Source organism: Primulina huaijiensis, chromosome 8 (assembly GCF_012295235.1).
Source record: "Primulina huaijiensis isolate GDHJ02 chromosome 8, ASM1229523v2, whole genome shotgun sequence".
NCBI lineage: Eukaryota > Viridiplantae > Streptophyta > Magnoliopsida > Lamiales > Gesneriaceae > Primulina > Primulina huaijiensis.
In genome coordinates this window covers 3,036,417-3,145,024 of record NC_133313.1, presented here as the reverse complement: position 1 = coordinate 3,145,024, position 108,608 = coordinate 3,036,417, and the positions used below count along the sequence as shown (strand labels likewise).

Genomic DNA, 108,608 nt, shown 5'->3' with positions numbered 1-108,608 from the left:
AAGCAAATTACCTTCTAAAATTGGTTTTAGTGAATCTTTAAGATATTTAATTGCAAGAGTATTGGCACTCGCATTATCTAACGTTATCGACATTATTTTATTTTGTATGCCATAAATCTTAACAACATTTAAAACATATCTAGCTATAGTGTATGCGTTGTGAGACGATTCTAAATGATCTAGCGCTAAAATTCTTTTTTGCATAGTCCAAGTTTCGTCAATCCAATGACATGTAACAACAAGATATGATTCATATTTTAAATTAGTCCAAATATCAGTTGTCAAACTAACTCTACAAGAAATATTTGAAAGATGCGATTTTAGTGTTTCTTTATATTCTTTGTAAATATCAAAACAATATTTTTTAAGTGTGTGCCTAGAAATATTATGAAAACCAGGTTGAATAGTACTAGTAAATTCAACAAAACCTTCTTGTTCAGCTATTATAAAAGGTTGACAACATTTGGTAACAAACTTTACGATAGCTTTCCGAGAAATTTCTTTTGTAATTGTAAAAGCTTTACCACTAAAAGGATTAATTTGTTGTTGTATTGGTTCCCTACCAAATGGTTGTAGCGTATCAGGGTCAAGTTTATGTACCTTAACTAAATGTTTTTTCAAAGTACCGGTACCACCGGAACCACCACCCGTTTTGTAAGAATACCTCGTTTTACAAATTTTACAAACGGCAAAAGAGTTATTCGTACCTTGTTGTTCAATATCAAAGTGATCCCAAACTTTGCTTCGCTTTGCACGGGCTGTCGTCGTGCTCGTTGACATTGTGTTGCTTGCTCGAGTAGACGATGGCGTCCCTACATCTTTGTTGGGGAGTTCCATGGCTTCTTCATCCTCGTGACCAGGTTCAACTTCATCAAAGTCGGGAATGTAGCCAAAATGTTCACCAAAATCGGGAGCGTATTCGTCACGGCCACCACGACGGTTTGAAGACGATGCCATTGAAATTCGAATATTTGTATGAGTAAATTGCGAAATATTAAATAAATAACAATAAAAATAATATGGATTATAGATAAAATTATAACACAATTATTGAATATATTTGGAGAAATGATAGCAAAGAAAGATATTGATTGTAGAGAAATGAGAAGTTGAGAGAAAATTGATATGTGAAATATGAAAAATGACTTGTATTTATAGGTGATTTTGAGGGTTAAAAAATAAATATATATTTGCAATTTGACCCCCAAAATTGGGGGCCAAATTTAAAAAAAAAAAATAAACCATTTAAGTAGCCGTTGAAAAACGGCTACTGAAATGGTGCCTGCTGCAAATGTGCAGCCTTGGGCGCAGCCGTTGGCCCAAGTGCCTTTTTCCATTTTTTTTTTTTTAAAATTCGATTGTCGGATCCGGGTCCGGTTTCGGGTCCGGTTCCGGGTCGGTTCCGGATACGTCCCGGAACCGGTTTGGAACCGGATCCGGAACCGGTTGAACCGGTTCAGAAAATACTGAACCGGTTCAACACACAAATTAATGGATTGTGTTTGGTTTCGGGTCCGGTTCTCACATACCGGATCCGGTTCCGGGCTTATCGGACCGGTTCCGGGTCGGTTCCGACCCGAACCGGTCCGTTAAGCATGCCTAGGCCAATCTAGTGGAGCCATTTACTTTTTTTATCACTTTTTGGCGGTCAAACTATGGAGCATGTTAAATACTAATTCAAGAGCAAGAGACCTTTTTTTATTTCTTACAAATTAATAAGATGTTAANGAGCATCTATGAGCTAGATGTTCGCACGAACATATCTGGGCGTCCATGAATTCATCAACATACGTCCAGCATATCAAAATATTATATGCAGTTTTGATATGTTATACATCTATCGTGAACATTTATATGAATATCGATTAGGTGTCACTCATTTATTGGATGTTCAATTTTTTATGTTTCTATCACATTTTAGAATGTTACCTCATCTGTCTTCAAATAAGTGTACATAATGATTATGTAGTATATATATATTCGAAAATCTGACAACATTATGATAACATAGGCGGTAAAATTTTCTTTTCACTTTGATTCCATAAACACTATTATCCCAAAAGCATGAACAAAGTTTGTCATTGATATTCTCTAGAGCCATGATTAAAGGTAGAATAAAGATAGATGTTCCAAAAATTACTTACATTCATTTTAAATCTTTTTCTTAAAATTCATTTTCTCCTTTACTAAATGTAAAATACTCAAGCCTCTCTTTATCTCGAAAGATAGGGTGTCCTAAAAGTCATCGATTCACGACACTTGTCAATTTGGGTTTATTAAAATTGATCATGCTTTCATTTGATGAAAAATATTCAATTTTATATTAATTTTGTCTGAAAATATTAAGTTTTGGTTATTTAAAATACATTAATTTGACAGTGTACCAATCGAATAAAAGAGTAACGAAGTTTCAAGAGTAATTCTTGGGGAAAGGGAAAACATATAGAAGAGTGGTAGCTTCCAAGAATTCTTAAACCCGATTTTTTTTCAAAAATAAAAAAATAAAATTTATTATTATGATTATTATTGAAGAAGTAGCAATAATAATAATAATAATAATAATAATAATAATAATAATAATAGACTCGAATGTCACAATCAAATTAAAAAGAGAAATCCTCGACAGAAAAATAAAGGGACACGTTCCAAATGGATACGAAGGTGCCTGATTAATGGTGTTTGATTGGAAACTTTATTAACAAGACAAATTTTTTTAAAAAATTAAATGTAATATTTGATCAAGAAGTTTTTTCCGAAAGAACACTTAATTATAATCGTAGCTTTTTGGTTATTTGATTTTAAAAAATAGAAATTGATTACATTTTTTTATAAATCAAACTAAAAACTTAATTTTATTGTGTAAAAACGAGAAACATAGTGACCCAATTTTTTATACTTTTAGTTTTTCCGAAAGAGCACTTAATTACAATAAAAACAAGAAACATAGTGGAAATAAAAACGAGATTTTTCTATAACATAACATGTAATGGAACCATAAACAAAACTATACAATCTTCTCTAAAATCATAACTTCCCCTTTTTGGACCTTTAAAAAGTTGAAAAACACAAGATTTTTTTAAGGAAAAATATATTACATTTCTTTAAAAAGGATAATTTTCACCCGACACGCAATCGATCTTGACAAAAACTTGTGTGAGACGGTCTCACGGGTTGTATTTTGTAAGACGGCTATCTTATTTGGTTCATCCATGAAAAAGTATTACTTTTTATGCTAAGAATATTACTTTTTATTGTGAATATCGGTAGAGTTGACCCGTCTCACAGATAAAAATTCGTGAGACCGTCTCACAAGAGATCTACTCATCGATCTTAAGTCTCGATTTAATTTAAAATAAACTATAAATTCGAAAGGATATTCATATAGTATGTCCTCTTTAATTTCATATTTCGAAAGAGTTAATCTCAACATTGTCGCTGATTTAGGCTTTGTATATCTCTTCATGGAAATGCTTCATACATGTTTCTTACCCAAATCATGTTTGGGCTCACAATTTTTAGGTTAAAGCATCAGTACATTTTTGACTTGCGGCTTCTCGCCAAGTCCACACCATTCTGTGAATAACCAGAGTACAAGCTATACATCCGGCCCTCTTGACACTTTACCTTCAAAGGGAAAAAACTATATAATTCATTTTCATTAGAAAAGAAAATTTTATCTCGACTCTTCGATCAATTAACTTTATATTGGCAAAGATCCATTGACCTAATGGCAGGGTGGGTCCCAGACTCATGAGTCTTAGGTTCGAATCAAAATTTTGTGGGTAGTTAGTTAATAGATAAGAAATAAAAAAAAATTTAAAAAAAAACTTTATATCACATTTTCATTTTGAAAAACACTTTATATTGCAATTAGCCTCGATTACCTTCTTTTCCCACCGTGAATCAAATTCAGAATGGAATGTCAAAAGTTTGTCAAACAGTAAATCCTTTTTTTTTTTGTAGTGATAAACCGTTTTTTATTATAAGATCAGGGGAATCCAGAAACAATTTAATCTATGGATTTATTCCGTATTAAATCTCAATAGCACGAGTACCCAAAACAAATATACATCAATACACGTGCGTATCTATCAGAGCATAAAGACCGTGACCATTCCAGATATTTACCAGTGCAAAAACCAAGAACGCCGTATTAGCTCCAGATCAAGTGATTTTCAGTGGAACATTTTAAACCGTAAACATTTTATGTAGTGACATAAATATCTCAATATATCAGTATATGTTAGTGTGAGTACGTTAAAAATTGAAGGAAGGTACATGTATGCGATGGGGAAAACTTCAAAGTTCACAAACTTCATTTGTCAACAGTAAGTATGAAGTGAACAAACGAGATCGATCAGCCAAGATCATGAATCAAACAAAACATTACATTTGGAATCATCAGTTCAACTATACAAAAACAATGAAGCCTTTGTCACCATCTCCGACATTTGCCAAGCTGAATTTCTTCCAAAAGGCTCTTTCTTCACATCCTACCAGCCGACACAAGAAGATCCCGGCCATTCTAAATCTTCTAATCCATAAAATTACTTCGTTTCATATTTCATGTATTTAAATGAATGGCACCTGTGTATTACATTTTTAAATTGTTCTAAATTTTCATGTCACTCATCTATGTACATGATACTTGATGCAAAACATCATTTGGAATACAAGATATAATTGCATCAAAGTAAGATCACTCTAAAGGCCAACTCAACCCATCATCCACATCCCCCCTATTTCAAGTTAAGATTATGTCTCATCTTTTTTTGCTACCGGCAAAAGAAATTCACATAAGCAGTAGTCAATTTGAAGAACCAAACTTTATAAGAAGCCATTATCAAACTCGACCTGGAAGTGTGCACTTTGCTGTCTAGGCTTTGGATTAGAAGAACTGGCAAGCCCCCGAAGCAGTTTCACAACATCCGTAGTGTCATCAAGATAATATTTAGCCTTGCTTGGCTTCTGCCCAACAGTGCAAGCAAATATTTCTGGAGCAACAGGAAGGGTTGGATTAGAAACCGTGCTGAGTATGCTCTCAAACATATCTTCATCCGATCTATCGTCACCAATGCACATCACGAAATTTGGAGCTTTGCCATCATTAACCATCATAGCTATCACCTTCTCCGCAACCAAACCTTTGGTCACTCCCTGCAAATCAAGAATAATTAGTGGAATCATGTGTGAGCACGAGTGGACATTTTTGTTTGTGAGAAGCGAGAGACAAGGGTATCATACTTGTGGTTTTACTTCAACAATATGTTGTCCCCTCCGAACAACAACAGGTTCGTTTGCAAGAACATTTTCCAAGTGTACCAAAAGTTCCTTGGCTTGGCAGGATCCAAAGTCAGGATCTGCATCCTGATGGTGCCACACCAATGCACTCTCTTTAATTTCCATATAAGATCCATCAGTTGCTTCTGTGTAGAGTTTCATAATTGGCTCCACAATCTTTTTCCAATCAAGATCAAAAGCTAAAGCTTTCCAATCAGAGGTTATGCTTGACCTGAATAAAGAATAAATTGACCATCAGTTAGTCAAAAAAAGGCGAGCAACAAAAAGATCAGAAATGAATTCCACAAAAGAGAAGTGAAAATTAGATCTTAAAATATTCCCACATACCTTATAAAGTATCCATGTTCAGCAGCTAGTCCCAATTTCTGACATGGGGCAAGCCAATCGCTGAGCGACACCCTGCCTCTCCCGCTAACGATAAACACTGTGTTATTTGGATCATTACACAGAGCATCAAGCACAGTCACCACATCAGGAGTGGGAGATCTGACCATGGAGGATTGAGGAACGACAGTGCCATCATAGTCCAGGAATATCGCCCTTCTAGTAGTCCTTTTATATGCCGAAACTATGTGATCCACAGATAACTTCCTAAAACTAGGAGAAAGTGATATAACTCTGAAACCGAGGCCTAATCCAATACCCCAGCAACGCTTATCATAATGATCCTTGCATGCTCTCTCCAAGTCCTGCATGAAACTACGAGCCCAATAAGCTATATCATGAGAACTAACATAACGGAAGTGTTTCTCATGCCGCAGTCGCTTTTCTGCATCAGGAATGGTAATTGCCATATTCATAGCCTCGGCCACGGCATCAATATCCCATGGATTCACCCTAATTGCTCCACTCAGAGAAGGTGAACATCCAACAAATTCTGACACAACAAGCATGCTTGTCCTAGGAGAATCTGTTTTTGTACCCATTGCTTCATCCATACTAGAAGAACCCTGCCTGCAGACTACGTACTTATAAGGAACCAAGTTCATTCCATCCCTAACAGCGTTAACTATGCAGCATTCTGCCATAGCATAATAAGCACTCTTCTCACTGCGAGAAGCATGACGATCGATCAAAATCACGGGCACATAACCAGGGTAGCCAAAAACCTCATTTATTCTTTTTACAGCCGAGTAAGTTTCCTTTTTGGCTTCTTGAACATCTTTCCCAGAACTCCTAGCAGGATTCACTATTTGAATCAAAACTAGTTTTCCTTGAAACTCCCGATGCTGCTGCAGGAGTTGTTCAAAAGCAAGCAACTTAAGACTGATGCCTTTGAATATATCCATATCGTCTACACCAAGAATCAACTTCTTGTCCTTGAACTGATCTCTGATTTCTTTGACTTTGTTGCATGTAGAAGGCAAGTTCATCACAGATTTCAACCTACCCATGTGAATACCTACTGGGAGAATTTTTATATACACTGTGCGGCCAAAATAATCAAGTCCAATGTGGCCTCTCTTCGATTCATAGTCCAGGCCTAGCATTCTACCACAACATGACAGGAAGTGACGTGCATAGTCAAATGTATGGAAACCGATTAAATCAGAATTTAATAATCCTTTCAGAATCTCATCTCTAACAGGCAATGTTCTATATATCTCCGATGAAGGAAATGGACTGTGAAGAAAAAACCCAAGCTTGATTCTATTGTAACGCTTCCTTAGAAATGTAGGTAGCACCATGAGATGATAATCATGAATCCAGATGAAATCATCCTCGGGGTTGACTACTTCCATGACCTTGTCGGCAAAACTCTTATTTGCAGACACGTAAGCCTGCCACAGCTGTCTGTCAAAGCGATCTCCATGATCTGGGCACATAGGTAGCATGTAGTGGAAAAGAGGCCAGAGTTGTTGCTTACAGAAACCATGGTAGAATTTTTTTTGGATATCTTGCGGAAGAAAAGCGGGCACACAGTTGAAATCATCTAGAAGTCTTTGTGCAATTTCCTCCTGTTCTTTGGCTTCTATTTCAACTTTGAGAGATCCCACATATAAAACCTCAGTATCTTGCGTAAATCCATCTTTCGACTGTAGCAAAAGCGAATCCGCATCCAAACTAAAATTCCATTTACCAGTCCCATTGTCCTTCTGAGCATGCAAAGGCAACATGTTTGCAACTATAATTTTCCTCTCGCGGCGAACAGATGATGTGCTGTCTGACTCAGCGTCACTGTTCCCATTACCATCAGATATAATACCAGGAAGAGTCATCACCCTTGGAAGACCTCTAGGAGTTTGAGGAACATTCAGTAATTCTTCAGAAGCCAAGTCGAAGAAATTCCCACATGACCTTGACACCATCATAGTAATAGTTATGTCAATTTAACTTTGTATTTTTCAGTCCCTGATTTCCAAGAAACTGCTTTCCAAGACCTAGATAAAGTGATCTCAAGAGAAACATCCACAAGCCTGCATCAATAGAAAATTCAAGTACACAATTTCATTCAAGGGTAGCACCTTCATTTCACATAGATACATTTATCCAAACTAATTACTATGTGAGGAGAATATGCATGCAATCAAACAGATAATAAAAAATGGAAACAGCCACAGAATAAATAAAATTAAACCGTAATATCAACCAGTTCTCAAAGCTGAACAAACATTGTAGCAACTAAATGATGATATCACAGGTCTCAGAAAGTAGATCTGTCTCGTGAAAGTTTTCGCTGATACAAATCACACGAAAAAGGTACGTCCTCAACATGGAAGTAACAGCCACGAAGTGCAACTTACATACCACAGCAACCACTTTCATAAATTTAGACCATATCATCTTCATTCTCATATGTAAATGCCCAGGTAATGCCAAAAGCCACCAGGTTGCAAATAAATAATTCGTAGAAAGCAGTTTTTGAACAATAAAGAACATGAAACTACGTAAGCTACGCGATGAAAGCTCTACACAAAATCTTCCTTCCAGCAAAAAACACAACTACTGCAACGCGTGCCGTCGATGAGTAAAAGCACAACAATCGACACAGCCTCCAGCACAATCAACGTGAAGAATCATAGCACGTGATTGCAGCAAAGAATTTCAGATCTCACCAAAAATTAAAACAACTAAGAGTCGACAAAATATTATGTAGAACCACAAAATTTACAAGAAACACAACTTTAATAATAAAAGCTACAAAAGTAACAACACTTAATGATAAAGTGAGCATGTAGAAAATACAATTTTTCATGAAACAACTTTTAATCTTTCACACGAAGCTCAAAATCCAGTAAAAAGAGACAGAAAAATTAACAAAAACTAAAAATACCTCCAAAAACTCAACCAATTCACTCAATTCTCAGTCATAAATGACTTAAACAACGAAAAAACGGAGCAGCGTACGAACCTATCCTCCATCACTCCAACTCTTGTTCGTCATCCCAAATCAATTGAATCACACAAGAAACCAAAAAAACAAAGTGAAAGTACTCACAGCGATCCCGATAATCCGTCCACGTCAGCACGAGGGAACCGTTTCTCAATTGCTTTCCTCGGAGAGTTTTCCAGAGAGAGAGAATGGATATGAGGAATTTGTACAGATGGATACGGGTTTCCTAGAGAGAGAAAATGAGAGCCGTTTTATGCTTTCGGATGGAAAAGGATAGAGATGATTAATGCGAACGGGATAAACCAAGTGTACAACCAACCAAGCGTATCGTACAAGAGGTTGAAACTATGACAATATTTAAATGCAAAATAAAGAGAAATGAGCTGGAAATTTGGTGGGAAAGAAGTGGATAGAGACGAGGTGGAGCTTAACTGCGGTTCTCTAATTTCAACTAACCATGGTTTAAAGTTTCGCTTTCGAGTTTTTTTCTGCCACGCCTACCCCAATATAGTAGCCCCCATGGTTGTATTATATTAACCATTGTGCCATTTTTTTACTAAATTAGACTGCGCTGTCTCATCCCTCCTCGATTTTATTTATTTTTTCGGTCATCAATTTTTATTTTTATTATTATTATTTTGTCAAACTTAATTTTAAAATTGAGCTAAATCTCAAAGTTCAATTTAAAGAGAAACATTCTTCAAATCAATTCAGCTTATATGAGACATTTAATATATACTAATACATCGACGCACGTTTTATATAATATTTTTTATAATTCATTTGATTGTATTTAAATAAAGATCAAAATATAATTATAAGAAATAGTGAAGGACTACACTGTAATTTTTATATATAAATTAAAAAATAAATTGAAAAATAAAAAAATAAAAAAAAATAATCTCAATAAGAATTGAACATATAACATAAACTCAAAGAAACAATGACTCTATCCGCTAAACTACATATAACTTACATTAAAATTTTAACATTTTATTAATATATATAATTATTAAAACAGACAATGACACCAAAGTTAGTTAGTCTAAGTATCTCAACTTAATAAGATAGTATAGATATATCACACTCATGAATGAAAACGTGAAGTTTACAAGACATTATTGAATAACTCATAAGACAATCCAATGTATAACCGTGGGTTTTGGATATTATATCATGTTAAGATTGATATTTGAACACAGCTAATACAATTTTAAAAACTTACTCAAAATTAGACGGTTTTCCAAGTTTAATATATATCTCTCAATGATTTAATTCAGCCGATGTGAGATATTTAACCATTAGCGTGATTACTTGATCGAATGTTTTCTTAATAAATTAAATTAGAACTCCATCATTATGGAAAATAAAAGTAAATTTAACTGTTAATGAGAGTACTTTTAAGGGCACAATTGCAATCTCCACCGTCAAGAAAAGGACTTTGATGGGTCAAGTAATAAAAAATTATTATCCTTTTCTACCAATTCACTATACACATGGTTTCTTATTATATATATAAATTGAGAAAGGTGTGAAAGTAGTCCTTTCGTTGAATATTTTAATTGGATTATAATTTAGGTCAGATTTATCGAATGAAGCACCACACCATTGTTATAAAATGAAATATCTGCGTCTACAATGGATGGTACAATAATAAAATGGTTTCATGATCTATTTTTTCCCCTTTTTTCATAATTTCAAATTGTAATTTAGTTTTTATTATTTTACTATTATGATATAATCACATTTAAATAATAATTTCAAACTACACAATGATTTTTCATTAATTTTTATAATTATAACATTACTTTAATTTCAATATAAATCAAATTAATTATTAAAAAAATTGCCAACGAGTGGTTGCACTAGTAACAATAAAAAAAAGTTGTGGTACAACGCAAAGCCAACCCTAATAATAATAATAATAATAATAATAATAATAATAATAAATAATGAGTGAGATAATTATAATTAATGAATAAATGGACAGCTTTTAAAATCTTATGAAGGAAATTGTAATTCACGTGTTGATTTGTATTTAAGTTTCATTTATGACCCTTTTTGAAAAAAATGGTTTATGACGCCGACTTGCCTGTTCGAATCATACCTTGCTTAGTATTTAGCTTACACGTTTTTTTTATTGATAAATATATTTTTCACATGAAAATTTTTAAAAACACTCCACACAAATACCGTTTCCACTACAAAATATTACGACATATGACCGTTTCACATCAACTTGAGATGTATCTCCTAATTAACTGACATAAAAAAATATTATTTTTTTATGTTCAAAGTATTATTTTTCATTATTGATGTTGATGAAAATTGTGACACCTATGGAGAGATAGGATACGAGTATGTGATTGACTTGCAGAGAGATCGGATCTTGTTTTTGGGAGCTCGGGTCGGATATTTTGATGGTCTGTAAACACAAACATGAAGGTTAGAAAGGGACCGAAATGTCGTTCTGATGTAACTTATCTAACGCTCAAGTCAAAAAATATAAAGAATATTTAATGTGTGAGCAATATGCAAGGGAGGCCCCAAGGCGGTGCAGTCGCACAAGGCCCTGGCCGAAGAAGGACCTCATTTATTATGCTTTGTTATATAATATTAATAATATAAAAATTTGAAAATATTTAGGTATAGTTTGGTACATTGGATAAGAAATGGATTGATAAATAATCCTTCTTATCTCACGTTTGATATCTTTTTAGAAAGCCCATGGTGATAAATAATTTTATACAAGGATAAAATATCATTTTTTATGATGTGTGATAATTTTAATTTAATGATAAAAACACCACAAATGACTTAATTGCCCTCAATATATAAAAATCTTAAACCTTATCGTTCTCTCATTTCACCGTCCCATCAAATAAATATTTTTATTTATTTATATATATATATTATATAATATGATAATTATATAAATGAACTCGAGATAATTATATAATTGATTTTTATAAATCTCAATAAAATTATTAGTATCAATCGATTAACCTTAAAAATTGATACTTGACTTGACTCACAAAATCAAGGGCTCAATTATCATATTATATAAAATATAAAATTAGGTAAAAATAAATAAATCATGCAAGCACTGTCGGAGCATGAACAGATAAGAAATATGAACTCAAGCAACAACTTTTAAATTATAAAATTTATTATGATAAGGTTAATTTTGTCATTACAATCTAATATATAAATATAATCACTCTTATTAAAATCATACCGAACATTAAATATAATATCCTACATCTTATTTATCTTTAACTTATTCTTATATTATATATCGAATGTTTATATTATCATGTGTACCAAACTACGCCTTAGTAATTTTTTTTTATATGAACACATATCATAGATGGTAAATAAAGAGAATACAAAGTACACTTGGCATATCCAGTGATCACATAATCAGTGTTCAAAAACCATAATCGAAGAAAATGGTTATATCAAAAAATAGATACATCTCAAGAATGAAATCCAAATACTAGGAGATAAAAAATGAACATCATCCAGCAGCCAGCGTTCGATGAACATGAATCAAAATCTTCTGAAAGATAACTTCCACATCCGACCTCTCACCGTCAAAAAGTGCTCTGTTACGAGCACTCCAAATATGATAAACCAATGCAGCTATCCCCGAGTGGCACCTTAGTGATTGCCTCTCAACATCGTGGTCGAGTTCGAGTCTCATCTTGGACGGAAATTGTGTTTTTTCTAACTTTTTCTTTTCTATAACTTTTCCCTTTTTCATTTCAATAAGTTTGTCCTTTTAAATTTCAATACAAAAGATATTATAATCGTATTTTGGTATATCTCATATGGAAAACACGCCTAGTTGAATTTGGGTTTAAATAAATCTAATTTGAATGTTTTACCGGATAAAAATACAGGAGACAACATAGAATTGAGACATCAAATTTTTGCATTTAATATATCTGATTTTATTTAAATTTAGTCTTATTATATATGATATTTTATTGATAAAATTTTAATAATCCGACTCATTTATAAAATATAAATACATTAATTGATTGATGCATTTTACTAACTCTACAATCAGGACCATAACTGAATTTTCTTGGGCTTAAGATGAATTCGAAAAAATTAGACTTGTTAGACGATAAAAATATGTTATTTATTTTTTCAATGAGATGTTTTTTTAAAAAAACAAAACAAAAATCATTTAAATATTATAAATTGTGTCATTTGACAGAAAAAAATAAATCTTATTTTTTTTACAAAAGTTTTTTTTTTAGTGGATAATTAAACAAAAAAACTAGTGAATCATACTACATCATTTTATGGGAATAGCTTGAGAAAACACAAGCTATCGCCCTAGTAAAAGTTGAGAGGTCGGACGAACTGGGGGGCCTTGGCCAAAAAGTTTTTCACGGAAAGGTTGATTCGAGGAAGCTCGTTCGAGCTCGGGGAACTAGTCCAAACAATTTTCAACCTCGTAAAAAGTTGATCTGATTGAGGTCGGTCGGGCTCGGAGAGATCGCCAGTATAAGAACCTCAGTTAGTTCACCTAATTCTTATTTCATGCGTAATTTTACTTGTTTTTTGGATGACCATTTATAATGTTATTAACGGGATGAAATCTTCTGCTATACTACGTGCTCCAAAAACGTGTTATACTTTGTTCAAATAAGCTTCGTTTGTGTAGGTAAAAATAAAATAATATTAATAATTTAAAAGTAAATTAGATGTTATAAATTTAATTTTTTGTAGCTAAGTCATATCAAATCCAGTAAATAAAATCAAAATTTGAAAAATTTGATACAAAAAGAAGGGCCAGCCGAAGATCGTCCCTCGTTCGACTCTCGATTCAACATTGAAACCTTGATTGAAAGCAAATAAATAAACAAAAACCAAATAAGTGGCATATCTGTAAATAACTCCACAAACAGCCCCTATTTGGCTACACCCCGCAAAAAGTCGATAGTTATCATCCCAGCGACAAGCACGACACGAATTGGACTTGCTAATATCTATTCTCCTCGTACCAACGTCAACGGGCCAACGAACCATACAACCAACCAAATCCAGACACGTCACGCACCGAGTGGGTCAACATAACGAATTTCCACCAATCATATCCGTCCACGACATCATTACTAAGGTCGGCGCACGTGCCGTAGAGTACATTGAAGAGGGGTTGTGGGCCCAACTTTATCCGAAAGCAGCTTATTATATGGAAGAAGATAGCGTGTGGACTCGTGAAAGCGGGGGAGTTTGAAGGAATTGGGCTTCGTCCTATCCACAACCAATCCCGGGCCCACATTCTTTATCTTTTTAATTATCAATAATAATCCGGAATGTTTCCGAAGGCATCTTTGAACTCAAGCAGCCTCCCCTCCTTCTTGACTTTCTTATTCCCCATTTTGTTTTAATTCAAATATTTTCAATTTTGCAAAACATATTGTATATTGCTCTTGATTCGGATTCAACTGGAAATGAGAATGTTGGGTACAAACTCGCAAAAATATTCAATGATCGATTCGATTTCTTTACGTATCTTTTTCTTTATATCAAACATATATTGATAATTAGTCGTATGCGTTTCATGACATTTTAATATTTACAGTTTTTGGTACTTTCAAATGTTTATTATTTATTGCTTAATAATGTGACAATAAGGTAAGTTCAAATATTATAGGAAAAAAAGAAGAAGATAATAATTATTGATAACTAAAAAAATTATTGGGATGAATTTGACTTTTTTTTTTTTATTGGGTAACTGAAATGTGGCAGGCATGAGTCCCATCAACCAACGTGATTTTGGCAATTTCAACTTGGAAGTTTTGGTTGGTTGAAAATTCAAATTTGGATTTATTATTTCGATATTTGTTTGTGTATATATTATTTATGGCAAAAATTTGTGTAATACGGTCTGGTCGTATTTTGTGATACAAATCTCTTATTTGGGTCATCTATGAAAAAATATTAATTTTTTATGGTAATAGTATTATTTTTTATTGTGAATATTGATAGGGTTGACATATCTCATCGTGAGATCGTCTCACAAGATACCTGTTCATTATTTATTTACAAATATTGGAACGCTTTTATTGACTTTTATAAAATGTAAATTGCCTGGCAATTCGTCCGTAGCAATAAATTCATGCTTCCGGATATTATCCGCCAGCCTTAATAATTTTTGCAACTGCATGATTTCAGATATGTTGAGAAGAAATGGGCAAAATCTTATCTTATGTATTATTTTAACCTGCAATGGAGGACACCAATTGTTTATTATATATGTATGATTTTGAAGGAAACCAACCAAACTGACAGGAAAATGGAATTTTTTGAGTTTGTTAAATTAGATATCGAACTCGAAACTTCATCTCAGACTCAAGAAATTTGATGCCAAATAAGCTATGAGTTATGAACAAGAGAAACTAATAGTGTCATTTGTACATCAAGAAAAATATACTATATCTATTTGTTAACTGGTGCTCACACTTAGTGAAGAAATTCAAGACATAATCTCTTTCAACAACAAAAAATGAAATTTAATTTGCATAAGTATTGCGTTAAATTAAGAAGTGTAGGGAGACTGTATAAAAAAACTCAAAAACTAGACCATGTCGTATATCACTTTTGTATGACAAATCTCCAATCTGATTCAATTCATGAAAAAAATATTTTTTATACCAAAAATATTAATTTTCACAATAATTACATCAGATCTTTGATATACATATTAGAAGTCAACGTGTAGAATTCGAGATCAATTTGTCAATGAGATTGTAAAAGAGAAAATAAATAATGACCAATTTCTCGGGATTATATATTGTGAAAAAATTGAATTCTTTTTTTTATAACATTCAGAGAATTTTTCCAATATTTCGTTCCCCCACTGCTTTATCACAAGTGGTGGGGCTTCTAAAATCAAATCACCATTTAGTCAAATATAATATAAACAAATAAAATCACAGGAAAATTTTAACATGCTTAGCCTCCAAAATNAATCTAAGTATGAACACATAAATATATTTTAAAAATTATTTATGGAAAAGTTTACGTAAATACATAAAATTAGTTCTCATTTAAAAAATATTTGACGTGTCTTTAGAAATAATTTTAGAATAGAAATACAAGTTTCGAAAAGAAAGAAAGAGTAGAAGAAAATGGGCTTCTGATTCGATGTAGCCCATGTTTGTACAGCCTGTTTCAATTTGGGCCGGAAACCAACCCAAACCCATTAGATAATATGTCTACTGGCGATGGATAAGACCGACTAATCATTTTGATTGGTCGAAAAATTGTCAAACTCAGTTCAACTATTTCATGTGGTGAGGCGGGCCGGTTTGGTAGGCGTAACAATTTTTGAGTTAGATTATGCAAAATGGAGCGGGTCGACCTATATTTTCGTGCATCGAGATATCATCAATCCAATCTATCTATTTCGTAAGGAGCCTAACTTATTTTGACATCTATACTATTCTTCTATTATATTTTCTATTAAGGTTGAGACAATTAGAATAACTAAATTTGGTGTCATGATCTGTTTTAATAATTATATATATTAATAAAATGTTAAAATTTTAATGCAAGTTATACGTAGTTCAGTGGATAGAGTTATTTTTTATTTGAGTTTAGGTTATAAGTTCAATTTTTACTGAGATTATTTTTTTATTCTTTTATTTTTCAATTTATTTTTTAATTTATATATCAAAATTACAGTGTAGTCCCTCACTATTTCTTATAATTACATTTTGGTCTTCATTTAAATATAAATCAAATGAATTATAAAAAAAGATTATACAAACACGCAACACGTGAGTCGGTACATTAGTATTTACTAAAAATGAAGTCGTTTACTGAAGTTTCCTCTTTTTATAAACAAAAAACACAATATTTGGCACTCCTGTTTCTTTTTATTTTTTATGAAAAAAGTCTCTTCAAAATTATATTATATCTAATGATATAGGGGAGGATATCACCAGCCCGATTAGCTTAAATTACTAAATTCGCCATTATGGTGAGTTTTTCTTCACTTTTTTCCCTTTTCTTTTTCACTCTTTAATAAACTAAATGTTGAATCCATGTAATCTAATTATTTATACTGAATATATCCAGAGGCGGAGCCGAGATTCAAAAATATCTGGGGTTGACTTCGTTCCGGGTTAGACATTAATATGGATAAATATTCGAGTAAAATATAACCAAACTTTTTAAAATCGAATTAACCGGACGACCAGACAAAGTTTATTGTGAAAACTGAACAACCAACTGAACTTTTAGATTTTTTTAAAAAAAGCAAGTTTTAACAATAAAAAAGTGCAATATAAAATCGAACTAAATAAATTTAAATTTTATTTATTAAAAATATATATTTAAATATAGTTTTATTGTCTAATAAAATTTTATTAGAAATCTATTATATTTATATCCTAATAATTTTATTATAAATTTAATAAATTTTTAATTTTTTTATTTTTTTTTATAAAAGTTCGGTTTGTTTGGTTAATTGAAGTTTTGTATTAAAAATTGAAACCGAAATGAACCGAACCGAGCCGATGTTTTAAAAAACTAAAATCGAACCAATTTTTAAAATTAATTCACGTAGGTCGGTTTTTTTTTTTAAAACAGTATTTTGCTCACTTCTAGATCGACTTAATTATATTTGTCCTTAACTTGAACCCAAAACATATTTTTCAAATTTTTTGTACTCTAATGAATCATTCAAGTCAAAGGCTAAAACCCGTTCACATCAGTTTTTAAAGTTAACAGTTAAAAAAAATTAATGCATGTATTTGGACGTTGACAAATATTAAATAATAAGATAAACATTAATAGGAAGCAAAAAACTTGGTACATCATTCAAACAATTATATTCGAAATTTAAATAATTGATAAATCATAAAATAACACATATACTATGATATAAATCGAAAATTTGAAAAATTTAAAAGGTTATTTACTTTATTTTTCTCAGAATAAATTCATACTAAAAATTTAAAATTCTATAAAACTTATAGCATGAATATAAATTAAATAAAGATGTAACAAAATGTGTAATAACTTCATATCAAATCAATTTAATATATTAGTATGTTAATGTAGAAATGCTCTAAAAATTATATTTGAAACTTAAACCTAATTTGAAAATCTAACTTAACCATTAAATTTTTTCTAAATTCTGTATCCATTTTGTATAAATTTACAAAAAAAAAAAAAAAAAAACCCCATTTGAAAGCATTCTCTAAAACCATAAAAATCATATATTATACATCATTCCCACTTCTAATGTTGTGGCATGAGGTACACTCAATGCACATGTAGATGCTCTACTGTTCCTCCTCAAGAACTCGTACCCAAAATTTATAGCTATCTTCTTCATCGAACTTGAACCTTGCTTTGTTCTAACATATGAATGTCCCATGATGTAAGCTATACCGGCTTCTCTCGCTTCCATCAAATCACGAAGCTCTTTATATGCGCCTTTATCCATATCTGGACTCCCGGGAATGACAAACTTCACTTGTTTCCTAGGCTTAACAGGTGGTGGGGATTGTGTTTCCCTGAGTTCCGATGTGCTAGCTTTTTCGGGATTGGCCCCATTTTCCTCCGGTTGCTGAATCGAGTTTACATGAGTGGAACGTGTTCCAACTACAACCGGCTTTTCATTTTGCTTCCAAGAATCTTTGCCTGGATCATTCAAATTCCCCTTCCCAGTTCGTATGTACTCTGCAATAGAACACACAAGATCGTTTTCGAATTGTATGTCATCTTTATGAGCATCACGGTAACCATATCGGACAATGCATCTGTACGTACGGTACTCTCTTGGTCCAATACGCCCCACAAGAAACCGTTCTTCGTGCTTCACGTGGGGAATAGGGATGGATTTTACACAAAGAAAAACTAGCACCTGGTGGAAAGCCGGAAGATTGGTGACAAAATGGGAGAAGATAGCTGGTATTCCAGATACAAGTTCCGTGTGTATCACGCCAATGCCTTTAACCCGTACGATGCCCAGACTCGGGCCCAACTCAAGAAGCCAATCAACAGATACTTTATTTTCAACATCATACTCGTACTTCTTAAGCGTACCGTAGTGCCAGACACACATCACAATCATGAAGATGAATGAAATGGCAACCGGTACCCATGCTCCTTCAAGAAACTTGACGAGAGATGCACAGAAATACAAGGACTCGAGTGTCCCGAAGAACAAGACGAAGCAAACTGCGAGAACGACATTTTGGCGCCAGCATAGCACGATAACGAGAGACATCAAACACGTTGTGACCAACATTACGGTGATGACTGCCAAACCTTCATGAAGGAAAACATAAAACTTTAGTAAGATTAAGACCCTAGGATCTTCATGAAACATAAAAGATCTACCTGAAGCATTGCCTAAACTCTTGATGTCTCTAAAACCGAGAGTGACGGCTAAACATAGCAGCATTAAGATCCAGTTGACCTCAGGAATATATATCTGGCCATGGATTTTTGACGAGGTGTGCACTATTTTAACTCTAGGGAAGCACCCAAAGGCGGAGCACTGTTTTATGATGGAGAAAGTTCCCGTTATAATGGCTTGGCTTCCAACTACTGAAGCAAGTATAGCAATCACCAGCACAGGCCATCTTAGTTTCTCTGACACAATAACACAAGATATATTTAGTGAGGGCAAATACGAATGTTCTTTGAATTTAACGAATGACAATTTAAGGTACATACCAGGTACAGAAACATAAAATCCAATACGATAATCATTTTTGATTACATGATGCTTAGAGAGATATGCAGCTTGCCCCATGTATGCAAGGACTAGTGATGGATAAACAATGGATGTGAAGGCTATCTGCAAATTCATGACGGTCTGTTAGAGAAAATACCATTAACTCCATCACTCATTGAAGTTTCGATCAAAACACTTCGCTTTAGAATATGAAAAAAACACTTTGCGTTAGAAGTTTGATACAATAAATAATGAACCTCAACATTAAATTAAAAAACGCTAAAGCATAGAAGAAAGAACATACCAAGAACAGAGAGTTTAAGCAAGTTAGGAGTACAAAGTTAAATTACGATCCCAATGATCGCTGGTGAGAACAAGTACTATACCTTGATTGATGACTGGGAAAAGTGCCCAAGATCAGCAAACATTGCTTCCGAACCTGGAAAAATCAAAATTAGAGATTCCTCTAGAAGAAAAAGACTATAATCTATTTCGTTATCTACTTTTGCCTTGCCTGTTATGCAAAGTAGGATTCCTCCCAATGACATCCAACCCCCTCCTTGGGTTTTCTTTAGAAATGTATACATATAGTGTGGTGACAGAGCTTGATAAACATGAGGGTTCCAGTGGAAAATATTGTAAATACCAATACAGCTTATGCACAAAAGCCATGTTATGACCACAGGTGCGAAGAAGATTCCAACCCTGTGAGTGCCATAGTGTTGAAGGGCAAACAAGGCAATTAGTACAGCACAAGCAACTGGGATTTCCACATCTGCACGATTATTGCATTTCAGGTAGCAGAGGAATTGAGTCAACAGTGTTTTTAAGACTAAATAATAATGTATTGTAGAAATGAGAAATTTAAGAAAATACTGAAATAATGTAAGTAAACATCTAGAAAGAAAGAGCAAATTATGCAAGAATACTTGTAGTTTATAGGCTTTCATTCTGAGAGATCAGATAAAAACTTCTTCGGCTGCTGCTAAAATGCTTTTTGCATAAAGACTTGATGTCAAGTAACACTGATCTTGATATATTTCTAAAAATTCAACCTTCTTTAGAAACCAATCTATGTGTATACACGAGTCCTCTAACCAATTAAAGTCATACCTTTGCACAAGATCTCATTTCATCTTTCATACGCCCCATTTAATGAAATTAGATATTGAACTAAGTAACATAGATAGCTGAATGTATATTACTATATCACGCCCAACAAACACAGTTAAAGCTATTTATTCTCACGACTTAAACTCTGTTGTACACTGAAATAAGATGATAGTTGCTAGTTGCTGCCATAAAATGGAAAACAGAAATTCTATCCAATGCATGGAATTTATTAGCTATGCTTTGGAAAAATTTACTTGAAATTCAAATAGAGCAGACTTGGAATTAACAAAAAAAAACATCAGAATGCAGTGGCGGAGGGAAAAGGGGCGAAGCATAGCAGTCGCCCCCTTCCTCCTACATTTTCTTATCATGTACATGTATATTTTCCCGATAATATATACACTATAAAACAAAAGTTAGGCCCCTGAGTCCTGGAAATCTTTACTTCTTCGTTCTGTCCCCTCTTCCCATTCACCTATTTTCTTGTTCCGCCACTGAGTCAGAACAATCGAGGGGCGAAATTTGGAGTATCTTACATTTGTGGTGCTCTCTTTCCATTGCAAGTCCTAGACCAGAAACTGCCGAAAAAACTGCACAGCAGGCCACAAATATCATTTCAATCAAATTTAAAAAAACTCAGAAATGCTAATGAATTTTAACAAAATTTCAAACCAAACTAGAAATATACCCGAAAGAGCCGGGGTCAAAATCCCATCCCCGATCACCATACAAGCACCGAGAAGAGCCAACACGAGCAAAAATCTCTGCAAAACTCTGCGTTTTTCGAGTGAAGACTTAAGCCTTGCCCCAAAAGTTGAGGGTGCAGGGCATGAAATATCCTTCTTGTAACTAGACAAATCTTCATCTGCGGACTGGAAACTAGGCAATGGATTTACATTGGCATGCCTGCATAAAAGTGAATACAACGCAAACGTGCCTCCTTCACCGTTATCATCAGCTCTCAGCACAACGAACACATATTTCAACAGTGGAATCAAAGTTAATGTCCAAAATACAAAAGATAGAACCCCAAAGATTTCTTCATTGGTCTCAGAATGTTCAATATCTTCGGCAAAAGTATTCTTATACACATACAATGGTGAGATACTCAAATCCCCATACACGACACCTAAACTCTGATAAGCCAGCGTCATCATTGTTCTCCAAGATTCTTTCTGCAATCCTCCAATAGCAAAAATAATTAAAAATCAAAAAACGAAGAAAACACAACAAGACATAATTCAAGAATCATATAGCTACATGGAAAAAAAAACTCACCTTTACACAATTCTGATAAACCCCACTTTCAGGATCCATTGCAAATACCCTCAGAACCCCAAGGAAACCATTACAGCTGCAAAATTTAAAATTTAACCGCAACCCATCTGCCAAACGACCCACACCAGTAAAGAAATGAGAAGAAAATGCAGACTGACACATCCACCAAATTATATATACTTAGAAAATGAACAATATTGTTGTGATGGTACCTTAAAATGTGACACAGATAGCAGTTCAACCACCTCCAGAGAAAGAGCAAGCAGACAAAAGGAGTTCAAATATTTTCGTGTTAGAATGAAGAAGAGAGTTTAATTTTTATTTCCACTTAGTTTCTTGAGGTAAGTAAGATTGTGGGATCCGATTACGCTTTATACAATTCTGAAATTTCTTCAAGTTTCGTTTTCTGAATGATTTTCGCGTTGTTAAAGTTAGATGATATATTTTTACTTTTTAATTCAACACCACATTTCACACTATTCCACTTCTGCCTCTTTTGTACGTGGTGCTCCGAAATATAGGAAACCGTGGGGGTAAAATTAATAATATAAAATCAATACCATTTCCTCAAAAAAAAAAAAAAATTAATAGCATTTGATTGAATTACAAGTTGGACTTTTTTTAGATCAACATATTGGTATAAGTGAGTATCTCTTTTATGATACGATATCACATATTTTTATTTGTGAAACGAATTAATTCTGTCAATATTTAAAATAAAAAATAATATATTTTCATGAGTGACTCAAATAAAATATTTGTCGCACAAAATTGGCCCGTGAGACCATCTCACGAGAATTTTTGTATTTATATAAATTGTCTTCTAACTTTACTATTATCATCATCTTCTTCATTATTATAATATAAATAAAAAAAACAAATAACGTTACTACTAGCATTATTATCATGACAAAAACTTGTGTGAGACGGTCTTACGGGTCGTATTTTGTGAGACTGATCTTTTATTTGGGTCATCCATGAAAAATATTACTTTTTATGTTAAGAGTATTACTTTTTATTTTGTATATCGTTAAGGTTGATCAGTCTCACACATAAAGATTCGTGAGATCGTCTCACAAGAGACTTACTCTATTATCATATTTCATGGAACAAATAAATTATTATTTTTTAAAAAATAGCATGACACTGGCATATCCAATATTTTATGTTGAAAATAAAATAAAATGGCCGGAAAATGATAAATAAAAGTCAACAATAATTATTTGATTCATCGTATATTTAATTAAATATTATAAATTGATTTTACGTGGATAGAGTCATTATTATGGATTATATATTTTAATAGTCCTTGAAAGCCTTCTGTTTCCTTAAAATATGGCTACAGAATGCCAACGTAACAATATTTAATATTATTTTCTTAGAGCAAACGAAGTTTAAATTACTTGACAGAATTATATTCTTTTCTTATTAATAATAATAAAAATAATGCTGACAAAGGATAATAAAAAATTAATATACAATTTTTTATTTCAACTTAATCTTTGAATAAGCCTCAAATAAATAAAGACCTAATTAATTAATTACTCTTGACCAACTAAGACAACATATTACTAAACAAATAAATTTCACTTTTCTAGCGATTTGTAAGGGTTACGCGTCCGGAAGCAGAGATTGACAAGCAGCGGGCATTGTGACACATAAATATATTATTATTATTAGTAAAGAAAACGTAGCAATTTTTATTCCGAAGATGGTCGGAAACCGGATTTGATCATTTAATCGGTCAAAATTGAATTTTTATTTATTATTCATAATAAATAAGTTTAACTTGGTAAATGTCGGCCTCGTGCATGCAAAAGTAGGATTTGGATTCTATCCAGTTATTGGTGTTGTGTACTTTTTACACGTGACACTTGTTATAAAGAACATTTTTTATAGTTGGATAAATTGGAAATATCATATGTGGAGTGGGGGTTTGATAAGCCCGAATCTTTCAAATTAATGTTCGTATATAAGTTGTAAAAATATAGATTTCATCAAATATTATATGATGTAGAAAAGAGTAGGTCTCATGTGATACCGTCTCACTGATCTTAATCCGTGAGACGGGTCAACCCTACCCATATTCACAATAAAAAGTAATACGCTTAGCATAAAAAGTAATAATTTTTCATGGATGACCCAAATAAGAGATCCGTCTCACAAATACGACCCGTGAGACCGTCTCACACAAGTTTTTGCCTGTAGAAAAATATAGAATATATTTATATTCTCAATGTTATAAAGTCCAAATCTCTCACTAAAACATTAAGGTAAGTCTATTGTGAGACGATTTCACGAATCTTTATCTGTGTGATGGGTCAATTATACCGATATTTACAGTAAAAAATAATACTCTTAACATATAAAGTAATATTTTTTCATGGATGATTCAAAAAAGATATTCGAACCACGAAATTGATCAGTGAGACCGTCTCACAATAGTTTTTGTGAAAACCCTAACCCTGTGACAATATTCCCTAATTCCATATCTTTTTCTTAAAAAAAAAAAAAAAATCCCTCAATCCAACTTTCATGAATAGTTAAATTTTCAATAATAAGCAATTCCAAAATTAGGAACAAATTAGTGAAAGGTTGGTACTGCCCTCACCTCGCCTTTATGTGAAAAAAGAAATTATTGGAATCTTGCACGAAAAAAAGAAAGCTGCAACTCAAAAAGGGGAAAGGTAGAAAATTGTAGAAAACTCTGGAAAAAGGTGCAAACTAGCATAGGAATGTGAAAGAAAATGCTTAGGGTATTTATATATAATGTATTTTAATATAAAAAAAATATTTAACTTGAAAATAAAATAGAATTAGTATGGGTGCATGTGGATATTTCAATATCCATTTGGTTTCAAAATTACAATAAATAATTTGAAATCCTTTACTTGACCTATGAATTTGATATACTATAGTTTGAAATCTCTTTAAAATCAAAATGTTAGTCTATGCTACACCGAGAGTGTTTTTCTCACTTTTTTTTAATAAAATTTGATAATTTAAGAGTTAACATTTGACTATATCATATGATAACGCACTTGGAATATCTGAATTTTACGGAACCAAACTTTGTATTAAGTTACAAGTTCTGATAACAAGGAATAAATTCGAAAATAAGATTTATTGGCCTTCTCACTTTAAAGTTCGGTGAATTGTAAATTTTAAATATTACGAAAATCAAATGGTACAAATTTTTTTTAAAAAAATATTATGATGCAATGTATTTGAATTGAACCCTTTTTGGAAAGCCTTCTTTTATGGCAATGGCATAATTGGAATGGTACTTAAAATAGTAGGGTTTCTTAGCTTTAATTATTGGACAATTATTCAGTTTTCTATATGAAATTCAAAATATAAAAAAACGATATTAATCAATATTAAAGTATCTTTTTAAAATATAAAAACTTAATTAAAGTTAATGATGGTGTGAATTATATAGTCGAATTTTCTAAAAGAAAAATAATTTGTTTTTCAGTAAAGGGTTTAAATTGACATGTATAAATTAGGTAAATCATCAAGTTGTAATGTGATTAGGTCACAAAATGGGAGTCCTATACCTTTGGACCCAATATCCATACCATACATTATTGGGATATATAGCATTAATTTTAATTAATAAAGTGGGCCTATTGATCAAAAAGTTGGTGGAAATTGGAAGAGCTAACAACAAGAAGAGAATATATAATCACACATTGTAATAAGGCTTTAAATAATGAGTAGAGTAGCTATTTTGTGAGACGGTCTTACGAATCTTTATCTGTGAGACAGGTCAATCCTTCCGATATTCACAATAAAAAGTAATACTCTTAGCATAAAAAGTAATATTTTTCATGTATGACCGAGATAAGAGATCCATCTCACAAAATACGACCCGTGAGACCGTCTCACACAATTTTTTTCTTCAAATATTTTATCAATGGGAAGATATTTAAAATTTTCTAAAAATATAGGATATAATTCTCAAAATCCAATGGGTCACTTATAAATCAATTATATTTATGTAATTATGTTTCGACATTCGGTTTTATTAATTTGTAAAAATTTTGTAACCATTATCATTGTTAAATTTTTATAATTAAATTATAAAACACACTATCTAACACGAATGAATTATTAACCACTTAATTATAAAAAATTAATAATGATATTGACCATTTAATTACATGATTTTGATTATAAGGACTAAAACTGATCGAAAGGAATATAATTACATGATTATAATTTATTTAACGAAATGTACATGATTAAAAATATCACACATATATACATACAAGATTAAAATTGACATTTTTTGCCTGTAAAAATCTTATTCCCACATGCAATAAAATTAAAGGTATCGGATGTTCTACAACTTGATGTAGGATCACTTCCTTAGCCCTTTTATATATATATAAAAAATTTATAGCAGATTGTAATTGTACAATTCAAACTCATGTTTCAATCACTCTTCAAGTGGGATGATTAATGTTCCGCAACAATGACCGTCACAATTCTTTGGAAGCGATAGACTTCGACATAAGTTATAAGATTGTGTATTTGTCGCTTCATCAAAATCAATAGATACTAATATTAGTAATGTTGTTATAAGTTAGGGGAAGTAAGGATGACAATTACTATTGCAACATATCCACCTTAGTATTAAAAAACTAGCTCACTTTACTTCTTGACCTAACTTTTGAACGCTACGTGACCCCTATCCATTGAGCTCTAATTCATTCAATATTATATTGTTTGTTGGTTCTAATTTTTGTCTAATATATGGCAAAAACTTGTGTGCGACGGTCTCACGAGTCGTATTTTGTGAGATAGATATCTTATTTGGGTCATCTATGAAAAATATTACTTTTTATTGTGAATATTGGTTGGTTGACCCGTCTTACAGATAAAGATTCGTGAGACCGTCTCACAAGAGAACTACTCCTAATATATTAGTAACATCAAGTCGAATTTTCAATACATTACATTAATTAAATATACTCAAATATATGTATAGACACACACACACGTATACACAAACATTTTCAACGTTGCGACACTCATCGTTGATTATCTTCAATGAATCCATGAAATTAAGGCTAAAGTTAACCCTTTAAGTCAACAAAATTCTCCTAATTTAATTAAATTATTATAATAAATAAACTTTATTGTATGATTGATTTTGAGCTTACGAACTTTAGAACGTCTCAAAACATAATATTGTTATTCATAAAATAAAAAATTGTAAGGATGAAGTCTGACGTTTTGATTTGTTTCGATTTTCTAAAATATTGCATACCCCATCTAAGTAATTACTAAAATTTAAAATGATAGAACATAAAATTATTTAATTTATTATATATATATATAATTTAATTGTTCATACCCCATGACAGGGGTATTTTTTTAACCTCATTCAATAACTTGAAAATGTTATTTTTTTAAATAAATAATTGACCAAAGTTATTTTGCAAATTTCTCGTGACTGTTTTAACAAATTTCCTTTCATGGAATAACACAACTGGGCTGGGCCCAAAATCACTTTCTCGACAAGAAGTTCCAAGAAAATATTGGACTCGAAATGTCAATAATAGCATAAATCACGCTTTGTTTACATGAACATAACACGAAGTCCAATTTCATAGATCAAACCATATATGTCATTCCAACTTGGATTATATTCATGTGAGGTACTCTCATTGTGGCAGCGCCTCCTCGGCAGTTCCTCCTCAAGAACGAGTAGAAGTAATTTATAACCAATTTCTTCAGAAACAATGAGTTTTTCTTGGCTCGCACATCTCCATGTCCAAGCAAATATGTGAATCCAGAATCAGTTGCTTCTCTGAGAGCTGAAAGCTCGTATTCGAGGCCAGGATCTTCATCTCCTGACATGACGCTGGCTGGTAATTGTGGTAACGGTATCCTTGATGTCGAGGGCTCTGATTCTTTCAATCTATGATCACGCATTAACGGGACTTTTAGCTCTCCAATCCCATTGAAATCTTGGATATCGTCCGCCCTTCCTGCTACAGAAACGCTGTCCAGATCTTCCTCGTTGATGGTGCTCTCCAAGGCAAGATCTTGAGCTTCTTTCGTCAGAAAAATTTCAAGACTTTGCACCAGAAGTTGCTCAAATGCGCGATGATCTTCTTTCCTTATGTCTTTATATCCGTATCTTACAATACAACGAAAAATATGGTAGTCTTTGGGGCAAATCCTTCTAAAAAGAAACCTTTCTTCTTGAGGGACAACGGGTATCGGGACGTTCTTGATGCAAACAAAGACTATAATAGAGTGAATGGCTGGAAGATCGAGTAAAAACCGCCCGAAAACCGAGGGGATACCTTGGACTAGCTCATTGTATAGTAATCCAATACCAGGGACTCTTACTGTCCCGAGAGAGGACCCGAGCTCGTGCATGAAATCCATTGATATCTTGCCACGAACCTCACTCTGATACTTCAATACGCTACCGTAATTCCACATATACATCAGACAGAGGAAAAACGAAGCAAAGACTAAAGGAAGCCATCCTCCTTCTCTTATCTTGGACAGAACCGCAGATAGATAAGTTAACTCGATTGTTCCAAATAGAAGCGGGAAACACAGAGCAAAAAACAAGTTGGTTTGCCATATCAGAAGCATGACGAGTGTCACTAGGGCCGTGCTGACTATCATCACACCAACTTCAGCAATGCCTGCAAATTTTCCCTCCTCTCTATCACCTTATGTTTCATCTCTTAAATAAACCGAAAAGACGTAAAATAAAGTAATATAAAATGAACCGTAAGCGTTGGCAATTTCTGTAGTGCTTCGGAAGACTGCAACCACAATAATGCACATAACCATCAAAAAATAATTGATGACAGGTATGTAAATTTGCCCCATTAGTTTTCTTGAAGTGTGAATGATCTTGAGACGAGGGAAACATCCAAGAGTCATGGACTGCTTCACGCACGAGAATGAAGCCGATATCATGGCTTGACTAGCAATTATAGCTGCAATCGTGGCTATCACAAATACTGGCCAGAAGAGGCTCTCTGTACCATTATAGAACAGCACGTCAAATACAACCATCATACAACGAAAGAGAAAGTCCTCGTAAGGAAAACTTTACCAGGAACAGAATCATAAAATATTTGGTCAGCTGAATCAGGGTGCTTAATAAGATATGCAGCTTGGCCCATGTACGCTAAAAGGAGGCATGGGAAAACAACACCAGTGAAAGCAATCTGCGGCAGTTTTTTAACTTAAATTGGCCAGTTAAACTTGAAAATTTTAATTAGTACAAGAATAACTGAAAAATAACCTGTATAGACGGCACAGAGAAATGGCCTAGATCAGCAAACATTGCTTCTGCACCTGAAAATGTTGTGTTTCAGTTAGTAGAAAAGAATATACTAAAAAAAATTATTAGAAAAGAATATAATTTCATGCAGAAACTTGTATCGAACAAATATTCATGACATTTCCCATTTATTTGACGTACAACCGATAAAATACCAATGGAGCGAAAAACCTTGCCTGTGATGCATAAAACGCAGCCACCAAGTGCTGACCACGCATGGATGCCATTCTTTTTGAAGAAAAGGTAAATGTAGGCTGGATTTATTGACTTCACAACTGTTATATCATACTTGAACATGTTGTATATTCCGATAGATCCTAGACTAAAGAACCATAACGCAAGTGCAGGAGCAAATGCGAATCCCACTTTAGCAGTTCCAAACCTCTGTATGGCAAATAATCCGACCAAGATAACTATAGATGTAACAACAAGAGCATCTGAAAATGAAGGGAAAAAATCAGTATAGGGACTCTTTTATGACTAGGTGATATTACTAAGTGGAAGCACAAACAATCTATTATAGCTGGTGATTATTTGAAAATTGAACAGAAAAATATTTTAAAAAACCCTCATGGTGTCACCAATGATTCAATCACGACAGAGCTGCATTGATCCATTAATTGAGGTTTTCTTACTTGTGCCAAATCCAGGTATCCGACCCTGCAGACCGCTCACAGCCGACATGACTGAAAACAAAAGGCTTCATTATGATGTAATAATATGAAAACCAAAGTAACTGTGAGATGATATAAGAAGCTATAAGAAAATGGGATTTTCATGTACCTGATATAGCAGGAGTCAAAATACCATCCCCAATAATCATAGATGTACCCAAAAGAACAAGAATTAAAAGAAGTTTCTTCAGATAATCCTTACGTTCCAATAAATCCTTTATATTTAGCGCCCTCTCCAGTTCTGGAGTGGGCAGTTTGAGCTTGAAGCTTGAAATATGTTCATCGGCCACTTGACGATTTGGCAAAAGATTAACATTTGCATACCTACAAATCAATGAATACAAAGAAAATGTTCCTCCTGTACATGGAACAATAAGGAGTTATTACATAAACTATGATGTAAACTTTAAGCAAATAGATCATACCTTCCCCATTATCATTCGCTCTCAGCACCACGAAAACGTATTTTGATAGAGGGATCAGAGCGATTGTGTAAATTACTAACGACAAAGTCCCCAAGACATCAACATCTGAAGTTATACGCACTTTGCTGAATACATCAGAAAAGACGTATAGAGGACTCGTACCCATGTCACCATACACGACACCAAGAGTTTGAAATGCCAATGCAAGAGTTTGCCATAAAGAAACATCCTATTATGTTAACCAATCCAAATCAGATAAGGACAAGGAAAATTATCATACACAGACGGACACATCATAATTTTTTGTTATAATATATAGATCATATTATGCTCCAATCCAGTTCTGTAAAATGAGGAAAAATAAGAACGAAAAACAGGATATATTTGTTTTCTTTTTTAAAAGGAGAATTACATCTGGGTTGTTCAAGTCCCATCAAGGTTACTAGAAGTAGTAAAAAGAACTAAAAACTAACAAGCAAGATTAAGATAGATGAATTTTTGCATATGAAAGCAAATTTCCAGTAAATAGTGTTGAAAGCAATTTAGTCCTACAGCTAACATTGGTTGTTCATTGAAAACAAATTAAGGTCTCCCAAACCTACTTAGGAGTTTTGATTCTTTTGAATAAATGATATTTGCTCCAATATCATATTGAGGTCACTCCAAAAATTCAAAGTCATGGAAGTTGCTGACTCATAATCTTTACATTTTTAACAAATGGATGCCTGATGACTGATAATTTTTATTTATCAGATCCCCAAATCTTTTTATATAATCCACGATACTGATTAGCGGAGAGTACTGAAATATACAGTTATATAACTTACAAGTAGTATTATACCAGAAATAGCTATTGAGTTACAGGGGCAGAGCAATCATTCCCCAAACAAAGATAGCATACGTTCCATTCGAGCAAAAGATTCTTTAGTCATTAATGGTTTAGAAAATCCAAGTGTCACGCTTTAAATACACTGAATCACAAAAACTTATACAGATGAATATATTTAAAAATATGAGATTTTTACCTTACTGTGGTGGCCATGAGCACCAGCAATCTCCATTGATTCAACATCAAAGGAATCAAGCCTTTTGGGCTTCTTGACCAGCCTTCTCCTCACAGATCCATATCCTTCTCCATCTTCTCTACCACCAATCAAAGACCATGGCGGCGACTCTGAGTCTACTTCACTCCCATCCACCCACCTGAAAGACTCCGCACGGCCAACTCCGAAGCCGCTAACACTGCTCCCCGAGAACTTTACACTGCTGCTCTCTTCAATCCCTTCCTCTTCCATTTCTTTCAATCCCAGAAAACCCACCTAAGACTAAGAACACCTAAGATTAAGAACCTCTAAAAGAGAGAGAAAACCCCCCTAGGAAATCAATTATTCATTGGTTATGTCCTTTCCTGGCAATTATCACGTGGGTGGTTCATTTTGTGGAGATGGAAATCTAATCTCGTTGGCTGTTGGATCTCTAACCAAATGATGTCACAAAAATCATAGGACTGACTGATCCAATAGACGGCGTGACAATATTCTGTCACCTGCCCAGTTTCTAAATTTATAATCTTTAAAAACAAAAAATTATTTTCAATCTTCAATAAATTACTCAAAAATCACCGGGAAAAAATGATATTTAAATACTATTTGTTTCATATAATATATTAATATATAATTTATGAGTAGTCAAATAAGTATAATAAATATTGGTATCAATAACAAATTTGTCTTTCGTATGAAAATCGATACAAAATATTGAAAATATGATACTAATATATGATAGTTGAGTATAACTATTTTATATCTGATATAAAAGATAAAATTTTGAGTACAAAATTCGAACAACTTTATTAATATCAACATTTGCTATATATATTTGAGTACTAAAAAATCATATATCAATATCATGTCTCAAACAGTTGATACTCAAATATCATATATTAGTATCATTTTCAATGTTTTGTACCGATTTTGATCCGAGATACGTGTCATTAATATCATTATTTGTTATACATGGTTGGTAATAAAAATTCATACATTATTATCAGATCTGAAACAATTGATACTCAAATATCATATATTAGTACCGTATTTTTAAGGTTTTGTACCGATTTTTATCCGAGAAAAAACATGTAGACTTAAGAAATGAAAACATATCTTATTGTGGATCACGGATTACAAACACATAATTTTTGTGACAAAACTGAATATAAATTTGAATTCGAATGTGAAATTTTAAAGCGAATTTACTTTGAATCTTCTTAATATAGTTGTTGACAAAATATATTAGAGCGTGAAAATAACGGCAGCCAGTTGGCCCAGTATTGAAATAATGCATGTTTTCTGTCTTTTATTCTCTTCCATACAGTTGTCCCAGATATTTTTACATTAGAAGGTCTCCATCTCTAAGATAACTCGGAATATGGTATCTTTCCAACGTGAAATGTCCTTGAGCTATTATTTGGCTATAAATTACCATTTGGGCACAAATTTTGTTTGAAAATTATTATTTCATTTTGGAGACGAACCATATAAATTGGTATTAAATATTAATCTCATCCTTTTTAAGTTATATTCAAATTGAACAGATGGATTTAACTAAATTTAAGGATTTTAAAATGGCATGATATGGAAGGCTTGATTGGCGTTACCAAAATTTTTTTTGCAAGTACCAAATGTAATTTCGTTCCCACTTATTTTTTATCCGTAAATAAAATTTAGACCAAAATTACTCTTTTTATTTGAAGGATGAAGAAAAGATGACCACACAATCATGCCTCTTCGACTCTTCCAATGTTTGATTTAAATATTGTTTTAACTTCAAAGCCATATATATATATAATATATATACACACACTAATTATATATATATATATATATATATATATAGAAAGCCATACATACTAAGAACGTGTGCAACTTCTTATTTTATACATATGGCTTTCTCGGACTTTGAAGTTAACATTTATATATATATAATATTTAAATCAAACATCGGAAGAGACGTGATTGTGTCGTCATATATATATATATATATATATATGGGTTTTTTTAAAATTAAATTATATATATGGGTTTTTTTCAAAAATAATTTAATTTTAAAAAAAATTTTCAAAAATAACGTAAAAAAAAACATTTTCAAAACTTCTGTAATCAGCGCTTATGGAGCGCGGACGCTGCTCACGTGGAACAGCGTCCGCGCTTCGTAAGCCCGAACGCTGGTCCATGTAAACGAAAGAATATTTTAGCGACGGAATATATATAAAAACCGTCGTTAATTAGCGACCGATTATTAAACCGTCGCTAAAATTGAATCAGCGACAGTTGTACACCGTCGCTAATCTTGAACTTTCAACGCACATGCAATATACTCTGCAGAAAGAGAATTTGCGCGCTGCGAAAAGCCATTTTTGTTGTAGTTAAGATAGAGAAAAAAAACAGATAATAAGTTCATCAAAAAATAAGTTTTTTCAGGAACCTCTACTATTCAACCTAGTTTTTTCAGTGATTCAGGGATGACTGACTTTGGTTTGTTTGGTCAGCAGGATTTTAAGACTCCGTCTTGGTCGAACATACACAGTTTTACAAATTTGCTTAATGTTGGTCCCGCAGCATCTTGTACATGACATTCGACCACAGAATGATGTTGAGGAAAATGAACAACATTCAATTGAGATATTTCAATCTTGATTAATTTCTTGTTTGTTTTTTCTCTGTCTTCACTACAACAAAAATGGCTTTTCGCAACGTATATTGCACGCTGCAAAGTTACAAGCCGTTGAAAGTTCAAGATTATTCGCGGCGTACATGTGCACGCTGTTGATACAATTATGGGTAGCGTCGGAAGAGATAGGTATTTCGAATTAGCGACAGTTTTTGAACCGTCGCAGATTCCATTACAGCGACGGTTTTAAACCGTCGCTAAAATGAGCGACAGTTTAAAAACCGTCGCTGATTCAAATTTAGCAACGGTTTTAAAAACCGTCTCAAATTAGCGACGGTTTTTATATATAATACGTCGCTAAAATATTTCGTCGCTTACGTGGAGTAGCGTCCGCGCTTCCGTAAGCGCGGATTACAGTAATTTTGAAAATGTTTTTTTTTCACGTTATTTTTGAAAAAAATTTTTAAAATTAAATTATTTTTGAAAAAAAACCCATATATATATATATATATATATATATATCAAACATTGTTTTTATGGCTTTCTCGGGTTTTAAAGTTACATAATATTTAAATCAAACATTGAATGAGACATGATGCAACGTGATAGTAAAGAAATCGAATTTTTTTGAGACCATGAAACCAAAATCACGTATAAATATCGAATTTTTTTGAGACCATGAAACCAAAATCACGTATAAATAATTATATTATAGGATATGTTGAATTCTGACAAAAAAAACGAGAAAATAGTTGCATAAAAAGAGAACTTTGTACTTAAAAAAAGAAATTAAACGAGTGTTGATAACACAATGAGAAATTTCTCAACATTTTCCTTTTTTGGTTTTCATAACAGCACTGTTTTTTTTTTTTTGGGTTGTATTCAGTCTGTCTCTTAATTCGTTTTGTATACTTTTCAAGAAAGCTCTTCATCTTTCATTTCTATAATAGTTTTGTGTACTTCACTTCGACCATGAATGTTGACGTGGAAGCGTGACTCTTTGATCCTTCTTTGCTTAGATTATTTAGCTTTCCTAATGATCTCCGTTTTTTATTTGGATATTGTTGGAATGAAGAGGCGTGGTTTTTGAATACTTTCAATAATTATTGAAACCATATCTTCATTGTTTCTAATAGTTTTATCCAATTTTAACAGAAACATATGGCTCTCTTGATTGTGGTTGATTACATCATCAATGTACTGCACCATATATGATATCTATAACATTAGATTATACACTTGCAAATGATATGATGTGGTAAAAACGTTTATTTTTTCTCCAATAAATAGTAAACTGTAAATCTTAATTTATATGTATTTTTGCCTATTTCATTGCAAATTTTGATGTATTCTTCAACATGACTGCCAATGAACAATGTGACAATTTCCCCAAATATAGTTATTCTTGAGATTCCAGTTTCATCTTCAATCAACACAGTAGGATATATTTAAAAAAGATTAAAAGTAGAATTATTTAAAATCTTGTAACTATTTCAATGGGTATATTTGTACAGTCAAGACAAGACATTCAACTGGTTGTTTTTTGTGACTGATTTATAACAATGGATGAATCCATTATAAAAAGAGACAAGTTGTTTTCGATCTTCTTTGTTGTTTCTCAAACATAGTAATAGTTGTTCTAAAAAAAGAAAAAGCGGATTTAGTTATTTTGTTTCTGTCTCTTTTTTATACTCTTTAATGGTTTCATGCAGAATATTTCGAGAGTACAAAGTTGCAATAGGTGAACAAGGAAGGTCAACATAAATGCTGAAGAATGAGTGAAGGTATGCAAACTTTTGGTTCTGTTTTTTTGTGTATTTACAACGTAATTAAAATAATTATAAGAGAAATGATAATGTAACTAAACTAAAAATGAGATAGAGTAAGTTAGCAGCTTATTTTATAGAAAAAGTGTAAAATATAAAAATCAAATATCGAAACTTTTTTTTTTTCTAATAGCTAACTCACGAGTCTATTAACAAACTTGTGAACGATAAAATATATGTTTTAAAAGAAGAGGTAAAAAAAATAAATAAATAAAGCCATACAAGTTGACAAATAATCAAGTTGAGTCGAGTCGAACTTTTGAATCGTTGAATTTGACTAGTTTATAATTGAGCCGAGCTCAAACTTTATTTAAGAAATATATTCATAGCTCACGAGTTTGCTCAAACTTTTATTGAACATAAATGAGCTTAAGAAATATAAATCATATATTTAAATAGTCGTTTTATTCATTTAAATTTTAATTATATATTTTAAAACAAATTATAATATTATTATTTAAATTCATAATTTTATTATAATATATAAATTTAATAGATTCTTCTATATTTGTTACAAGTAAAAGTGTAAAATATATAAATCAAATATGAAAATTATTATTATTAATATTATCTAATTGTTGATTAATGAGCGTATCAACGAACATATTAACGATGAATTATATGTTTTAAGAGAAGAGGTAAAAAGATAAATAAATAAAGTCATGTAGAAGTAGGTAAGTAATCGAGCTCAGCCTAACCGAACTCTTTAATCTTTGAGTTTGACTCGTTTATGATAGTTTAAGAAATATAAATCACAAATTTAAATAATTATTTAATTCATAAAAAATTGAATTATATATTAAAAAAATTTATAATATTCCTATTTAAATATGTATTTCATTCTTTAAATAAATAAATTTAATAGATTCTTTTATATTTGTTATATTTAAAAAAGTAAAATATATAAATCAAATATCAAAACTATTTTTTTTATCTAATAGCTGATTGATAAGTCTACCAATGAACATTTGAGCAATAAAATATAGATTTTAAAAGAAGAGGAAAAAAATAGATAAATAAAGTCTTATATAAGTAGGCAAGTAATCGAGCTTAGCCGAGCTGAATTCTTGAATATTTGAGTTTAACACGTTTATAATTGAATCGAGTTCAAACTTTATATAAAGAATATATTCAGAGCTCGTTAAAATTGAATTATATTTTTAGGAAAAAATATTATATTCTTATTTAAATTCGTAATTTTATTATAATAAATGAATTTAACAGAGTCATCTATATTTGAGATGATCCAATTTTTTTACATAAAAAATGTGTGTGCAATATGAAATCGAAACTCTATTTTTATTAAAATGTTCTAAAAAATTTATGCATTTCAAAATTTCAAAATCGTTTTTTCGCTATACATTTGGTCGAAAATAAGTTTAAGTTGAATCAATAATATTAAGTATAGAAAAAAATAACAACTGGAAATTTTGAATTCTTATATCTTATCATAGATTTATTTCTCGTAAATTTGTTACGGCAAAAGGCTAAATATAAACAAAGCAAATGGAATTTCCAAAATAACCAAGATTATTTGTTTAATGATTAAAGTAAATCAATTTTTTTGGGGCATGCGAGATTAACAAGGTTTGTTGTAAATAACGATGAATTGGATAAGTAGACGGGAGGTAAATTGACCAATGGTTTTGGCCATTTAGTCACTATTTGGGGCATAACAAGGCTGGCACAAAATTTTTTCAATGGTCTCCACAAAGAGTTAGCTGTTAAAAAAAAATTAGTTCAAATTTGATTTATATATTTTACATTTTTTTACTTATATAAAATATATAATAATATATTAAATTTAATAAAATTATGAATTTAATAAGAATATAATATTGTTATTCTAAATATATAATATACTTTTTAATGATTAGATGACTATTTAAATTATGATTTGTATTTCTTAAGCTCATTTATGCTCAAAAAAAATGTGAATCATAAGTTCATGAGCCATGATATATTCTTTAAACAAAGTTTGACATCGGCTCAATTATAAATGAGTCAAACTCAAATATTCTAGTGTTCTGTTCTGTTCGGTTCGGCTCATCTCGATTACTTGCCTACATTTACGTGACTTTATTTATTTATTTTACCACTTCTTTTAAAACATATATTTGATACTAATTTAAAATAAAATATGCACAATCTCTACTCCAATATAATGTCTTTTCACATCCTGTATGTAAGGCCATGTAATTAATTATCCGGTAATTTTGGCATAATTAGAATAATTATTGAGTTATAAATTAAAATAATTATTTATGCCAAATAATTTCAATAAGTGTGTTAAAAATATGTATTTTAAAATATCGTTAACGGAGAATTTAACGATATATAATACATATAGAGTTTAAATAACACACGAGAGCAAAATAAATACAAACCGGGATTATTCAGCATGTGTTACTATTTTTTTTAGTAACTAAATATACATATACATACACACAACTTATCTTATGAGAGAGAGAAGAGGAAGAAGCCAATTTCCCAAACACATTCCCGTAACCCATTTCCATTTTCGTCACTTTCAGCACCTTCATATTGAAGAAGCCATAACTTTCCCGTCCGGCGTCAAATCTCGAACGGTTTGAGGGGTTTTCTTCCTTACTTCAGTAGCTTCATTTTGAACCATGAATCGCTACTTTTGGTGCTCGTTTCAGCCCCAATCGAACCCTGTTTCGGGACTGCTCCTGTTCGAGTTTCTTGTTCGATTCTAGGTGAGCTATTGCTTGGTTTTTCTTGGTTCTTTGGAGTATATTGAGCAAGGATTTGAAGCTTAAATCTTACCTTGCTGTTCCTGCATTTTCCAGCTAGTTTTCAGTTCGGTTTTTGGTCGTGAATAGTGTTTTCCGACGTCTTTTCCGGCGAGTAGCAACACTGGACCGCTAGCGACTAGTTTATACTTCGATCTTGGTAATTTTGGATCCAATTCCAGATTTTTCGGTGCATAAGTAGGCTGCCCCGAAGTGTAATTTTACTCGCTTCGATTTAATTTCGCTTTGTCGATTTTAATGCATTATATTGACGTATATATCGGGTTTATATTGTAGGTTCGATCGTTGGAGAGCTTTGAGGTATAAATCGAAGAGTTTGTGAGTTAGTATCGAGTTAATCGTGTGATTAATTTGGAGAATTACGGTTATTTAGTTGAAATTTCAGAATTATTGAAATTGATTTGGGAATTAAGTTTTGATAATTAAAAATCAATAAGTTGGATTAATTTAGTTTTATTGGTGAATTGTGAATTATTCGACCTATTTTTTTTTTTTATCATTGTTAGGTCGAAGAGATCAAAGTTGAGCTTGTTGTCGTTATCAATCGGTATAGGTATGTTACAGCTCTGTAACATACGACGGTAAAACATAGATTATGTTTAATTGTCATTCTGTGTTACATGGATCGTGTTTATGACTTGTTGACTGTTGTAAATTGTTAAATGATTTCGTTGTGATCTATGTTTATTATTATGACATATAATTGGCATTTAGCATTGGGCATACAGTTATGACATTCATGTTGAGCCCTATCGTTCTTGTTAGCCCATTGTTGATATCCGTTGTTATCTGGCACTGTTGTTTATCTCGAGATCATTGTGTGGCTGATAGGCCTATACACATGAGATCGTAGATATGATTGGACAATCTCGTGGTTAGTGCAGCCTTTTGAGGTGAGCGCTGGGATTGTGTCATCTAGTTGTTCTGTTGTGCCATCCTGTTATACCGTATTAGCTGTATGGAGGCCGAGTCAGGGGTGTTATTCAGCACAGCTTGGCATACCTCGCATACTTGGCAGGGCGGTTTAGCTGTATGACGATGTAGCTCCCATGTGTTGTTGCTCGAGCATTATTCCAGTTGTTATCGTACCGTTTGTTGGCTCCTGTTATCCCGATTATTCGTTGAGCCTTTCATGCATTGCATATTACATTTTATTATATGATTATGCATGATTTATGATTATTGTTGTTATTGTTGAACTGTTTCATACCAGAATCCTAACCTCAGTTGTTTACTGGGGGGGCTGCTGTGGTTGCTATTGAGCACCATGGTAGATCTCCCGAGTCGTTTTGCAGCATCAGGCCGAGGTTCCGCCAGTGGAGCTCGGGATTGAGGTTGGATTGCTTGGTGTTGTCAGTGGAGTTTCCCAGTTAGTCTATATGTATGTCTTGAGTTTGTTTCAGTCTGGTATTGTCGTTTATTTGCCGGGGAGATGCCCCGTGTATCTGTAGTGATATTTGGTTGTTTTTGTGATGTTCTGAGTCGACCCTATGATTCTTATGATCTGGTGAGTATGTGGTAAGTTTTAATTTCTGTTTAGTCCTGGCCAGTGCGGCTATAGGTTGTTGACTTCGGTTTTTGTTTTATGACTCTAGTTGGAGTATATTTTGATATAAAATGCTGCTTGAGTTTTTCGGGATGTCCTGCTTGCAGGGAGGTCATGCCAAAATTTTTCTAGGCCCTGAGGTCCGTTTTAAAGTATTTTTAAACCATTTCCGCTGTAGTATTAAATCAAACCATTATTGTTTGATCATTAATTGTCGTTAGAGTAAATGGGCCTCACATTGTATATAAAATGTTACTTATGCAAAAGAATGGTCCATATTTAAAACAGTAAACAAAAATAATGGGACGGAAGAATGCAAAACCAAACCAATGCATGAGTTTTACTTAAATTCATTGCCCTTTGGAATTCTGTATATGACAGTTACTTAGGAATTGGACGGTCCCAACTATTAAGAGAAATATGTATTACATACACTTGATACAGTTATGCAGTAAACGTTTCTTTACATAATTAAAACAATAATTTATGCTACTTTATTGCGTGGAATTGAATAAGAGTTGTCTGTTCATGTAAACACTGCTACATATAAATAGCAAGTACAAGTTGGAACCAATTACAGCATGTCATTCGAAGCATTGCAAACATCCAATTTAACCAACAGCTTTGCACACAGCCAAGAAACTCAAATGGATACACCCCACACTGTCATGATTAAAGATCTTAAGGAAAATACGATCGGATGTCATCATCGAAGCTCTCATTCTTTGACAAGGCTATGAAACCCAAACAAATAAAAGTTCCATCAGAATCAGGAAGTCGATACTCATTGACAAACATGTATTTATATCTTATTCTGACCAAGCATTGTAAATATCGTCACCTATATAAAAATATGAGCGTCTTCACATTTTTTTTTATATCGCTTCACTGAACTGAATTCAACATCAGCTTCATATATGTTTGTAATAACCGTAAGTTTGCCTTTATGTGTGACGTTATCCGTTGTTTTCTATATATTTGTAGGAGACTATGATTTACGCACTTATGTTCTCGAATATGATCTTGCAATTTAAGACCTTGTTGCACACCAATAAAACCTACTTGATTTGTAATCCATTGGTGAAGAAAATAAACTCCAACTATGTTAATGCCTAAGCTTCGAACTTACTATCCAAACAAAGTATATAATTCAAGCTATGAGACCAATGATGCCAATGGATATCAAATTCAAGAGATTTAATGAAATCACTCCTAAGCTTAACGCAAATGAAGACCAACGTAAGATTCATCTTCGACAATTATTTCAAAATATTTTCAATATAATGCTTCATTAACTTTGAACAGAGCTAAAGGCCTCGAAGGCGAAGGAAATTTAGGTGGAGATCTCTTGGATGGTGCAAGTCGTCTCTCTCCTTCTCCCAAGTTAGTAACTAAGACGTGGATTGTCTCATCCAACGACTTCATTCTTTCGCGAAGCTCTGCATTATCATACGCATACATGCGCACCTCGTCTCGTGCCTCCTCCATGCCTACTTTCATATCAGCATCTGTTCTATTATCACTTGGAGTATCACGTTGTGTCATTGCCTATGAATAATAACCAGAAGCCTGCGTCCTTGGTCCATATACTTTCTCCTTATTTACATCCCTACTAACATTGAAATAGTACCGATCAATATCGGAGTCACTGAGAAGGGTGGATAGTGAGCCACTAGAACCAGACGTAGATGATGTTGGATAAATGGAAAACAGTGAATGAAAGGAAGTGAGAGTTGTCCCACATTGGAAACGTGCCAAGAACCGCTCGGCGCAGTGAGGTGAGGTGAGGTCAGGTCTCTTGACCGTGTTAATATTTTTGGACAAATTTTATTTGGAAAATAATTTTTTATTTTCGAAAAAAAAACTACACCCATTCGAAAATAGTGTGTCCCTTAGCATATCACAGAAACGTTCGGTTCGGACCAAACAGTGCGTCAGTCAACGTTTGGATCAAACAGCTCGTCCGTTCTGTCCATAAGACTGCATTTGATCCAGTGTGTCCTTTGGCCTTTCACAGAAGGTTGCGTTTGTATCTAGAAGGTTGTGCTCCTTCTATGCAACCTAGAGCACTGTTATACGGAAAATTTTGTCTTGCAGATAAAAGATTTATCCTTACCTCGATTTACTACTTCATGTTGTTGTATATTATTCCAGTGTCAAATATCCAGAATAATCACAATCGCAAGACGAAATCTTTGTTATTCTAGATATGTCGACCACATCATTCACTCTCATGCCTACTGCCCATGCTGCTCCCGCTCACGGCGAAAAGCCTCCTAAGTTTTCTGGTGCTGACTTCAAGCGTTGGCAGCAGAAAATGTTATTCTATCTTACCACGTTGAGCATGTATCGATTCCTTACAGAGGCCCTTTCTGTCATCTCTGAAGGCGATACAGACTCGCAACGAATGACTGCTGTTGATGCATGGAACCACAGTGACTTCCTTTGCCGCAACTATATTCTGAACGGACTTGACGACATGCTCTATAGTGTTTACTGCTCTGTCAAGACAGCCACGGAGTTGTGGGACTCGTTGGAGAAAAAGTACGAGATAGAAGATGCAAGAGTCAAGAAGTTTGTTGTTGGTAGATTTCTGTACTTCAAAATGGTGGACATCAAATATGTAATAAGCCAGGAACAAGATATTCAAATTATTATTCATGACTTATTAACAGATGAGATGGAAATTAATGAATCATTCCAAGTAGCAGCTATTATTTAGAAACCACCATCAATGTAGAAATATGGAGGATTTATAATCAAATATAAATGCAAGTTGTTAAGAAGATGATGGAACAAAAAAAAAAGAGATGGATGCAAGGAAGTTCAAATGATCATTCACTAATCAGGAATTAAAAATATTCAATATACCAATGTAATCGCTAACAAATAAACAATACAATAAATAATCTTCTTAACACGAGCGTTGTTTATTTATTAATTTTTCCATTGTTTGTCAATCAAATGCAAATAAGTATATATAATACCTTTTAAAGTGAATAAAATCGTATGGTTAACTAAGGTAATCAACGTCTCGCCTCTCATTCAAATTGTGCGAACATATGTCAAAATTTTTTAATATTTTAAATTGATCTACCGAACCAATATCATGGCTAAAGCCCGAGTGTCAATCACTGTGGCTCTGCTACTAGACAGAAGTTTGAATAGGCCCATTGAAGGGAAATTGCTGGAGGAAATAACAGAAACGAATGCCCGGGTGTCAATTACGGTGGCTCCGCTACTAGACAGAAGTTTGAATAGACCCATTGAAGGGAAATTGCTGGAGGAAATAACAAAAACGATAGGTGTCTCTAGACTTGCAGATGAAAACGATGTGCGTGTGAAAAACTGAGCCGTGATGAGTGCAAGAAATAGCACATGAAGTAACTTATATAGAGAAGAACATCAACATCAACATCAACTGACTATGTGTTCTCACATTGAAGCAAAACATATATAGTTTCAAATTTTTATTATATTACTTTATTAAGAAATTTATTTTCTACAATTCTTATTTTGCAATCTCACATTTAATCTATTTCCTAATAGGAGTCATTAATTTCAATAGCAATATTTTCAAGTTTAAAATTTTGAAACAAAAGTTAAGATGACAAATGGGAAAAAGCAGATCAGATAATTTATATTATAGATTGGAAAAAGTCCACCGCATATATGAAAGCCACCAGAGGAAATGTCTTGGACCAGATATTGACACAGTTTTAAAAGACAAATGGGAAAAAACACACCAGATAATCCATATTCAATTGGAAAAAAACTATCAGGTAGCTCAAAGCCCACCAGATAAAATGTCTTAGATGATAATAATTAATTAGGGCAACTAATAATTCAATTGGGAAAAAAACCTATTACATAGCTCAAAGCTCACCGTATAAACGTATTGGATAATAATTAATGAGAGCAATTAATAAGGACATCAAAGTTAATTCACAATTAAAATGACATATTTTAATTAAAATGACATATTTTAATGTAAAATATATTGAATAATATTTTACATTAAAATTCTAATGGATTTTTTTTATTACAGATATAAAATTTGCAGCAAAGCCACAATTAACCAAACCTAAGAAAATGAGTTAAGAAGTCCATAATGATTGCCATTTTCCATAATTTGCAGCAAAGCCACAATTAACCAAACCTAAGACTAAGTTAAGCATCTTCGGCCACGCTTTGTTCAAGTGTCACATCAATTTTAAAATAGGATTGATATAAAATCACCACACTGCCCCCAAATGATTGCCATTTTCCCTTCAAATAAAATGACTGCTTGAAGGGACAGATATATGGTTTACTTTATCAAGAACTAAGCAACAACATAATGCCTACGCTTCTATTTTGCTCCATAAAACTCAATTCGCTTTCGCATCAATCACCTTCCGGGCGAATGAGGGTAAACAGAAAGCTGCAGAATGGATCTGAGTAGGAGAAAGAACAAATTAATTCACTGGCGAAAAAATGGAGAATGTATGAAGTTGAAAGGGAAAGCAATTATGTGCGTAACATGTACCTCGGAGTTGTAGAATTTTAAGGGTCCATATGTTTTGACATGACTAATATCTGCATCAATTGGATTGATAGGTTTCTTGAAATCAACCGAGGGACCTTCAGTCGCGCAAAGCATGAATCCCATAACACCACTGAAACGAAATTCACCGAAAATATGCAGAATGGTTAGTCTGACGCACAAGCAAACAGATGCTCACCAAAACAAAAGTTGCTTATAACGATACTAAGAATTTGATTTGAGATTATAGTTCTCGAAAGAGTAGAGATACATCAGTAAGCACGTAAAAGAGAGGAAGAAACAAGCCACAACTTTATGTGACTTCAAAGCAAAGAGAGAATATGCCTTGGGTATGTTGGAACTGTTGTCCAAGCGTAATTGACAGAGCCTTCGAAAATTTGGCGACAGTTGGCAACAATATCTTCAATAATGTGCATGTGAAGCCATATGCTTTCAGCTTGAGTACATACCACTCCTCCTGCGCGAAGAGCCTTTGCCACTGATGCAAAGAAAGGCTTTTCAAACAGCTCTTTAGCAGGGCCTGAGTGTGAAGTAAAAAGTTAATTGATCGAATGAAACATTTTAAATACGTGAGAACATTTTTCCTGAAGATTTACATACCTATTGGGTCTGAAGAATCCACTATGATCGCATCATAAGTTCCTTCTGGCACAGCCTTGAGAAATGCAACTCCTGCAAAGATTGAAGCAAACACAATGATGTCATAATTCAATATCGAGAGGAGATGCAGAAAATAAATGGAGGGTAAGGCAAAAGTGAATGGAAGTCATAGTTGACTGTACCGTCTCCAATGTGCAGGTTCACACGGGGATCATCAAAGCCAACAGCCACATTTGGGAAAAATTGTCTAGATACCTGGGATATGTCGATTGATTATCTTACTAGCCCGATAACTATGTTCTAACTTCCGAACCTTGTTAACAAGAAATCGGGCAAGGACATATAGAGTAAAATGCATATCATAGGCAGAATTTGCAAAATAAAATACACTTACCCATGTACTTCGTATCTGATAACAGAGAGAACTAAAAATCCAAACATTAAATGTATATATAACAGACCTAAGGAAGTGAAAACAAATGAATAACTTACATCAACTACCATCTTATCAATCTCACAGATGTCAATCTTCTCAACAGAGGAATGACGAGACACTTCTCGCAAGACACCGCCATCTCCTCCTCCAATTACAAGAACCTAAAACAGAGCAGTTCGGACCATGAATAATTGATCACAGTGAGATACAAAATGATTTTTCCTCATTAGAATTAACCCATTAGAAATATGAACTTAAGTCAAGCAATTTGAATTGTCATGGAAGATTGGACAAATAAAAAACATTTATTGCCCAATATGCTAGTATAATTTCTTGGCCGCCCACAGACACTTGGAGACAAATATTTTCTTCAAAATTATTTTTTTATGTCATGTTTAGCACAGATGTGAAGTTCTACCCAAGTAAGACACTTTCATTGCTGCAATTCAAAATGCACAGATCTTTGCCTAAACTTCAAAGATTGACAACCACTGAGAAATTTAGATACTTCAACAGGAGATCATATAATTACCATTATGCTCACTCTTTAATGTCCTGTTTTTAATTTTCTGTTGGGTTGGGAATTGGTAGGATTAGCTCTTTCTGGAAATGTTTCCTGCTATATTTAGAATTTAAAACTTAGTAGAAGCAAATACCTTTTTTGGATTTGGTATTGAGCAAAGTGGAAGATGGGCAATCATTTCTTGATAAGCACACTCATCCCTCTCTGTGAGTTGAATTACACCATCCAAGACAAGAACTTTTCCATAAGTGGATGACTGCAAAAAAACAACCAAGGTTCATGCATCAACTGACACTGATGAAATAAATCGAACTAAGTATAAAATCAAACCAATGCTATGTGTTTTTGACTCCACAGAGCATCACATACCTGAAAAACCAACACATTCTGGTAGTCAGACTTTCCCTGGAATAATATTTTTTCTACCTTTAAAGAATGTGCTTCTCCTGCTTGAATTCCAACAGAGTACTCAATTGAGAATCAGAATTAGGGAAAAGCACACAATTTCTGAGCTGAACAAGCCAAGAAAAAGAAATCAATATTGTGCAAAACAATGAATATACGTGTTTGAACTCAGAAGCATTCATTTTCATACTCCCCAACTTACAAATTTACTTCTCATTTCCATTATTGTTGAAAGGTAAATGCTACATTCCGGACATTCAAAAGAATTCATCATTAACTCAATGAGTGGGAAAAATGAAATTGTAAGGTATGTGATAAATTCAGGACAGAGTAGCGGGGAGGAGAAATGGGACTGACACTGAGAGAATGTATATACTTTAAACTTAACGTTGCAAGTAACTATTGCTGACAACAGGCAAAGAGTTAGGCAGGAGCCATAACAGTAAAAAAAAAGTGATCGAATTAATCTATCCAAGTGTAGAGAAGGGAGAGAAATCAGAAAGTACAATGTTCGAATGCATGCCTAAATCCACATTCTATGCATGATTTCATCAACTAATATCAAAACCTCCGGTTCCAAGACCGTCCAAAAACTCGAATTTCACATTTTAAAATCACTTTCCATCAATAAGCAAGTTCCACTCCATTTTCCTAAAATGAAAAACTCTGTTTCATTCCGACTTTTCTCGATCCATCACCTCGAACTGGAGATACAGGCGCATTTTATATTGAAAAGGAACGAAGTAAATCACAATACATAAAGATACGATATACAGAGAAAAGGGAAAAAAATGAGGAAAGTGAAACTTGTGTATCCCCATATGACAGAATAACTTTTCAGTTCGGTGAATCCCGTGGCTTCTCTCGTTTCATACACCCCAAGCACAGAACTTCCGCAGATATACAATCTAACTACTGAGCAGTGGCATGAAATTATATAATTTGCATAAACATGTACATGAAATTCAAGTAATCTTACAAACCGACTCACCCCTCGACAATATAAATAAAGAAACAAAGAAAGATCCACACAAATAAACAAGTTCCTTTCAGGAAAACAGTATTTCACAGAAAACTTGCCAGGCCACATTGGGCTAATCTCGGAGAACCATCCGGGAATGACAGCTGAGATGCACTCAGGCAACTCCTCCAGTGCGCCGCCGCCGCCGCCGTTGTTGACTTCCATCGCGGCACAGCCGTTAGCTTCCTGGTTCTCTTCCTCGCGCGGCCTCTTCAGCGGCAAATCAGTCGCAGATTGAACCCCTTCTGGCATGAGCGCCTAGAGATGTATGTATATGGGTTAGGTTACGCTCTCTCTATCTGCGAGTAGATTGACAACACCAAACAACCCCTTATATACGCAGCTCAACATGTGAATTGCCTTTGCGAATTGAAACTGTGAAATTCCCCATCGGTCATCACTTTTTATTATTATATTATTTTACAAAAACTTTTAAGAGAAAAAATGAAAAAAAAAAATTAACTCGATTTAAATTATATACAACTAAAATTATTATTTTTTATTATAAATATACATAAAATATAATTTAATTAGACAATATTATTGATTTTATAATCCTAGAAAAATATTTACTAGTTAATGATCAATACTAGCTCCTTTGTCACATCAATTTACTAATTTTCGGATATTCTTCTCATACACTTATTTTTGTTTTTTTTTTTTATTTAAAATATCCAAGTGGAGACTTTTTTCTTTTAAAAAAATCTAACAAATGTAGAAGCAAAAAGATGGACAATAAATTGAAATATTATTAATAGAAAATGAGTCCGATATTTTAGTCGAATAATGAGATTGTTACAATTGAGTTTCAAATTTGATATTTCCTATCAAAATTAGATTTTAATGCCTAATGATTTATTTGTTTAACACACGTGATAATAGTTTGGTTGTTATAATTTTGGGCAATAAGTAATTATATGGGCACAAAAACTCTTGTGAGATGGTCTCACGGATCAATTTCGTGGGTCGAATATTTTATTTAGGTCATCCATGAAAAATTATTATTTTTTATGCTAAGAGTATTATTTTTTATTATGAATATCCGTAGAATTGATCCGTCTCAGAGATAAAAATTCATCAAACACTCTAAGATTTAGAGAGCAATGATGAAAATAATGATTGCATCGTTATTAATTTCAGATATAACGTGTAAAGTAGGTAGGGATTGGGAAAAGCATATTCTTTTGACCAACGTGGCCCCGTTAATTTAATTTAAAATTGAATGGTGGCGGCTTTTGATTAGTTTCCTTGGCATGGGCTTTTCGGTCGGTCATCAAATAAATTTATTATTTTGTTATTTTTATATTATTTATCACAAAAATTACTGTAAAATTTTCTCATAAATCAGTTTTGTAAGATAAATATTTTATTTGTGTCATATTCATTATGTATTTAAGAATACTTTTGCCTCATAGTTATAACAATACTTATTTGTAGTTTTAGAATTCATACTGTGGTTTATTTTATTGATAAAAAAATTTAATTGCATATCACAATTTATAATTTTTTTTATTTGATAAAATATCATTTGGAATGGATATAAATTTAAGTTACAAGTGATTGTTATATTGAAAAATATGATAAACAAATTTTTTAAATAAATATGACAAATTTTTTAAAAATAATATTTTTTTTTATAACTAATACAAACAGGTGAAGCTTGAAGTTTTCAGGAACATTGCCTTGGGAAAAGAGCTTTGACAGCTTATTGTACATTTTCTGGCGCGCAATAAGCAATAATTTTGACAAATGAAGCTATCATAGAGGTTTAGTGCCATAGTGGTTTACCTGAAGGCAATTGAATGCTTTAGTGAAGTTTTTTTTTTTTAAAAAAAATTAAATATTCATATCATCAAATCGATAAATTTGGAGTTATAATACAAGAAAATCAAGATGAAATATTTTCATCTAATCAATGTAAACTGGAAGAGCTATTAAATACTCTATGAGCAAGAAAGTGTACCACAATATTGACCGAGCGATGCATGTGATTGATCGACACAAAATGATTCACTAGGAACATAGAATTAACTTCAAGAGCCAATACATCCAAAGAACCAGCTTCCATATATGTGTTGAAAATTATACGAACAACCTCTTTGGAGTCTGAATATATATAAATAGAATATACTCCCACCTATAGTCACAGATCCATACCACAACGAATAGCCAATATTTCAGCTGCGAGGACACTACCCGGATTACAGATGATAAGAGCATAGGCACCTCTAGTTACTCCTTGTGAATCTCTAATTATCGATCCAACATTGAATTTATTACGCCTGATATCAAACCCCACATCAACATCTAATCGAAATAAGTTAGGGGTAGGCGGTTTCTATTATTGATCTGCTGAGATTTGTGAAGTACAAGCTGAGATAGCATACTTTAATATAGAATAACGAACTCAATCTAGTAATGCATATACCCAATTCACTCTAAATTTCTCGCTCTTACCATCAGCTTCGTGTTTCCGAATACATGTTTCACGCCAAATCGCCTAACAAAAGATCACAAACAATTCAAATTCCTCATGGTTAAAACTCTTTTGACACATATAAAGCACACTCAAGAAAAGAAGCATAACAATGTGTTTTCAGACAGTATCAAAATGGAGTATTTTTCAAAACATCCTTAATAGCCAAACAGAAAAGGAGACAATAACTAGTTGATGCATAATGGAAACGGCATAGCAAGCATGCCCCATGAGTTGGAATATGATGAGAAAGCAAATTAACCCCAGTCGGAATAAAGTCTTCGGATGCTTTCCACATAAATATACGAACTTTCAGTGGTAATCGAAGTTTCCAAATCATCCTCCACCAAGAGCTAATAGGCTGCCGAGAATTGAATGGTGGGGTATCCCAGCTTCTGGTCTCCATATGGTAGCCGTTTTTAACCGAATATTTACCATTCTTACTCCCAGACCAAAATCGTATATCATCACAGCCATGTCGGTGCAACGAAATATTGAGGATAACATCAATAAAACATTTAAAAAAAGATCCAATAAAACATTTTTATCGAGTATTCCCAAATAAAAAATTTTATCGATATATTATTCTCCAAGATCTATCTCATCAATTAAAAAATTCCAATAGAACGAATCTGGAGAGATATCAAACCTTTAAACAAAGAATCAAATTCGCTATCAGTGCACTATCTTATTATCGACGTTCTATTTTCTAGAAAGAACGATGATTCTAGTTGACTCAATAATTGATATATTGAATGAATTCTTTTGTGTATATTATTATTAATTATTGGAGCATCCAATCCAATATTGGATTTGATTTAAAAAATTATGAATTTATTCGAGGACCCAATGGCTAAAGCAGAAATAAAAAATTATTCTATTTTTAAATGATTTAAATTTAAGTGATTTATTTACACAAAAAATTCATGTGAAATGTCTCACGAGTCAATTTTATGAGACATATATTCTATTTGAGTCACATATAAAAACTTAATTTTTTTAATGACAAAAATATTATTTTTATTATAAATATGGACATAGTTGACCGATATCACGAATTACCTTTTGAGCCCAATAAACAAAGACTTTAAGACCGCGACTAGAGTCCACAACACTGAGCGACTCAGTTGCCCAGAATTAACAACATAATTCGAATATGGCACCAAAATTACAGCTTTAAATACAAGACGTAAACTTCTTAATTTACCAAAACAGTAAATGGTCCGTGTACCAGAGACAAGCACACTCCTTTTATGGACTTCATAGTTGAGAAAGAAACGACGCTCGTGTGATTTCAGTTATGTTCACGTTTCTTTTTCAAATAAGAAAAGTTTCTTTGGAAATCCAAAATTGCTTTCACCAAATGCCGAAATCCAATCTCTGGCCAAAATTCGTGGGGGGAGTATAGAAGGGATGATGCACTTTGCCATAGAAGGAAATTGCTTAAACGGGTCTCGCCAGAAGTACGTATTATGATATCAGGATCTGGTGCAACAGCCATACGCATATGTTTCTCGATATCTTCCACATCGATGAGGGACTTGTTCTTATTTTCTCCGTTACATCTTAGTCCAATTAAGCCATATCCGGCACCACTACTGTCAAGGACTCTGAACTCTTCTGATTTTTCTTCGTATGTTTTTTCAATGGCATGGACTATCTCATCTGTTGACGTATAAGCGATGCAAATTAATAGAACTGATTTTGAATTGTCAGCAGTGGCGTCCATAGCCCTTTTGGCTGCCAACTTGACAGAATTGCTCAATAGTTCAAAATTTCCAATGACATACACCCTCACTCCGTATTCGTTAAGTACACTCTCCCTGTCGATTAGCGAGTCGAGCTTTTCTCGAATCAGCTGCATAGTGGATTGAACTTCTTCAGGACGTCTTTTGAAATTTTCTATGCTAAAAGCATAAACGGTCACATATTTCACATCAAACTCGTAACAATATCTTAGCATATTCATAAGAGCAGAATACCCCTCCTTATGGCCAGCCCCTTCTTCTAAATTTTGCTTCTTCGCGTATCTCCGATTTCCATCCATGATAAATGCAATATGTTTTGGCATAGGACCAACCGAAAGAATTAAAAAGAAACATCTGCGCAGAAAGCTTTTCAAATCTTCAAAGAATTGAGTTGCTAGATTACAAATCTTGCTCTCCATAAACACTTCAAAAAGAAGTGTGACAAATCTTTGATTAAATTAGCCTGATAACATCAAAAAAAATTTATATCATAACACTATCCACGTTGTTCTAAGTTCATAAATAATGATTAGGCCAGTGGAAGAGCAAAGTGGTGGCTGCAGGAGGGGCGGCCCCCCCCTCCTATATGTGTTTTTTTTAATGTGTTTCAAATTTGAAAAGTTTTCTGCTTAAATTCCGCCCCTCTACGAACCATTTCAGGCTCCACCACAGCGGATTAGGTTCCGTCGCACAGGGGTGTGTTCATAGTTCATAATTTGTCAACTAATGCTTTTCACTTTCTATGATCAAAGGAATAAAACCAGCAGGGGAAGATAGCTATCGTTTCCTTTTACCAAGAATCTTGGATTTTTGGAAACAAATTCACTCAAATACATAATTCTTAATTCACAAAAGTTAACCAACTTTTTTTCCTGATAAATTGATTAATCAATGAAATACTCCAGAATAAAAAAAAAATCAAGATTCTCGGCTCCGGCAACCATCTCCAAAATCCAACAAACTCACATGCCAAATCAACCAAGTTAAATTTATAAATCAAGAACAAAAAAAATTAAAGATCTCAAAAGAATAACTTCACCCCAAACTCAAAAATCCAACACATCCATACATCAAATAAAGTAGAACCCATAAAGCAATCAGATCACTTATACTAAGATTTTAAGTGACAATATCTGCATGGATACCACATATACGTAAACGTTGAACCTTTACACAGATTTATCCGGAAAAAATCAAGTGTTTTGCATACTTACATAGGTGGAATCCGGGATGAATTCAGAAAGTGAGAAGGAAGGTAGATGATATATATTTACCTGGGTTTTTCGAGAATAGAGTGGCGAAGAGTGGAAAATTTGACGCGATGGACCAATCAGACAATGTTTTTGTTTTGTTTCTCTTTATTCCTGTCGGTGGCGCCTTGAACGCTGCTTGATGGGAATTTATTCTAATTTGACCGCTTTTTAGTCTTTTCCATCGAAAGATTCCGGCAACAACGTGACACGTGACAGCGCACACATATGTACTATAATTAACGGGACTTAAACGTCACACGTGGAATCTCACCTAATTGTTTTCATTTTTCTAATCAACCTATTTGCAATTTTAAATTATTATATGTTTTAGATATTATATTTTACTTTAGGAAAAAGTTGACTTCACAACTGACATTTCAACAACTAGAAATATTATATGAGCCAGAAAATTTTGTACCGTTGAATTATTTATTTAAAAAAATTTGATTTTTTTTTAATAAATATCTAAATCTAAATTGGTTAGACTGTAGGAGAAGAATTGGACCATGGGCCGATCTGTTTGCATATTCATGGTAATGATAAGCCCAATTAACACTTGGGTCAGTTCGCCCATTCGTGTGCCAACTCTGGATTTGGTTTATTTTGTTTTGTTATACTAGTCAAACGACGCTAATGGATACGTGCGAAATGGAAAAACTCATAGGCCCAGGCCCTCCAGCTCTTCCTTTCTGCCATGATAATCCAGTGCTGAGTTGCTAAATATTTTGATGCTTCGAACTCGATATCTCGTCTTACATATGTTATAATCTATCGACTTCTGCCCGTGATAAATTTTATATTTAGCATTGTGTAAATAGAGTTCATGTTACTCAAATGTCAAATCCAATTATCCAAATTTGATTTGGATACGTGAGACCTATATATTTTTAATTGAATATTTGAATGTAGTGTGATGGTAGTACTTTTATGCTAATATCTCATCAGCTGCTAAATCCAGAGAAAAATTATGTTTTCAGATGACTCGGTTAAGTATATGGATTTAAAATCGTCACTACATATAAAAATATAAGTGATGGATTTCAAATATTAGATTTGAAATTACACAAATAAATAAAATGAATTTGTTCCAATAATTTGAACTTACTTCCTCTCAAATTCTTTCGTCCAAACACAGTCTTATATTTTATTCGAAGATGATAATTATCGCACAAGCATCAACAACTAGTATTATCATAGTTGTTTCTAATCGTCTTCCATTTTATTTATCACAAAAACTCCTGTGAGACGGTCTCATGGGTCAATTTTTTGAAACGGATATTCTATATAGGTCATCCACAAAAAAAGTATTACTTTTTATGTCAAATATATTAATTTTTATTGTAAATATGGACAAGATTGATCCGTCTCACGAATAAATATCTGTGAGACCGTCTTATGAAAGACATTCTTTATTTATTGTATATTTATCGCCTAACCCCGTGATTTATCATGTGGAGAGTTGGAATCACAGTTGGCAAAACGTTATTAAGTCCACACTTCCAATATGTCAAACGTAGAATAATATTAAAATAAATAGCATAAAAACTTTCATGAAACGATTTTATGAGTCAATTTTGTGATATTGATCTTTTATTTGGATCACTCATGAAAAAATTATTTTTCATGTCAAAAATATTACTTTTTATAGTAAACATAGGTAGAGTTTACCCGTCTCATGAAAAAGATAAGTGAGACTGTCTCATAACAGATTTACTCAAATACTATATCGTGGTATGTCAATATATACTATGTTTTTATTTAAATGGTTATTATTAGAGACTTCATCAGAAATTCATAATATTTTAGTAGATTACAATCTTTCATTTCAATTATTATATTTTTATTAAATGATCCTTGATTTATCATGCGAAGAATTGGAGTCGCACATGACAAATTTATATAAAATAAGTGGTGTTCCGTCTGTCTATATTACTATTTTAATTTTATAAACCAGTATTTTAATGATTCGAGCATCTGAGAGGCCTTTAAGACTACATGTTTGGAAATGTGTGAGATTTGTACTATGAAAATTAATAAAACACATATCCATGCTGATTTATATATGATGAATTGAAAATAAATTAAATATTGTTTGATTGAGAATCAGATAATGAAATATTACAATATGACGACAATAAATGAAAAATATAAATAAAATAATTATTTTTAATTATAATTATTATAGAATTTTATTATTTGAACCAAATGTAACATGAGGTAAGGATGTTGAGTCCTATCCACGTAGCTGAAGTTGTCTTGATATTTTCTTATTTTTTTTAATATTTCTAAACACAAATCATTTATACTTGTGAAGTGTAGTCAATTACGTCGTATTTAATGTTTAGGTCTTTTGTGAGAGAGGATTTTCCTATACGACACCTGCAATGTGTTTTTTCTCATATGATGTTATGAAAATTTTAGCATTAGATCGTCACATATGATATCCATTAAATATGAGAGACTCGTCATATGAATAATATCACAAAAATTATTGCGAGACGATTTTACAGGTCAATTTTATGAGACGAATTTTCTGTTCGGACCATCCATGAAAAAATAATATTTTTTATGTCAAAAATAATATTTTTATTGTAAATATGAACAGTATCGACCTGTTTCATAAATAAAAATATGAGAGATCATGTCACAATAAATATACTCAAGTAATAATAGAGAGATAGATCAACTCGATTTATAAGCATGCGTACACCCCCATTCCATGTTGATGTGACCGGGTAAAAATGGGTGCGAAATACGTGGGTAATTTCACCGGGTCGGGTTATATTATTTCAAGAAAGGGTTCTCCCTGGCTCTGGAAGTAAATATCTGCACACTTAAAATAACAGAGATCGTTAGTGGGGCGCCGGATGGTTTTCTGACGTAGCCACTCCGACACTCAAGTCAATATTTCTCAAAGAGAGTGAATATTTCGTTTGCAAGGAGAGATATACAAATATCTCTCAATAAAAAACAAACTTTGATTTTTATAAGATGAGAACCAATGATGATTTTGTTTTCAGTATCTATCTACTACTCATGATGGGATGACTGTTCATACTTCTGTTTTACTGACACTGTTAAGTCTGACAGCCCATGTTTACTTCGATCGAGTTCTGTCACTCTTTCACATTCCAAAAGATCTCCTAATGATGACCAAATCATGTGTCCCATTCCTACAATCTAAGACAGGACATCTATATCGGAATGCCCCGGCTATCCTCTCGGGCTCACAGATGGACTTCGCCCTCGCTACTCCAGGCTTCTGGCTACCAGGGCTCCAATCTCCCGGGATCTCAAATAAGATCAGGCCCTGCTTGACACAGAGCAAGGCGGCTCTGGTCTCCTCGCTTACCCGAGCTCTAAACCGGTGATAACCCGAGAAAATATGGGATATTTCTCAAGGTATCACATGTTATTGCACATCTGGGCCCGATATAATTGCTTGTATGTGACGTATTAAATTATTGTAGTCCGAGCATGTTATCCATTCTACCAATACATGGAAAACATGCTTGGACTACAATAATTTAGGATCTTTGGTTTTATTTGCCCACTAGCTCAGTTTATGTAGACAGAACAACTACTCGTATCATTAATAAAAAATATTTGCAAATACACTAAGTTACGTAGAACATAAACCTTAATCTTATGCAATAAAAAGTCAAAAGACAATTCTACATAGTTTCGAATGTATTTCATTCAAAAGATAACAATTTTTTTTTTTATCATCGATATCTTGTATATGATAAAATCAAAATTAACGTTGTGCTTAAAAAAACATTGACATTGAACGGATAATAATTCTAGAACGGAAATAAATCCTACTTATTTTATTTTCATACAAAATGAATAATAATAACCCACGTGAATTTGAAAAAATGCACCAATAAAAGTTGAGGAAATCTTATTATTATTATTATTATTTTAAATATACATATTTTATCCATATGATATATAATTTGAAGATTTAATTTAACTAGATTTTTATTATCTCATCTATATTCGATATATTTGACATTTACCTTTCTTTATTAAACATAAAAATATTACATACAAATAAAACAAGTTGGAGTGGGTCTCATGTGAGACCGTCTCACGGATCTTAATCTGTGAGACGGGTCAACCTTACTCATATTCACAACAAAAATTAATACTCTTAGCATAAAAAGTAATACTTTTTCATGGATGACCCAAATAAGAGATTCGTCTCACAAATACGTCCCGTGAGACCGTCTCACACAAGTTTTTGCCAACAAGTTGAGAGAGAGATCCGAAAAGCCCGTCGTCTAACTTATATCATCTGGAGACTGGATATATTCCCAATGGAGTGGGTCTCATGTGAGACCGTCTCACGGATCTTAATCTGTGAGACGGGTCAACCCTACCCATATTCACAATATAAAGTAATACTCTTAGCATAAAAATTAATATTTTTTCATGGATTACCCAAATAAGAGATCCGTCTCACAAATACGACCCGTGAGACCGTCTCACATAAATTTTTGCCTTCCCCCAATGTATCATATATATAAATTATATTTATTGATATATAATTACCAATTTGATCCTTTGTGACAAGTTCCACACTAGATGCGGTATATGTGGGATCTATGTAACAAACGAGGTAGCCATGCAAGATAATTAAATAACAGTCATCTTGAGTAATATTTTTTAGTGAAAATTATTTTGATCTGTTTAATTTGTGGTCTTTTTAATTAAAAAAACATACATTTGTAAATGAAACCTTTAATCCATATGGTATTATTATTAGGCAAAAACTTATGTGAGACGTATCTCTTATTTGGGTAATTCATGAAAAAATATTACTTTTTATGCTAAGGTTATTACTTTTTATGCTGAATATCGGTAGGGTTGACCCGTCTCACAGATAAAGATTCGTGAAACCGTCTCACAAAAGACCTATTCTTATTATTATTATTATTATTATTTCATAACATAAACTATCCAAGATCCATATATTCTACAATAATTGCAGTAGAATATAAAAACACCTTCACATCAATTATTTCACAAAATTTTTTTTTGAAATGATCTCATAAATTAATTTTATGAGACATATTTTTTTATTTAAATAACGCATAAAAAAGATATTATTCTCTATTTCAAATATAAACAAATCTATCAATATCACGAATAAAAAGTAAAACAATTTCACAACAAAACTACTCTAATTGCTCGGTCTTCCCACTTTTAGGTAACTCATACGTCTCTGTCACAACGCCTTTCTTCTCCCGATATATTGCGCCGTGTAACTTTGGAGGTGTTAATTTCCCATTCACAGTTCGATTTGTTTTCTTCAAAAGTAGTAATCTCGCACTTTGACCCTCAAAGTCATTTCCATTTTGGATTCTGTGCATTGGTTGTTTCTGGATTATTTATTGCTACCAAAAAACACAATAGACTTCCACCATCATATTTCTTTTGTTCATACTTCCAATGGCAGCTCAAAGAATTGCAATTCGTTCTTTCCGTTCTCTTCCCCTACTTTCGCGCAGAGGTGTGCAATGTGTATAATCTGTGTACACATGCGCGTAGCTGAATAGAAAAGATTGTTCTATTTCATCGGTTTCGTTTTTTGATCTGATTTAATATCCGGGTTTTCGTTTTTTTGTCGAAAAATGATGTTGAAAAGTATTTGACAATTTTCTGCGTTTCGATTTCCTTTTTAATGCATGGATGTGATTATTGTTTTTGTGGAGAATCCAAGTAATTTCCCTATTGGGTATTGTTAAACGTTGTTTTTTTTTTTATGAGTGTGTATTGTCAAATTTTCGGTTGGCTAGAGTGTTGATTTTATATGTTTTTTTTGTTTTGTGCAAGATCTTGTTTTATTCCTTTTGTTGGGCTTATTTTTGTTTCCGAACTTAAACTATTTCTGACAAATTTGCGTTTGGGGATATAGAAAAGGAAATAAAGTTCAAATCTTTGGAACGCTTTCTTTCTCCAGGGCCCTTTGTGCTTATCTTGATTTTGATAAGACAAACTACATAATGCAAGACGAGATGTGGAAGTAATTTTTTGACTGACTATTGGATCATTGGCCTATGCTGTTGAGCAAGATGCAGAAAATCATCAGTGCTTTTAATGTTAAAAAGTTGTATTCTGAGTGTGTTACATTGTTTGCGATTCATTTATTTAGGAACACAAATTCATCATGGCCGTAGAGTATCCCGGTACAGTACCGAAGCAGCTGTTCAGGATCTAATCAACTCACCTGTTAGTGTAGAATATGATAAGCTTCTCATCAATGGAAAATTTGTCGAGGCATCATCAGGTAAGCTTTATACTATTTTTCCCGTGGTGTGTTCACTGTGCGATTCATAATTATTTTTGATGATCTAGACGTTCAAGCTATTGGCTTATCAATCTGATTGAATCAGGTAAAACTTTTCCGACTTTGGACCCCAGAAATGGAGAGGTAATTGCACATGTGGCAGAAGGCGATGCAGAAGATATCGACCGAGCCGTAGCCGCTGCTCGGAAGGCTTTTGATGAAGGGCCATGGCCTAAAATGACTGCTTATGTAACCTTTCTTACCCTGTTTTAGCTTCTACCACCATTTGATGCAGCTTTTTTATTTACAGTATTTAATCAATCTGCTTAATATCTTCAGGAGAGATGCAAAATAATATTGCGCTTCGCTGATTTGGTTGAAAAGCATAATGACGAAATTGCAGCACTCGAGACATGGGATAATGGCAAGCCGTATGAACAGTCTGCAAAAATAGAAATACCAATGTTTGTGCGTCTGTTCCGTTATTATGCCGGTAGTCTCCAGAAGAATGACCTATTGTGAAAAGTTTTTTCTTTTCTCTTCTTTTTTTTCCCTAGTCTTATCAGAATATTGTGATTCCCGTTGATTTGTTACAGGATGGGCCGATAAGATTCATGGTCTCACTATTCCAGCTGATGGGCCACATCACGTCCAAACATTGCACGAACCAATAGGTGTAGCTGGGCAGATTATCCCGTGGAACTTTCCGCTTCTCATGTTTGCTTGGAAAGTTGGGCCTGCATTGGCATGCGGCAACACTGTTGTTCTCAAACCTGCTGAGCAGACACCATTATCAGCACTTCTTGTAGCAAAGTTATTTCATGAGGTAGTGGCACTCCATAAACAAGCTTTTTCGATAGATTTTTGTTAGTAAAATTGTGGTTCATAGAACTTTGGTTTGTCTAATGATTAAATGTCTATAGTTGATTGAAATGCTTTAATATTTGGCATTATTAATTGATATGCAAATCACTTCGTGGCAGGCTGGCCTTCCCGACGGTGTTTTAAATATTGTTCCTGGCTTTGGTGCCACAGCTGGTGCAGCTCTTGCCAAGCATATGGACGTAGACAAGGTAACACAACTTCGAAGTTTGTATAATAGTTGTGAGTTTGACATGGAAAATGATTCTTGATAATCACTTTTATCATGATGTCTGCATTGATTAGTTATGATTTTTTTGTTCTAAATTGAAACTGGGAAAATGTTTGAAATTTATTTTGCAGTATTATGGAATTAAATATTGGCTAAATAGTGGTGCAAAATTCTGAGGCATCATTATTTAAGTTTTTGTTTCTGATAATTTGGCGTACTTATTTCACTTTTCTAAATCTTGCTCAAGTGTTATACTCAATTCTACACTATAATGGTTATGGCTGGGTCACTTATTCTGCCTTACAAACTCAAAGCTTTACTTCATACAGGCTATAGTTCTTGTTGAAGCAAAAAACTTCCAAAGAAAATATTTTTAAAATCCCTGGATATCAATGTAGAGATGTGTAGATGATGGCCGGTTTGACTGCAATCCAAATTCTGCGATCTTGAGATTTTTTTCATATATTTTTTGCAGGTTGCTTTCACTGGTTCAACTGAAACAGGAAAAGTTGTTCTTGAGTTGGCTGCCAAAAGCAATCTGAAGTCCGTGACTTTGGAACTCGGAGGAAAATCGCCTTTCATTGTTTGTGAGGATGCTGACGTAGACAAAGCAGTTGAACTAGCCCACTTTGCTCTATTTTTCAACCAGGTAACTCCTGTCCCCATCATCATATCTAATTTAATTAATTCAATTGATGAAACTTCTAACTTATTGCATGCAACATCTGCAGGGCCAATGCTGCTGTGCCGGATCTAGGACATTTGTGCACGAGAAGGTTTATGATGAATTTGTGGAGAAAGCCAAGGCACGTGCCTTGAAACGGACTGTTGGAGATCCATTCAAGGCTGGCATGGAACAAGGACCTCAGGTAGATTTTTAATGCGCCGGTTTCCCATTCTTCATAGCATTACCAGATTCCTTTGCACTTCAATAAACGTTGTACAATGTTTCTATGAGTGCTAGATTGACGAGAAACAGTTTTCAAAGATTCTTGGGTATATTAAATCGGGTACAGAATTTGGAGCTACCCTTGAAACTGGAGGTGCTAGATATGGTTCAAAAGGCTATTTCGTTCAGCCTACTGTTTTTTCTAATGTCCAGGTATATATAAACGTTACTTTCGCAAGATTAAATCATAATTTACATCTCTCATGTTCTGTGGAAATGATCGATCGTTATTAAAGAAATCCATCATAAAATCCTTTATTCCATGCCTAATTACTCCCACAAATCTTTATTAAATCCTACTGTTTCTTTTTTGTCTTGGCTAATATGTTGCATTCTTTAAAGGATGACATGCCGATTGCAAAAGATGAGATTTTTGGTCCCGTGCAGAGCATCTTGAAGTACAAGTATGTTGTGTATATCTTCTTATTCATTTGAATCTTGATCTTGAAACTAGAAACTCATTGTTCGGTATTTTTACTCATCACTTTCAGGGATCTAGGGGAAGTGATTAAGCGGGCAAACAACAGCAAGTACGGTCTTGCTGCTGGAGTTTTCACTCAAAACCTCAACACTGCTAATACGCTGATGCGAGCATTGCGAGTTGGCACGGTGTGGATTAATTGTTTCGACACGTTTGATGCTACTATTCCCTTTGGTGGCTATAAGATGAGTGGAATTGGAAGGGAAAAGGGGGAATATAGTTTGAAAAACTACATGCAAGTGAAGGCGGTCGTCACCCCTTTAATCAATCCGGCATGGTTGTAAATGCATGAATTGATGATAATGCAGTACTTGTTGTTTAAACTTTCTTTTATCAACGAAAATTGAAATAAATTGGAGGATTATGTTTTTGTTCATTGTTCATCTGTTTTCTCTCCGTTGAATACTATGATGAGTCAAGGTCGTTTTCGACAAGAACTTGTCGTGAAGCCACTACATAAAAATATTGTAATATAAAAATTTCTGCATATGTGTATTTGTTACAGTTTCATTGATGAACTCAAAAAAATCCAACTTCTACGTAGATTGGAATGATGTTTTAAAACTCATCCTTTCTGAAACATGGAGAGTTTTCTCAAGCACGGTTACAACCCATTGGATCGATGAGCATTGCTGCTTAAGACCAGTACAAGATAAGGCCAGCTTGAACAATAGTTGAAACCCCTCGACAGGTTATTCTCCATTCAGTTTTGGATCAGCAAACTCTGTTAAATCCCCTCCCTTCATCAGATTCTTAGCCCGCATGGATAAAAAACATTGGGATTATTTTGAGGATAATAAGAAAGGAAAAAATTGAATTTCCTCACCATTTTACACAGAGGCATTGGTCTTGTAACATCAAGATTAATGACGCTTTGTCCCGACAAAAGTTGCAGAAGAACAAACCCAAAACCGTAAACTTCTGTTGATGGATGGACTGATGATTTTTCTGGTACTCGGGGTCGACATAACCAAAGGTCCTCGAACGTCAGAGCTCACCGTAGGATTGCCCCATGGAGATAACTTTGGATAATCCAAAATCGGATAGTTTTGCTCGAAAATTTGAGCCAATAAGTATATTTCTGGGCTGTAACATACAATGTTAAAACACTTTGAATTATTGGAGGCAAATATGTATTTAAAAGAGGTGTAATATGACAAAAATTTACCTTAATATCACGATGACAGTCGATAGCAATTTCCAGTCTTTGGATCCAATTTAAAATTTAATCTTTACCGATGACACAAAAAATTCATAAAAAGAAGTTTACACACCTAAATATCCGATTCACAATCAAGGAAGAAACATATACCATACAGCCATTCAGAAAGGTTGCCGTTGCTGCAGAGTTCGTAAACAAGGAAGCTCTCGTCTCCTCCGTCAGTGACCGTCACAATAACCTACTAACTCGACAAGTTTCGGGTGTTTGACATGTGAGTCTGTGACAGGCTTGTAAACTCTCTGACAAATGTCTCCATATGAGCATCGTTTATTATGTGCTTAACTGCAATATGCGCGCGGGTCATCTGCTAAAACACCCTTGTATACTTTCCCTGCAGAAATGTATCATCACAACATCAAAATTTTACAGCTGTCTTTAATGTGTGTTTCATTCTCAATGTCAGATTCATTACCTGCTATTCCTTGGCCAATGAAGTTTAATTCATTATTATTGTTTGGAGCCAAGTAAACTTCTCTCAGTGATATCTCAACACTGCTGGATTCTTCAGAAACTGATGCTACACTTGCTGTAGAGTTAAAAACAGCAATATTGTTCTTGATAGTAGACTATCACCTACCAATCTTAAAAACACATACCTTCAGTTATTTTTGGTGGTTTTACTTTACTTGGTTTTCTAAGCAAAACTACCAAGGCAACAGCTACTACTAGTGTAATCCCTATCACACCACCAATCAAAACTTCGAGACCTGCAAACCTTTCAACAAATTAATAAGCTAATACAAGAAATAAAGATACACATAATACCGGTTCTTGATTTCAATATACCTTTGACGAACCTAACCATCTTTTTGTTTCTTTCCTGATCATCTGCAGAAGATTCCAACGAAGGGAAAAAAATTATCTTTTTTAGATCAAGAAAATGAATACCTTTCTTTGCGAGTTACCTATATGAACTCCATTTCCAAGGCACTTCCAAAGTTAGAAACATCATCTGTCACCGTGTAATCAGAATAACCTCCAGCTCCTCTCGTTATCTTATTGAAACCACAGGATAAAACATCGTTTAAGCAATCTTTTTGCTGCGTGATGTTCAAGAATACATTTTCTGTTCTGTTAGCATGGTTTGCTAATTGTTGATGACGTCCGTATCCAAATTTAGATAATCAAAAGAGATGATTGTTATATAAGTTAAGCATATTATTGTCATTTTATTTAAAATTATGTTTAGAAGCAATTTTTCCAAAAACTGACACTTTAGTTTGTATTAACTTTGAACTTCTATTCTCGAACACTCTATTTTCGCTTTTCCCACTTCTTTGTAATATCTAAAAGAATTTATTTGACTAGAAGTTATATGTGATAATAATAGCTTGACTCAAATTTTAACCAAACAACAGTTTAATGTAGCGATCAAATTGCATTAAATGTTTTAGCAGGGACAATTATTCCAACAGACTGACTAGAATACATTTTATGTTCTGTTGGCATCGTTTGCTAAGCCGTATAAGCATCGTTTATACTGTGATCCACAACTGTTTTTGGCCAAAAAAACATCCCAGTTCCCTTCATTGGTGTTTGCATAATTCCCATATGAGGTCAATTCCATGTTTATTACACATTCAGACAAAGTGCAACCACATAACATACTCAGAATTCTTAAGAATTTTTACAATAAGGCTCTGATACCAGTTATTAGGGATTACACTGAAGCGATAATGATCGTGATAAAAAAAATTACGGAATAAAATAATCAACAAGAACACAAATATTTACATGATTCACTCAATTTAGACTACGTCCACGAAGCTACTGCTGATCTTTTATAACAAGAGAAATATTACAACAAGTGTATACAACAATACACTAAATATCTCACACTTCCAACCCGAGTATAGCCGAGAAAAGTAATTTCTCCAACGCACACAAGACACTCAACACTCAAATGCTCTCTCTATTATACTAAGCTTCGAAAGCTCTTGATTTTGGGATGCTATAAACTGAAACGAAAGAGTTCTATTTATAGGTGCAAAAACGCGTTTCCAACGCGTTAAAATAAAAAATATGTTTCATTCGTCAACTATTGCTGCGCGGTTTCTTTGTCAAATTTGGCTTCATTTCCAAAACATGTGGACAACTCATGCAATTTAATAAATGAATCTGATCATGACAACCCACTTAACAATTCATTCGCTAAAGCTTGTAGAAATGAAGAGATTATTCATCTTATGAAATACTAAAAATGAGTCACAGAAATAATTTAGACATGATTGATGTGACTTCGTTGAAATGGATGAGCCGGGTAAGGAGCTCCAACGGGTCAAATCAATAATTTATAGTTTTTAGGGAATTTGAGTGAAGATAATGACTTCAATAGCACCTGCAAACAATGAAAGGAACTCGTGAATGGGCGCCAGAGGGGTATCCGGCGTGGCCACTCCGATGCTTAAGTCAGCAGGTTGAAGATGAGCTAAAAGTAATATTTGGTAGAAGAATATGTATAATGCTTAAGAGTTCAAAGATTTCAGAATCTGTAAATGACATTAATACCTGCTATTTATAGTAGAAGATGAGGTAGGTACCTCGATTCCAGTGTTACCTACTAAGTATGACAAGTCGGCTGCCCATACCCTATCTTCTGATGACTTCTAAGACACTCCAAGCCCAAGTTGTTCTGACAGATTAGACGTCCTGTATCAATCATACTCGAGTGTGGTTCAATTCTCGAGGTGGCCCGGGCAATTGGTTACCCGGGTACTTGTATGAGAGCCCGGGCTGTTCGGAGAATACTAGAGAAATATGTAGGGCTCGGGCTCTTGATGGTGTCCGGGTCATCAGCGACCCGGAGCCTTATGGGGGTATCATCACCCATCCCTAAAATAGTCGGGCTAGATCTTGACTCGCTGTCCCGATCAGTCCAAGATAATTAACAATGTACAACATCGGAGCCTTCAAATATCCCAGAGATGAGATGAAATGCTGAGACCTCCTATCCCCCGGACTCATAATAACTTATTGTCTGACATTCTTGGGCCCTGTCGTTATTACCACGATGACACGTGTCATAGCGTGAATTCCTGCCTAAAAGACGTTTCGCCTTCCGAGAAGTGGATAAGTCTGATGCCTCAATAACCGTACACGTCTTTTCACCTCTTGGCACCATTTCCAAAAACACATCCTAGATGTTCGTGTATTTATAGATCAACGGCTGTGATTAGATCCTTCCTCCTATACATAGGGCCACTCACCCACTTTTCAATCATATTAACAAATTGTCATCCAGGAAACACAATGGCTGGTGCAAGCAGTTCGAAAACTCCGAGTATGACCGAAGCCTTCAAGGATTCTGCCCTAGAGATTCAAAAATCTACTATGGAAGATGAAGTGTTTCACAAAATTCTTGACTACTGGGAAGAGCTTCAGGGGCTGAAGCTTCTTTATGACTCTGGAGAAGCTATCACTCCTAGCCTGGTAGCCAAACTGAGGAGAGTGCGAGAGCACTTGCATGTAGCTGAGTGGGTAGACATCTTTACAGATGGTCGTATCTATCAATTAATGCTTCGGAAAGAAATAAAGATCCTTAAGCGCATTGCCAATTCAGACAGCTTCCCGAAGACTTCCACCGGGCCTTTAGCTGCTTGGTTGAAAATATGGATAATTGTTGTAGAAGAGGAATATGATGATGTAGTACGTGCTAATGTTTATGGTTGAATAAAATATTAATTCTAGCCTGTCTTTGTCGTTACTTTGCTGTAATTCTTTAAGTTTATTAGTTGATACATATATATCGCGAGTTGAACAAGATTAATTGATAAATTATAATGCCAAGCCTTAACATCTCCTGGGCTTTCGTTGAAATGCCGGGGCCTCATGCCTCCCGGGTTCTGAAGACGGTGCTTTATCGGTTATTCTTCTCGGGTATTCCAAGAGACGTCATTATGACACACGCTTTGCATTCATATCATTCCATGTTCCAAGAATCTGGTAATTCCGATACATTGATATCTGTAGCTCCGTCTTTCTTCATAAATAAAAAACGTTTAGACTAGCTCACGGCTTTCCACCTTCTTTAGCATTAAATGCCAACTGTCTATAAATAATAAGATGAAAGTGAAATAAGAACAATAATCCAATATGCCGAGTTCGAGCGAGTCCACCGTTTGTAGCAGCATGCACGTCCAGGCGCCTTCTCCGATACGTCCTCATTTGGAGGAACTGAAGAGGACCATTAAGGAATATGTTCTGGTGAAGGTCATGTCCACCTTTTATAAGATTCAAGATCTTCTGTATGCACACCAGAATGGCTTGGCTTTTACTCGATCGCAAAGAGCAGTGGCGAGGAAATACAAGCGGGAATTTCACGTAAACTATGTTGCAGAGCTGGCCACTGATCAAGTTCTGCTGCAGGCGATGCTATGGAAGGAATGTCATCAGCTAGACAAGATTGATACTACAAGGTATTTCGCCAACCTCCGAATCCCCGAATTGACTAATTGGATATCGGAGTGGCAAGATTCTGTAGGCTCCAGAATGGCAGCTGTAATATGGGATCGATTCCATTAATAATATTTTAACTAGCGTACTCTGTTTCTTCATTTTTCTGCAACTAAATTAATATGAACTAAGCCAGATATAACCTGATAAATAAAAATAATGTGTCAGGATCTAATGTGCCCTGATCTCTAATATAACGTGCCGGGTTTTAAATAAAGTACCGGGGCCTCAAATCCCCCGGGCTGATAATAAGATTCCGGGGCTTGATATCATCCGGTCTTGTAATCTAATATGCCGGGTTTTAAATAAAGTACTGAGGCCTCAAATCTCCCGGGCTGATAATACGATTCTGGGGCTTGATATCATCCGGTCTTGTAATATAATATGCCGGGTTTTAAATAAAGTACTGAGGCCTCAAATCTCCCGGGCTGATAATAAGATTCTGGGGCTTGATATCATCCGGTCTTGTCATATTTTGTCGTTTAGCTTTTCCGGGCTATGAATGCGATGTGATAATGACGCGTGCCCTCCCATTCCAACGGTCAGGCACGTTTCGCATTCCGAGGAGCCGATAAGCCTGACACACTCATGATTTATTCGTCCTTTCGCTTACTGGCACGTTTTTCGAGGCGCATCCTGACCGTCCACGTGTGCTTGGATCAACGGCCTAGATTTGTTCCCACCGCCTATATATACTAGGCCTCTCGTTTTCGAAAAAACACTTTCAAATTTGAAACTTCGGCGAAGCCCTTGCGAATTTTCTCTCTGAAGCTCCTTCGCGCAAAATCACTTAGCTCCAACGATACTCGACCATCCTCCTTCCAAAAACTCGTAAGTTTCTCCTTCATACTATGTCAAATTCAACCTCTTCAACCTCCGGAGCGAATGCGCGAGGCTCTCACAGTGACGAGTCCACCGCACTGCGCTCTGACTCCCCTCCGTCTCCCCCTCGCCGCTCTATCACTCAACCTTCTAAAAAACAAAAAACCCTTCTAACCAAACCCTCCTCTTCAAAACCCTCCTCCTCGGGCACTTCCCGAGATCCAAGAAAGGACAAGGGTAAGGTAAAAGCGCGGGTTTCTGACCGCCCTTCTTCTGAGGCCCCGGGAGTTCCTTGGTTCTCCTCAATGAGCAGTACTTTGCGCTCAGGGGCGCACGAGGAACTCCGTACCCTAGGAGTTATTCCCTCTTCCTTTCCTATTATTATACCCGGACCCTCTGATCGGGCAGATAGCCCCCCTCCCTGGTAAACTACTTTCTTCCGGGACCAAATCAAGAATGATCTTCGCTTCCCCATCCCTTCTTTTTACATCGAGGTCGCCAAATTCTTTGGGGTGCATGTCAATCAATTTCATCCCAACTCTTTTCGGATTATGGCCTCGGCCTTTGTCCTTTTTCGTATGTATAACCTTGTTATTAACCCCTTTATTCTTCATTACTATTTTACCTCTAGGCTAGGTGATAATGCCTTTTCCCTTTCTGCCCGGCTTTACGCCCGGTTCCTTGATGACATTCCTTCTTCCCATAAAGGATGGAAAGGAAGATACTTTTTTATATAACTTCCATCCTCTCTTTCTTGTTTAACAGGGTTTCTTCCCTTCCTTCCTCCCCAGACTGTCCTTCCCCGAGCTTACAAATTCGAGGAATTTTTACATCCGAAGCCAAGACTTGGTGGAGGGTCAAAAGTTCTCTTCCTCCTCCCTTATTTCCCAGGAGCACTTGATTATCTATGGGTTGAGCGTCCGGGCTGAAGACCCAATAGATCGGGCAATTGACGAGGTGGCTGGCTCGGACCCTCAACCCGGTAACTTTCTAATTCCTGTCTTCTTAGTTTGTTATTCATCTGTACTTTATAATCTCTACTAATCCTCTCTCTTATTGCGCAGGTTCCTCCAAAATGCAAGAGGCTTTTCTTCAGAAGTGGGAAGAGGAAAGGGTTGCCAACGAGAAGAAATTGGCAGCCCGGAAGGCTGCCCGTGAGAAGAAACAAGCTGAGGCGGAAGCAGCCCGGCAAGCTGAGCTAAACCGGGTGGAAGCCCAGCAAGAAGAAATGACCATGGAAGACCCCGAAGACCACATTCCCCTCGTCCGGAGGAAGCGAAAGGCTGTCACAAGCCCGGAGCGGATTCTGGGTGAACCTAACCGGGAAGGAGGGCAGAGCTCGTCAACCACTCCTCCCCAGCGTCAACCCTCAGAGGAGCCTCCCCAAGAGCCTCTTCTGATCGATCAACCCACCTGGCCCAACATCTTCCTGGAGGGGGCTTCCTCAACAGGCATTCGGCGCTTGAAACATATGCTTACTCCTGAAGAAGAGGCCTTCTTGAAGAATCCTGGGCCTGGTGCTCGGTTCCTTGAGGGATCCAACCGATTCCTATCTGTAAGTCTTTTCTTTATTCTTTTTTCCTTCATTTCTCCTTTCTTTTACTAACTTGCTTCGTACAGGCTGCCCAAATGATGATCTCGGCCTTTGAGGAAGTGGCGGCGGCGGCTACCAAGAGAGGTCAATAAACCCGAGCTGATCAAGAAATCCAAGATCAACTACACGGAGAGCTTGCCCGGTCTAAAAGCCTTCACAAAGAGGAGACCGCCATCCTGAAAGCTTCCTTGGAGTCGACTCACACGGCACTAGACAAGTCTCGGGAGGACCTCAATGAAGCTGCCATCCGGGAGGAGAATCTGCGAGGTGCCCTGTCTGTCTCGGAGACGAGAAACCATTCTCTATCCGAGCAGATAGAAGTTCAACACTCCCGGGCAGAGAAAGCCGAGAATGCTTTGTCCCTGGCGGAGCATAATAAGGATAAGTGGCAATCTTCCTTCCTTCAATCTCCTGAGTTCAAGAAGGCCGTGGTAGATAAGGCTTACCCTCTTTTCAAGACCGGTTTTGACAAGTGCCGGGAACAATTTGAGGGAGCTGGACTCTTACCCTCGGATAAGGAAAATTTTCCTGATTTTGGCCTGGCCATTGCATCCCTTCCCAAGGATGGTGAGGAGGAGAAAGAGGAAAACCAGGAAGACGAGCCGGGATCCGACCATATCGATATAGACTAGGGTTATATTTTCTTTTTTCTTTATTTCTGTAATTCATGTCCTCGGATTTTTAATGAACAAATTCTTTCCTTCAATAGTGTCTCGATTAATCTTTCAATATCCAAGTAATACCAGTGTTTCTATGTAAACATTCAGAAAATATTTCAAGTGTTGATAACTAACCAGGACTTCTTAGTAAACAATTGAGATAAGAAAAACACACATTTTCGTGACGAATGAATGTCCCTAGCGTGGATCCTGTCAGGTTAGGAATAATCAGGGCGGATTAACCCTTGAGCCGGGAACAAGTCCCAGGACTTACTTGTGAATAGTCGAGGTGTGGTTCCCCGAGCCAGGGTGTAGTGCCCTGGGCTTTTAGATCCAAGGTACGGTGCCTTGGGCCGAGGAACATGTCCCGGGACTTGTGAATGGTCGAGGTGTGGTTCTCCGAGCCAGGGTGTAGTGCCCTGGGCTTTTAGATCCAAGGTGCGGAGCCTTGGGCAGGGGAACATGTCCCGGGACTTGTGAATGGTCGAGGTGTGGTTCCCCGAGCCAGGGTGTAGTGCCCTGGGCTTTTAGATCCAAGGTGCGGAGCCTTGGGCCGGGGAACATGTCCCGGGACTTGTGAATGGTCGAGGTGTGGTTCCCCGAGCCAGGGTGTAGTGCCCTGGGCTTTTAGATCCAAGGTGCGGAGCCTTGGGCCGGGGAACATGTCCCGGGACTTGTGAATGGTCGAGGTGTGGTTCCCCGAGCCAGGGTGTAGTGCCCTGGGCTTTTAGATCCAAGGTGCGGAGCCTTGGGCCGGGGAACATGTCCCGGGACTTGTGAATGGTCGAGGTGCGGTTCTCCGAGCCAGGGTGTAGTGCCCTGGGCTTTTTAGATACGACAAATAATATGATACTTCTTGCTGAGAAAAACAGGTCTTTCATTATATCTTCAACCAATCAATTATATCTGTTAAGCATAGTACTGCTTTAAATTAAATACATTCCAAGGCCTTTTGAGAGAGCGTCCTTGCGCGTCTTCTAAATAGAAAGATCCTGAGCTTACTTTTCGAATGATTTTATAAGGTCCTTCCCACCGAGCTTCTAATTTCCCAACATCCCCGGCAGGATTAACTTTCTTCATGACTAGATCCCCTATTTGAAAATCTCGAACTCGGACTTTTTTATTACATGCTTTCATGAAACGACCTCGGTATGCTTCCATTCGAATTATTGCTCGATCTCTTTTCTCTTCTACCAAATCAAATTCCATGGCCCGACTTTGATCATTGCTGTCTGGGTAAGATTCTACCCGGGAAGAAGTTTTCCCAATTTCAACAGGAAGGACTGCTTCAGAACCATATACCAAGTTGAAGGGAGTTTCTTGAGTAGGTGCTCGGGGAGTAGTTCTGTACGCCCAGAGAACACTGGGTAATTCTTCCACCCAGTCTTTTCCCTTACCTTGTAGCCTGGTTTTCAATGCTTGTACAATAATTCTGTTAATAACTTCTGTTTGACCATTAGCTTGAGGGTAGGCAACAGAAGTAAAAGACTGAGTGATTTTCATTTCATGACACCAAGATGTAATTCCTTTGCCCTGAAATTGTCTCCCATTATCTGAGATTAGTCTTCTGGGCACTCCAAACCGGCACACAATGTTCTTCCACAAAAATTTCAATACTTCCTGTTCAGTGATTTTAGCCAATGGCTCGGCTTCTACCCATTTGGAAAAGTAATCCACAGCCACCAGCAAGAACTTCTTTTGAGCCCGGGCAGTTGGGAAAGGGCCAACAATATCCATGCCCCATTGATCAAAGGGGCAAGATGCCCAGATAGGCTTCATGGGAGTGGCCGGACTGTGCTGGAAGTTTGAGTGATGTTGACATCTCTCACAAGCCTGGACCACTCGAGCAGAATTTTGGCTAAGAGTTGGCCACCAGAACCCGGCAAGCATTGTCTTCCGGGCAAAAGCCATTCCTCCGAGATGTTCAGCACAACATCCCTCATGTATTTCTCGGAGGACATAATCCACTTCTCCTTCAAATAATCATTTCAGCAAAGGTCCCTGGAATGATCTTCTGTATAAGATTTTATTTAAAAGAACAAACCTGAGAGCTTGTCTCTTGATTTTTTGAGCCCGAGTCCTGTCTATAGGTAATTCATTTTTTGTAATGAATTTGATCAATGGCGTCATCCAGGAGTCCTCGGGTACTGGTAATATTTCTTCCTTGGTGGACAGGACCAAACGGGAAACATGCAAAATTTCCCGGGTGTTGACGTCTGATAATGAAGCAGCCATTTTTGCTAGAGCGTCTGCCTCTCCATTCTCCTCCCGTGGTATTTGTTCGATATTCCAATCCACAAAGATAGCTGCCTGGGTTTTTATGAGCTGTAAATATTTGAGCATCCTGTCATCTTTAGCTTCATAAGCACCCTTTACCTGCTGAGTGATTAATTGTGAATCAGAATACAAAATAACACAGGAAGCTCCAATCTCTTGAGCAGCTCGGATTCCAGCAAGGACAGCTTCATACTCAGCTGCATTGTTAGTAACCCGTGAATCAATTCTTAAAGCCAATTTAATCTTCTCTCCTGGAGGAGATATTACTACAACACCTACTCCACACCCTACAAGGCTAGACGCCCCATCCACAAACACCCTCCATACTTCATCTTCATCGGGTTGTACCATCTCGGACAAAAAGTCTGATAAGACTTGTGCTTTAATGGCCACCCGGGGTTTGTATTCGATATCATACTCTCCTAATTCCACTACCCATTTAATCATTCGCACAGATACTTCAGAATGAGTCATGATCCTGCCTAAAGGACTATTAGTCAACACAATTATTCGATGTGACAGGAAGTAAGGCCTTAGCTTCCGGGCAGTCATGATCAAGGCCAGAGCAATCTTCTCCACTTCACTGTACCGGAGCTCGGGTCCTCTCAGAGCATGGCTGACATAATAAACAGGCTTTTGATCGAAGCCTTCTTCTTTTATTAGAATCGAGCTGACAGCATACTCTGTGGCGGATAGATAAACAAATAATTTTTCCCCGGGCTCTGGTTTCACCAACACAGGGAGCTCTGCAAGATGGATCTTCAAGTCCTGGAAGGCCTGTTCACATTTGTCATCCCATCCAAATTGCCGGGCCTTCCTTAAGACTTGAAAGAAAGGATAACTCCTGTGTGCTGATCGGGAAATAAATCGAGAGAGGGAAGCAATCCTCCCGGTCAGCTTTTGTACGTCTTTGACAGATCGAGGAGATGGCATGCACAGCACGGATTTGAATTTCTCCTGATTCACCTTAATTCCCCGATCTGTCACTATGAATCCCAAGAATTTGCCACTCTTACGCCAAAAATGCACTTGGCTGGGTTAAGCTTGATTCCGTAATGTACGAGAGTGGCAAAGGTTTCTTCTAGATCATCAACAAAGCTGGCAACCTCCCGGGTCTTGCCCAGGATATCATCCACATAGACCTCCACGTTTCGTCCCAGTTGCTTCTCGAAGACTTTGTTCATCAAACGCTGGTAAGTAGCTCCTGCATTCTTTACCCCGAAAGGCATTACAATATAACAAAATGTACCTCCCGAGGTGATGAAGCTAGCTTTATCCTGATCACTCTTGGCCAGGGGATTTGATGATACCCCTGGTATGCGTCCATGAAACTCAGTAATTCGAAGCCCGATGTGGAATCCACGAATTGATCAATACGGGGCAGAGGATAATGATCCTTGGGACAAGCCTTATTGAGATCGCGGAAGTCTACACACATGCGTCACTTTCCGGTAGATTTGGGTACTAATACCACATTCGAGAGCCGTGTAAGGAATTGAATTTCCCGAATGTGGCCGGCTTTCAAAAGCTCTTTTACTTGCTCTTAAATAACTTTGTCCATTTCAGGACCAAAGTGTCTCTTTTTCTGCTTTATCGGGTGAGATCCTGGGAGGGTATTCAGTTGGTGCTCCGATATCAGGGGGGAGATCCCCGTCAACTCCTGTTGGGACCAGGCAAATACATGAATATTAGCTTTTAAACAGTCAATCAGTCTAACCCGGGTGGATGCACTGAGGTCCCGAGCCACTCGGATTTGCTGGCCTGGTCCGACTTCTACCATTTCCTGCTCCTCCTCTGCGACAAAATGCACCTCTCCTTTTTCCACCACTCTTCCTCTTACTTCATCCATTCTAGCTCTCTTCCCCTCCCTCTTGGATTTGCTCTGGTCCGCCCGGACTGCTTCCACATAGCATTTTCGGGAAGAAGGCTGATCTCCCCGGACTTCTCCTACCCGGGCTCCAACAGGAAACTTTATCTTTTGGTGGTAGATAGATGCCACAGCCCTTAGCTCATTCATGGCCGGCCTCCCTAATATGATGTTATAAGATGATGTGGAGTCCACCACAGTGAAAGAGGTCATCACCGTTTTCTTGAGATCCTGGGATCCCAGGGTTAGTGGTAAGACAATCTCCCCTTCCGGGTAAACCACATGGCCAGCAAAGCCAAAGAGGGCAGTTTCCACGGCTTCCAAATGATAACCCTGCAAGTCCATCTACACAAAGGCATCTTTAAAAATTACATTTACAGAACTGCCCGAGTCAACAAAGACCCTCAGAATGTCATAATTTGCCACCCGGGCTTGGATAACCAGGGCATCATTGTGGGGTAGATTCACCCCCTTCAAATCCTCTGGGCCAAAACTGATGACCGCCTCACTCCTCCTCATTCCCTCTATCTCCATACACTCCCTCCTACTCCTCAACTTCCTTGCCCGGTTGGAGTCTCTATCAGTAGAGCCTCCTGATATCATTTTTATCAATCCTGTAGCAAGGGGTGAATTCTTTTTTTGTCTCAAACTCGGGCTCTCTTCTTCTCCCGGGCTCTCCTCTCGGTACATTCCTCATACTTCCTCCCCGAGCGTTGGACCCTGGCTGTGGAGATGTCCATGGCAATCTCGGCCTCTTATTGGCTTGACTTTGCTCCGGGGCGGAAGGGAAGGAATAGTTTCCCTTCAATGTTTTGCAATTCTCGGTGTTGTGATAGCACACCTTATGGAGAGTACAAAATCCTCTTTTCTCAGGCTGGGATAATTGATGGTCCGGGGCCAGATCCCTACTGCATTCCTGGACCTCTCTGTCCCGGGCAATCTTAAGAGGCACGTGGTGAGAGAAGTGTCCTGGATTATTCATTCTCTGTCCTTTCTCCTCGGGCCTAGCTACCCGGTCTCCTCTTTCTTTCCTTACGGCTTCCCTCTTCTGCTTCTGGGCTTCCTCCATGTACCGATCAAAAAGACGGTTGTCGCTACTGGACGACGAAATGGATTTTGGAATTTATTAACATTCTCTAAAAAGGGTACTATTAATAATCCCGCAGGTACTGAAACCATTAAAAGAATGTATTTTTCTGCCCGGGATAATAAGTCCTCGAAATCCCCGGGCACTTTTTTGGTCAACGACTTGAAAAATTCACCCTCCCTCAAGCCTTGTGTGAATGCCGTAGTTTTTGTTTCAGTGGCGCAGGTGGGTACATCCAAAGCCACTCTATTAAATCTTTTGATATAAGCCCTCAAACTTTCATCTAGGTTTTGCTTAACTTCGAAAAGACTAAAAGCAGTCTTCTTGTATTTCTTGCTACTACTGAAGTGGTGTAGGAACACCTTCTGGAAGTCTTTAAATGAATTAATACTCTGGGGGGCCAGTCCCTCAAACTACCTTTGAGCTGAGTCCACCAAAGTGGTGAGGAACACTTTACACTTGATTCGATCTGTGTAGCAGTGTAACATGGCCATGTTTTCAAACCTGGCTAGGTGCTCCTCAGGATCCGCATTGCCATCGTAATCTTTTACTTTGGCGGATTTGAAGTTCCCGGACAATGATATCAGCAAACTGGCAACCCTTAGTAATCGCCCGAGAAATATTACGGCTCTCCAACTGCCCTTCTAGAAGTTTCATTTTCTGTCTTAGCTCCAACAGCTCTTCAGCCACGGTAGGTGATTTGGATCCAGCACTAGACTCCTCATCCTCTCCTCTCACTTCCTCCTCCCTCAACTCTTGCTCTTGCTCCTGCTCATTGATTTGCCCCTCTCCGGGTGGTGTAACTTGATGAGAAGTTTCTCTCCTGGCCACAACCTTCTCCACCGCTTCGGAGATTATTCTAGCCAACTCCTCCGGGGTCATGGTAATAAGATTGGGTCCCGTGGGAAGAACACCATTACCTTGCCCCGAAGTACGCGCATTATCCCCATGAGCCGGGGAATTTTCTTGGTTAATTCTTCGAGTATGAGCCATATCAACGCATTAATCTCAACTTCCCACAGACGACGCCAATGATGTGACTTCGTTGAAATGGATGAGCTGGGTAAGGAGCTCCAACGGGTCAAATCAATAATTTATAGTTTTTAGGGAATTTGAGTGAAGATAATGGCTTCAATAGCACCTGCAAACAATGAAAGGAACTCGTGAATGGGCGCCGGAGGGATATCTGGCGTGGCCACTCCGATGCTTAAGTCAGCATGTTGAAGATGAGCCAAAAGTAATATTTGGTAGAAGAATATGTATAATGCTTAAGAGTTCAAAGATTTCAGAATCTGTAAATGACATTAATACCTGCTATTTATAGTAGAAGATGAGGTAGGTACCTCGATTCCAGTGTTACCTACTAAGTATGACAAGTCGGCTGCCCATACCCTATCTTCTGATGACTTCTAAGACATTGTTGAAACTTAAGATTGGACTAGAAGTTAACCAGTGAAATAATTTGCATATTATGAAAATGGTTTTTGTTACATGAATTCTTGGATTTTTGTCTCCCAGATTTGAATGAGTCTAACACAGCCCTGGAATAAAGAATTGACTTGTGGAACAATGTCAGATTCTGTCTATTTTTTATTCAACAAAAGAAAAATGTTTAAGCAAGGCAAACTTCAAAATGCGATGAATGAGAAGAGCTGTTTCCTGCAGTTAATCACAAATCTTTCAAGCAAAAGGCCAAGAAGATGAACACGAAAAAAACGATATAAATGGAATTATTCGGCAGAAGGGATGGATCATCAAGACAAATGGAGATATCGACATTTGTTCCTCATGGTATATAAGATTATAATATATGGACGAGTGACGAACCCAAAAATTTAGTTGAATGTTTATGAAATATAGAATTTATATCTATTGCAAGTATATTATTTATAAATCTAAAATTTTCTTATTAAATTGAGTACAAGCTCATTTTTGACCGCTTGATCCATGGCATCATCAAGGTTTATGAGGTGTTTACAGGCAAAAACTTGTGTGAGACGGTTTCACGAGTCTTATTTTGTGAGACAGATCTCTAATTTAGGTTATCCATGAAAAAATATTACTTTTTATGCTAAGAGTATTAATTTTTATTGTGATATCTACACTGTACTTCATATGTAAAATATGAGTCAAATTTATTCATAAATGGACTTCAAACAACCAAAAATGAAGTGTAATTATCAATTTTTAATAATAAATAATAAATTATTATTATATTATTCAATTTCCATCTGTTTGAACTCCGTTTGTTGCTACTCTGGGCCGCAACCTCTCCTTCCTGCAGCCTGAACCCTCAATCACGTGGGCCTAAAACGCAAAAGCTTTTCGGACCCATTGAAGTTTTGGGCCTCACGAGGCGACATGATAGGCGTCTCCTTCAGATCCATTAGAAGCCCATGGGCTTTATAAGAAGGATGTTATTTTCTAGTTCTGTCTACATGGTAGGTTTTCTGCAGTTAAGAGACTTGGATTTTATTTCTCGATAAATTTGTAATGCTTTATTTAATGATTGTGAGGTGTGAAAATGGGTGAAATCAACAAAATATAGAGGGTTTATGGTAGGTGCATTTAGAGATGGCAATGAGTAGGGTATGAGTCGGATTTCATACATCCATTCCCATACCCATTTATTAAATTCATCCACATACCCATACCCATATCCATCGGGTATTGAATTTCATCCCCATCCCCATACCCATCGGATTATCGGATACTCATACCCTACCCAAATACCCAATTATCATATACTATTGAATTTTTTCAAATTTAAATTGTTTCAATGAAGTTATGAATATTTAAATGAACAANTTATATCCGAACCCGAAAATCCTCATACCCGATTACCCAATTATTTAATCGGGTCTAAAGATCCCTCCATACCCTCTTCTATTCGGGTCGGATATCGGATCCTCCAACGGGTTTGGAAGAAATTGCCATCCCTAGGTGCATTGATGGGATTTTTGCAATGTGCCACAAAATCCTAAGTGCGGTCAAAATTGCATTAAAATCACCTACTAAATCTCTAAACACTTGATTTCATAATCAATAATTTCACCAATAATCCAACTCGTCCTTAAAAACATTTTTACATTCAAATTATTTTTTCTCGACCCGAATATAATTTTCCGAAAGTTCAATAATTCGAAAGATATTTAAGAGTAAAAATATATTAAATCTTTATCTTACATATAAAGAACATTAAACTAAATAAGTCAAAGAAATCCCAAAAGCCAATTGAAATTTATTGAGGACCATTAATTTAATTACTCTTTGGTAAAATTTCAGAAAAAGAAACATTAGTAGAGGACTACTCACTCACTAATTTAAAATTTAAATAAATTCTTCCAATTTTTTTTCTTGACATCAGTCAATTAAATTGTGTGCTTTAAGGGTTGCTTTTATCCAGAAAAATTCAGAACCCCAAGTCACCCCTAGAAACAAAGGACAATTTTGTCATCCCGTTCCTATGTTGTCTTCGTACGAAGCTCTTACGCACCGATAAAATCTTCATGGAACCCGCAAAAAAGACTATTTTACTCTCGGCTGGAAAGGGTAGTTATGACATTTCATCATCCCACACTCCATTCTCGTTCTCGTTTCTTGCTTTTCTTTCCTCTTACAAAAAAGGACAATCAAGATTTGTTCTTTACTCGCTCATGCACACCTCTCTCGTTTCTTAATTGTTCCGCACAATTAAAAATCCCATCTTTTTCACCAAACAATTCGCCATTGCTCTTACTCTGTGTTCTTTAATAATCTTTTACTGAATACTGAGCTCCCTGATTTCTGAAGGGTTGTCTCTCAGTTTTTGTTTTTCTTGATCTTTTGAGGGATTTTTTTATTAGGAAAATGGAGAATCGTAATAGTTTTGGAGACGTGAACTCAAATGTGGGTGTTGCTAAACCCATGGCGTTTCTCATAGATTTAAACGAAACGCCCATCATATCACCACGTGAGAGAGACGACAACGTCTCGGTTTGTTCAGTCTGCGGGAGAGAGGTCGCGGCTGGAAGAAGTGGGGCAAAAAAAGACGAGCAGCGGGAGTGGAAGTGCTTCCGCTGTTTGCTTCAGAATGACGGAGCCGGCGGCGGCGGCGGAGCTGGTGCTGGATTCGATATAAATGCCTCACCGCCGAGGGAGGCGGAGGGGGGTAACCCGGCCGACCACTTGGGCGGCGGGAGGTGTTAATTTGTTTCTATTAATTTATTTATCTGTCTATTTATTTAAATAACCTTTTTTGTTATTTGAAATTGATTCATACGTTTTGTTTAAAAAAAAGTTAACAAGTTTTGGCCTTATCTATTTCCGAATGGATTCTTTATTTTTTGTGTTGAATTAATGGAGTTTTTGGGTGATTATTGATGCTTTTTTCCCCACACAGGAAGATTGCTTTTGGTGATGCTTTAGAAATCCTGTTTGGAGGATAAAAAAGACACCATTTTCTTTGTTTGTCTTAATGTTTTGGATACCAACTGCATTCTTACTTATACGTTTCGTGTTTTACAAATTTTACTGGTGAATGAGAGAGAAAATTATGAGTGAGGAATGTAAAGTTAATTTATGAATACATCTTGCCTAAGGTATTTGCTGCTCCTTTTTCTTTTTGTGCTATGCTGAATTGACTTACCATAAGAAGGTGAAATAAAAAAATACCATCAACAGAAAATAAGTAGAATGACAATTGGCTATCTTTGTGTATCCATTCTGGCCAACAGGAAATGAATAGAGATAACCTAGACAAGGCATGGGGAAGAAATGAAAAATGAAGTAAGATGATGTACCTTTTCGATCCATGTGTTAGATACCTCATGCGATTGATAGAAAACTTCTGAATCACTTTGATCCACCAGAAAACAAGATATGAAATGTGCCTTTTGAATACTCTTTTGGAGAACCTCCGTATTCCAGTTATTATTCACGCGGTGATGTGAGATTCCTAATGATAAAAAGTAGAGGGAATACCATTTCCCTCACCATTTAAAGGGAAGGTAGGGGAAGAGATCTGTGGTGGATACCTTGTAAACTGGTTTCCTCTATCCCTTCCCCTCTCTCCCTTTTATAGAGGAGTGAGGGAAAAGATAGGGGGGCGGCATCTACTCTGCTGATTAATTTGCTTTAATATTTGCATCTCATTTTATATGCAGGGTTTTATGCTCCGGCATTTCTAGTTGGGCTTAAAATAATGTTTTGGACAAACAAATTTGGTAATAAAGGCCCTAATGAGTAACCGTTGGGCCGAAGAATAAAATTTATGGGAGGTTCATTTGAATTTTAATTTGGTTCTTTCTACTTTCCCAAAGCAGTAGTATTTCGAAATTTTTCTATATATTTATAATTTTGGTAACTCATCAGAGTTGGTTGTAGTTAATGGATGATATTCACTTCAAGTCTTGATTCGGTCTTATATAAATGAAATCGAGAAGATTATATAACGATAATACAACTTTCATTATTGACAATCGTGGAACAGTTGTGTTCCTCTTGTAGTAATTGGGACTTTCGAACTTCCTTTTTCTGATTTGTTATGTTCTTAAAATTCGATTTCTGTAACTAGAATAACATTATTCTAATCATCATTTTACAACATTTTGCTTGTGTTTAAATAAGTTGCTGTATTTTTCTTTGAATAATTATTTACTTCTATTTTAAATTTCACTACATGTTTAGAGCTACATGTAATTATTTCTTTGGGTATTTGAAGATGTATTCAATTATGCAGACATAAATGGGACACTGTTTTGATCGAAGAACTTTGTCCCCAGTGTTATCAATGGACGTGTCATCGTGTTGCACGCTATGATCTCATGCTCTTGTTCAAGCAATACCCATCCGTTGTGATTTACGTTGTCTTCTTTTATGTCCTTTTGATATATATGATGTTATGATAATTAGTCTCACGGTCTGATTCTCGTGACACCGTACACCCTAAATAATTTCTTAATTGCTCTCTTTTTTAATTGCAGATTTCAGCAACCTTTCAACCATTATCAGTATGTGTTCATGATTTGCAAAATATAGGCTTTTCCCCTTTCTTCTTTGTTGTATTCGATGAACCTGTGTGCTGCTACAAACTATTCTAATTATAGATATGAAGATACAATGAAGGAAAACTTTGTTCTGATGCAAACTTGGGTACATTTTGCAGGGAATCCAGAGTTGATGGGCGTGCCCTGTCTTGCCATTCTCCATTGATAGGCCCTCAGATTCCAAACATGCTGTACCTACAAATTCTTAGACGGTACGTTACTGAAAGAAAAGGTGATCTAGGAGAAGGTTGGCATGTTGAATTTGATTTCTGCAATAGAAGATTTAGAACCTCTGCTATTTATGTGGCACCTGATGGACGGAGGTTCAAGTCAATGGAGGATGTTGCTAGCCATTTAGGAATTCCATTGAGCTATCACAAAGCAGCTCAGAAGGAATCCTCAGCTTTTGCCTCCTCCCGGAACTGCAGAGAACCAGAACTCAACACACAGAAACTGGTATTTTCAGGAAATGGTAGCCAAGGGGATTATGTCCACGTAAGTATTATTGTTTTAAGTTCGCATGGATAACTTTGTAACATATCAGCTTCCGAGTACCTTATATGCTTGAAAGAGTTTTGGTTAAAGTGAATTGAGTGCCAATACACCTGGCGAATATGCGTATTTGGTAGTCATTAATATTATAAAAACTCTTGAAACCGAACTCAGAAACCGTAAAAGAGTTAAGGTACTCTACCTCAAAATATCTGAACCTAATGAAATCACCCATTGTCATAGATAACTGATTCATCTGTGCTAGTCATGGGGCAATTAATACCGGACCATATTTGCTTACATGCCAAAAGTTTGAGTTTTTCTGACTGGTCATTGTAATTTTCCAGGATGGCTTCCCAATTCAGTTTCAGGATTTCTGTCTTTTATCAGCTGGCAATATTGATCCTCGGCCAGCATACCATAATACCAACCAAATCTGGCCAGTTGGTTACAAATGTAGCTGGCATGATAAGATTACAGGGTCCCTTTTTGTATGTGATGTTTTAGATGGTGGTGAACGGGGTCCTACTTTCAAGGTTCACAGATTCCCATGTACCACACAGTTTATTCCAGTGGGTTCGGCTATCCTCTCACGGACTAATTCAGTTCCGAGCAAAGGAAATGACAGAATGGGTTTAGATGAATTAGCCACATCCCCGCTGGTTGATGATGATGATCTTTCTATAATAACACTACTAAATGAACACAGTCCACCATGTCTTGATAATTGTGTTTCTGTGTCAAGGAGCAACGGTGTGGTTTACTATTCTGGGCAAAATACATCTTCTAATTCAAATATGGAATGCGGGCTCCCGCGGGCTGGAATTTCAATAGGTGAGCTAGGACATAGTGGTGTCATTGGGGAATTTCAATTAGAGGGCAGATCAACATCATCTGTTTGGGAAATGGTCTCTGAAGCTTTTATGTATGCTTTCCATGAGGTGTTTAAACAAACTGGTGCTGTTAAGTTTTTCTGTGGGCACGATATATATGAAATGAACAATGAAAATCTGGACAGTAGAGATTCTTTATCTAGATATTCCTACTGGAGTGGTCCTATCAATGTCCCTCGACTGATTCAGAACGAGTCAGATTTTAAAACGGCTTGTGAACTTCTTCTAACATGGTTAAAACTGGACAGGTTTGGATTTAGCGTAGATTTTGTTCAGGAAATTATTGAACAACTGCCAGGAGTTACTGCATGTTTGGAATATAAAAATCTGAAAGATAGAAAGCATAACTCAAGCCTCCAATCAGTCGGAAGTGGGTTTCTCCAGGTTGAACAGAACACCAATAGTGCATTTCGAACTTCTAAGAGATGGCGACTGCAATCAGGTGGCATGGAGAAATTTTTAATGCGGGATTCCTGTCCTCCTGGCAATCCACTTAGCACAAGGCTTCCTTCGTACTTGATTGGTGATGCCTTGCAGGTACAACAATTAATTACTTTGTGTGGTATTGAATTTTTCTTTCTACATGCTTATTATTTTCTCCATCTGTTGTCAGGCCTGGGAGCTTGCATGGCGCTTCTTAGAGGTCCTGGGGCTTGGACAGTCATTTTCTTTTCAGGATCTTGAATCTGAACTTCTAAGCCCTTGGTTAGACTGCTGTGCTTTGAACTTTGGACTTGAAACTGTGGATACTGGTGATGATGTTCCCTTAAAAAAAGGCGTGAAGGTTTTTCAAGCTAGAGCTGGAAGAAATACCGGTCTTCTTCTGGCCAATATCTATGGTTCATTGCTGAAAATACTCTTGAGTGAGCTGCTGTCAAAAGTGGTTGTGTATGCAGGCCCTAATTTTGACGCAGGAGAATCTAAATCAAGACGTGGCAAGAAGAAAGACTTGGATTGTTCAGCTGCTTTAAAGAAAGCACAGCTTGACGTACTGCCTGTTAATGAACTTACATGGCCTGAAATTGCTCGTAGATATATTTTATCTGTGTATTCCATGGAGGCTAATCTTGATTCAACTGAGATTGCTAGCCGTGAGAGCGGGAAGGTTTTCCATTGTTTACGTGGTGATGGTGGTATACTTTGTGGCTCACTTTCTGGCATAGCTGCTCTAGAAGGGGATGCAGTGGTAAGATTCACACTGATTAATGTTGATCAAATTTTTAACTTTTAACCCAGTTTTTATGTGTCTGACTTCATTTAAGCCCTTTTACAGTTTGTTCTTTTGTCTTGTTAGACATGATGTTTCTAATACTATGATTATTATAACCATCTGTGGAGAATAAGCGTAATTGTTTAATATTTCGTGCTAAAAAATATTGAGAATTAACCTCTTCAACAATATAAGAAACTAAATGATAGAAATAGTAACTAGATTTTAATGTTTTTTTATGTGGCAGGTTCTGGCTGATGCCATTAAGGAAATATTTGGTTTATTGAACTGTAAAATTGAGATTGTGGGGGGAACTGAGAGTGAGTCTGAAGATGACGGGGCTCAAACAATTGAAGCTGAAGATGATGCTGTCCCTGAGTGGGCACAAGTGCTTGAGCCTGTGAGAAAGCTACCCACAAATGTTGGGGCCCGGATCAGACGGTGTGTCAATGAAGCTTTACTAAAGAACCCACCTGAATGGGCTAAAAAAATGTTAGAGCACTCTATCAGCAAGGAAGTTTACAAGGGTAATGCATCTGGGCCAACAAAGGTAATGTCTTATCTGTTGCTGACATTTGATGATTTTTTTTTTGAAAAAGGAAAATTCTTTTTGTAAGTCGAGTTTTTGCCATTTGTTTCAAATTTATTTAATGCAGAGAGCAGTCATCTCCGTACTTGCCAAAGTAAGCAGTGAAGTTCCGCAGCAACAGAAAACTGAGAAGAAAGAAAAGGTGAGAAGTAAGGTGTATCTGACTGATCTAGTCAATAAACAGTGTCGTATGGTGCTACGGCATTCTGTTGCTACAGATGAAGATAGAGTGTTCTGCAATCTGCTGGGAAGGGCTGTTTTGAATCCTAATGACGCTGATGATGAAGGACTTCTTGGTTATCCTGCAATGGTATCTCGCCCCCTGGATTTTAGGACTATCGATCTAAGATTGGCCGCTGGAGCTTATGATGGATCTCATGAAGCATTTATCGATGACGTCCGGGAGGTATCCATAATTCTTTTATTGACATCATTCTTCCATGTGTCAGCTCACTGATGTTTTACTTTTCCATTGCTTTATGTGCTAAGTTTCTAAGGCTTGCCTCATGCTCTGTCAGTTACCACATGGTGTTGTATCATCATTTTTACTGTCCCAACTTGATTTTAAAGCCTAATGGCTAACAATCACCAGATCTTTAAACTTATTTATGAGGCGGTGTATCGTTAGTCTACACATGTAATTGCCTTTGTTCTTTTTCCTCCCAGCTTATATATTTCTTTGCTGAAATTTGTGTTTACCTGACCTAGTTCTTGAAATTCTATCATTTCTGATTCACTTTCCCCCCCATTTTTTGTAGGTTTGGCGCAACATACGTACTGCTTATGGTGATCGATCTGATTTGATTAAATTGGCTGAAAACTTATCTCAAAAGTTTGAAGAGCTGTATGAGAAAGAGGTTTTTTTTCTTTTTAAAATTTATTGTTTTTCACTGTCAGTCACCATCTGATAATCCTTGTGGAGAAACAAGTTTTCTATGTTACATGCTTGAGCTCGTGGGATGTCCTTCAAAGTTAAAACAATTCAAACTGCCATTCTATCTTTGGTTCATTGATTTATGATCTCATCAAATCTAAATCACGTTGATAATAAATACGCAAAAGAATTATGGACCTTTTCCTTTGTCTCCTCTCTAAAATGTGGAACGAGAAGCACAATTGTTTGGAAGTTTTTCTTTGGGTCTTGCACCATTTTTCTTGGCCTTTTTGTCTGGAAATCTAAGCATTGAACGTCAGGAGGTCATTTCTTGTAATACAACTTATTAGAATCTTTAGATTATATGATATAATTGACATCGACTTTGTAACAGGAGTTAACTGTGTTATTTGCTTGAATTGACTGGCTTTGTCATAAAATGTGAAAATTTTTGAGGCTGCCCTCATCTATAGAATAATTACTTCGATTGATTCTCTACCTGAGATTATCATACTTTTTTTGTTCTCCCAGGTGCTAACCCTTGTTGATAAAGTTTCCGAGTTTCAAGATGTAAATGGTTCAAGTGCCGATGCTGTAAATGAGAGAGAAGCTTTACTTGCCAATGTCATGAAGAGCTCGCTTCCTAGAGCTCCCTGGGAGGAGGGAATCTGCAAGGTCTGTGGCATGGACAAAGATGATGACAATGTTCTGTTGTGCGATAGATGCGATTCTGAGTACCATAGATATTGCTTGAATCCTCCACTTCTGAGAATTCCGAAAGGAAATTGGTACTGCCCATCTTGTGTTTCTGGTCATTCTCGCCGTACAACCTGTGGATCAGTTTCTAATAAACCTAGAAAAAATGGAGAGAAGGGAGAATTCAAACACAAGTTTTTGGATTCACTAGCTCGATTAGCAAACCTGATGGAGATAAAAGAGTATTGGGAGTTTACACTTGAAGAGGTTTGTCCTTGATATGTCTTGTCTTGTGTCACACTTCATATGTTCTTGAGATTGCTGCTTTTAACAAATTTTCAATTTTTTTGTGTGTTTCGTTGTTGTTACAGAGGATGTTCTTCACGAAATTCTTGTTTGATGAGGCTCTAAATTCTGCTATGGTCCGCAACCACATGGACCAGTGTGCCTCTCGGCCTGGTGACTTGCAGAATAGACTGCGCTCTCTCACTGAAGAACTTCAAATTCAAAAATTTAAGGAAGAAACTTTGGTCTTGAACATAGCGAAAACAAATTCTACTGTGAGTAATGTGGTTGGAGATCTGAAATCAGATGCATCATCATCTCTGGTTAATGTTGAAAACAATTCAAGGGGAAAAACATCTGATGCATTGAACCAACCCCAATATCAGCAGCTTGTTCATAAAGATTCTCATGGTGCCCTAATATCTACTACTCAGCTGATTCCTGGCCATAATTTGTCGGGCTCCATTAGCGACCATGTAACAGAACACGAGTCTCGTGAGTTGCAAGACAATGTCCTTAAGTTGGGTAACATAAGAAATAGTATTTCCAACCTTCTGGGGTCGATTGCTTCTGTAGAATCCGAGATTCTTAAGGTATCTCTTCGTAAGGATTTGTTGGGACGAGATGCTAATGGCAGAGCTTACTGGGTCTTTTATTGGCCCCGTGCTCTCCCATGGATTATAGCTAACGGGAGCTTGTCATCCAAAAAGAGTTATTTTGAAGAGTTCATGGGTATCCCTGATTCTGATAATTGGATGTTGTATGAATTCGATAGTGAAATTGACAGATTACTTGGATGGCTCAATGAAAATAATGCTTGCGAGAAAGAACTGAAAGAGTCAATTTTACAGTTGAAAAGTAACAAAATGAAAGACTCAGAATATGCTGAAAAACACATCCTGCGCCAAGGAGAATCAAGTCAATTGATTCCCGGGATTAAAAGAAAGGCAACATCTTCCAATTTTCTGTCTACAAAGGCCATGGACATTTTGGAAAAAAGGTTCGGTCCATGCTTAGTTCAAGATCTGGCTTCCAGGGTAAGTCAGAACGGTCGACTTTGTAGATGTGAGTGCCTAGAACTGGTGTGGATAATGAAAGACCATTGCCCCTCTTGCCACCAGAGCTTTCCAACGAGCGATGAACTAAGAAAACATTCTGTGGAAAATTGTAACTCAATGGCATCTGTGACTAAGGCAAACCAAACAGTTGAAGATTTCTCCAAGCGCAAAAGGCTGAAAAATGTAGCTTTACTGGAGACGTTGCATGTTACTGCTGGCATTCATCAAGTGTCAACTAGTGAGAAACAAAATCGAGGATCTAGTTTTGTTGAATGCCCTCAAGAACCAGATTTTCCGTTTAAGTTTGAGGAGATAATGGCCAGGTTCAACACTCCAAACTCGGTCAAGGATTCTGTGACAGAAATCGGGCTTATCAATAGTGGCGGTGTACCATCCTTTATACCGAACAAGTGCACTAACCTCAGGGATCCTGCCTTGAGGTTGGCCTCCACGAGAATAAATAAGGCGGGTTTAGTAGAAATATCCTCAGATTTGAGAAGTTGGCAGCCACATTCTAATAATGAAGCCAGTGCTTTGGAAGAGGGCTCTGGTGTCGGGAGAATGAAATATATATTGATGAATGAAGGGGTTCAACTTTCTACCATGAAAGATAACATCTCAAAACTTGGGGTATCGAAAAGCAATATAGTTCATGAATCTTCGTTACGACCATTAGCAGGCAGAGCTTCTGAAGTTCTTCTATGTCTCAAGACTATTTTGCTTGATATTGATGCTGCTTTACCTGAAGATGCTTTAAGAAATTCGAGGACAAATCAAGAGAAAAGACGTGCATGGCGCACATTCGTTAAATCTGCGAAAACAATTTATGAGGTAAGCCAGTCTTTCTATTCCATGATATACTTTCCAATTTTCTGAATATTAATTTGGTGATGAACTTCTTACCATATATACACCATCGTTTACCTCCTTGCCTAGCAAGCTATACTCCACAAATACGTCTAGGAGTTACCTTGGTGTATTGAAACTTGCAGTTAAATTTGGAAAAAATTTGGTGAGGGGGTTGCCTTTGTTCTAATTATCTGCTATCTCTGCACCTAATTGCCCAGGAATATATAGTTGTTTTATTTTCCAAGATTTCTCATTTGTATCCCTTGTTCATTTCAGATGGTTCAAGCTCTAATCGTACTCGAGGATGCAATTAAAAGTGAGTACTTGCATACCGATTGGTGGTATTGGTCATCCCCATCAACTGCGGCTAAAATCACCACACTGTCTGCCCTATCTTTGCGTATCTACTCACTGGATTCAGCCATCTCGTATGAGAAACCTTTTCCTAATGGCGCAAGAGAAATTGTCATGCCAAAAGTTGCCTTGGATGAGGATGTACCTCAAAAGACAACGAATCTCGGTGACTCAAGCAGCCCACCACGGCAGAAGACCCCTGAGTCTGAACCTACTGAGGTTCCAAGAACAAGGACTCGATCTAGCAAACGGAGGAAAGAGTTTAATGGATGAGATTGGCTCACACAATGTACAATTTAGGTGTGACGGGGAGAAAGAAGCTTTCTGCCCGAGAAGGCTGGAGTCTGTATTGACTTTCACCTCCCTTGTGTATTATTTATTCATGTAGGTGTATATGCATCATCCTAGATACAGGGCTGAAACCTCAGCCTTTGAATTTTTTTACTGAAAAACTAGATATACACAGGCGTAGGAGACTGAGCAGTTAACAGTTTATAGTTGTATATATTATGTTGGTTACTCATTTACTTGAACATTCTTCCAGCAATGAAATGTGGATCGGATTGCTTATTTATTTTCTTTTGGATTAATGAACAAGTATTTAATAAAGAAGGAAAATATTATCTGGGAAAATATAATACCCCACAAAGTATCATCGAACAAAAATAAAAAGAGGGGCATACATTGCGGACGTGTAACTGTATGATAAAGTTAATTTTTAGGGGCTAAGTGGACAAGATACTACGGATAGCCAAGCTACGAAAAGTTGCCTTTTAACATTCATTTTTTGTTGTCTTCTATGAAAATTCTCGAGGATATGAAACCATCTGAGTTTTGCTAGATATACGTTGTGCATTAGACTGTAGTTTTTCTCAAATCGAGATTGTGAGTTAAAATGGCACAGTGCATACAAGATTGTGTGCAAACGAATTTCTGAAATTTTGTTACTTTACACAGAGAATACATTAATAATAAATAAACACACAATTTAAAACAAATCAATTGAATCACTACTTGAATTAATCAGACTCAAGGATTCTTCATCTTGATCCTCAACTTTCTTGCGACTTGTGGAGCTCTAGGATGCACTGGCCTCTTACTTGGATCACTCTGCTCCATTTCTACCCAATTTATCACCTTCAATATAAGTGATTGTGGGACTTTCCTATCTTGCATTTCCGCCCCTCCTTTCGACTTTTTCATACCCTTTTCCAATGCGTCCTCTAAAAACTCCATGAACCAGTTCCCTGCTTCAGTTTCAACCTGCCTCCCCAGTTTGATAGTATTGGATAAACTACAAGATAAGGCTGGTTTTTTGTTCTCATCGCATTCGTTTGCAGCTTCCATGGCTGTAAAGGCTCCAATTCTATCCAAGTTCACTTTTTGGTTAATCGTGGATGATCTCAAATGCTTTCCCAAGATAGGCTTTTGGTCGACTCTTTCTTTAAAAGCTGCTATGGATTTGTGAATGGCAGGTCTTCTTTTCGATGCATTTGATTCTGAGTTCTGTTGGTTCATTGCATTAGGCATTATTTCACGTAAAATAGCGCTTTCTCCTTCTTCTTCATCTTCCCGTTCTGCTCGTGATTTTTTAATCATTTCCGTAGCAGCAGTTGCTGCTTGAATGGACACTATCTCAGAAACTACTTGAACAATTTGGTTGTGGAAATCGAGAAACTGGTTAAAGCAGCTCGCTGGGGCATCTGGTTTAGCTGATCTGGTCAAATTTGAAAACATCCTGCGAGCCAAAAAGATTCATGCCATCAGCTGAGCCTGTACTTGACGATTAAGTAAAAAAAAAAGAAAAAGAAATAAACATGGGGGAGACCAGTGGAGATGAGTAATAGATTTTCTTAAAACATTAAGTTAGGTAAAGATTGCCGAGTCATTTTCTTTACTTGAGAGATCGAACAAGATTCTCAGTGGCCGAGGCATCCCTAAGTGCTTGAAGTGCAATCTTCTGTGCTGTTTCTCGCTGTTGAGCTGCTTCCTATATACAATTTCCATAAGAAGTCAGCAATCAGACCTCAACAAATGCATTCAACTAAATTATATAAACGAAATATAATTTACCTTTCCAAGAATGTTAAGCTTTCCTGGTAAGTTCAAATGAAGACTATTGTCATCTGTGAAGTTTGAATCACTAGACTTAAATGGTGAATGTGAAATGATATTTGATTTTGAGTTTTTCTTTAAACTTCCACCAATGGAGGGAGACGCAGTTGGAATCGCATTCCTCGGTCTTGGAGGTGGAGTTGAGCTCTTTTTTTCCTAAAACACAAAATAATTGCCCATTAACAGCAGAAACTGGAAGCTTAAAAGACTCTAATTGCATCCGACAGAAGTGAACTTACAGATGCGTGTAAAGGGCTTATGAATATCTTTTGATCTCTGTCACATACACTTTTGCTCCTAGGAAACTTAGACATGGAACTGAAGGCAAAACTTTTCCGAAATATAGGTTTTTCAGCCGTCGCCTCTGCCATTTTAGACAAGAGAGCGCCACCAATGGAAGATCTAACCGCACTTCCATCCTTCATTGTTTTCCCTCTTATCAATGGTGACATTGGAACATTGTCAGCAAATTTCACTGCACTATGAGGCCTCTCTTTCATCGGTGTGCATTGATCGAAATCCAAAGGAACCAGCTTGAAACTTCTTGGTGATTCAAGAACTTCACTCCCATTAGGCCCTTTCCACCAAGAACCCCTCCTTTGACATGATGGATTTTTTCCATTGGTCTTTTGTTCTGCTTTCTCACCCTTTTGCCTCAAACCCAATAATGGCTCCGGTTTACCCACTAAAGGGTGTCTGCCTGGAATCGGTTTAACCCCTTTAATGACCGGAACAGGCGATCCTGGTTCCAATTTATCCACATAGATGAATTGCCCCAATTGCACTTTGTTGCTCAAAACAAGATCATCTTGATCAAAAGGCAGGCTAACGTAAACCGAATGTGAAGAATCGGATACCTTGATGTAAAAACCAAGTTTCGGCATAAGCATTTTTTGGTCTAAATCTGCGGGCACAATATCCGTGACCTGTAGAAGGGAGCTCCTGTGCTCACTCGTGGGTTTAATCCCTGTATTCAACCCATTTAACAGTTTCAACAGAATCCCCGGTGCCAGAGCCGCCATTGATAATCACAATATCTCCAAAATGGGCTAAACAGGAAATCAAAGAACCCCTTTCACTCCAGACCCAGCAATTATCTATCAATTTCAAGAAAAAAAATCTAGAATGAATCAGAAATATAGATAGATATATATATATATATATCGCCAGTAAATCCGACAAAGATGGTGAAAAGGATAGAATCTTTCCCAGGAATTCAAAATCCCTGGGGTTTTCTGACCTGCTCCTGAATTACTTCTAGTGTACCAGTAGGTCTAGGCAAGAATTAGCATGGAGGAGAGGGTTCAACGGTCAGTATCTGCTGTAGCTATGGATCATTTTCTAAATTCTGTGAACGTTGCTGGTAATCTAACGGTCATGTACTGATGATGCGTGAGTGACGTCATACAAACTTCGAATTTCACGCTTGTAGTTCATTTTTATTTATTTATTTATTTAAAACGTATGCACCTAACAAGAAACAGAAATGTTTGATCTAAATTCAGTCATCGTTCTATAATACTAGCTACTTGACACACGCGATGCGTGTGTACGGTTTTTTTTTATTATAATTATTGAGGGATTAAAGTGAAATTTGACAAATTATCGAGAGACTAAAGTGTTATCTGAATAGTTGTAATTTAAAAAAAATAAAAAAAAAAGTTTTTTGAAATTAAAAAAAAATAAAAACAAAAATGTAATTGTGATATAAAATAAGGGCAAAATTAGAAAATAAAAAACAAACCAATTTTTTTGTCTCTATTAGAAAGATTCTTAATATATAGTAATAGATTTTAATTTCATAATATGACAAAAAAATAATATAAATATGAATTAATACAAATTGTGTGAATATTATACTTTTCGACTGGCCCAATTTCTCTCAAATCCATTCCCAAGCCCATGAGAAAAGAAATAGAAGACCAATTAGAAAATAGATGGGCTGGGTCGTTTTTACTAACGAGGCCTGAAAAGACTGAACCCGAGGTGGCCCAAACCCAGTGGATATTTCACTTATAAATTTAGTGTGAAAATTGATGCATTGTATGCAGTGCACTTTAATTTGTGAACCTTCAGTGACCAAGATACAGTTACGGATCCTCGTTCATTCTCATCCCTCGCCGAAGCGTTGGAGTACTACTATCCGAGCCACCGAGTCTGCCGCGTGAAGAGATTCCGCCCTCTCCCGGCGGAAAATGGTAAGATTGTATTCCTGATATGCTATATTCAGTTGAAGTCAATTATGCCCTAATTATCTTATTTTATATGATATAGGGCTTGTGTGTTGTTATTGTGCTAAAACAATTGAATCTTGTGCTCGCCAAAATTGGATTTTTTCGCAAAAGTAATGGTGCGGCATATATTATTCGGCGTACGAATCCCAAATCCGCGAATGCATTTATTTTGAAATCTTGATTCTTCTTTCGAGTGTTCGGGTGATGGAAAAGTCCTAGAATGTTATGGGCTCACTTATTTTACTCTGACTCGTTTCCCCAGTTTGGTTTAGTTTGTTGGTGAAACTGTAAGCTTGATAAGTGACATATCAGTTCTTGGTGCTTGTTTCTTGAAGATGCATGTTTTGCTTGACCGAGCTAAGCACTTCTTGTTGTGTTTTTTGTTTCATTGATCAACTTGCGTAACCAGTTGCTGTATAAGTTAGCTGTCTGTTTGGATTTTACTGGCTAATGTGAGAAGCTGGTGCGTGAGTGTTGAACTTGGAAGTCAACTGGTTGGATATTTTTTTTCTAAATTTTGGTGAATGACAAGGTTAAAATTAAAATATGAGCTCCCATTCTTACCCTTCTACATAACTATTTTTAATAAAATCCTATAACTAGTGTTTCTGTTACATACGTAGGATTCGGTTATGAGACGGTTTAGGAGCTGGTCGTTTATTTCAGTCATATTGCCTTTCTTATGCGCTTTTCTGTCTTGTTTTCCTGTGGTGCATGCATCGGGGATGGAGGGCTCGTTAGAGAGAACCTGTCGATATCATAAATTGAGTATTGCTTGTCGGTGAATGAATTTTATTAATCAAACGTTGAATCTAAATACAAAGAGATGCCTAATCTCGGAATTCAAAAAAACCAAATCCTAATCTATTTATTCAAAACCAAGATAAAAATCCTTGGTGATTACTCACATGGGACAATACTTATTAAAAATGAGATAATGTGCAAAGATAACAAGCGCAGAAACTGAAACTTAAAAAATCTGAGTGAAATGCTTGTAGACCTTATCCGGTAGTGTGGCGTGATGGGCTGTGCGATAGTGGGCTGCGCGTTGGTGGGCTGGGTCGTCGCATGCATAGCATTTTTTTGCAGAATCTTAATGGAGAAGCTTTCAGTGGATAGCCATCATTAGTCTAGGAAAATGGTAATAAAAATCTCTGACTTTTCAAAATTTGCTCAATCAACTTTTTGACGGATTTTGCTGTGAATCTCGACATAAATTCATGCTATTGCAAGCAGTAGGTGTAACCAAATGAGTTGTGTACCGACTTTTATTTAATGAGAAACAAAATTTGTCAGGATTTGTGAAGCCCGGGTTTTGCTTTCCTGATATTGCATGTTCATGTATGAATAGTGGAGGCATAAATAAGTTCACCTGAGAAATAGGCATCGATATTTGCTCAATTTCTGTGTTTCTCCCTTCCTACTCTAGCCCTTTGAGGCGTTATATGCATGCTCTACTGGATCATTTCGATGATATCACTGCTGGAAACTTTTAGTTTTAACGAAGTGCCATTGTTTTAAAATCATATTCTTGCTTGAAGGTTTTAAGATAAAGTGTTTTTTGACCCTCAATCTTGCTTTTGCTGTCTAGGTCCATTAAAATTAATGGAAGGAAAGAAAGAAAAAAATATGCTGTTGACTTATGGTCTGTTATTTGTTTCACTTTGCAAATATTGGTGCTTACCAGAGCAGAATTTACTTATTCTTTTGAATATTGATTGTGACAAACTGCTTGAGTGTTTCATGATTCAGTCTTTTTATTTATGTCATTTTCCTTTCTTCTCTTCTTTTAAAAATTTGAGTTTCAAGAAAGTTACATGGTTAACTACTGTATTTATCTGTTTCGCTTCCTCTTACTCTACTAAAGTCTAGTTTGCAGTGTGGATGTCGATGGATGACTGTTACCTGGACATATCTTGCTAACACACGAGACATCATCTGACATTCTTTTAAACTTTTTGGTGGGAAAGAAAAGTTTCAAATGGCTGGTCTTTTGTCTGGTGAGCCCTCATATTGTGGAGCACCTGAAGGACATTCTAGGATTTCCCAGGAAAAACCAGAAGAAGGTGGTGGGCAGTGGTATTTTTCTAGGAAGGAAATTGAAGAAAATTCCCCTTCTAGACGAGATGGAGTTGATTTGAAGAAAGAAAATTACCTGCGGAAGTCGTATTGCACATTCTTACAAGATTTAGGCATGAGACTTAAAGTGTAAGTTTTTTTCTTTGGAGATTGGTGGTTCACCAAGTGTAAGTTCTCTTTAGTGGTAAAAGTTCTTTAATAAGCTCTATTTTGTCTCAATTTTTGTTTATTTTATTTCTAAGAAGCATATGAATTCGTGTTCATTTCACAAGCATAAATATTATTCAACATTGGTTTTCCGCCGTAGAGATGTTTTGAGATAGAAGCGATACAATGGTCATTTTTGGTATCATGTGAAGTATTTTTATACCCATAGATGTTTAGCGGTGGATTGTATATATGCTTGGTATTTACTAGTTATATGCCTGCATATGTTTTCATAAGATGTATGTGGTATATGCATAGTGTTAAAGTTCCAATTGTGGGTTTTTGTCTTGTAAATTTTATGGCGTGCACCTAATGTCTTAGATCAATGGGAACAATGCATATTCTAGTTAGGATATATGTAAGAATTCTTGCTTCTATTTCTTTAACTGTTATGTGGATAAAGAGAGAAGGAAAATTTACGTTTTAATTCCTTTTGTGTCGATGTGGCACATGCTCTTTGAAATTGATTGTGTTAGTTTGTCCAATGCTTTGCAAGGTGTTACCATAACATTGCATAACTTTATCTGAGTTGAGACTTGGGTGTGTTAATAACATAGTTGTCAAGGGCGTACCGTGGCGCACAAGGGCTCTGGAGCCTGAGCCACGCGCCTAACCGAAGCAAGTCACATATTTTTAATTTTTAAAAAAAATATATTTGTCTTAGAATAAATATATTAAAACATGAAATAATTAAGTCACAATGTCACACAAAACAAAAAATAATTAATAAGTTCATAGTAATAAGTAACATGATTAATATTCTCCAATAATCAAATCAAGTTCATCTTCTTCCATCGAATCATGAGAGTTCCTAGAACTTTCGGACTTGTATTCCTCTTGGTCTTCATGACTTTCTTTATCAACATCAATTTCTTCTTTATCTTCATCCAAAAGATGTGAAATCGGTCTTTTCTGGTTGTTTTGGATGTAGATGCCCTTACCCCATTTGTAGAAGATGAAGCACGAGATCTAAAAGTATATGTCGGTTCACCAACCTCAGACGCACGACCTACATCACCCCATGTCAAATCATCATCTCCAAAGACTAGATTATTTTATTCATTGTCCAATCCTCCCGTCAAGCATTCATTGCTATCATCGATATCATCCAATGAAATAGAATCAATTTTGTTGCGCAAATCATATCGACGTTTCAATGCCCTGTTATATTTAATGAAGACTAGATTATTCAAACGCTTATGCGCCAACCTATTTCTTTTTTTCGAATGAAGCTGCAAAAATTTTAAAATACATTTTTGCTTCATGAATTGTTCATAATAATAATTATTCAATGTTAAAATTTAAGTACTTATATGCTGAAATATACTCCAGTTCCACTCACAACCAGAAGCACTATACGTAAGGTTGAGAATTCTCACAGCAAAATCTTGGAATTGTGGGGTCGTAGAACAATAAGCCAACCACCATTCAGCTGTCAAATGAGATATGAAAAATTTCAAAATTCATATATTTCAAATTTTCAACATTATGTTATAATCTTGAAATAAAAACAAGAATTAATTACATGATGATAATTTATTTCTATGTCTAATGGCTATAAAACCGCCAAAAATTCCATCAGCATTTTATATTTTGAGAGTTGATATGTGACTTTATCTTGAAGGTCAACATCTTCACACATCTTTTCAACATACTCGTACAACCCCTTCATAACAAAGTTATTTAGGGAGGCGCACTAAAGCGCTAGAGTACCTTGGAGCCTGAGGCGCAAGGCTCAAGACAAAGCGCACGCTTTATCGAAGTAAAACGCGTTTAATATCAATTTTAAAATTCAATATATATAAAGTGATTTATACTATAATATTGAATAAATTAAATATTTTTCACAAAGATAGCAAACATTATGAATAAAAATTCATTACTAGATAATGTAACGTAAATCATAACCAGAAAAAAATTTTAATCATCTAAAGTTCATTAGTGGGTCATCAATTCATAGTATGTTAAAAAAAAAAACTTTAAATATCGAAATCATCAAATTCTTCTTCATCGTCTGCAATTATATCGTCGTCGTCGTCGTCGTCATCGTCATCATCATCATCATCCAAAACAATGATGAGTCATGAGTGTAGAAGAAATTAGATTTAAAATTTGTATAAAGGATTACAGTATCATATAAATCATCAAATTCTTCATCGTTGCTCAACTATCACCATCATCATCATTGTAACAGAAGGAAGATTATAGTAAGAGTTTGAATAGAAGACTTGTGAAGTTTCTGTTAAAAAAGTCTTGCATAAATGAGTGACATTAAGGTTTTTTCAATCATTAAATAGCCACGGGCTTTGCTAATTGGGCTTCGAAATTGGTTGTGTTCGAGTTAATTTTTATTTACCTACAAAATATCAGCCCACTTCTTTAAAACGCAAACTAGGCGCGAGGCGCACGCTTAAGCGCGCTTGTTTCAAGTGCTTCTTCGCCTGGGTTAAGTTAACCCAGGCGCAATGTGTGCGCCCGGCTGGGCTGTTGCCTAGACGCAGCCAGGCTCACACTTGTAATAACTATGTTAATAACTTCAGCATCCTTTTCTATCTCAGGATTCGTATAAAAGAATTCTGGGTTCAAAAAGTAACCAGCTGCATGCAAAGGCTTATGAAGCTGATCCGTCCACCTTTTATCAATGATTTCAAAAATCCTTTGGTACTTCTTTTCATTGTTGTTGAAAGCCAAAACAATAGCCTTCTTAGCTCGATCTATAGCCTCGTATATATACACCATTGTAGGTCTTTTTTCACCATCAACTAATCGAATTACTTTAACAATTGGGCCACCAACTTTGATGGCATAAACATGATTCCAAAATGAAAGCATCAATATAATTTCTATAGCACGTTTACTTTCTACCTCCTTCGCAAATCGACTTGTGTTCCACTTTTCTGAAATGAACATCTTTCTTAAATTCACCTTCTATTTTTGAAACCTCTTCTATCAAAAAAGCAGTGGCAAAACATGTGAATTCTCTCATCATGTTCAAGACTTGTGGCCTATTATATATACAGTCATTCACCATCATGCCCCTCTCATAAACGTTATTCAGTACAAGTATTTTGAACAACTCTTCAAGCATTAAATCCAAACAATGGGCAGCACATGAAGTCCAGAATATGTGTGAAAATCTTAACATCAAATGCTTCCCTGCATATTAAAGATTTATGCTATTACTTATAAGTAACAAATCTAATACTTGTTAGAAAGTAACCACTTGAATTCATTTTTCATACCTGCTGAAACATATGCAGAGGCATTATCTGTTAACAGTTGAACAACATTCTTTGGACCATTTGCTCCACATACTTTTCAAGTAAGTCAAACAACTTGAGACCTGCATGAGAAAAGCCGGAGGCATCCACAGATTCAAGAAATATTGCCCCTCTTGGACTTTTCACCTTTTCACCAAAAAATTAATCAAAGTTCTATTTTTTCCATCAGTCCATCCATCAGCCATTAGTTTGCCTCATACTCTTTCAAAAGAATTTTCGTGCTTTGTATTTCTTTATTTAAATAAGTTGACCTAACTTTATGGTAACTTGGGGGCTTCCAATCATGAGTACAGTGAGATGCAGCTCTTCAAAGTTCCTTAAAGCTATGATACTTTAAGGCGTTGAACGGAATACCTGCATTGTACATCCATTTGACAAAATACTGCACCATAGAGTCTCGTTTTTTTTCCGACTTTCATCATATTTCTTTGAATCTTTTGCTCTTATTTGTTTTCCTTGATCCATATTATTGACAAAGAAATAATCAAGAGAACCAAGAGTCTTTGTATTTTGACTTGAGAAAACAGGGGGAATGGCGGCGGAACTTGCTGTTGAACTTAACATTTGTTTTTTCCCTTTTCGAGGGATTGGAGACACACCATCTTCCAAAATTTCCAATTGCTAATCAAATTCATCAAAATTAGGATTCATGTCCATTTGTTGCTTGATTTCTTTTTCTTTTTTTTTAAACATGTAAACTTGAATTTTAGTTCTAACATGCTCATGGCATTTTGGACATGCTTTGGCATTTCGATGGCCTCCAGCAAGATGTTGCTTGACATGAAAAATTCCTCCCTTGAGAATGTTTCCACAAAAAACAAATTTCACGGAATTAGTATCTTTTGGATTGATTAATTTCCCATAATTCCAGCCAGGATCTTTTCGATTCTCCAAATTTTCAGAGGCCGACATTAATCTGGCGAAAAAATTGCAACATATTATATCAAGAATTCAGTATATACAATAACATAAGTTAATAAACCATGCCGGAACCAAACAAAATTTATTGCCAGACACTAAAATTTATTGCCAATAGGAAATCACATTTTGACTTACGCTAGTTACATCGACTAAAAAATAAAGATTAAAGTTTGCCAATATTGTTACTCGTAATGCTGTCGGTATATCCATTTGAAAAGATATTCATAATATTGCACGGGACAAGTCGCCTGGGAACTAAAATCTGCTATAGCTGTTCAGGATGAATTAGAAATCTAACCTGACGGATTTTGTCTTCAGAAATGGTACGGGGCAAACCAACTTCTCGAAGACTTCACTCTTCACTGCAGCCGTCTGCCTTTCTCTTATTCATTTTGCACGTTGTTGCTGCGCCTTCTGCACTTCTGCTCCTGCCGCTCCCTTATGTTATTTACGTTGTGGACTTGGGCTGTTTGGGGTTGGGGTTGGGGTTTTTGTCTTTTAAACTATTAATTTTTTAAAAAAATGCAACTTTTATGTTTTTCAATTTTTTTTAAAAAAGCTAGCCTAGGCGCGCGCCTAGGCTCGCCTTTGTGAATTGATGCGCCTGGGGCCTAGGCACCTCTCTCCTTAAGGCAAGAGGCGCTCGCCTTTGACAACTATGGTTAATAGCTATTGAGCTTGGCAAGAAAAGGAAAATTCCCCTATTCCCGAACTTATTATTTCAGTTTAGAGATAGGGTGGATTTGTATCTTGGACCTAATAGACCGACAGCTGTCTGACATATCATTTAAAGGATTGGGGATTCGATGGCATCATTTTAAAAGGTTAATGGATGTGCTGGAATTTTTTATGGTTCACACTTTCCATGCTTCTGCCCACTAAGAATAGGCAGGCTTGTGTCACTGCCATTAGTGTCTGTGCTTCTTATCACTCTATATGAACATCCAAACCATCCATTTTTAGGAACTATCTTTGATTGTTCAGCCTGCTCTTATTATGTCGAATATATTTGCTTAAACCACTGGCATCAGTCAGCTTATCATCTTTCTTTGACTCAGAAACTGTACACAAGTCCCCGTTGAACTGTGACAACCCTCAGATCCAATGGTTCTTAAATCTCATAATGAAGGAAGTTTGACTTGTCTATACAGTCTGGGGCTACTTTTTTGAAAGCTTATTGATTTCAAGTCCATTACCATAACAATGGTTCTTCTAGGCATAACAGCTGAACTGGCTGATGCCTCCAGTTGGTGATCATTAGAATCTGTTGACATACTGATTTAATTCACCATCTCCTTTTTTTGGTTGTTAACTGCACTATTTTTCCATCGAAACCTATGAATTTAAAATGATAAGAAATTTATCGTGGCTCAATGCTGGAAGTTTCATGTTTGCAGGCCTCAGGTCACAATTGCTACGGCAATTATATTTTGTCATCGGTTCTTCCTTCGTCAGTCCCATGTGAAGAATGATAGGAGGGTGAGTTAGTTTATTCTCCCTTTGCTCTTAATTTGTTCTGGTGTTTAGGACTTCTATACTTAGTTGCTTCGGTTTAGAATGACTACACATAATGTTTACAAGATTAACATCTAGTGAACTGATTTTAGATATGATATTTTTCTTTCTTCAGAATCTTTCTAAAAAAATTGCTTGTTCTATTCTGGAAGTCATGGATTCTTAAATTAGGGCTACTTGTAAGTTGGGGTTGATTTTCAATTATAAAGGAATACAATGTGATTGTTGTGTTTTTAATGGTTTTGTTTTTGGGCTGGCTTCTATCGATGGCAGTTTATAATACGATACGGAATTTTTTGCGAACTGTTTATATTTAATGTGTTTGCTATAGTTTGTGTAGAAAATGCACTTGTATATGTTGGAGTTTTGCCACAATGAAATTTCGTCTCCAAAATTTTATGGCTACCTTATTCAAATGCTTTTCCACCGATAAGAAACTCTAAGGTGATTGTGACAAGCTCACTAACTTCTTCAAGTTAGATGGCGGTCTATCTTATCCTCCAGTTACCTGTTATGATGGTTTTTGCGAGAAATGTGAATCAAGTAGGAGTGCGTAACAGACTGTTCTAGTTTTCGAAGTGAGAAACCGTGATCATATGTTGGATTTAGACTAAATTCTTTGGGATTATTTGGTGTGTGGTGACTGTTGTCTATGCAGGTGGTTGTCGTGACTGGATGATCTGGCTGTGTGTGTGTGCCTGTTTATTCTGTTTCATCCCTTCGAAGGCAGATCTTAGCTTGTGATATTCAAACACACTGTTTGAAGCCAAAAAGATATGTAAACAGTGAGAAAAAGTACAAAACTGATGAATTTATATGATACACAATGTAAGAAAATTTCAGGTGGAGATGTGCGTATTCAGTTGAATCATCTGCGTACTCACTTTCTTCATTAGCTGTATTGTAAAGGTGATTGAAAATTAGGTTTCTTATTTCCCTGTTCTTTGCAGACCATTTCCACAGTATGTATGTTTCTGGCGGGTAAGGTTGAAGAAACTCCTCGTCCTCTAAAAGATGTAATTCTTGTGTCATACGAGATTATTCATAAGAATGACGCTGCAGCCATGCAAAGGATCAAACAGAAGGTGACATTACCTTGTTCCTGTAGCTACTCTCTAGTTGAATTCAACTGGTTGAGCCTGATTTTTTGTTTGCATCTACTTTTGGCTCGTCAGTTTTCAGAAGATTTGGAAAACTTTTTGCAAGTGTGAAATCTGCATTCTTTGGTTTTCCTATTTTGTGATGAGGTGTTTATGTCTTTAACATGACAGTTGTTTATGTTTAATCCTTTTTACAGGAGGTATATGAGCAACATAAGGAACTTATTTTACAGGGGGAAAGGGTTGTTCTGGCAACGCTTGGTTTTGATCTTAATTTACAGCATCCATATAAACCCCTTGTTGAGGCGATTAAGAAATTTCAGGTGGCTCAAAATGCTCTAGCTCAAGTTGCATGGAATTTTGTCAACGATGGGTATGATATATTCTTTAGATTTAGTCATGATAATATCCTATCCATGGCAATTCTTCCTGCATTTGACCTGAGAAAACGGAACGCAGGCTCCGGACATCTCTATGTTTGCAATTTAAGCCCCACCATATTGCAGCTGGTGCTATTTTCCTTGCTGCCAAGTTCCTCAAAGTAAAGCTCCCATCTGATGGCGAGAAGGTTTGGTGGCAGGAGTTTGATGTCACCCCCCGCCAATTGGAGGGTTGGTGCCTTCCCTTTGGTAGCTTGCACATCAACATCATGCTATCATGGACTAGGTCTCACCTCTCTAGAACACTACGAATGTTCGAAAAGATGGTGCTTCTAGTTGAATTTGATTTCCTTAGCTCATAAATATAATAAAGGGGAATTTGCCAAGGATCTAGGATAATGCACATGATTGCAATGGGATATAAGATAATTCATTGAACTTTTTCCCCATTTTGTAAGTATAATATAATTTTGACTGGATATCTTGTTTTTTGCAGAGGTTAGCAATCAGATGTTAGAACTCTATGAACAAAACAGAGTGCCACCAGCTCAGGCTAGTGAAGCCGAAGGGAGTGCTGGTGGTGCTCAACGAACTCCATCAAAAGGCCCTCCTACTGAAGGGCATGTTACCAATTCCCATGGTGGTGCTACCACAAAGGAAGTTTCATCGAAGCCAGCACAATCAAGATCAATTTCGGATCAGCCACCTTCTGACGATCACAGTGTGCTTTCTAGAACTACTCAAATGCAAAATAATGAATACGGGCGATCCCAAAAAAGTATCATTTCGGATCGCAAAAGAGATAATGAGATCAATGATATCGAGAAGCATGAATTGGAGGCAACACCTCGTGCTGTGAACACAGAGGACGTCCCGAATAAAACAAGGTTTGGGAGTGAAGGACATGGAAAGCATGACCAAGAAGGGAATTCTGGTCGGATTGAAACAAGGGATCCAGTAGAACCAAATGATAAATATCACGGCAGAAATTTGGCTAACAAGGATGGTGCAGTTGTCCAGTCGCCTCAAGATGCCATGAAAAAAATTGACCGAGAGAAGGTCAAAGCAGCCTTGGAGCGGAGGAAGGCCCGTGGAGACATAGCTCATAAAACGGACCAAATGGATGAGCTTGAGAGGGAACTGGAGGATGTTGAAGTGCCTGGTGAGAGTGAAAAGATTAAGCATGAAAGAAAAAAGCAAAGCTGGTCTAAATCTTCAATTAAACTGGACCATGAGAACTCTGAACCCACCAAATTGCCATATGAGGCCAGAGATGGGCATTACCACTCAACTAAAGGGCAGTCCTCACGTGGAGGTGATTTTGATCCTGTAGAGGAAGGTGAAGTCGAATCATTTGATGATGATCGGTCACCTGAGACAAGCAGTCGCAAGAGGAAAGCTAATAGCCCTTTGGAAAAGCCACCGGAGGGAAAACAGCTGACTGATCATGTATCAGGATCCCATAAACAAAATCACCTGGACTATCCCGAGGATAGAAATGGAGTGAGGAGGCTTGATTATTCAGAAAGAGGCAACAAAAGGCACGCACAGGAAAACCATGTTTGATGTATTCACTGATTGCTCAGATATGCGGGGAGCACTTCTTGTGTTTTACATATTGGACTGGAAAATATGGTATTTTTTTATCCCCGTTGGTTTGATAAAGTCAGATAACCAAAGAAGTTCTGTGACTACTTGATCATGCAAACTGCTAATTGAAGAGAGTGTATCACTTATATTAAGGTTGCTTGTTTGGATCCGTTGCTACGCATGGTTTACCTTTATTGTTGGTTATCATACTACGTTGTTGTCATCGAGAGCTTTATGTAATAACGGGAAACGGAAGAAGAGGCGATAAAAATTCTATATATTGGTGAACGGTGATTAGCCAAGTTTATGTTTGTCCTCGAAGTAAAAGAAACCAAGAAATGGTACGAAAAATTGAAATTTCGAGTGATTAGAGATGTTGAGTCCAGTTTGATGTCTTATATTTATTTTCTTTCCATGACATTATTCTGGATGTGAAGCCCATTTCATGGCAAATGTTGTTCCTGTCATTATTTGAAGTGCAATATTTCTGAAGTTTTAGTGACTGATGCTGATAATTTATTTTCTGCCCTTTTGCTGTGTTCAGTAATTTCTGAATCAACTCCTACATCTGTGTGAAAATTGATTCATGTTTTGAATCTTCTCGCATTGTACAAGTGATGGAGATATGCTCTGTGGTTGATACAGAAGTACGTAGATCCAGTTTATGCAATCGAACTAAACATGCCAAATGACAATTCAGCGGAATAAAGCCTTGAATTTTCAATAGAGTACCGCACTGGGTGTGATCACTGATATTGCCCTTGGGATACGTATCATCTACGTATTTGCTGAGCAATAAATATCATTTTATATTAAAAATATGGCTACCATTTTAGAAATATAAAACTTGACAAATATTCTTGAAATTATTAAATTGTCAAATTATAATTTATACGACAAAAGGTGTAGCCCGCAATTTTTTCACCTATAAATGATGTTAAAATCAGAGAATCTTGACCCTATATGTGAGTTTAATATTAAATGCAATTCTTGATATCTAGCAGCATAAATGAATGGACCGACCATTCGATACAAAATATAAGGATTTTGGATATATATATATATATAGTTAGTCCCCCGCAAGTCACCGATGTATATATGGCACAATGAATCTAATTCTTAGACCTACTTTCACAGTAACCTTTGAGTAACAAGGCCCGATTCTAATTAGATATCATTTTGATTTTGTGACTTGTGAACGGGAAATTATGAACCGAGAATCAGGGACCATTTATGTCCGTGGCTCTTACGGAACCGAATACACACACACCTCTGCTTAGCTGCAATCAGTTGTGATACAAATAAAATTTATGAATGGTCACTATTAAACTGATTTTATTGGCTGGATGTCGAAATCGGTACGGCAAAAAGATTCATACTTCACAGTAGTTTAGGTTATAAACTCATAGACTCATCCAAAAGTAAAGAACTCGCATATCACATATACATTATATTAATATATACGTATATGTTAATATATAAGTTTTCTTGCATTCATTTCAACATTAACACTCATTATTTGTGGGTCTTCCTGTATTATCATGCATCTTTATTATTATTTTACATTAAATAAATATATTTTCAATTTTATTTACATCATTTAAATAATAATAATTATTTAAAATAAATAATATATTCTTTATTACTTAAAATTATTTATTCTTATTTTACGATTTTAATTTTTAAAAATTTAAATTTTATTATAACTTAAATGAAAGAGTACAACATATGAAAAAAATGCACTTTCATAAAATTAAAATGAGATATAAATTAAACATTCTGAAATATGTAAAATACTAATTCACGTATTTTGGTTGTACATTGTCCAAATATACTCAACTAAGTCGATACGAAGTTGATGATGTAATTGACTGTCACATATTTCGGAATTTTTCGGAGATAATTATGAAATCCTCGTTTTGAGCCCTGGACGGGTTGTGTGGGTCGTCACCTTCATCATTGTATCAATTGGTCGTGTGACCCTCCTCATTCTCAAGAATCATGTTGTGTAAAATAATGCATGCTAACATAATTTGTTTTAACGTTTTTCAATATCAACAACAAGTTAGACCTCTGACAATCGTCTATCGAGCTTGGAGCAGCTCAAATGCCCATTCGACATATTTTCTTATAGCCACCTGTCTTTCTTTGAACAATCTCCTCTTGGGATCCTCCGGACAAGGAAAAGCCTTCACAAAAGTAGCTTATTTCGGATCTATTCTGTCTATTTATAATACCCCTTCATATATTGGGTGCCGTTGACCGTTAAATTAATCTCTGGAGCATTTTATTGTAAGATGTTTATGGGATATTCGTGCAACATGTTAATATCATTATGTGAACTGGTGATACCAAATAACGCATTTCATATCCACAAGTCTTGAGACGTGACTGCTTCACCCAAAACCTCCCCACCTAATAACATTCAGTGGAGTTGGTAAAAGAGTCAAAGTCCAGTGCTTGTACAGAGAGCCTCCATGTTGTCTCGGATCAAATGACTAACGGTGTACAACCATAACAGTAGACTTTTCCACTCAATTAGTGATAACTACTTGGAAAATTTGAGGGAGGGTTGTTCTGCGCATCATCAAATGATCACTCATCTGTATGAACGTATACCTCCATGTCATTACCAATTAAACACGACGTTTACATCACATATGTTAGTCTCAAGCTCAAGCGATTTTTATCCTTATTTTAGGTTGTTGATTCGAGCTAATGAGTTTCATGATCTTATATTGCGAGACAAACTTCATTATACCACATAAGACTCAATAAAGCTCAAGCCACAAATTGACTCGTTAAGCATCAATTCTAGCATGATGGAATTATGGTAGGTGAAAGAGAACCAACGAGTTCATTGAGAATGAGTTGATCTTGACAAATCCATAAATTGTGTGTAGGATTTAACGATGTTTGGGCATTTTCAGTAACGTGTGAAATTGTAACCTCCATGAGGTATAATTGGTGCTAGTGAGTTTAATGGGTGCTCGAGCAGAGGTATTGATGCTAATGACTGGTGGTGGTTGTGCATGTTTACCTTATGAGTGATGGTGGCTGGTGGTGTAATCCTAGAGGATGCTTCGGAGGCCATAAAATTAGCTGTGTAGATAGATATATATGGTGGGTGGTCCAAGCGATGACGATGTGATAGTGGCAAAGAGTGTTGTGTTCGGCAGAAAGTAGTGGATATGGTATAGTCTCTGATAGGTCAGAGAAAGGAGTTTGGTGCCGACCATTCGGGGGAGGAAAAGAAATGCTACTATACTACTACGAGCTTAGTGCTCGGATACCATGTTATAATATATAGAACAGAAGAATAACTCGAATTGTCTATGAATGACGAACGTTGTAATATACAATACATGAAAAACCCAGAAAGGATAATTATTCTAATAGCCTAAGATCAAGACTTTATATGTAGAACAATTTTCTTTTGTATCTCTGTTATGTAATTGACGACTTTCTGGAATGAATGGTAAAATTAAATCTTCTTCCTAAAAAATTCCAAGTTGGATTAAAATATAGAATGAATTACTTGTGAAATTTTGAGTAAATGATGAGTGCCCCAATGCACGTTCGTTATTCAGTGCCCTCAATACAATAAAACAAACGAGGATAAATAATTATATGTCAGTGAATTGTCAAGAATTAATGGAAGAAAGAACTGAGACATGAAATTCAATGCGACAAAAGTATATTTTTCTCGTATATGTTTCTTCTCTTTTATTTGTCATGATCCGCAGATGGCCGTAAACATATATATATTATAATTTATCTTTGGGAAAATAATTCTCAGATATAAAATCTTAATTAAAATTTACTATGAAATATAAATCATGCGAGTTAATTATAAAATTATGTAAGACTTTGCATTGTAAGTATTATTGACTATTATTCCAATTGATGGTTGTACAACAATTATTTTGAAATTTTAAAATAATATGAGTATCTATTATATATCTACTTCATTAAAATATCTTATCTTATCTTGAAAATGAAAGAGATGCACAGTGAATGAAGAATTGTAATATACACGAAAGAGAGTTGAGAATTTTCTTAATTAATTA

The 108,608-nt window shown here is 35.7% G+C and overlaps 9 protein-coding genes and 2 long non-coding RNA genes across 29 annotated transcripts; 4 read left to right on the top strand and 7 right to left on the bottom strand.

Moving 5' to 3' along the window:
* Window positions 1–4,288: 4,288 nt before the first annotated feature.
* On the bottom strand, window positions 4,289–8,915 carry LOC140982257 (probable alpha,alpha-trehalose-phosphate synthase [UDP-forming] 9). 2 transcript variants are annotated; one of them, XM_073448710.1, is made up of 4 exons: window positions 8,741–8,915; window positions 5,629–7,718; window positions 5,245–5,512; window positions 4,289–5,157 (listed from the first exon to the last, which is right to left on the bottom strand). In XM_073448710.1, the coding sequence occupies exons 2-4, from the start codon at window positions 7,611–7,613 to the stop codon at window positions 4,828–4,830; spliced, it is 2,583 nt and encodes an 860-aa protein (XP_073304811.1). In that variant the 5' UTR covers window positions 7,614–7,718; window positions 8,741–8,915; the 3' UTR covers window positions 4,289–4,827. The 2 variants fall into 2 exon arrangements, with proteins under 2 accessions (XP_073304811.1, XP_073304812.1); XM_073448711.1 differs by having other exon boundaries at window positions 8,654–8,906.
* Window positions 8,916–17,782: 8,867 nt separating this feature from the next.
* Window positions 17,783–22,212, bottom strand: LOC140982961 (potassium transporter 6-like). 4 transcript variants are annotated; one of them, XM_073449762.1, is made up of 9 exons: window positions 21,924–22,212; window positions 21,744–21,819; window positions 21,154–21,640; window positions 21,002–21,055; window positions 19,867–20,127; window positions 19,739–19,791; window positions 19,352–19,475; window positions 19,013–19,267; window positions 17,783–18,940 (listed from the first exon to the last, which is right to left on the bottom strand). In XM_073449762.1, exons 2-9 carry the CDS (start codon window positions 21,780–21,782, stop codon window positions 17,880–17,882), a joined length of 2,334 nt encoding a protein of 777 aa, XP_073305863.1. In that variant the 5' UTR covers window positions 21,783–21,819; window positions 21,924–22,212; the 3' UTR covers window positions 17,783–17,879. The 4 variants fall into 4 exon arrangements, with proteins under 4 accessions (XP_073305863.1, XP_073305861.1, XP_073305862.1 ...); XM_073449760.1 differs by having other exon boundaries at window positions 21,744–21,850; window positions 21,956–22,212; XM_073449761.1 differs by having other exon boundaries at window positions 21,956–22,212.
* A 4,994-nt stretch (window positions 22,213–27,206) lies between these two features.
* Window positions 27,207–31,686, bottom strand: LOC140982373 (putative potassium transporter 12). The gene is made up of 9 exons (XM_073448853.1): window positions 31,195–31,686; window positions 30,170–30,398; window positions 29,854–30,102; window positions 29,706–29,756; window positions 29,247–29,507; window positions 29,032–29,084; window positions 28,840–28,954; window positions 28,508–28,762; window positions 27,207–28,420 (listed from the first exon to the last, which is right to left on the bottom strand). The coding sequence occupies exons 1-9, from the start codon at window positions 31,462–31,464 to the stop codon at window positions 27,369–27,371; spliced, it is 2,535 nt and encodes an 844-aa protein (XP_073304954.1). The 5' UTR covers window positions 31,465–31,686; the 3' UTR covers window positions 27,207–27,368.
* A 6,424-nt stretch (window positions 31,687–38,110) lies between these two features.
* On the top strand, window positions 38,111–39,977 carry LOC140982469 (uncharacterized). Of its 4 annotated transcripts, none has more exons than XR_012176282.1 (5): window positions 38,111–38,381; window positions 38,475–38,632; window positions 38,715–38,738; window positions 38,945–38,991; window positions 39,713–39,977. It is a non-coding gene; the product is annotated as an uncharacterized lncRNA (long non-coding RNA). The 4 variants fall into 4 exon arrangements; XR_012176280.1 differs by having other exon boundaries at window positions 38,115–38,381; window positions 38,475–38,577; XR_012176281.1 differs by lacking the exon at window positions 38,945–38,991 and having other exon boundaries at window positions 38,116–38,381.
* Window positions 39,978–44,228: 4,251 nt separating this feature from the next.
* Window positions 44,229–47,869, bottom strand: LOC140983146 (spermidine synthase 1-like). Its single transcript, XM_073450068.1, has 9 exons — window positions 47,575–47,869; window positions 46,459–46,535; window positions 46,223–46,345; window positions 45,623–45,727; window positions 45,313–45,385; window positions 45,131–45,202; window positions 44,855–45,050; window positions 44,513–44,642; window positions 44,229–44,420 (listed from the first exon to the last, which is right to left on the bottom strand). Exons 1-9 carry the CDS (start codon window positions 47,765–47,767, stop codon window positions 44,355–44,357), a joined length of 1,035 nt encoding a protein of 344 aa, XP_073306169.1. The 5' UTR covers window positions 47,768–47,869; the 3' UTR covers window positions 44,229–44,354.
* A 3,259-nt stretch (window positions 47,870–51,128) lies between these two features.
* LOC140982303 (dehydrodolichyl diphosphate synthase CPT3-like) lies at window positions 51,129–53,146 on the bottom strand. 3 transcript variants are annotated; one of them, XM_073448773.1, is made up of 2 exons: window positions 52,954–53,146; window positions 51,129–52,202 (listed from the first exon to the last, which is right to left on the bottom strand). In XM_073448773.1, exon 2 carries the CDS (start codon window positions 52,156–52,158, stop codon window positions 51,286–51,288), a length of 873 nt encoding a protein of 290 aa, XP_073304874.1. In that variant the 5' UTR covers window positions 52,159–52,202; window positions 52,954–53,146; the 3' UTR covers window positions 51,129–51,285. The 3 variants fall into 3 exon arrangements, with proteins under 3 accessions (XP_073304874.1, XP_073304873.1, XP_073304875.1); XM_073448772.1 differs by having other exon boundaries at window positions 53,014–53,146; XM_073448774.1 differs by lacking the exon at window positions 52,954–53,146 and adding an exon at window positions 52,392–52,947.
* Window positions 53,147–58,244: 5,098 nt separating this feature from the next.
* LOC140983160 (benzaldehyde dehydrogenase, mitochondrial-like) lies at window positions 58,245–62,186 on the top strand. Its single transcript, XM_073450087.1, has 11 exons — window positions 58,245–58,510; window positions 59,153–59,287; window positions 59,394–59,536; window positions 59,627–59,780; window positions 59,884–60,113; window positions 60,271–60,360; window positions 60,856–61,029; window positions 61,112–61,249; window positions 61,345–61,482; window positions 61,672–61,733; window positions 61,821–62,186. Exons 1-11 carry the CDS (start codon window positions 58,450–58,452, stop codon window positions 62,092–62,094), a joined length of 1,599 nt encoding a protein of 532 aa, XP_073306188.1. The 5' UTR covers window positions 58,245–58,449; the 3' UTR covers window positions 62,095–62,186.
* LOC140983161 (uncharacterized) lies at window positions 62,172–63,997 on the bottom strand. Of its 3 annotated transcripts, none has more exons than XR_012176392.1 (4): window positions 63,445–63,997; window positions 62,979–63,363; window positions 62,637–62,896; window positions 62,172–62,534 (listed from the first exon to the last, which is right to left on the bottom strand). It is a non-coding gene; the product is annotated as an uncharacterized lncRNA (long non-coding RNA). The 3 variants fall into 3 exon arrangements; XR_012176391.1 differs by having other exon boundaries at window positions 62,172–62,896; window positions 63,445–63,739; window positions 63,819–63,997; XR_012176390.1 differs by having other exon boundaries at window positions 62,172–62,896.
* Window positions 63,998–79,321: 15,324 nt separating this feature from the next.
* On the top strand, window positions 79,322–89,674 carry LOC140983645 (methyl-CpG-binding domain-containing protein 9). 2 transcript variants are annotated; one of them, XM_073450780.1, is made up of 11 exons: window positions 79,322–79,971; window positions 81,754–81,780; window positions 81,936–82,311; window positions 82,656–83,738; window positions 83,815–84,387; window positions 84,659–84,961; window positions 85,068–85,406; window positions 85,759–85,857; window positions 86,406–86,837; window positions 86,942–88,744; window positions 89,039–89,674. In XM_073450780.1, the coding sequence occupies exons 1-11, from the start codon at window positions 79,640–79,642 to the stop codon at window positions 89,387–89,389; spliced, it is 5,718 nt and encodes a 1,905-aa protein (XP_073306881.1). In that variant the 5' UTR covers window positions 79,322–79,639; the 3' UTR covers window positions 89,390–89,674. The 2 variants fall into 2 exon arrangements, with proteins under 2 accessions (XP_073306881.1, XP_073306882.1); XM_073450781.1 differs by lacking the exon at window positions 81,754–81,780.
* A 318-nt stretch (window positions 89,675–89,992) lies between these two features.
* LOC140982440 (uncharacterized) lies at window positions 89,993–92,585 on the bottom strand. The gene is made up of 5 exons (XM_073448942.1): window positions 92,472–92,585; window positions 91,471–92,328; window positions 91,190–91,387; window positions 91,015–91,106; window positions 89,993–90,854 (listed from the first exon to the last, which is right to left on the bottom strand). The coding sequence occupies exons 2-5, from the start codon at window positions 92,251–92,253 to the stop codon at window positions 90,146–90,148; spliced, it is 1,782 nt and encodes a 593-aa protein (XP_073305043.1). The 5' UTR covers window positions 92,254–92,328; window positions 92,472–92,585; the 3' UTR covers window positions 89,993–90,145.
* Window positions 92,586–93,284: 699 nt separating this feature from the next.
* Window positions 93,285–105,036, top strand: LOC140982541 (cyclin-T1-3-like). 7 transcript variants are annotated; one of them, XM_073449096.1, is made up of 8 exons: window positions 93,285–93,429; window positions 95,441–95,673; window positions 101,351–101,432; window positions 102,127–102,296; window positions 102,419–102,553; window positions 102,766–102,941; window positions 103,028–103,179; window positions 103,445–105,036. In XM_073449096.1, exons 4-8 carry the CDS (start codon window positions 102,285–102,287, stop codon window positions 104,512–104,514), a joined length of 1,545 nt encoding a protein of 514 aa, XP_073305197.1. In that variant the 5' UTR covers window positions 93,285–93,429; window positions 95,441–95,673; window positions 101,351–101,432; window positions 102,127–102,284; the 3' UTR covers window positions 104,515–105,036. The 7 variants fall into 7 exon arrangements, with proteins under 7 accessions (XP_073305197.1, XP_073305192.1, XP_073305196.1 ...); XM_073449091.1 differs by lacking the exon at window positions 102,127–102,296; XM_073449095.1 differs by lacking the exon at window positions 102,127–102,296 and having other exon boundaries at window positions 95,436–95,673.
* Window positions 105,037–108,608: the final 3,572 nt, after the last annotated feature.

Excerpts from the sequence above, each read along its gene's own strand:
- LOC140983160 (XM_073450087.1), top strand. The coding sequence starts at position 58,450 with ATGGCAGCTCAAAGAATTGCAATTCGTTCTTTCCGTTCTCTTCCCCTA. Across the intron at positions 58,511-59,152 it reads TCCCCTACTTTCGCGCAGAG|GAACACAAATTCATCATGGC; the intron begins GTGTGCAATGTG and ends TCATTTATTTAG. Across the intron at positions 61,483-61,671 it reads CTGTTTTTTCTAATGTCCAG|GATGACATGCCGATTGCAAA; the intron begins GTATATATAAAC and ends CATTCTTTAAAG.
- LOC140982303 (XM_073448773.1), bottom strand. The coding sequence starts at position 52,158 with ATGGAGAGCAAGATTTGTAATCTAGCAACTCAATTCTTTGAAGATTTG.
- LOC140983146 (XM_073450068.1), bottom strand. The coding sequence starts at position 47,767 with ATGCCAGAAGGGGTTCAATCTGCGACTGATTTGCCGCTGAAGAGGCCG. Across the intron at positions 45,203-45,312 it reads GAACCTGCACATTGGAGACG|GAGTTGCATTTCTCAAGGCT; the intron begins GTACAGTCAACT and ends CAATCTTTGCAG. Across the intron at positions 45,051-45,130 it reads GGATTCTTCAGACCCAATAG|GCCCTGCTAAAGAGCTGTTT; the intron begins GTATGTAAATCT and ends CTTCACACTCAG.
- LOC140982961 (XM_073449762.1), bottom strand. The coding sequence starts at position 21,782 with ATGGATCCTGAAAGTGGGGTTTATCAGAATTGTGTAAAG. Across the intron at positions 20,128-21,001 it reads GGAAAGAGAGCACCACAAAT|ATGTGGAAATCCCAGTTGCT; the intron begins GTAAGATACTCC and ends ATAATCGTGCAG. Across the intron at positions 18,941-19,012 it reads GAGTTTAGGCAATGCTTCAG|GTTTGGCAGTCATCACCGTA; the intron begins GTAGATCTTTTA and ends TCCTTCATGAAG.
- LOC140982373 (XM_073448853.1), bottom strand. The coding sequence starts at position 31,464 with ATGGAAGAGGAAGGGATTGAAGAGAGCAGCAGTGTAAAGTTCTCGGGG. Across the intron at positions 29,085-29,246 it reads CTGCGTTTTATGCATCACAG|GTGCAGAAGCAATGTTTGCT; the intron begins GCAAGGTTTTTC and ends CAACATTTTCAG. Across the intron at positions 28,763-28,839 it reads ATTTTATGATTCTGTTCCTG|AGAGCCTCTTCTGGCCAGTA; the intron begins GTAAAGTTTTCC and ends ATAATGGTACAG.
- LOC140983645 (XM_073450780.1), top strand. The coding sequence starts at position 79,640 with ATGGAGAATCGTAATAGTTTTGGAGACGTGAACTCAAATGTGGGTGTT. Across the intron at positions 82,312-82,655 it reads GCCAAGGGGATTATGTCCAC|GATGGCTTCCCAATTCAGTT; the intron begins GTAAGTATTATT and ends GTAATTTTCCAG. Across the intron at positions 84,388-84,658 it reads CTCTAGAAGGGGATGCAGTG|GTTCTGGCTGATGCCATTAA; the intron begins GTAAGATTCACA and ends TTTATGTGGCAG.
- LOC140982440 (XM_073448942.1), bottom strand. The coding sequence starts at position 92,253 with ATGGCGGCTCTGGCACCGGGGATTCTGTTGAAACTGTTAAATGGGTTG. Across the intron at positions 91,388-91,470 it reads TAAGCCCTTTACACGCATCT|GAAAAAAAGAGCTCAACTCC; the intron begins GTAAGTTCACTT and ends TTTGTGTTTTAG. Across the intron at positions 90,855-91,014 it reads AATCTTGTTCGATCTCTCAA|GATGTTTTCAAATTTGACCA; the intron begins GTAAAGAAAATG and ends TTTGGCTCGCAG.
- LOC140982257 (XM_073448710.1), bottom strand. The coding sequence starts at position 7,613 with ATGATGGTGTCAAGGTCATGTGGGAATTTCTTCGACTTGGCTTCTGAA. Across the intron at positions 5,513-5,628 it reads GAACATGGATACTTTATAAG|GTCAAGCATAACCTCTGATT; the intron begins GTATGTGGGAAT and ends TTCTTTATTCAG. Across the intron at positions 5,158-5,244 it reads TTGTTGAAGTAAAACCACAA|GGAGTGACCAAAGGTTTGGT; the intron begins GTATGATACCCT and ends CTTGATTTGCAG.
- LOC140982541 (XM_073449091.1), top strand. Across the intron at positions 101,433-102,418 it reads ATGTGAAGAATGATAGGAGG|ACCATTTCCACAGTATGTAT; the intron begins GTGAGTTAGTTT and ends TGTTCTTTGCAG. Across the intron at positions 102,554-102,765 it reads TGCAAAGGATCAAACAGAAG|GAGGTATATGAGCAACATAA; the intron begins GTGACATTACCT and ends TCCTTTTTACAG.